Below are 126199 nucleotides of genomic sequence, written 5' to 3'. Positions count from 1 at the left end.
TTTCTTAAGTGTGGGTTTATAATAGTATTTCTTTATTATTAAGAAATATGATATTCAAAGAATAAAGTTTGATTAATGTTTCTTCTTGAAGAAGGAACTCAATATAGACGTTTCTTCTTGAAGAAGAAACGTAGCATATGATTGATAAATAAAGAAAGGGACTAAAGATCCAAGTGTTTTATAAACAAATGCTTTTCATCAAGGTTAAAGCTATACGAAATAGACTAAAGGTCTAAAGCTAGATCGTTGATCTAGTTATTTATACAAAATGTTATTCTCGTACTATAGGTCCGAGGTAACAAAACAAGAGAAGGAATCAGAAAACAGGAATCAGTATCAGAAACTGATTATAAACAGAAAAGGTGAATACGCCCCAAACCTTTTATAATGAGTCTGAATGTTTGCATAGGATTTACGAATCCTTAAAAACTTTGTGTACAATAATAAGAACGGACACTCTGATTAAGAGTATACATGTGTCTGGATCCATTCATACATGGTGACTCGACATTTCCCCGAGGCCATGCATATCATCAACATGCCTCTGAAGGTCTACGGGACTGTTCAGAGAAATGATATTGTGTATATAATTAATTGTACATGATACTTAGGGTAATTTGATCCCAATTTAGTTGGGTGCCTAATGAGTAGTCACAAAGGTATTATTGTTGGTTTCACAAAGGTATTGAAAAGAAGATTTTAGAGTCAGCGTTATTCACCAGCTTTGTGCTGACGTAATTTCCCCCCATGTTACAGGGAACAAGAAAGGTTAGACAAACAAGAAGGAATAAAAGATTGGAGTTATAGTCATTAGATGCTATCTGATGGCTCAGATATTTTATTTGAAAATAATACGAAGAGTTATGTTTTTTAAAGAAATGTGTTTGAAATATTAAACGGGTATTTTAACCCGAGAGTTTAATAAGTTTTCAAAAGTAATAATATTTTATTTAAAGACTTTCGCTGAAATAAAACCCGCAACTCTGATGTATTTACAAAAGAGGTACCAACTTGTGGTCACACGCTTAGGCCCTAAAGTGGGGGTGTGACAATAACAACCAATTAAGAGTACATTCCTTTTACTTGCAATGGTCTTTCTGCATTTTTATGAACTCTGTAAGACCCAAATTTGAATCGGTTTTGTTTCTGCGTAGATCTGAGAAAGACAGGTTTTTTTACTTATTACAAAAGTAAATAACACATGACTATAAAGGGTGATCTTGTAATAAATGTTTTGCAATAAATGCTACAGAAAAGGCTAGAAGCTCTTGAAGAATGTGGTGATCTTGGTCAAGGTTTGCAACTTGCAGAAAGAGACATGACTATAAGAGGTTTTGGCAATATTTTTGGTGTGCAACAAACAGGGGATATTGGCAATGTAGGCATTGATTTATTCTTTGAAATGCTCTTTGAGAGCTTATCCACGGTATTCTTATTATCATTTTTCATTCTTTAAATGGTTATATGGGTTAATATTAACCTTTTTCCAGTACAATTAGTTGCAAAATCATGCTCTTTTAATGAACCAGGTTGATGTGCATCGAACACGTCCAGTTCCTTACAAATCTGTCAAGGTATGTGTTACTTATACTTATGAGTTAAAATAGATTGTAATATGGTTTTTTGAAATATCATATTTAACGCAATAATGTTATACAAACAGCTTGAGTTGGATATAAATCCTCGTCTGTCGTCAGAGTACATAAATAATCTGGACAATCCCATAGAAATAATTAAAGGTGCGGAAAAAGCTGCAGCAAAAGACACGTGTAGTTTGGTACAATTTACAGTGGATTTAAGGAGACAGTATGGGAAAGAGCCTTATGCCATGGAAGTTTTATTGAAAAAACTTTATGTGAAAAGAATGGCAGCAGATATTGGGATTACCAGAATCTATGTTTCGGGGAGGAAACAGTAGTAATGATGACAAACATGAGTGAGCAAGTTTTCAAGATGATAAGAGACGCCATGCTATCAGATGTTCACCGGAATATGCTTGTGTTTGAAGGAGATGAGATTTAAGGTACAAGAAAAAAACTTATTTTCTAGTTAATCTAGGATTCTAGGGGATAATGTCAAAAGGTAGCAATGCCTTTTCACTTATGTTCCATTTTAGTTGGTCTACTTTGATTTGATTGATTTTAGTCGTTGAAGTCTTAAAAAATGTTCCATATTGGCCATTTTGAAAAAAATAAAATATGACAATAATACCCTTGAAATGTTGCCCCTATGTTGCCATAAGTATCTATAAGTTTAGGGGTACTTCGGTGAATGCAATTTTAATGAAGATGATTAAAATGGAACACTTTTCATAACTTCAGTGACTAAAATGAACGAGACGTACAATACAGTACAATGTCTAAAACAACACAAGACTGAAAGTATGTTGCTTTATTCTGGCATTACCCCCGCAAACTAGTTTAGAAATTAGAAAAAAATTCAACCCGTTTAATAAGAATGTGTGGATTCAGGTTTTGCTTTGTCTAATACCGTCAGACTGGTAAAATAAAAGCGGGCTAAGTTTTCAAGAAAATGAAATATACTCTTAACTTTTTACCTGGATATGGAATGTACTTTTTAATAATTTAAAGCAGTATGCTTACAAAATTTTACCAGAATATATGCAGCTTGTAACATTTAATTGAAGATACTTCACATTCTTTTACCATTTAATGCAACAAATTGCATACTTGATACTTTGATAAAAAGGGTAAGCAATTTGCCAAACACGATTTAGAACGCATGTTACATATTGTTAAAAAATTAACAGCACATTGCTTTTCTTGCCGTTTGCACAATATAAAACTTACCTTTGATGGAAACAGGTCAAAAGTAACTTCCCCAAACCAATTTTTGTTCAAAAATCTAAATTATTTCTGAAGTAATATATTTTTGACACTAATTGAATATAGAATCTTTAATAAGATTAAGACAAAACCGTTTCGGGTAAACTTGACCCGACCTGGCCCTTTTAAATTGGTATAAGATTTACCCGTTCAGACTTTTGACCTGTTCTCCGACCCCCGCCCGCCTGTTTTTCCACGTATACTTGTTTGCATTCCAAATCTGATTAAATCGTTGTGTTGCAGGCGGAATTACTGATAGATTTACCAAAAGATCAGCTTCTTACTTGGATATTCCAGTTGTTAGCTGAACTTCACTCTGCACTACCAGCTCTTATAAGATACTAATTATTATAGTACCCCTCTAACCATATGCTCACAAGAAGCAATCAAGATTTATTATATGTGATGCATAGGCAAGCAGCTCGGTATGAAATTTAACCTAACCGAATCTACCCGAACCAAACCAAACCTAGCCGTTTAGTCATGCGGTTTAATTGTTTAAACCTGAACCCAAACAATGCAGCTGATGCTGCATATCCTTGTAGGGTGCATGCACTTTTTTGGAATTGGCCTGTGCCCTTTCTGTAAATCATCAATCAGTTCAATGAATCAACTGGGATGAGTGCATACGACACACGTATAGTTCATGTTGATGGTGAATTAGTATACATGAATGTATATGTAGTGATTAGCTCAGCTACTGGGTTATTTTAATTATTAATCATAGATTTGATTTATATTTATTTATTATGGAATTTTACAATCTCTTTTTATATTATTGTTAGATATATGCAAAATGTTATTATTTGTATTCTCATGAAATGTTTTGGTTTAGTTTTGACTATTGTTGAAATGGTATATATAACCAGTAACAATTACATGCTTTTAGATAGCTTCAAACTTGGATTCTATAGCTAATAAACATAAAAAATAAGTTGTCCGCAAGTGACTCCGAATCAAAGGTGTCTTTGTTCATAAGTAATGATTTATTACGATTCAAAATATCCTTCGTCTTTGCACTTTTGTCTTTGATGTGCTCTGGTTAGTAAATTACTTGCATTAAATATATATAGCTAACTAGTTTATTATCGAAAACAGTGAGTATTATTAAAACTAAACACGAATTGATGGTATATGTAGAGATTAGAGAATATCATAAAAAATGCAGATAATTTTATTTAAAATAAACCAGTTTCACAAACTAACATACAAAGATTTATGAGTAATTATAAATTGCAGGGTCTTAACTGGACAAGTAACGTGTTAATGGTTAGTTAATTATTTATGTTTTATAATACATTCATGGGCCTTAACGGATCTTGTCATGACTCATGTGTTAATGGGTTAGTTTAGGTTACATAAAGGCACAACAGAGCATAACATGTATTTTGTATTGAAAACACATGTATATTTAAATGTGTACTCCAGTGGTTACTTGTCAGTTTGTCACAACTGGTCCCTTCACCGACAAACGACTAAAAAGTCTGAGCGGGATCTTATAAAAATGTCACTCTTACATGCCATTTTAACCTATTTAACTAAAATGATTTTTACATATTTCCCCTAGTTCACCCATTTACTAAGCGTTTTACCTGCCTAATACTGCTTACCAACCTTATTACCACATTTACAACTTGATTACCTCTTGCCAACTCGTTCGGGCACATTTAAATAATACTACGGGATCAACTTGTTTAATTAAATAAGTTAACCATGCCAGGTTGAACACAAAACAGTTAATAATTAGATTGTGTGTTAGCAGTACTTAACCAATAAAAGGTTTAAATTAGGTAGTTCCAAAAAAAGGTCTAAATGAAGGTTCCAAATGGGTCCATATTGTATAAATCTAGAATATCTAACGTGTAATAATTTATCAAATCCCTTCCACCCGTCTAACGCTCCTGTTGAAAAAGGGGGGGCCCTTGGTGGTTATGGAGGTTTAAAGTTGAGAATGATGGGTTATGGAGAAAAGTTGTGTGGTCGATCCATCATACATGGAATTTCATCCCGTGGGTCCATGGAGAGGCATTGGTAAGATAGATTCAGATTTGGATCGTTTGGGGATATGTCTTAGGTCGAACTTAAGGAGTGTTGTAAGGAATGGTGCGAATATCTTGTTCTGGGTGGGTTCGGTTCCGAGGTTGTATGCGATGGAAAACGATAAGACGTGTCGGGTTGCGGATAGACTGGTAATGTATGATGGGGATGTTTGGCAGGTGATTGCTATGTGGTGTCGGGCTCCTCCGGTTTACGCTTTCTATACACGAGACTTATTAGATTTATATAAATACTCGGGATTCTCCTCTAATAAAAAGAAAGCGTATCATGCGATATGTCTTATTACTATGTGGTGCATTTGGAAGTCGAGAAATGAGGTGGTGTTTAATGGGAGGTCGATTCACCTATCAAGCGTAGTTGGGGAAATCAAATCTTTGAGTTATCTTTGGGTGAAGAATCGTTCAAGAAAGCTTATCGCCTCATGGGAAAATTGGAGGAGCTTTTCGTTTTAATTTTGTATACAAATGTTTAGTGTTTTTTGGCGATCAATGGTGTTTGTATATTTGGGCTTTCGGGCTGTGTTTATATATATGATTTTAGTTGGTCTTTCAAGAAAAAAAAATATTCCACCTGTCTATCCAATTTCAACGGAATATATCCCAACTAAGTTGAAAATAGAAATTGTAAATTACGTTATTGCCACAAAAAGTCAACTAACACAATAGAAAGGGTGGTCAAAGCCATTGGGTATTTCGGTAATTCAATAAAGAAGGCTCCGACGGCTGAATGCGTTGGAAAATCAAAACCTCATATGCGTCTGGCCAAAGCCACCCAATAGACTCGTTTACACCTGTACAAACAAACCAACAAAGACCAAATTCAACTCAACACCTCTCTCATCTCAAATTTCAATCTCATTTCAAATTCTTGTTTGATTCGCCAAAACTCTCAATCAGTAACTGATCATACATTCATATCAAATTACCGGATTCGATTCACGTTCTCGTCGGTTACTTAAACTTTATTCGTCTTCTCTCACAACTGAGGTACGATATCTCCGGATTATTATTATTATTATTATTATTAATTAATTAATCTAAGATCTGTAGTTACGCCGATCTGATTATTACGGTTACCTACTCTTTTCATTTTATAAACAAACCGGTAGTTAGTGGTGTGCACGGTTCGGTTCGGTTATTAGCCTCAAATTGAAAGTGAAGTCATCCGTTAATCTATTTTATTATATTAACCAATCGGTTTTCGGTTTATGTGGTTAGTTTGTTGGTTTTCGGTTCCGTTTAGTTAATAACCAAAACCTAACTTATACTAATTTTTTGCTTAGAAATAAATTATAAAACATGAAATGTAGATATACAATATAAAAGCTAGAAATATTTGAAAATATGAATGGTTCGGTTATCAGCTAATTTCGGTTTGGTTTTGTGAGTTTTTGGTTAATTTCGGTTCGGTTTTGTCGGTTTTCGGTTATTGCTCACACTTAATTCGTAGTTAATAGTTATGTTTAAGGAATTACTTATCAGCTGTTTAATTATAATGTTTTTAAACATGAGATTTGTTTAATTTTTTTTTCATTTTTCATTTTTTTGTGGGTTCATCAATAATGCTAGTATGACAGCTAAAGCCTTGCTGTTCATTAATGTTGTTAGTTTTCATCATGTAGCCTGGAGACTTATTATTATTATTATTATTATTATTATTATTATTATTATTAAATATGGAAAGTGCATTTGATTCTGTTATTATCTCTTATTATTATATTAAACTATTAACCATCTGATAATTAGTGGTTTAGATTCTGCATTTACTTGTGCTCATGTATAATTATTTTATAATGTATGTGTCTTGATTAGCACTTAAGTAATTGTCCTATGTGAAACATAATCTTGCAGGCAATTCATTATCCACTCGGTTGAAACAAAGTGGTTTAAAGTCTAAGTACCATCTTGATTACATATTTCAAAAACACCATTGTCGCACATAGGCTTTTAATCTATGGGTGACTGGGTGATTGGAGCTTTCATCAATCTTTTCGGCAGCATTGCAATTAACTTTGGAACTAATCTTCTTAAATTGGGCCATGATGAGGTACTTTTTTTTAACAGCTAATTTCAATAAAAAGCTAGCAAGGCACTAGAAACCGTACAACGAAACAAACTTACATATTAAAATTACACCAATCATTCCAAGCCAAATTTTTAAACGACGAAGAATGATTTTTAATCCAAAGGAAACCCAAAGATTTTTTATGTCCTCCACCGTTTTAGAAAATATAGCCGACTTGTTTATTTGATATGTATCTGATATTATGTTCTAATTTGCAGTAATTTGTGAATAAGTTAACCTGAATTGTAATTAAAACATTGTAGAGAGAAAGACATTCGATACTAGGTGAAGGAATAAACAAAAAGACAATATTGAAGCCTATTATAAGCTTCCAGTCCTGGAGAATCGGTAAAAAGAAAAATTTCTTGTTTGCTATTCTTTTTTGCTTATCTAACTTCATATTAATTTTATTTTAATCTGTTCACAGGAATTCTATTTTTTGCTTTTGGAAATGCTCTTAACTTTATCTCATTCGGATATGCTGCTCAGGTCGGTTAGAACTTAGCAGCCGTTATTTGATTTCTCTATTTTCTTATTTATATTTGTTTTTCTTATCATTTTTTTGTTTCTGTTTGAGCAGTCACTTCTCTCCGCATTGGGATCTGTCCAATTCGTGTCAAACATAGTATTTGCCCACTTTGTCTTGAACAAAACAGTGACTGTTAAGTACGTTCATAGAACCTGCATCATGTACTTCTCATTACTTCATTAGTAATATAAAAGTAACTTAAATTAACAGTTGTACGTTTTATTATGCAGAGTATTAGTTGCCACAACTTTCATCGTCCTTGGAAACACCTCCCTTGTTGCATTTGGCAATCACCAATCACCTGGTATACCACATTTGTTCTTTTTCCTTTTTAAATTATGTTCCTTTTTTTTAATTAATAATTACTTTTTGGAAATTTTACAGTTTACACACAAGACCAGTTGGCAGAGAAGTACATTAACATGACCTTCCTTTTTTACTGTTTATTATTGATGGCGGTGGTTGCCATGCATCACTATGTATACAGGTTAGAATTATGCGATTATATTAAACATTTGATTATTAATTATATTAATTCTACTTCCATTTGATTACTTATATAAATCATGATAATCAGGAGAGGAGAATTGATGCTTGCTATTTCTGGGAAAGAAGTTATGCGCTACTGGAAATTATTGCTTCCCTTTTCATTTGCAGTAGTTTCAGGAGCCATAGGATCATGTTCAGTTCTTTTTGCGAAGTCTCTGTGAGTGATTGATTGATTAAGATATGGTATTCTTGAAGATTCTAATTTGGGCAATTTGGGATTAATGATCTTTTTCCTTTTTCTTCAGTTCAAATCTTTTAAGATTGTCCATGACAAGCTCATATCGCCTGGACAGCTGGTTCACGTATTCAATTCTTTTAATGTTCCTATGCACTGCTGCATTTTGGGTAATGATAAATATCATACTTGTCGTTTTTATGGTAAAAGGTTGCAAAGAAAAATTAAATTTGGATAATGTTGGTTTGTTTTTACAGATGACAAGGTTGAATGAAGGATTAGCACAGTTTGATGCCATACTTATAGTCCCAATGTTTCAAATAGCTTGGACCTTTTTCTCAATTTGTACTGGCTTTGTGTATTTTCAGGAATATCAGGTTCTCTCTCTCTCTCTCTACACACACACACACACATACACACATAGGGGCCTTTCTTTTCAGAACCAATAGTATGTCGAGACCATAGTCACATAAATCGCTGAGACACCCACGATTTTCGTATTGGTACGTGATGTACCCAATCGGAATTCGTCATCGTTCCGGTCGCCGGAGAAATCGCGTTCCCAATTTCCGGTACGTTCGATCCAATTAAACCCTAATTCGTGATTCAATTTCTGATGACCGTCGCTCCAATTGAAGATGAATTCGCGAATCACTCTGAAAATCACCCCTAATTCGCGATTTGCGATTCAATTAAACCCTAATTCGCGTTTTTTATTTGGGCGGGAATATTGGAACGGCGCTCCAACCCAATCAGCAACTGGGTCTCTTCGATTTCCTACACCAATTAAAGTCTGTAACATGCAGACTTTAACATCCAATAGGATGTATAAAATCCCACCAGTGTCATCTCTAATTTGAGTAATTTCACTCTAAAAAAAACAAACGGTTCTATACTTCTAGTGTATTACAATAGGCATAAGATTATATAAGACATATATCGAACTGGAATACTTGGTACACCGTACCGGTTCGTACCGAAATGAACCTACCCCTCTCCGTACCAAATTCGTCTAGCCTAGCGAACCGCGTACCCGTACCGGAGTGTACCGCGATTTATGTGACTATGGTCGAGACCCATGAAAAACTTATAAAATGCGTACATTTCACGTCAATGAAAAATGTAAAATTGGAAATAAAATATTTATTTATCTTTCATCCATCTTTCTTTGATTTTATCTCCCATCTCCTGATATACAAATCTGGATATAGTGTATGTGCATATATGCATTTTGATAAAAAAGGCTTATCAATTTTGAATTAAAACAATCTTGAAAGTATTGGAATCTACATGTATTTTAGTGAATTTATATAATGAATTACACAAGATTTAATATGGTTCTCATAGTTCTCAACATATCATCAGTTCCGAAATGAACAATCGCTGTGTGAGTGATAATAATTCTGTAGAAATTGTTTTATGACATTACTTGTTTTTCTTTATCAGGTATTAAATGCCTTGAGGACTGTGATGTTTATTCTTGGAATGATTTCAGTATTCATAGGAATTTCCTTGCTGGCACCCGATGAGTCAAAAGGTACATATATGCTCCGTTATTACAACTTTATCTTGAGGTGACAAATCAAAATGTGTTCCGGTCATAACGGGTCATTCTTAAAAATGGTCCTGATCTGGTGGACCCACCTTTTTTTTTTCATTTGAATCATAGTAACCTTAACCTACAAATTAAATGCAAGTTCAGAATTTTTTTATATATTACTGAAAACGATAATTTTAGCATCAATAATTTTATTTATTTTCTTTGGAACTTGTCTAATTTGTTTCTTTTCATTCTCAGGGGGAGAGGTCATGGATAGTCAGCTATCATCTATAACCTCATCAAAAGTCAACACTGATTTAGAAAGGTTAGTTTGACTATCAAGAAAGAAAGTCAAATTATTAAGTCATATAGTGTTGACTCGTAAAGAAGACAATTTACTCATCTAGTATCTACTATCTAGTACTAGTTCATTTCCCAAACATGTAGTTTTTCATTTCAACGAATACATGTTTATACATACGTGCGGGTGTTGTATAAAGGTTGACTGAAGACTCACCGATCACGAATATGAAGTCGTTTGCAAGAGCAATGGCAACAAAAACCTTAGCTGTGGTTAGAGCTGAGGTTACGCAAATTTTAATTCCATACCGGAATGGAATCAAAAGATGGAATCGAAGTATAATTTGTTAAATCTTTATAAATTTTTTTGGATATAGACTATAGAGTACTTGTACACTCTGTTGGTGGCCTGGTGGGTATGCGAGATGATACAATGCATGCATCATCATCAGTTCTTGTAATGCCAATGGTTTCATAAAAAGTGAATGGATTCAGAGGAGTTGATTTTGGCCAGAAGCCCATCGGGATTGGTGGCAGAAAGTGTAAATATGTTGGATACTAATTCAAGTGAAGAAGATTGATTAGTACATGGAAATCATTTGTATAGTTGCTTGATTGGATTGGATTTGGATGTATATCTTTATTTGATTCTTGATATTCTTTTCTGTTGATTGTAATTGTTTACAAGGTTAATGACATTTAAGATGGCACTTTGCATCCTATAAGTATGCCCTCAATAGTATCATTCGTAATTTATCACCAATAAATTATGAAGTATGGCCAAAGGTCCTTAACTTAAGATACATTTTATGTGCCCTTATTTGTGGGCCTTCATGAAGTTTGACATGTTAATATTTGGAGACTTCTTTAAAATTGGTTAAGCAATGGTGATGAGAGAGGATTAACCTAAGGGCCTAGATGTGATGGTCGACAAGAGTTCGACAGTCGACGAAACCAATGGAAAATTGTTGTCTCTTGTTGAGTTCAAGTGTTTGTTGAGTGTGGCTTGAGCCAAAGTAAAGTCAATTTTACAATGTGCTGCCACGAATGAGCAATAATGCACGAGGGCCTTATGGCCTACATGTCTTTGGTGGTGGGAGAATGTCAATGCCAAATATTTGAAGATCCTATCTAATGGAAAATGTTCTAAAACATGTGGGTTCCTAGTCATTCACACATATCCATAAGGAGTGCCCGTATGATTAGTGTGCCCACATCGCTTGCACTTTTCGTACCCCACTGGTCAGGAGTTTAGGAGTTTGGTCACCCCTATGAACCCAAGGCATAATGAAACTAGTTACGGATGAGGAGAAAAATAAAAAGTAAATCTTCATAAAATATACAATACAGAATATTATTTCTATATAAACCTAAAATAATGAAATTATGAAATTCTCATAATATTATGTATTATAAATAAGCTACATAAGAATATAAATGTCCCACGAAAAAGAAAGAATGCAATAATTGTTAAATGCTCATTGCTCAATTATGATAAATTCAATCTAATGATAATTCTAACCAATCTCTCTATCTAATAAAGTGATAATATAATAGTTTAGAATTATATTAGAAAAAATATCTATAAATTGGTGAAACCGGCATTATTTTAAATTAAAAAATAGTTATTTTTTATAATTTTTTTCTTCTCTTTTGTCATTTCTAGATTAATATAATAATCTAAATAATAATACAAGTAGCGTTTGAATCAAATACAAATTAAATTACGTGCTAACTGTAAGAATCAAGTCGTGTAATTATATATACAACATAGTGTAATTACAACATATTATAATTACTTACGATGTAGTTACATAAGTACACTATTTGATTTTAACAGTAACACGTTAATTTAATTGATACGTCAACTTTCCAGGTATAAGCAAATATCTAAATATCTAGTCGTTATTATCACAAGTTCACAAGAAACAAATAGTTTTGGAGATATTATTATGAGATTCGGTGTGGTCAGGTGAGTTTGGCAGGCAGCGGCCCATATCCAATATTATTAACTCATAATTATTCATCTGTTCTTGTGTCTTTTTCAATCTCTCTTCCCACCTACAAATCCTCAATAACCGCAGGACGGAAGGAAACACTCCTTATTAATATTTTTACCTCCTATTTTCTGCCTACACGTCAATCACCAGATTATTATTCGCACCGAGGTAAACGCGCTAATCTCCAACAAACTTTCATCTTTCTAGTCGATTACGCGTAATTTACTTCAATTAATCAAAATCGTTTAGACGCAATGAAAATCCAACGAATTTGACTTATGTTTGATGAATTGTTCAATAATTTGCATCCAATAACCTAATTCTATATTGATTGTATATTACGCAATACGATTATTATTCTCTATAATAATAATATTATAATATACGTTTCTTATCCTGGATCTGGATTTCTATTCCGTCTCGTAACTGTATCAGCGGTTGCAGTTGTTATAATTGATCTGATCGTTTTGAAAGATGAGAAACAACGAAATCACTCGATTCGAACCACGCTCATCGGATCATCCGCCGAGTGTGGGCGAATGTTCCAGCTCAACTTCATTGAGTAGTCAACAAGATGTTGAGGATGATGGGATGATTGCTGCTGTATTGTCGGAAGAGTATGCTAAGTTAGACGGTTCAGTCGGTAGGCGGCTCACCAATCTCGAACCTGTTCGGGTAAATGATGGTTTATTAAATTTGATTGACGAAGGAATTGTTTTGATCTGATTTAGTTGTGGTTGATGGTTGAATTTTTTAGCATGTTCCGCGGATTAATTCTTTTATACCTAATATTAGTGATGCTAGTTTGGATCATCAACGGTTGAGCGAGAGGTATGTGCGTTTAATTTGATTGATATTCGTAGACTAATGGACTAATCATCAATGCTTATTATCATATATACATACAATATATAAACAAGATTTTTGAAGATTGATTATCCGTCTTCAGGTTACATGCTTATGGTTTATGTGAAGTGAAGGTTTCTGGTGATGGAAATTGTCAGGTGTGTTTAATTTCTTTCTTGTTACATTATATTGCATGAGAAAACCATGAAAATCGTTGCTTTCTTGCATTTCTTGGGTCCGTTATAACGCAATAGTCATGTCATAAATAAATCACTTGTTTAGTCATCTACTTTTACTCGTGCATCATACGTTTTCCTAACAGTAATGTTGGCTGAAACAAATGTGATACACAACATCATATCCTGTATAGACACGCGTATGTATTATTATTTGTGTATAGATTTGCGTATGTATCATTATTTGTGTAAACAACCCTGTCAAGTAAAATCTCATCCATAACAAAGCTATTGGTAGATTATGGGGAGGGTTGGATAGGATGTAGGTAAACCATATCTCTACCATGAGGATAGATAGAAAGGCTGCTTATGACATACTTAGAAAAATGGCTACTTTTGTTAGTTTTATCATATTGTAGTTATGTTTCCATTATTAATTAAATTGTTTTTTTTCATGTTTTTCAGTTTCGTGCAATTTCTGACCAGCTATACAGGTCACCCGAGTACCACAAGCATGTCCGAAAGGAGGTTGTGAAGCAGGTTTGTCATAATGTCTTTTTGTATAATGTCCAATTTTTGTACCTTTGAGAAGCCAAGTCATATGCTTTATAATGTATGCTAATGCCTATATTTTCATTTTGCAGCTGAAGGAGTCTCGTTCTCCATACGAAGGCTATGTTCCAATGAAGTACAAGAAGTATTACAAAAAAATATCCAAGTAGGTCGTGACTCGTCTGTTAAAGAAAAATATATTGAAGTGCATGCAGTGGCATTTTACTGCAAACAAAATTAATCTCTTGACTGCATGCAGTATCATTGTTTTAATTTATTTTATTTTTGTTATGTATATGAATACCGTATTTTCTTAGTTACTGAATACTGGTATTTACAGAACAGGTGAATGGGGAGATCATGTTACTTTGCAAGCGGCTGCTGATAGGGTTTGTTTTCCTCTTCTGTTAACTTCAGCCGAATTAAAAGAATGTTTACTGCTTCGCGTAGTGTTAAAAAAAACCTCCTAGTTAGGGTGTTTTTAGGATCCCTGTAAAACTACTTATTTTCATCATATAAATAGGTGCATAAGTAGTTTCAAACAAGCAATCTCAAACCTCCATTTTCATCATAAAATAAGCATATAAGCATGGTACCTTAGCTGTTTGAATAAGCAAATCTCAAATCTCCCAACTAGTCTGTGTTTATGTTTTTGTTGAAAAAGTATTAGTTATGGTAAACTTTCAATATTTCATTGGTTCAAAGTTCAAATTATTTATATTTACTGTATTTGAATTTACAGTTTGCTGCAAAGATATGCCTTTTAACTTCATTTCGGGATACCTGTTTTATAGAAATTACTCCACAACACCAGGCACCTCAACGAGGTATAACTAACTACCTTATTCTAACCGTATACATATATTCACCACAAAAATCCAGCAAAACCATGTTTTCCCATTTTAATATACAGAACTGTGGCTAAGTTTTTGGTCTGAAGTGCACTACAACTCGCTCTATGAGATTCGAGGTGGGTTTCCTTTGATTATGATTAAGGAAGAATCTTACAATTAGAGTGTCGTAACCGCCTAACTAATCATATTTGTGCATTTTGCAGAAGCTATGGTGCAGCATAAGCCCAGGAAGAAGCACTGGTTGTTCTAAGGAAAAATACTATCATCAAGGGATTCACATTATTTTCTATTTTGTTATCTTTTTTCTTAATTTGCAATAGAATCAATTTCCCATTTCTGTTTATTTGTTGTATACATTGTTTCCCAATAACTATTAGTATCAATCAACTTTCAGACAGCAAATTATGTACATCCATGTGTAAATTTCCCATCAAATATTCTAGCCACAATATAATGCACAGAACTAAAACCAAAAACATTTAGTTTGGTGGATAGATATCATTCATGTCAACAACTTAACAAGTAAATGCTGCAAATTTCAGTCAGTAAAGCTATATAAACTACAAATCAGTCTAAAACAACTGCAACCAAACACATACCAAACTGTCAATACAATCATACCCTCAGAATCTGAAGCTTAGATGCAAAAGCAATAGCAACCCAATCGGGCTGCGAAGACGACCACTGCAACTGTTCAATTTCAGCACCAGCAGTGTACGCCAAAATTGGATCCAACCCACCTTCAACCGCCTGCCCCATGGAAGACAGATCCCAAATAAGCGCCTGCGAATCATCACCAGCAGTACAGATATGACACGAACTATGTGGAGCCCAAGCAATCGCATTCACACTCGCCTGGTGCCTTTGCAGTTCCACAACCGGAAGCGTCGGGAAATGAATATCCAACACAACCACCTTTGCACTGTCCATAATAATCGTCGCCATATACCTCGGATCCTGCTTATTCTACCCAAGCCTCACGAGCGGCGTGTCAGGCTCCGAACTCTCATAAATAATCGTCGAATGCTCCTTATCCCGCAAATCAAACACGCGCACCGAACCATCCGCCGACACCGACGCAAACACACCAACACCGCCCCACACGATATCGTAAACCTCCTTATCTTGCGCAATCAGCTGCGTATCCACCGTCTCCCGTTCAATATCCCAAATCGTGCAAGTCGTGTCAATGCTCGACGTCCCAATCCGCTTCGGCTCGGCCTCGTTCCAATCAAACGAAGTAACCGGACCACAAAACTCACTATTCCTATTATTATTCAACAAGCTCTTCATCTCCACCTTCCGAGAACCCGAACTCCCATTGGGAACACTAACACTCACACTCTCCTCGTCTCCAGTTTCATCATCATCCGATATCCGCCAAATGCGTAGGAAATCGCTCGAGGTGGCAAGGTCAGGCTTCTGGCACTCCTTGTCAGGGATGAATATGACCTTGGTGGGCGGGTACGGGTGTTCGAAGGAGAGGGTCGGGTCGGATCGGATCTCGCCGTTGGAGTCGTCGAGCTGGACGATTTCGACGCGGTTAGGGTACTGCTCGAGGAGGCTGGCGATGGCGAGACGGTACTTTTTGTCACGGCGGACGCTCCAGTTCATGGCGTAGATGTGCCACGGGGCTTCGTAGGTGTAGATCTCGGATCGGCGTTGTTGCTCGTCGGATCCGTCTTGGTTGTGGTTGCTGTTGGCTCCCATGGCGATAGAGTTTTAACCTAATTTGGGAACGAAGGCTGAATAATAATTTGGGAGTGGGGTGGAGAATATGAATATGGATTTGGATATGAATATCCGTACCAATGCTTTCTGGATATTACTGTTTTGTACATTTTGTGGTAATTTATTTATTATTTACGTGACAGGAACTGGGTGTAAAATAGGGTTCGTGGGCTGACGGGTTGAAATATGCTGTCCGAACCCGACCCATAATATTATTCGTGTCAAATATGTCAACCCTAACCCGCAGACACATAAATTCTGGTTGACCCGAACACGACCCGTTTAACCCATATTTTTTAAACAGCTTAATTTATATATTCAGACATACAAATTATAATAAAATCAAAAACATATATTGCAAAATTCAAATAAAATTTAAGCATGAGTCGATTCAGGTATAGATGGATTTAACAATATGTTCATATATATTGGTGAATGGACTAAAGAAAGGCATCTTGGGTAATGAATTTTTGGTTGAGAATTTATAAACTGTCCTTCACGAAAAATAGAATTTAAGATGAGACATAAAAAGGTAATATGTGAAATGAAAAATAATTAAATTCTCCAACACATTTTAAAACTAGAGAGAATATAAAATTAATTTTAAACTATCTAAAATTAAACGGGTTAACAAGTCAGCCTATTCTTATACACGTTAACCCGAACCCGGCCTGTTTAGAAACAGGTCGACCCGAACCTGACCCTTTTTTTAAACGGGTCGTGTTAGCCGACCCAAAACTTGTTTTTTTCGTGTCGGGTTCGGGTTGGGTCTCGGGTTGTGTCAAGAATTGACACCCCTGGTGTAAAAATACAATCGAATTGTCCCTAAATATAATATTTACGATAAACTTTTTTTTGTAGCAATTTGGATCACTAAATGATTGATTGCTAGTTTATCCGATCATCTTAATTTCTCAAGTATGGAATTTTGGGTGGGGTTCTAGGCTGGCACGTCTTTGAATGAAAGCTCAAACATCAATCTTCCCCATTAGACCATGTGTAGTCAAAACTAGGCACAGCCAGACATTTTACCCCATGTGGCGCATTGTCAACTTTTGAGCATTTTGCAAAAAGTGGGTGTAGTGGGAAAAATATCTCAAAACGCCTCTCTCTTTCTCTCTCCCCCTCTCTCTCACAAAACCCTCAAAATTTGTGCCATGTACGCGTTTTATAGGATGTCTTTATTTATTTTCTTAGGTTTACTAAGTTTCCAATTAGAAATCATTTAGTTTCGATAAAGACTAATTGAGTTTTGTTTTGAGAAATCAAAATTTTGTAAAAATGCTTAAGGAGAGATTATAATAAATACTTTTAAAGTAATTTAACAGTCATAAAATAAATCATACATCTTCTTCTTATTCAGCTAAGTGAACCTTTTAAATTGAATTTTTTAAGTGACCAACCCAACCAATTTGTTCCCTACGGCTTCCTGCCTCAACGGTACCTTATGGCTCCAGGTTTTGCAAAATTCTTAAAGATGAATATGATGGATAATAAGAACTGATATATTTATTTCACAACTGTTCTTCCCAAGAGAAGAACTTCTTGGTACTTACATAATACTCTCCTTTAGCAAGGAGATTACTCACTAATACACATGATTGATATTATAAGTGGAGAGAAAAGAAAGATAGGTAAGAATGCGATGCTAAACTTAAAAATCATTCCCCTTTATATATGAGGAGAAGATTTATATAATGGACTAAAATGCCCTTCTAATTTCGTCATGCATGACGTTTTTAATCGACATACCCATGTGTTGGGTCCAGTTCTCTGGTGTCTTCATCAGAGTAATAGCTGTAAAGTTGAGAGCTATTATCTTCTTTTGTACTGTTTGAACAATATTCGCAATTATGATTTTCATAAGTGCTCTGAAGCTCCTGAAATAGTCTTTCTTTAGTGACTGGTCCTGCTTCTACTTTATTAAAGATGATTCTTTGCTCCATATTTTCTAAAGCTTCTTTCTCGTGCTTTGGTAGTGGAAGACTACTGAAGCTGGTAATTATACAGTGGTGACTGTAATAGTTCACTTTATTAAAGCTTCCGGCTTTTATCTTCTGCAAATTTTCAAGAATTTTTAGAAAACTCTTGACTCTTATTTCAACCCAATTGCTCGGGTCTTCATATTTCTCTTCCATGACTTTGGATGGATTTACGGTTCTTGTTTTAGCAAAACCAATTTCCAGATGATGGTAGCTTTGGAAGGTTTTTCCTTGATGCCAATCTGAGAGAGTAGAAGTACACTTGATGAAGATGTTAGCATCTTTTGCTGCTGCAATCTTTTTACGAAAGTTTTTGATGGCTTTCTTCGTTCCTTTAGCCATTAAACTAATTTCTTGTAAATTAGAGGCAGGGTAAATATACTTAACTAACCCAGCAGATAATGCTAAGGAGATAAGTTCTAGGCTTGCGCCTTCAAAGGTATTTCTCTTTTTCCAAGATTTGCTGAATAGCGAGTGGCTTCTTGTTGGGGTTGTGCTAACGTCCCAAACTTTTTGAATGGATAGCTACTTCCATCCACGTAGCTTTTGACTGTTGACCACTCTTCGTATATCCCCCTATGCTCATCGTCAAAAATGACATAAAACCTTGTTTTGGGATTTTCTGGTCTCTGGGTAATTTGAGAGTAACTTGGTCTTAGTGAGACATCTTCAGTTTTTGGCAAACTGTCAGCCATCAACAGATTTGATTTGTCTTTACCAGAGCCGTTTGCTTCTGGACTAGATGAAGATTTTAGTTCTTCATTAACTTTTCTTTTGCTTTTTTCCAAAGCAACAGGAGTAAACGGACTTGTTTTCTCTTTACCCTTTGCCGTTTGAAAGGGAATAGATTCAGATTGTCTCCTTTCGGATTCCTACTCTGAATTGGCAGTTGTTTCTAGACTTTCGTCATAGAGTGCTATTTTTTCTTGAATAGATTTTAATTCTATAAAAAGAATTTTTTCTTTGAGGCGCAATGCCTTTAGTTCTTCCATGAGTTTTTTCTTTTTTGTGGAAAAGAATTGTTTGCACCTTTTGAGGGGTTTTTTAGCTCCTTAAGTAGGTGAAAAAAGGTGTGAAAAGTTTTTTCATGATTATTGAAAGTCTAGTGTCAGGCAGTCAGCCAGCACGTTCTTGGTTCCCTCGAGATGCTCAATGTCGAAAGAATATCTAGAAAACCACATTTGCCATTTGACTAGATGGTCTTGCTTATTATCTCCAGAAATTTTTGTTTTGAGGAAATAAGTAAAATTTTTATTATCTGTTCTTACCAGGAATTTTACCGGGGTTAGATAGATAGAAAATTTTGAAATAGTATTTTTTACCGCTAGTAATTCTTTTTCATTACTATGGTAATTTCGCTCTGCTTGTTTAAAGCTTCCCGAAGTGTATTTACATATTTCTCCTCTTTCGGCAGTTTTAGCCTTCAACACCCCTCCCAATAATTTTGAGAAGCGTCTGTTTCAATGATTAAAAAATCATTTTCTTTTGGTAGATAAAGTTTTGGAAAACTGGTTAAGTTTTTCTTTATCTTTTTAATATAATCTGTATCGGATTGTTTCCATTCCCAAACATAATCTTTTTTTAATTTTCCCTGCAGTGGTTTTCTAAGCTCTGCAAGTTTAGGAATATAATCTTCTGCATAAGTTAAAATACCTAAAAATCGTTGAAGATGTTTTTTGTCTTCTAAAACATCTGGAAACTTATGTAAATTTTCTAAGATATGTTTTTGCGGACAATGAGTCCTTGGTCTATTTCAAGACCTAAAAATCTTACTTTTGTTTTGAAAAGATTAGCTTTCTTTTTTGACAAGATAATTCCATATTTTTCTATAGTCTTTAAGACTGATAAAACATGAAAATAGTGCTTATCTTCGGAGTTTGAGAAAACTATGATATCGTCAACATAGACGGTACAATAATTTTCTAGACCTCTTAAAGCATTTTGCATATGTCTTTGAAATATGCTTGGTGCTTGTTTTAGCCCAAAAGGAACTACCTTACATTGATAATGACCATCAGGACATGTAAATGCTGTAAGTAACTGAGACTCTTCATCTAACAGTACCTGCCAGAAACCACTTTTGCAATCGAAAGTAGAAAAATAAGTTTTTCCCCTTAAGAGTGTTATTAATTCCTGCATGCAAGGCAGATTATCGATGTCGCCTTTGGTAGCTGTATTAATTGCTTTATAGTTAACTATCATTCTTTTTTTTCCTCTTCTTTTTTCAGCTTCATTTTCTACTAAGAAAGCTGGAGACATGTGAGGTGATTTACTTTGGATAATAAGTTTTAAATCAAGTAACTCTCTGATTTGTCTGCTAAATTCTTCTCTGTCCTGTGGGCTGTACTTCATAGGTTTTACCCTGATTACAGTCTTAGGGTCAATGAGTTCTATTGATGCTTTCATCCATTTCTTGGATTTTTCTGGATCAATAGGATTTTCTGAACATACTTTTTCAAGTAATTCTTCTATTTTTTGATAATTCTGTATTTCAAGAAAATATCTTTCGAGAAAATATACCTCCTCTGGTTATATAATTTCTTTACTTATGTTAGAACCTGGGATTTGTTTTGTTTTTGAATCTTTTTTCATTGATTCTAAAAATCCTGGTTTTCCAACTTGAAAAGCTTTTGTTATCTTTTTTATCAAAATCATTTCCTGATTAAGGTGAAAATATATTCTATCTAACCATTGGGTGAAAGGCCCATATAGTTGACAGAAATTACTTCCAATGAGTAAATCTATTCTTGTTTCCTGTTGATAAATTGTAGGAATGGGGAATGGTTCTCCTGAGAAATATACTATAAGGTTTCTACAAACCTTATTTATTTTGATTGTATCTTGACTTGCAATTGTTACGTTGATGTCTTTGGGAGTATTTTCCCATAGCTCCTCAGGTATAACATGTTTGCTTGCTATACAGAGACTTGCCCATATATCTACATAACAGTGTAGAGTTATTATTTTATATCCTTTTAAGAAAATTTTTCCTTTTATATAAATGGAATTTGGATTCGTTACATTTAAATAAACCAATTCATTTTTCTTTTGAAGATTTTGGCAAAAAGGTATATTGTTTGGGTCTTCATCTTCATCCTCCCATTTAAAAGTTTTAATTTTATTCATCTCGGACTATTAGAGCTATTGCTATTATCTGAGAATGAATCATTCGTTATATTTCTTTTTGAAAGATTTTTTGTTTTTCTTCTTATCAAAAGATAATTGAGATTTTTAATGAGTTTATTGCAACAATTTTTAAATTTATTGCAACAACTTTTGTTAAATTTCTTTAACTGTTTTCGCTTGTAGTAAAAAGCAATTTCTTCTTTAACAATTCTTGTAGCAAAACCTAGAGAGTGCTTTGTCAAGTCATTCTTTTCCTTGTTCCATTGTTCTTTGGTTTTTTCACCAAAGATAGGATTTTTCATTAGGTAAACTTCTATCCAAGAATGATATTCACCCGTGCTTAGCTTATATAAGTTTTGTTCAAAAAGACAAATAAAATCATCTAAAAGACATATATCACAAAGTTGTGATTGGATTAATGTTTGTCTTGCTTTTTCAAGTAATTTTTGGTTCTCATGATCTTTATCAAGACCTAAAAACATAATATACATGGCATTAATAATTTGATCAAAAAGATGTTTTAATTTTATTCATCTCGGACTATTAGAGCTATTGCTATTATCTGAGAATGAATCATTCGTTATATTTCTTTTTGAAAGATTTTTTGTTTTTCTTCTTTTCAAAAGATAATTGAGGTTTTTAATGAGTTTATTGCAACAATTTTTAAATTTATTGCAACAACTTTTGTTAAATTTCTTTAACTGTTTTCGCTTGTAGTAAAAAGCAATTTCTTCTTTAACAATTCTTGTAGCAAAACCTAGAGAGTGCTTTGTCAAGTCATTCTTTTCCTTGTTCCATTGTTCTTTGGTTTTTTCACCAACGATAGGATTTTTCATTAGGTAAACTTCTATCCAAGAATGATATTCACCCGTGCTTAGCTTATATAAGTTTTGTTCAAAAAGACAAGTAAAATCATCTAAAAGACATATATCACAAAGTTGTGATTGGATTAATGTTTGTCTTGCTTTTTCAAGTAATTTTTGGTTCTCATGATCTTTATCAAGACCTAAAAACATAATATACAAGGCATTAATAATTTGATCAAAAAGATGTTTTAATTTTATTCATCTCGGACTATTAGAGCTATTGCTATTATCTGAGAATGAATCATTCGTTATATTTCTTTTTGAAAGATTTTTTGTTTTTCTTCTTTTCAAAAGATAATTGAGATTTTTAATGAGTTTATTGCAACAATTTTTAAATTTATTGCAACAACTTTTGTTAAATTTCTTTAACTGTTTTCGCTTGTAGTAAAAAGCAATTTCTTCTTTAACAATTCTTGTAGCAAAACCTAGAGAGTGCTTTGTCAAGTCATTCTTTTCCTTGTTCCATTGTTCTTTGGTTTTTTCACCAAAGATAGGATTTTTCATTAGGTAAACTTCTATCCAAGAATGATATTCACCCGTGCTTAGCTTATATAAGTTTTGTTCAAAAAGACAAATAAAATCATCTAAAAGACATATATCACAAAGTTGTGATTGGATTAATGTTTGTCTTGCTTTTTCAAGTAATTTTTGGTTCTCATGATCTTTATCAAGACCTAAAAACATAATATACATGGCATTAATAATTTGATCAAAAAGATGTTTTAATTTTATTCATCTCGGACTATTAGAGCTATTGCTATTATCTGAGAATGAATCATTCGTTATATTTCTTTTTGAAAGATTTTTTGTTTTTCTTCTTTTCAAAAGATAATTGAGGTTTTTAATGAGTTTATTGCAACAATTTTTAAATTTATTGCAACAACTTTTGTTAAATTTCTTTAACTGTTTTCGCTTGTAGTAAAAAGCAATTTCTTCTTTAACAATTCTTGTAGCAAAACCTAGAGAGTGCTTTGTCAAGTCATTCTTTTCCTTGTTCCATTGTTCTTTGGTTTTTTCACCAACGATAGGATTTTTCATTAGGTAAACTTCTATCCAAGAATGATATTCACCCGTGCTTAGCTTATATAAGTTTTGTTCAAAAAGACAAGTAAAATCATCTAAAAGACATATATCACAAAGTTGTGATTGGATTAATGTTTGTCTTGCTTTTTCAAGTAATTTTTGGTTCTCATGATCTTTATCAAGACCTAAAAACATAATATACAAGGCATTAATAATTTGATCAAAAAGATGTTTTAATTTTATTCATCTCGGACTATTAGAGCTATTGCTATTATCTGAGAATGAATCATTCGTTATATTTCTTTTTGAAAGATTTTTTGTTTTTCTTCTTTTCAAAAGATAATTGAGATTTTTAATGAGTTTATTGCAACAATTTTTAAATTTATTGCAACAACTTTTGTTAAATTTCTTTAACTGTTTTCGCTTGTAGTAAAAAGCAATTTCTTCTTTAACAATTCTTGTAGCAAAACCTAGAGAGTGCTTTGTCAAGTCATTCTTTTCCTTGTTCCATTGTTCTTTGGTTTTTTCACCAAAGATAGGATTTTTCATTAGGTAAACTTCTATCCAAGAATGATATTCACCCGTGCTTAGCTTATATAAGTTTTGTTCAAAAAGACAAATAAAATCATCTAAAAGACATATATCACAAAGTTGTGATTGGATTAATGTTTGTCTTGCTTTTTCAAGTAATTTTTGGTTCTCATGATCTTTATCAAGACCTAAAAACATAATATACATGGCATTAATAATTTGATCAAAAAGATGTTTTAATTTTATTCATCTCGGACTATTAGAGCTATTGCTATTATCTGAGAATGAATCATTCGTTATATTTCTTTTTGAAAGATTTTTTGTTTTTCTTCTTTTCAAAAGATAATTGAGGTTTTTAATGAGTTTATTGCAACAATTTTTAAATTTATTGCAACAACTTTTGTTAAATTTCTTTAACTGTTTTTGCTTGTAGTAAAAAGCAATTTCTTCTTTAACAATTCTTGTAGCAAAACCTAGAGAGTGTTTTGTCAAGTCATTCTTTTCCTTGTTCTATCGTTCTTTGGTTTTTTCACCAACGATAGGATTTTTCATTAGGTAAACTTCTATCCAAGAATGATATTCACTTGTGCTTAGCTTATATAAGCTTTGTTCAAAAAGACAAGTAAAATAATCTAAAAGACATATATCACAAAGTTGTGATTGGATTAATGTTTGTCTTGCTTTTTCAAGTATTTTTTGGTTCTCATGATCTTTATCAAGACCTAAAAACATAATATACATGGCCTTAATAATTTGATCAAAAAGATATTCCCCATGTAATTCTTCCTTCCAAGTTGTTCTTTTAATAAAATCTTGGACTATTCCTGCGGACCTATGTTCTATTAATAACAATAAGGTCTTAGCATTGGAAAATTCTTCTGGATTAGACTGGATAATCAGACTAATTTCGGTATTCCATTTATCGATTGTTTCTTTTCTTTGATTAAAATCAAAGATACAATCAATTTTTATGGTACAAATTTCTTCCTTTAGAAGTTCTAAATTTTTAAGGATTGGCTGTGATGATGTCATTTCCCAGCTATTTCTTAAGAATTTCACCATATCTGTCAACCTTTTCAGACATAGATCTTATTAATTGTGATTCAGTAAAACTGGGTTCTCCTATTCTTAAAGGGTTTCCAGTAAAACTGTGTCTAGGTCGAGACACTAGAGGTTGTTTATTACGAGCAATATTAATTGCCCAATCTTCTTGTAACTGTGAAGGTTCAGAAAATTTACTTCATTCGACAGTTCCAATTTCTGAGAATATATATTCGATTGTTATATTCTCTTTTTCTTTGTACTCAATTGAATGAGTGCTATTTGTTAAAGCATACGAGATTAAATAATTAATCGTAAATACTTTATTACCCGGTTCCATAAGGTCGGTTCTTTCACATTGATGCATGAAACTTAATGTTTTATCGAAATCTTTTGAATCTCGATGTAAGGCAAATTTAGGATAGATAGTAAACATAAATTTTCCATATGTTAAATTTCCTTGTACTGCTCCTAAAAGAGCATCTTATTTGTTAACAATTCTATTGTCAACTAGAGCCATTTTTATAGAAAAATTAATTCCATCTCTAAATTGTGCTTTTAGAAGAATTTTTTACTGCTCCTATATACACCATATTCATAGTTCTTCTTAACTCAGGTTTCATAGTCAAAAGTCTTTTTGCTATTTCTCCTTTAGTTAAAAGAGGTAGATATACTTCTCCTGAAGTATCTTTTATATCTACTGAAAGTTCTTCAGTATTGAAGCAGTAGAAAATTTTGTTTTTTCTAGAGAAAGCCCTTGAGACTAAACTCTGTAGGTGATTAGGTTGATTAAAAACCGTTTTCTTGTCAAGCTTGAATTTAAGCTTGTTAATTGTCACAGCCCCCGACCCCTATACCCTGGATGGGGAGCCGTGAACATTGATTGGTGGTATCAGTGTTTATTAAATTATTTTGCAGCGGAATGTTTCATCAGAACCGTAGTTAGGAAAAATGATCAGAGTTATAAAAACACCATGATTATTATTATGATAAACCGGGAATTTAATCCCTTTTTATACAAACATAGGTTTTATAGGGATAAACCCTAATTTACAAAACACGTTTTTTTATTATGGTGACAAGCCACTTATTTAAGCTGGAAGCCCGCATGCATCATTCTTTTGTCTCTAACAAGTCACCTGAAATATGTTTAAAATATTTGATCAGCAAGAAATACTGGTGAGTACATTCATTTGTAAATGACACATTTTACAGTTACAGCATTAAGATGTTTTTACATCTGCCTGCTTACAAATTACCGAAAGGTACTTGTCACTCGACCGTATCTATGACTGTGGTCATATTACTTATTGGCTAACACTTGTCCAATAAGTAACGTGTAATAGCCCAGTAGGCAAGCCTTGTATACAAAACCCCACAATACCAGTAGTAACCATCTCGTAAGTCTACAGAGACTTAATCACGGTAATGTATTTTAAATACTTTGTAAATACTTTTGAAAATATTTAGACAATCTATCATGGGTTTTGTAGGTTTTGAAATCACCATGACAGTGTCGGAAAAATAGTTGTCTCACGCAAATGTGAGTTGTATAAAAACTCGAATGTCTCACCTTGTAAGTTTACAATTAAAGAACACCTCCTGGTATTAAGCACCTAGGATAAACACAATGTAGTATAACTAGATTAGTATAAAACCAAAAATCATAACGATAATCACGAGAGTATAAACTTTACATGATGGCACAATGTCATGCCTTAACAGGTAGAGCTTTTGGATTCGTGTATATTTCTTTCGATCGGATAGGATATCGTTACGACACTTATACTCTCAATATAATTATATGTATGTGTGTGAATTCAGAGAAAGAAAGAAATTTTGGACGAGAAATGAAGTCCCGTTCACTTCCTATTTATAGCTGATTTTGGACCCCATCGCGGTATGCTATGGTCATGGGCAAAGGCCTTCGCGTATCGCGAAGAATCTTATAGCTATGTTGTGTTAGCCCTAGGCCTGCTACGTGGCACGCCACGTGGCAGGCTACGTGTCCACTACGTAACCTCCATGTCGCGGTACGCGATGGGTAGTCCAAACCCGTCGCGTATCGCGATGGAAGGATTTTTTATTATTTTTTTATTTTTAAAAAAATCTTAATTCTCAACAAAAATACTAATGCGGCCCTTGGCGATGCGAGCGTGCGAAGTGCAAAGTGCGCCATCAAAGCGCCATATTGCGCTTCGCCCGAGCCCGTGCACGTGCGCGTTCGGGTTCTTCGCACCCTCCGCTAGGACTACTGGGTGTGATATGTCTTATAAGAACATTAACATATGAATTTTCTTCCTTATAAAGTGCTCACTAGTTTTATCATCTAGCGATGTGAGACAAGAAACTTACATTCCTATTTAATATTTATACTATGGTGGAAGCTTCTCCCTTTCTTTCTTCCACCAATGTGGGATAGAATTTTCTCATTTCATTTCCTTACTTTTTCCTTTAATTTATTTTGAGGCTTGTTATATTAATTTTTTCTAGTTGATTGAAATTAATCATATAATCTGAAGCAAAACCATTTTCATTTTCTCTAAAGTTTATTACTTTGGTTGTTTCTTGATTGTTTGATTCTTCACAATCGGTTTCTTTGAGATTCATTTTAAAACTCATTTAATTTTTGAGCTTACTATTCCCACTTTTTTAAAAAAAAACGAGCATGTGGCTCTGATACCAAACTGCGGAATTCTTTTAAGCCGTTAAGCAATTTATAATTGTCGGAAAACCATTTTTGGAAACCGATTTTATTAAGCGTTAAACTCAATTTGTGTATGAAAGATGTGTAGAAAAGTCACATGTGAATATGTCGTTCATTATTTTCATTGTAAGTGAAAGACATGTGCATATGTCTCCAAATTTATGAAAGTCGTTCAACAACTTCTCGTTTATTAATTTCAATTAATGTGTAAGACATGTGCATATGTTTCTAAATTTATGAAAGTTGTTCAACAACTTATCGTTTATTAATTTCATTTTATGTGTAAGACATGTGTATATGTGTCCAAATTTATGAAAGACATGAAGTCTTTATTTATTAAGTTTTCAATTAGAAATCATTTAGTTTCGATAAAGACTAATCGAGTTTTGTTTTGAGAAATCAAATTTTTGTAGGTCAAAATGTGCTTAGCACAAGCCTAGTCAAGCACGGGCTCGGCTCTACTCATTTACACCCATAGTTGTTAAAATGTGCTTAGCACAAATGGGTGTAGTGGGAAAAATACCTCAAAACGCCTCTCTCTTTCTCTCTCCCCCCTCTCTCTCACAAAACCCTCAAAATTTGTGCCATGTACGCGTTTTATAGGAAACGCTTTGCCTAAAACGCCAAGCCAAAAAGCGCGGGGGGGGGGGGGGGGCGACGTTTTAAGCCCAAAACGCCACAACGGGCATGGACTACGGATGGTCTTAGTTCCGAACCGTATACCATTCTCAAGAAGAAATTCATCTTAAATGATAAACCCTATGGCATACCTATAACCCCTATTTTGTAACATGTGAGACTTGAACGAAGTCTTTGAATATCTCAACTCAACTATTTTGATTGAGGATCATTGACAACATTATATTAACCGTCTAAATTAATATTCATTATTTAACTTTATACTGATAATTGTCTAGATTAATAATAAGAAGAGTAAATTGTTGTCTTTGTCGATGTGATTTGTTGTTTCGATATTCTTATTTGTTTATCAAATACATAATATGGTTAGAACTTGTCCATTCAACTCAACTCATTAACTATGTATTTTGGTCGTTTGGCACTATACAAAATAGCGACGCATGGGTTACAAGCATTGTGGTAGATAACAATTAAACTCTTTAATGTAGAGCATTCGATTTTGAAGAGGTTATCAATGATGTGGAGCATCCATATGTTGTGTTCTAGCTTCGATGATATAACATCCCATCTTTCTTTTTCTCAAACTTGGATTTGGTCTTGCCTCAAATCATCTTCTTACTTTGTTTGTTGGCCCCCACACACACGCACCCTCATCTCAAGAACTGTTTCGCGTGTGTGCATGTGACACGGGTGATGGGTTTTCAAGAGGTCGCCAATTCAAGTAGAGTTTCGTAAAATGGTCACATAGAGACATATAGTCCATCATTGTATGTTAGTTGTATTTTAGCCACAACTCATATCGGTAGCTTATTTCACTTGTTACGAACTGTACATATATATGTGTGTTTTGTTGTTATGCGATTAGAGGGTGTCTTGACTCTTGACCACGGTGGCTAAATGTATTTTGTAGACTTTATCTACGTATATTACTAAAGGACTCTTGTTGTAGCCACTTGTAGGCGGATATCCTCCAATTAAGGTATACACACAGGAATTCACCTATGCTATTTAATTAATCAAACCCTAATTATCTATATTAAATAAATTCAAAATATATTTATTATTATTATTTCATATACATTTATTATTATATGAAATGGTGTTGGTATATATATACTAGCTTTAGAAACTCATGTATTACACGAGATAAATTAATGTATAAATTATAATGAATAATTTAATACAAATAGAAAAAAAATAATTCAATCTCTTTATATTATGTAAAATAACGTATTATAAATACAGTCGTTTTATTTCATCAAATATATTTGAATTTTAAATCGAGAATGAGTTTTTCAACTATCGGTATACAATAATGAAGCAGTGTCACTGGAAGCAACATTTAAAACAATGAGGAATTTCGATGTGAAAGATGTAGCTAAAGTCTTTTACAAAAATGTTATACATTCCATACCCGGCCGTAGACAAAAAAGACACAAGATTTTTCTTTTTAAACAGCTTTCATGTTGTCCTTATAAAGACATTTTTGTTCAACATTCACAATAGTCTTATAATATATAAGAAATGAAAAATGTCTATGATTTTAAGACTAAATATTTGTAAAAAAAAAATTATTATCGCTTTCTTCAATACGAAGACTTCTCAAAAAAATTAAATGTTAATGTACTTTTTAAACATTAAATCTTTTATATATGCATTTCAATCTTAAAGAAAATATATTTATGATACATAGTTATTATATTAATATATTTTTTATATTTAGTATGTTTAGAATATCATTTATGGCATTAAAAATTCATGGTCAAGTTATTCTATAAATGAGAACAAAAATGAGAAGAATAAGAATGATTTTTAGCCATACAAAAAAACCCTTTAAATAAAATTTTAAAAAAAATAATAAAAAAATCATAACTTAAAATTAATAAAAAAATGAAAAACGTAAAAACACAAAAATGTTTCCACCGCCTATCTCGTTCTCAAAAAAATAGTAAAAGAAAAAAAGTAGTTGTGTCTTTTTGTTTGTCATTGTGTTATGTGTTTATTTTCGTTATTGATTGTGTCTTTTTTCTTTATATTATGCTATATTACTCAACATTGTGTTATATTTTGTTCGGCATTGTGTTATATTTTGCGATCTATTGTGTCTTTTTTAGTTATATTGTGTATTTTGTTCATTTATGTCATTGTGTATTTGATCACGCCATTGTGTCTTTTCGTCATTTTTTGGTATTTTTTGTATATTTTTTTTGAACGGGAATGATGACGGAAACATTTTAGTTTTTTAATTTTTTTCGTTTTTTATTTATATTTTGAGTTGTGATTAATTTATTATTTTTTTAAATTTATTTCTAAGGGGTTTTTTGTGTGGTCACAAATCATTCTTACACTTCTTATTTTTGTCTCATTTTGTATTTTAACTTTACTCTAAAAATTCAGTCAATGGAGATTGACCAATTAATATTGTATGTGAAATTTATAATCAATACCATATTTAGAACCAAAATTTTCTTCTTTTTCATTTATAGAAGAGAAATGATTTTAGAAAAAAATATTTTCTTTTATTAGATGATAATAATATTATTTATTTTTTAACTAGGTTTTTTTGATAAAGTATGTTTCACGTGGCATGACACGTCAACAATAAAGCTAAGATTCTTAAGTTTTAAGTTATCGACTAACGAATATGAAAGTTTGGGGGGATTAAAAATATTTGCCCGGGAACTCTGTACACAAGTAAACAGCATACGCTCTACTGACCGGCCAGTACAATCCGTTACATTGACGCCTCCATTAATCCACCATCGCAATGGAAAAGAAGTAAGTAGCTCCGATCGGTGCAAAAGCAAACACTAAGCCTGCTTAATTATGTCTGATTTTAATGATTGTTGTTATTTTGTATCCTCAGGTCCCGCTGGAACAGAGAACTTGTTCAACTCACCGGAAAATATCAACGGAAATACATCAACCAGCTCTCTCCGCTTGTAATGCAGTCGTCTGCCCAGGTATTAATTCTGTAATTATCGTTCAATATTCACTAACCCTAGATTTCTTTTATGTTTTATTTGGGATATTGTAATAGGAATGGATAGGATACTTATATATAGGGTTTGGATTAAATACAAATGAAATTAACGTGCTAATTGTGAGAATCAAGTAGAGTAATTACTTAATTACTCTACTTGTATATATATATATATACTTTACTTGATTCTCACAATTAGCACATCTATAGTTGATTTACTATCTCCAATTAGAATAGGAGATCATATATATAGTGATTATTGAAAGAGATGGGACAAGCAATTCAATTATATCTCGTGTATATCTCTTTCAGATCGGGGCATTTCCTCACAAACATCATGACTGGGAATTATCTTGTCCAACGAGTGCCATATCGCGTCTTCATAGTCTGGTTAGCAACTTTTCACACTAATTAATCTATTAATTAATTGACTAAGAGATGATAAATAACAAGAGGAATTGGTTCATGTTTTGCAGCTGCAGATAATTTATCTTGAAAATGGTCCAGCCGATCGGATTCTCCTACAGTGAGTGTTATTACTGCCCTACTTTCATATTAAGTTACTTTCATTTGTTAGGTATCATTGTAAATTAAATTTTACTATCGAGTTGTCCGCGTGATGCTGATATGCTATTGCTTTTATTCACAGTTACCAACTAGCAACTCTGAACTAACTGTTCTGTTACTTCTAACATGCTGTCAACTCTTTGTTTGACTTTCGTTATCTTTAACTTGACTCGCTTATTACTACGTAGCAATACCCCCTTGTTAAGATGATCACTGATACTAAGGATCAAAGAAAAAATGAACTAAACAGTGAAGATTGTGTCTATGATCTTTATATCATTGACTCCAATTTCTCTCTCTAAAAACAACCTCCATTTCCATTTCCTTCTCACCCTTTTCTTTTTATTCTTGAACATCAATTTTGCTAACTCACAAGTAACATCATCTAATGTGAAATCTCTTCCCCCGACAGCCCCCTTTTGTTCTTTTTTAGTGCTTCAGTCTCTTGCAACTTGTGGAATGGTGTACTAAAATTAAAGGATTTAGCTCCTTCATGCACTACATATGATAAATTAGATTGTGATTTTTGCATCAACTTAGCAGGTGTGATCAGATAGTTGGATGCTTATATGTGCTGGTGTTATTATTTTATCCAACCTTTTCATCATCCTTCAAATCATCCTTTGTAGTTTCTGCTATGAACCCCATATCAGATTCTTTATGATTCTGACTAATGGCGTTTTCCAATTCCATTGCAGCTTGTTTATTTCGCATGCCATATCTATGTGTCAGGACATTCACATTTGAGGATTCATTGATTGCCTGAAGTGCAAACCCTTTCTGAATGATTATATTCTAATATCTTATTTTAATTGCTTATAAATATTTAGAACTCAGGTTTTTATTTATATAGGTTTACTATCATTTTCAAATACACATTATTAAAAAAAGGGAGGAGAAATTTTTTTAAAGGACCAGTTCCATCCTTGCCCCGGGCCTTGTTTTTTTTTTTTTGCATTCTTAGAGACAGCCCTGGATATAGATATAGATAATATAGTATAGTATAGATGACAAATGCTACAAACAAAAGCACGTAAGGAAATTCATATACATATACTTGTAGTTACATAATGGGCTTAGTAATTCTACTCACAATTACACTCATATGTTTTGGCGTTCAAAACATATATTGCTTTAATTCTTAATTCTTGAATTATATTTTAACGGAAAATAATCATCCTTATCCTTTGCTTTGATTTCAGAGATTAAAATCGATTCGAACGTTTACAAAGAAAAGCAGCCCCACTGGGTGTCTTTGCTTTGGAATTTGACACAAAGGTATAATTTTAGCATCTGTGATTATTCTAGTCATAAACACCTTGCTGGAGCTACCATACATATCTTAGAATCATCATATCATCATCATCGTACTCAGTATATCCCACCAATAGCAATGCTATGGTAGGGTCTGAGGAGGGTAAGATGTAGACAGCCTTACCTCTATCCCATAGGGATAGAGAGGCTGCTTCCGGTGAGACCCCCGGCTCGATAGTAGTTTTGAATCAAGCCTTGGACATAAGACACATAACACTCAATCATTGGGACACCGGCTGATTGGTGCATGTGCCCTTGTCTTTCGGCTATCAACGCCACCACATGATGCCTGATTAACCTTCCGCCACTTTTAACGTTATTTTCACGTGATTAGTAAAATAACGTCAAAATTAGTGCAATAACGTCAAAATTAGTGCATTCCAAAATTAGTGCAATTTTACTTTTACATATCTTAGAATGTAACAGTTAATTAATGATCATGACATCATGTGCATATTTTATTAATTTCACTCATCTGATACATAGCTAGGAATGGGAATACCATTAGGTCTTATTTCGCCATCTCTTATATCCATACCTAGGATTAGGAATCACCCATTATTCTTATTAATCTTTTTCATTTTTATAATCTTTTACAGGGTACTTATTTGGCATCAGTGACAAAATCAGGGTGCTTAACGTTGCATAAATTTGAATCTCTATACAGTCATAGTTATAGATCTGCAGGTAGGTTAAAGAAATTAGTCTATGTTCTTAATTTGTGAGCCGTTCTGCTTGTGCATTCCAATTATTTTTAAGGTTTAAACTTTAAACCGTATTCTCTATATTTCTGTGAACATATATCTCTTTGTTTTCACCACATGAATTGTTTCATTTACCTTCTTCTTAATAATGCTAGATGTATGTCAGAGTCATCTGTGCATTGCTTAAAATTAAAGACATGTGCTTAACATTCATCACACGCATATATAAGTTTCAACTATGGTTTTTTTATAGACCAAGGGGTTTATGAAAATCTGTATTTTTTATTTCCCCGTCTTCGTTCTTTTTTGTTATAGACCAAGGAGAAGATAGGAATATACAGATGCAACACTGTTCTATAGTTCATGGTGCACCATATGATAGTATCAGTGCTGTTCGTTGGAATCCTTCTAATCAGCATGAGGTGCGTTATCAAATTTCCCCTTTTGTGTAACATATATATGCTGCTTTAATCTTGTTTTTATACTTTTTACCATTGTAAGTGATTTGGTTGCATCAGATTGCATATACACGTCTTGCCAATGGTGAACTTACAATCTTTGACATTGAGCATTCCCAAGCAATTCAGGCATGTTTTTAAAGCATTTAGTATTTAAAACATAAACTCTCAATGAGATCCTGATAACTTCAATTGTTCTGGTTTATCCATCTGCAGGTATTAAGAACGAGGCCTGCTGCGAGTGATCATGAGGGCCAAGGATTATCTGATATTGCCTTTTTGAACAGTGACACAAGGTTTGTGAAAAAAATAAACCCAATATTCATTAATAACTAAAATTATAGTAACCCTTTATTGATTAAATAATAATAGGGTACTTGCTTCTGATGCAAGTGGAGCAATAAGCATGTGGGATAGAAGAGCGAGTGATCTTCCACAAAGGGTGTTGAAAACTAATAAGAACATCGGCCTCACTAGCATTCAGTTATATGGAGACCAAGTAAATTTTTTTTCACATTATTATAATATACGTTACTGCTATTTATGTTACATATTGAATTTTATGGATAAATAAGTTTCTTATCTATCAGAGGGTGTATGGTGCTAGTAAGGATGGGTTTATATATGTATGGGATCTAGGTGGTGCTTCTCAAAGTGACAAGGAGGTTCTTTATCTTCTTTTATTTTATAATTTTCACAAAAACTGAATCAGGACAATCTTGAACATGATAACCATCTCCCACGCAGGTAAACTCTTCTCCTCAAATATCTATAAACTTAGATTCTATGCTGAATGAACATCAGCCTCTAGAGGTATGAAAACTTAATACTTGTTACGTTTCCTTTTTTAGTTTTGTTTTTCAAATTTGCTATAATAAATTAGGTGTGTGTGTGTGTGTGTATATATTTATATATTTCGTGTACATTGTATGGCGCAGGCACAAATAAATATTCGACCAAAGGTAATACAGTCGATTAACATCAATCCATCATGTCCATATCAGCTGGGATTCCATACTGATGATGGTTGGTAAGTTGTTATTCATTTGTCTCTATTTGTATGCTCCTTTATATTATTTTTCCTTTTGTGTTTTTCACTTTTTTTGATTGCCTTATAAATTTTAGGTCAGGTGTTTTGAATATGCATAATTACCTGGTGTCACATGTCCATTGTCCTCCCCCTCCTCGTGTGTGAGTCTTTCTAAATTTCTGTATATGCTATATGTATATAATTTTTATTTCTGTTATGAAATTTTCATTGTTAAAAGTTTGAAATATCTATCATGTTTGTTTATCGAAATATGGATAAGTTGAATGCTTTTCTCCTTGTATTACTCCAAGGAAACCATCATGGCTTCTTGAACACTCGGTGAAAGAACATTCTTTATTCATTATTTAACCATTTAGTTTATACAAATTTTTGTGGGTCTTGTTATGTACTGATACACCTATGTGCAGATTTATGCAGCTGCATCGAGTTATAGCCCTGGCCTTAACCTTTTAGATTTTTATCCACACCCGAGCTCCTGATGCTGTGTAGTTTATGAGTAAGAAACCTTTTCTTTTTCCATTAAATCCAAAAGCTAATTAAAGTTTTGATGTTATTTTGAACTGTCTGTGGTGATTCAAACAGTCCCCAGGAGGGTGTTGAGCATAAGCAAAGCAAATTTGTACCATTATCTGGATATGTTACTGCTTGTGCTACTCATCCGCATGATGGCACCATTGTTGCTGGAACCATGGTGCGTATACAACTGTACATACCTTATATTTTTTTCCATTTTAAATTGATCTTTCTGTTTCTTGGGGGTAATGTAACAATTAATGGCGTTTTGTTTAGGAATCGGGTTTATTAATGATTTCTCAAAAGCACTTTAGCAAGGAAGGAGATGGTGATGATGATTGGTAGTTTGGCACTCTTGAAAGAAGATTGTGGCTGGAGATGTAAATCAGATATTTTTATTGATATATTGTAAAATCTACCAAGCATTGGGTGTCAGCAAACCACTTTCACAGAGTGTGCCTTGGCTAAATCAACTTACAAACTGAAGTAAAGAACCAAATTTCACTTCAATTGTTTTATTGAGAAAGTCATTTTCACATCCTTATTAATGCTTTGTCGCTATATTGTTAATAAACCATTGCTCATAAATGTGAGGAAATAGTTTCAACAATTAGCCACTTTTAACGCGCTGCTTGCGATGCCATATAATGTATATATGTGTGAATCCTCGGGTGGGCAAAAGTGAAATTGCACTAATTTTGACGTTATTTTACTAATCTCGTGAAAATAACGTTAAAAGTGGCGGAAGGTTAATCAGGCATCATGTGGTGGCGCTGATAGTCGAAAAACAAGGGTACACGCACCAATCGGCTGATGTCTCGGTGGTTGAGTGTTATGTGCCTTATGTCCAAGGCTTGATGCAAAACTACTATCGAGCCGGGGGTCTCACCGGAAGCAGCCTCTCTATTCCTTCGGGATAGAGGTAAGGCTGTCTACATCTTACCCTCCTCAAACCCTACCATAGCTTTGCTATCGGTGGGATTTACTGAGTACGATGATGATGATGATGATGACGACGACGATGATGATGACGACGATGGTATTAACCAAGCAGTATTGATGCAATGGCAAAATCCATTCTTATTATCATTCACAATCAGCCGGTTTTACAATAAAATAGCAAGTTTGCATATTGAAACGACAACCCATGTTTTTGGATGCCAGGTTGATATAAGAAAAAAAGTGAATGAAAGTCTGATATGTCAAAAACCAACTTAAACAAACCTCTTTTGAGTTATGAATTATCATGAAATACATAACACATGGAATATGGTAGATAAGATGTTTTCAACAATAATGGTGGATTTATACAGACATGAATCTATCAGGATAGTGATGCCTTTTCCAACAGTTCCTGCAACTCCCCGCTCTTGTATGCATCTGCAATACAAGACGATAATTAAACAATAAATATTGTCTCAATGAAGAAACATTGATAATAAGTTAATAACGCATCTAAATGGCAAAGTAAATTAAAGCCATGAGTGAGTCAACTCACCAACAGTTATGTCACAACCACCAAAAAACTCCCCATCGATGTAGAGTTGCGGAAATGTAGGCCACTGCGAGTATTCCTTTAATCCTTGGCGCAAGAATTCATTTTCAAGAATGTTAACGGTTTCGAAAGGTACATTTACCGCCTTCAAGATAGAAACAACTGTGTTTGAGAAGCCACATTGCGGGAAGTCCTTAGTTCCCTTCATGAAAAGAATGACCTTGTGTGATGTAACAACTTTATCCAATGTAGTCTTTAACTCGGGACTTAATGCTGTAAGCACGAATCCGTATAAAACATTAAATGTAAATTAGTACCACTTTTATCTTTATCATACTTTTGAGCTTGTCCTATGTAAACTGCACTAAATGGATGCAAATTCTTGGAATATATCAAAGCAATTGCTAAACTTACAAACTATTTATCTGTAATTGTAGTGTTGGAAAACTTGGGATTAATCGTCGACGGATTAATTTTTAGCTAGTCGGTGATATTAGTCGCTAGTCGGCCCTAACCGGCCCCAGTCAGATCTAGTTGGCCCTATCTAACCCTAATTTCGGTCAATTCTGCACAGCTTAGGCCATTTGGTCCTGAATGGATCGACGAGTGGTTAAAACCCGTCTACTTCAAAGTTTTACATATAAAAACAAACTGAAATTACATATACAAATTCAAAATCTGATTAATCTCTAGTTACCACTAAGGTTGTTCTCTTTGGTGGGGGGTATTGAAGCCTCCATAGTGCCACGACAGCGCCACGTGAGCACTGGGGGCATCGAAGCCCCAACCTATAGCGTCCCTCTATGGTGAGGGGCTTTAAACCTTTTATTTATTTATTTTTGTAACAAACACGTCAACTCGGATTCATGGTTGTGGAAATTTGGAATTTGTAGAGTAAAATGATGGTTTGAAAATTTGAGAGTTGTTTGAGCAAAAAATGAAAATGGTTTGAATTTATATAGAAAATGGTTAAATTGATTTTTTTTAATATAACGATCATATAACCGTTTAAAGGAGAAGGGGCCCACCACTCATCACCCTTCCGCGCCCATCATTGTGAAGCAGCCCCCCCTTTCCGCGCTCCACATTTCAGCGCCCCAAAGATGCCCCATTTAGGTGCCCATACCGAACCATCTAAGGACGAGCAAATGACTTTTTGAGGTTTTTGGATGGGTACAGTACCATATTTGGGGATTTTCCCGTCCTGGTACCGTGCTCATCCCTAGTCTCCATCCACCATCCGACTAGCTACAAGCGAGTTCTACAACACTGTAATCGACATATATCACACTATGAATGAATCCATTGTGATGGTAATCATCGATTCATTCTTATAACTATGACTCTACGAGTCCAAAAATTAATTTGAAATATAAAACTCGCGTATGGCAAGTCTTTAAGATATAAAAGGTACCCCTAAGTCCTAATTAGTTGAATATTCAAAAACAAGTGTTCCAATTCCAAACATCGATAAGATAAAACAACTAGAACCATGTATGAGTGGATGGAAACATATTAATACCAGCAAAGCATCCAATCCTTCTAGAAGAAACTGCAGTTTTACTAGCTTGAGATCCGAATATTTTTAAGCTGGTAAAGGAAGTGGGTCGACGGTGGTATGTGACTGCAGAACGATTGATTGTGGTAGTTCCGGAAGCAAATTCGAAAGAGGGGATTCTTGATGTTGATGAAGAAGCAGCAGCCAGTCCTGATTGGATACTCATAGACCACGACATCTTTACAAGCTGATTGATTATGTTACGGAGAAATTTGGATCACTGGTATAGTATCGAACTATCGATAGACCTGCACACGATGTGTTCGATGAAATGCCTGTGGCTGTCAATGTTGATTATTGCAACTTACTCATGGGTCAGATGGGCTCCTCTACATAAGTTATGCTCCAAGTGTCTGGGCTAGCCCACAGATTTAGACTTTATGAATGTTATCGTATAATAATGTACAAAAACACGTACGCGGATCACGCTTATGGCATAAACTAAACGCTCAAGAAAATCATAATACGCTCAAAACGAGTTTCGTGAGGAAAAGTAAAAGATTGATCGATTAACGATCCAAATATGTTTTTTTCCAGTGAATCCATGATTAATTAGGTATGTATTGATGATTTCAAGATGTTAGGATGTGATTACATGGATCAATTTTGTGAATATATGTATTTTTGTACGTTAACGGTTATTGTATTATATCCTTTATCTAGACTTTATTGTTGGTTTGTTACAAATTAATATTAGAGTAATACATCTCGATATTGATTATTGAATGTGTGGTAGACTGGTAGACGAAAGAGTCATCAAGTGAGTGTTTTTTTTTTTGTTATAACAACCAAGGGACTTGACCACATTTTGGTGACAGTTTATACTTTTACGCACTTAAGAGCAAGCTTGTGACCTCTAGTTGTCTTACCAAAGTGTTGGCACATGATGATTCAAAATAATCCAAAATATATCTTTCAAATCTCAGTGGACTAAATGTGTACAAACCTAAATTCTACTGATGTACATTCCAAATGTCAAGAGACTATATGCGCAAAAACCTAAACTCCAATGAGCAATTCATTCTCCTTTTGTATACAGTATATATTTTTTTACACCTTAAATATCACTTGACCTTCCAACTTATAAAAGATTTGAATTCACTATCATACTTCAAGCATTTTACCACTATACCATTAAATAATAAGTAAACAAATACCTTTTCTAATACAAAGCGTTCTCATTTATGAGATTAGGAATATTAATATATTATCAAAACTAAAGTTACATTAATGAAGCCACTTTGTATGTTGTAAATTAGATCTATTTTCTCCCATAAAAATCAATTATCTTAATTTTAGGAGCTTCTTTAGAGATAGTGGCTTTGCTCTTTGAAAAGAACAAATCGTTTCTTGCTCTCCAAATACACCAATATATAATAAAGATAATCGCTTGCGTTCTCTTCCTTTTTTATATCATTTGCTTTGATATGCATAGTGACATTCGAGAAGATCACAAACCGAGAAAGCAAATACAAGAAAGATTTGACACCAATGGTTGATACCTTGTCATTCCAAAATCGTAACATAACATGAAGCGAAAAGGTTTTCACTATTTCGGATGGCTCGACACACAAGACACGATTATTAGGACCTTAAGCTTCTTTTTTGCCAATGCTTTCATGGAAGGTAGTCCTTCCATTACCCCCATCCACCCAAATATGTTCATCTTTATCAACAACCAACTATTTGATTGAAAAAAAAAGACTATGAACACTCTATCCTCAACCTCAATGTATGTGTAGCCAATGAACCACCGGCTCTCTTACACTTTTCTCTCTAGTCTCTCACGCACATAGAACACTCTTTGTTGTCCACGAAGAATAGTCATCTCTCTTCCACATCATCATTCTTGGATATTCAAGGATTTCCCCAGGGTCTAATCATCATCGTCGTCATTATTATAATTATTATTTATTTAAACAATTTTTTGAAAATAACGTTAAAAATATCGGATGGTTTAGTCAAGCATCATGTGGTGGCGTCGATAGTTAAAACTCAAAAGACAATGGTACATGCACCAATCGACCAATGGCTGAGTGTTATGTGCCTAATGTCCAAGGCTTGATGCAAAATTACAATCGAGTCGGGTGTCTCACCGGAAACAATCTCTCTATTCCTACATGGTAGGGGTAAGGCTGTCTACATCTTACCCTTCTCAAGCACTAGCATAACTTTGCTATCGGTTTGCTGAGTACGATGATAAGTTATTTAAACAATTGAAAATTATAAAATAATAATGCATGTAAAAAAATATTAAAATAAGTATAAGTGAGCAGACATGAGTTAGGGAGTAAGTAGAAAGCTTTAACAGTGCGCTAATATCTTATCGGATATAACTGTCGCTTAACGGCAGTAGGCCATTGCAGCGTCACGCAGAGAAGTGAAGGCGATACATACATTAATGGCCACCGGATGTATAACTACTTGCAAGCTTTCTTTTTCTTCTCTTATTACAAACTCTCCGGCAGCAGCTATCATCCGGAGCTTCAACTTAAAGTTCCAGCAAAACGAAAAACACGGAACACGTGGACGATACCGAGCCAGTCTGATAATGAATCCAGAGTCATTCGAAGTCGGTAGGATGATCGGAAGCTATGGTTTCATGAGCGTCACTAGGTAAACAAACCCTGGAGTTGTGCACGAACAGTTCGGTTATTAGCCTAACCAATCTGTTATTCAGTTAGTTTGTCCGTTTGGTTCAGTTAATTTCGGTTAATAACAAATGTATAAGTACAAGAAATGAAGATATAAATACATGAAATGGACACATATATACATAAAATGCATAGAATGAAAGTATAAAAATAGAAATATATGAGAATATGAAATGTTCAGTTTGGTTAACCAAGGGTACAATGTAAAATGCTAACCGATTTTCGCTTAATTCGGTTTTCAGTTAACCGAGGGTACAAAAAAACCTGATTGATAAATGATTTTCACTTGATTTGGTTTTCGGTTAATTGCAAGTCGATTTGGTGGTTTTTGGTTAAGGGTTCGGTTATAGCTATGTATTATCAAATGGAATTGGGCCGTTACTAATTTGAGAAATTTGTTTGGGCAGTTATTCAGGTCTTCAATCTCGACCTGATATGGATGAGTTATCGCGGTTAGAGGACATTGGGGGATTGAAGTTTCAGGATGTTAGAGAAGGCAATGTGCAAATCAGGTCAGTTTCCATTCATCCCTATTTTAGGGGCATTGAGAATTGAGATTTTAGTTGAACATTAAAGTGTTCTTATTTTGCTTTCCTTTTCATTTTTCTTCTTCATATTGATATTTGCGATTACAGCTTTTCTGCAGACTTTATGAAGGAAGAGTAGCTCAGGGTCCTCGTAGGGGCACTCCGATCATCTTCAAGGTAATCTCCACCATATTCTGTAGAGATTCATTTGGTTTTGGTGAACAATCATTTGATTAGGGCTATAAACGAGTTGATTCGAGTCGAGTCGAGCCAGGGTGGGCTTGGCTCGAAGTTAAACGAGCAAGCTCAGCTTAGCTTGGCTCAGCTCATTTAGCTCAACGAGCTGAAATGTTGGAAAAATTTTTCAAAATAGGAAAAGCAAGAAGGTTAAGATGGATTATAGGAGAGAGAAAAGTTAGAAAACTAGGAGATCCGCCATTTGAAATGGCGGATCTCGACAAACATGTAGGGTCTGCCAGATATTGTCTGGTGAGGTGGACGACAACCCTGACATCCGTCATTTGAAATGGCGGATCACGAATATTTAATTCGTGTTCCGCCATTTGAAATGGCGGATGTCAACACTGTTGATCCGTCATTTTGACTGGCAGGTCACATATCTCAAAGTAGCCTACCCCTATAGGTAAAAGTGAATTTTGTTGGACATCCGCCATTTGAAATGGAAGATGTCATCCTGACATCCGCCATTTCAAATGGCGTATGTTAATAGTGACTTTAACTGACAGACATGACAACACACTTCCCTTTAAGTTGAATGCCTCGTTTTTGACGAACTGTTCCCATCCAAATATTATTCTTTTGTGACTTTCTTTTTTTTGAAATATGGGAATGGCTACCATCCAGAATAAATAAGCCATAAATTTGTTTAATAAATAATGCATATATTTTAAATAAATCACAATTTAATTCCTTTAATAAATAAGTAACCCATATATACCAAAAAGCCACATTTTAATTTCTTTAATAAATAATGCATATGTTTTAAATAAATCACAATTTCAACTATGAAAACTACATAAATTTGTATTATATGAATTATGACAACTACATAAATCTTGTTGGAGTAGGTATTGCGTCTACTAACTGCATAAATACAAGGCATGCTTCACAAATGAGAGTTTAATTTTGACACTTATCTTATGTAATTTTTTCCTTTTTATTGTTTACTTAATAACATTTTTTAAAGACCTTATTTAACAAATAAAAATTGTATTTAACAAATAACGTTTTTAAAATACGTTTTGTCTCTTTATTATTTATTAGTTTTCTAAATGTCATTATTTAAAAAAATACAAAATGTAATATTAAAAAGATTTTTTTTAATAAAAACTCCATGTTTTAATATTTTGAAGGACATCCGCCATTTGAAATGGAAGATGTCAGATGACATCTTCCATTTCAAATGGCGGATGTCCATCAAATGGTGTTTTTTATTAAAAAAAATCAATATTAAATTTTGTATTTTTTAAATAATGACATTTACAAAACTAAAAAATAATAAAGAGGCAAAACATATTTTTAAAAAACGTTAAAAATAATTTTTTTATTTGTTAAATAAGGTTATTGGTTATTATAAGTAAATAATAAAAAAAAGTAAATAATATAAAAAGGAAAAAGAGTGTGTTGTCATGTCAGTCAGTCAAAGTCACTATTAACATCCGCCATTTGAAATGGCGGATGTCATGATGACATCTTCCATTTCAAATGGCGGATGTCCAACAAAATTTACTTTTACCAATAGGGGTAGGCTACTTTGGAATACGTGACCTGCCAGTCAAAATAACGGATCAACAGTGTTGACATCCGCCATTTGAATGGCGGAACACGAATTAAATATTTGTGATCCGCCATTTCAAATGGCGGATGTCAGGGTTGTCGTCCACCTCACTGGTAGACCCTACATGTTTGTCGAGATCCGCCATTTCAAATGGCGGATCTCCTAGTTTTCTAATACTTCTTTTCTCTCTCCTATAATCCATCTTAACCTTCTTGCTTTTCCTATTTTGAAAATTTTTTCTGAAATGTTGATATCGAGCCTAGCTCGTAAAAAACTTGAGTCAACTTGTATACTTTTAAAGATTTCTAAATTTTGTATTTTATACACATTGATATATATATATATATATATAAGGGTGGCAAACCCAACCCAAATGGATTGTTTTGGGTCAAGATGGATAAATTTTAAAAGTTAAATGAGTTAGGATGGATCATAAAAGTTCTTCAAGTGGGTCAGGATGGGTTGGAAATATACAAGTGAGTTTCATTTATAGGTTAGAATGGGTCAAAACAAAATATCCAAGTTATCCAAAATTTATCTAATTCAAAATACCCAAACTATCACATGCGAAACAAAACTCATCCAAAACCCAAAAAATGATCGAAACGAAACAAGAACCCCGAACCGACTAGAACGAAACAAAAAAAAAAACAAAAACGAAACTGAACCGAAATAGCAAAACGACCAAAACGAAACAAAAAAAGCGAAATGCAACCGAAAAGCTAACCAAAACTATACAAAAACACCGAATCGACCAAACCGAAACAAAACCGAATCGAAATAGATAACGACCAAAACGAAACAAAAAAACCGATATGAAACTGAAAAGTTGACCAAAACAAAACAAAAAAAAAGCGAAATGCAACTGAAAAGCTGACCAAAACAAAACGAAAACACTGAACCGACCAAAACGAAATAAAAAAACCGAAACGAAACTAAACTTAAATAGAAAAACGACCGAAACGAAACAAAAAAACTGAATTGAAACTGAAAAACCAAAAGGAAACATAAAAAAACTAAATGCAATTTAAAAATCGGACCAAAGCGAATCAAAAACACCGAACCGACCAAAACGAAACAAAAAAGCTGAAGCGAAACTGAACCGAAATAGAAAAACGACCAAAACAATTCCAAAAAAACCGATATGACACCGAAAATCTGACCAAAACGAAACAAAAAAAACCTATATGACACCGAAAATCTGACCAAAACGAAACAAAAAAAAAGCGAAATGCAATCCAAAAGCTTACCAAAACGAAACAAAAAAACTGAAACGAAACTGAACCGAAATAGAAAAACGACCAAAACGATACCAAAAAAACGATATGACACCGAAAATTTGACTAAAACGAAACAAAAAAAAAGCGAAATGCAATCAAAAAGCTTACCAAAACGAAACAAAGATACTGAAACGTAGCCGACCAAAATAAAACAAAATGAATCGAAACGAAACAATAAAACGAAATGAAATCGAAAAAACTGACTAAAACAAAACAACACTGAAACCGAAAAACCGAGAAATCGAACCGAAATCATTGAAACCGAGCAGATACCGACACCGACCGAAATGAAAAAAAAAAAAACGAACCGAAAAAGAAAACCCTGAAAAACTCGAACCTGAACTGGTACAAAACGAGTTTTTTTTAATGAACGAGGATGACGTGTGAAACATTTTAGTTATTTTGCATTTTTTGTTTTTTATTTATATTTTGAGTTATTATTTTTTTAATAGTTTTTTTGAATATTATTTTGAGGGGTTTTTTTAAACCCTTTGTATGTCAACCTTCACTTGGGTCAAGATGGGTTAGCTTTACCCATCTTGATCCATATCCATCCTAACCGTCTATTTTAAAAATCCATCCTGACCCATATCCATCCTGACCCATCACTCAAATCCAACCCAACCCATTCACATTGCCACCTCTATATATATATAACGTACATGAGACGTAGAATTTATAAACTACAAAATTTAGAATTTGGGCTTTGATTTAAATTAGCCAAATGAGCCAGCCTATCTTGGCTTGGGCTCAGCTCGTTTACAATGAAGCTGAGTCGAGCCAGCTCGTTTACAAACAAGCCGACCTCGAGCGAGTCACGGGCTTTTTGAACAGCCCTACAGCCGTACATCTGATTGATTATGTTATCGTTTATTATACAGGTTTATCCGGGGAAACAGATGGGTGGTCTTGAGGCTGATATGATGGCATCAAATGAGCTGAACTCTCATGCTTTCCTTCAAGTACATTTAGAACATTATATTTGACCAACTGAATTGGTTTTACTACATATGTCGATTCAGACTTCAGAGTGATAAAATCTTGTACATTTTCTGCAGAGTTGTTCACAATCAATCTGCCAAAATATCCAAATTCTGTTAGGGGGTTTTGAAACTAAAACAGGAGAGCAGGTTACTTTTTTTTTTGAGAAATCTGCAATTTGTCTCCCTGGTATATGGACCAATTCTACAGGTTTGACACTGAAAATGATTTTGCGAACTTTGGACCATCGTGATATTTGGGCGGGTCAATCTGACTCCTTGCCGTCAGTTGACTGTGAGTTGACTGACCAAAAACGGTGAAATTACCTTTTTACCCCTGAGTCTATAATTAAACCTAAAACTAAATATCCAAATTTCGTGTAGTGGGTGGGGTTCAAACCCCGGACCCCCGGTTTAACAACAAACAACACAAACCAGTTGGACTGAGCTACCATTTAATAAAACTACACAATATCTAATATATATTAAGTACCACAATGTGCTGTATATGTATGTTGTATATATGTTCTGTATGTATGCCGTATAGTATATATATATATATATATTATGTATATATAGTCCGTAGATATATATATGCTGTATATATATATGCTGTTGTATATATATGTTGTATATGCTGCATATATACATATGCTGTATATATATGTTGCATATATATATATATACTGTATATAATATTTTTAAACGAAGAAACGAGTCCGAAAACGACGAAACGGGTCGCTTTTTAACAAACTTTTTGTTCAAAAACAACGAAACGGGTCGTTTTTTAACAAACTTTTCACTAAAAAACGACGAAACGGCTCGTTTTTTAACAAACTTGTTGTTCAAAAACGACGAAACGGGTCGTTTTTTAACAAACTTTTCACTAAAAAACGACGAAACGGGTCGTTTTTTAACAAACTTTTCACTAAAAAACGACGAAACGGGTCGTTTTTTATTGTAATTTTAGCTAAAAAACGACGAACCGACTCGTTTTTTAGTTATCCCCAAACCCGAGTCCGAACACACAATGAACACAACCATTCTTTTATATATATTACACAATACATAAACACAATACATAAACACATATATCAAAACACCCGAATTATAATCTTCGGGATTTTACGCGCCGAAGTCGAACCCGAACACCCCGAACACTACGGTAGGAGAAGCGGGTCGACATTCCACGTTCTAAGGAACGCCAACCGGACTACACTGGCGACATTAACCACAACGCGGACGGAAATTTGACGAATCCGAAACCAGATTCGGAGACCTATTGCTAGTGGGACTCCGATTAAACATGTGAACCGAATAATGAACACGAAAACCATGGCGGCGTCGGATGTGGATGGGGATGGCGGCTCGGCGTCGGTGGTGGCGGCGTGGGTCGGTGTTGATGATGGAGATTGCGATGGTGATGGAGATGGCGACGGTGATGGTGATGGAGATGGCGGTGATGGTGTTGGTGATGGTTGAGGGTGTCGAGTATATATAATGGGTGATGAAATTGTGGGGAAATTGTGGAGGTTGAGTTGGGTAAGAAACGAAGGAAGGAAAGAGGGAGGAAGGAGGGTGGAGAAGGGGGAAGAGTATGGAGGAAGGAGGAAGAAGATAATACCCGGTGGTCGGACTGTCATTTTTCCCGACAAGCTGGTTTTTTCAAGATTTTAAAAAATATAACTAATAGAGAGGCACATATGTGACTGGCCAAAATTACATTTGTAAAAAGTCTAAAATACCCTGCAAATAAACGGACTTAAACGAAAATATTTAACGGAAGGAGTCAGATTGACCCGCCCAAATATCACAATGGTCCAAAGTTCGCAAAATCATTTTCAGTGTCAAACATGTAGAATTGGTCCATATACCAGGGAGACTAATTGCAGAATTCTCTCTTTTTTTTTAATTTAAGTGCCTCGTATGTTTTCATATTATGAAGATTGTGACTACTATATACGTGATCTAAATAACAAATAGTGGCTTGCATTTCGCAACGATGGCAAATACTGTGCAGCAGACTATGCTAAAGTTTCAAGTGAGAAACTTTCAAGAAACCGTGGACTTGGAGAGCAGAAATCCTGGAATCCCTTTGAAGCAGAATTGAATATTAAACGAAAACGATCATTTATTATTAAACTTCTTCAAGGTGTTTTATGTGGTTTGGTATACATGCATGACAATGAAAGATTACATCAGAGCCTTGGCCCATCTTCAGTTGTTCTAAAGTATGTTTTTCTTTTTTTCTTGGAGACGCGGTTTTTATTGTATTGTAAAGGTAAATAAAAGCTATGTGCTGGCATTGCAGTACAATGGTGGAAAAAGATGCTGCTTATCTTGTTCCAAGGCTCCGTGATCTTGCCTTCTCGGTGGATATACGGTAATGCTTGAGGCTATAGTGCTAATAATTTTAAACAATATCTTCTACAACTTATTTTATTACAGATGATTATCTTATTCTGTTTATCACATAATGACTTTCAAAACACACATCGAACACAACATACTCATCTTTAAAATAGCCAGAGGCATCTGTGCAGGCGTTTCATCTTTAGCATATATGAAAGTCTTCACATGTTAATACTACTATTTTTAAGGAATTAAATTTAATAATTGAAAGTATCCTCTTTCAGAAATAATGTCTGATCATACTTAGTAACTTTTTGTTCTAGAATTTCAAGTTTAGAGGAAAATCCGTATGGATTGTCTGAAGGTCTTTGGAGGAGAGCGAGATCATCTGGGGCGTTTACTCCTATGGAAAAACGAGCTTTTGGAATAGCGGATGATATGTAAAAAGTCTACTTTAACCCTTGTTAATGTTCTAGAAATACATATATTATTGATATTGTTTACTCATATTTGGCTATTCTTATTTTATTTACAGCTATGGAGCTGGTCTTCTTTTTGCATACTTGGCTTTTATTCCATTTTGCGAAGCAGGCATTGTGGATAGCCTTTCATTGCAAGCAAGTTTCACATAACTATATTTAAGCCCATTTTATCCTTTATTTATGTGCTTATATTTATGGTTTTGAACTTGCAGAGGCTGCTAGAGAGCACTTTCAAACTTGATCTTACAGCTACTAGAGAGTAACAACTCTAATAAATTTCTTTAGACAATATATTCCAGACATAAATAATACACATGTTGACTATGTTTTTATTAGGTATTGCTTAGCTGATGATGGGTTTGTAGAGGCGGTTAAGTTTCTGGATATGGATGACGGTGCTGGTTGGGAGTTATTGCAGGTTCAATTCCATTACTATCATTTCATTCTTTACTATAGATTTGGGTGTGTTATTTTCACATTAGGATTATGTTGCTATTTTGATTAAATGCAGATGATGTTGAATCCTGACTTTAGGAACAGGCCAATTGCTGAAGCCGTATTGAACCACAGGTTCCTGAAAGATGCTCTTTGAAGTCCCTTTTTAGTAATGAGAATTATAAGGTTTTAACGGATATGGAAATACACTATGATCATTTGTGTTATTTTAGAGGAATACATTGTTTCACTAACGAGTATAGCCAGCGAAAATGTCATCGTTTGTTGTTTTACATATAGAAAAAGAGAGAAATTGCATGTCATAATAAACAGAAACATGATGTAATTACATTCTTAGCATAACCAAACTGAAGAAAAGTTAAAAACTGTAATCTGGACACATTCTGATTTGGTTTACTTGGCATTCGAATTACACATCGTTTTCTAAAGCATTAGTCGATGAAATTATTTCCATAACACACAATTCATAAACCCGCTATGTTCATCCAAAACGAAACCAGAATCCACTTGTGAGTGCAGTTGTACAAGACAAATCATTTCTAAAAAATGAAAGCAAGTTCCTATAAGCCCTTATTAAGTTAACCACAACAAAAAGTCACAAACCCATAACATATAAATTCGTAATCAATCCATCAGCACCTCATACTAGACTTGCACAAAAAAACCGGTTCTAGAACCGAACCGGTGAAACCGACCCGGAACCGGTTCCAGTTCCTACCCGATTGACCTTATACCCGGTCTGGGTATTTTTATACCCGAAATCCATACCCAGTTCCACATATTATATTTCCAATCGGTTCCTACCCGGTTTCAAATTGTACCCGGTTCCAGTTCCTACCCGAAATAACCGGTTCTGGCGTTCCAACGGTAATATAGCCGTTGGAACCGGTTTTTGAGAGAATTATAGCCGTTGTAACCGGTTCCAACGGTTTTTGAGAGAATTCTTGTCGGTTTAACCTTAATTGTGATTTAGAGTGTGTTTTATAGTTTTGGAAGTGATTTAACTAACACACAACACATTGCTATTTATAGTATGTTGGTAAGCTATATATAGTAAAATAAAAAAACCAGTTCCAACGGTCAAAAACGGCTATATAGCTGTAGAACCGGTTTGTAACGGCTCTTTTATTTGAATTTCAAAAAAACCGGCGGAACCGGTTTTTACGTAATACCCGGTCCCGGTTCCTACCCTATCCGGTTCCTATAAGTTGGCATTTCAGGCCATCGGTTCGGGTCTGTAACCGACCCGGTTCCTGACTAGAACCGGTCCTATTTTCTACCCGGTGTGAAAAAAACAATTTCTGAACCGGTTCGGGTTTTTAACAATACCCGATTATGTGCACCTCTACCTCATACAATGAGCTTGCAAGTGTTGATCATCAACACCTGAGCAAGAACTTGTGCATGTCAACGAAGCATACACTTAATGGTTTCAGGTTCTATCCGATAGGAAATATTCCCCTTTACATAATAAATTAAGTATTTAAATCGATAGGGAACTTGAATCGCCTCTCAGTATTGAGTAAAGAACAAAAACTCAAGTCCACAAATGACTATTAGCAAAACAATTCTTGAAAATAAGATTGATTTTTATAGTGCTACAGAAACAAAACATGTAACAATCCAAATAAAAAGTTTTCCGGTGTTCATAAGATGTATACTTTCCAACACTGACCTTAACAAGAACCCAAAATGAAAACATAACAAATAAACTCATCCTTAAAAGATGCGGACTGGCTTCCCCATTGTTGTCTTCAAATATAAGCACCGCACCTGAATTCATTAAAAAGATTTTATAAATAATTAAATATATAATATAATATAATTTTTATCAAAAAATCTATTATTGCAATCAAATAAGCAACTCACATTTTGCCAATTCTTCTTTAGCAAAGAAACTAAGAAGTTGACACTCATTTGAACGTTTTGGAAAATTTGCTTCTCCTCCATGCTGCAGTTTCCAACAGCAACTCCCATGCAGAGCACCTTCTTCAGTTGGAACTTGACTGTTGCTTTGGTCTCGTTGACCTTTGCCTCAAGAGATTCCTGGTGGGAAACAAGAGTCGGGAACTTACCTGCATTTTAATAACAAAAATCATGGTGACAGTTTTACAAAAAGTAAGAGCAAATTGCATGAAAAGGACACAAGCTTTGTACGTTTTCTTTATTTTTGCGAACAGATTTTACCAATTTTGTAAAAAGCTAATAACATTATCACTGCTTTTTATAAAAAAATTACATTTCCCATAAACTCTTTCTGCGCATGGCAGCTGACGTGGCATCACCAAAGCCACACCAGTAATTTACAAATAGAATATACAAACCAAGGGCTGTTGCAAAGAAAATATAAACTTAGTTGGTTTATTAACACCGTGTGCAGGAACTAATTTAAACTTAGTTACCAATAAATAAACAAACAGTTTCTAAATGGGCATTTTGGCCTACAAAATCTTAATAAGATTGATAAAATGTAAATACGTGTTGGTTTAGTAAGACAGAAAATATAACTTACCAGCTTTGTTTAGACCAGGGCCCAACAAACGAGGAATCTGCTTGATAACAGACTCAGAAGCCAAAAAAGCTTGGTGCTTCTTAGCAAGTTTCTTCACTAGCTTCTTGTTCTTGTTCAGCTTCTTCAGACCCTCAACATCCATATACTCAAGTCCAATCTTTTGGGCCTGTAAGTTTGCATGAAAATACATTGCTTGAATAAACATCTTAATCAAACCATAGTTGTTAAAAGCAAATAGCAAACGACAAGCTACCTATAAGCTACGTAGCAATAACAACAAAATAGCGAATGATATTTTATCTTTAGCTATACACTAGAAAAAAAAATTTAAAACATTTTATGAGTATATTCTATCCGAATACAGTGTTTTTATAATTAATAAAAGACACTGTATTTATACACTATTTTATACAGTATGTTTAATAAAAACCCTAATGTGCCAAAATCAGAGAGAAATCAAAGTCCTAAAGCTACGACGGTCACTCGCTATGATCACTATTAAGTATTAACAACTATGGACCAAACACTTCTGCATGATGCAAACATGCAGTCTATTATAAACATCTCAATAAGACTATATTGGTCATGTTCAAATTGTTCAAACACCATATAAAACCAACTCCCATGTGTATGTCACAGTTATCAGAATAACTATTAATGTAACATATAACAATAGCATTACTGGCAAACCTTAATGTTCAATTAAATATACAATGTGTTTTCACCGTTAAGTTAAATGAAATAAAAAATAACAGTTAAATCACCTCTTCAACATGCTGGGCATCTCCAAGCATGCAAACCTTCAACTTGGGGCGAGGAATGTGCGGCAGTTTTACGGTACCGCTGAACCTCTTATCCTTTTGTGGATCGTAATTCTTCAAACCAATTTGAAGCTCAATTGTTTCAGTAAAGTTTCTTTTCTTCTCCTTGGCATCAGTAGTGATCTGAGTAATTGCCTCTCTCAGGGCCTCACTTTGAAGCTTACTGCATAACACATATTTAAAAAAACATTAAATTTAGTATACACTAATTATCATTTTTAAACAACATTTCTACAAAAATCAATATTCAGTAGTATTATTATTATTATTATTATCACTCATCTAACTGAATCAATAAACATACCTCATTCTCAGAAGCTTCTCTTTTTGCTAATTTCACTTCTGCAAACAAAAAATACAAAAAAAATTAAAACAATAATAATAATGATTTCAGCATCAAAGAGATGGCTAAGCATCAACAAATGGTAGAATTAAGATCTAAATTCATATAATTGACAAGAGCAAGCTTCTTAATTAATACATTAAGCATCTAATCAGATGATAATCGAAATCATCTGTATGAATATATGCAGCATAATAAGCAGATTAAACTTGTGGGAAATTAATAAGTACCTCTGAGGGTTTCAAAGTGACGATAAGACAGAGGCGAGTAGCTTATTATCGTAATATATGAATGAGATTGAAACCCTAAATCTCGAAATAATAGATGAATGGGCCTTGTATTGTTGAGCTTTAAACTAGCCCATTGTCATTATAAGTTAATGGGCTATTAAAAGCAATGGACCAAACTGACTTGAGGAGTTGAGGATTAATATTTTAATATTTTAAAGATGTGTATTGGTTTTTATTAATTTCTAACAAATGAATTGATTGATGACACTTCTAACTTTTAGTGTATTTCCAACGGTCCGTGAATAACATAATCTTAAATCATTACTTGCGGGTTGCCAGAAAACGTTTTTGGCAGGAAAAGTAACACTTTTTATCGGAAAACTCAACTTAACACTGCCACCACAACCAACCGATTTCGACGATTTTTTTATGATTCCGGCGACCTCAATAATTGAAGTTTTTACTAGAAAAAGGTTCCTAAACGCCCGATCCAAGTTTTCAAAGATGTTTCGGACGAAAATGTTGAGTTTTTCGGCCAAAAATGTTTTCCCGGACCTGCAACTAATGGCTTTAGAATTCTATTAGTTGCAAACCGCTGAGAACAAATATGATAAAAGCTTAGATCGTTATCATTCAATTCGTTATTTGGGACTGACAACTACCAAAAGATGATAGTTGTGATTAATAAAAACCAACACACCTTTTAAACATATATAAGGTTTATGCATTATTTATAACCTTTTTGTTAATTAAACATTAAACATACAAATAATAGTTGGGAGGATTAAACTTAGTAAATAAAAGTTATAGGCTGGATTAGATTTGTAAGAACTCCTAAAATACACGATGTGGCACTATCGTGACTCGATTTTTTATTAAAAAAAAGTTACATATAAAGTTACTTTTTTACAAATGCATGTACAATTGTACGTTTTATACCGGTGGTGTGATATGGCCTGTGTTCGCCCCTTCACATAACGTTCATAAAACTTAAATTTAAGTTGTAATACAACATATATTCTAAAAACTGATGAAATAAACTGGTCAACCCATAAACCAACATGTTAACTCAAGACCGATTCGTTTGGCTATGGCTAAACATGTCCGCCAGTTCGATCAAGATAGAATCAAACTCGCTTACATTTTTCCAGACCAATAATTTCATGGTTAGGAAGGTTATGTCATCTCAAATATTAACCTCATGTTTTAGTCTAAACATTTATGTACAAAATCACCACAAGTTTTCTCAAATTACAAATGAACGGTGGGTGAAAAAGTCAGTCACCTGGTAACTATAAACAAGGCATCAAAGTTGGAATTTACAGCCGGTTATTCAGATCAAAACATTAATTTACCCAATATCCATATTATTGCCATTTAACCATCACCTTTTTTTATAGCAAAACCAAACAAGAGAGGTAGAATAACATCATCACCATGAATGCATCATCTCGAAGAAGCGGAGGGCTGCTTGAAGGATTATACAAAGTCTTTATGCGACGTACTTCTGTCTACGCCACTTTCGTCATTGTCGGTGCTCTTGTTGGTGAACGGGTAGGAAGGATTCGCTCCTTACATATTGTTTATACGCATAAGTGAATATACATCCATATGTTATTGTCAGATGGATTTGTATAGAAGAATAAATTTGCATGCTATGACCAATGGATTTGTGTTGATGTGTTTCAGGCTGTTGATTATGGAGTTCATAAACTATGGGAGAAAAATAATGTTGGGGTAATGTTTTAAACTCTTGATTAATCTGTTATTTTACATTACTATGTTACTTTGATAATCAAAACATAAAATACAAGGTTTAAGATAACCAATTTCCTAGTTTCGGGTCTACCATTACATAAACTGATAAAAATTTTAAAGCCGGTAGATTTAAAGATAGTAACTGTAGTACGTTAAACAATTACAATGCGTGTCAAATTCAGAGCATTTATTTATACCAAATTCTAACATATCGCCTTGCTATGCAGAAGCGATACGAAGACATTCCTGTTTTGGGACAGAGGACATCCGACGAATAAAGTGTGGTTTGACCCCCCTTTCGTATTATCACTATGTGACCGAGAAAAAGACTAAAACTAAAATGCAGCGTGATCATCTGTTTTAACATTTTTGGTTGATGTTCAATAACAGTTCATTACTTTATTATAGCTGAACAAACATGTCTAATTTATATAGTTATACAAGAAAATAACCCTAGCATTTAGCTACTACTAGACTTAAAATACAGGCATATACAACAATCAAATCTGCTTGCTTCAGAGAACAATATTATTATCACCATATAACGAACCTCAGTATTAAAACATCATATGACAGTGTGCATAATCTTACCAATATGTACCGGTTCATCCAACCAAAAGTGTCCTAAAGATTTCTTCGCATAAACCGCCATCAAAAGCTAAGAAATGCCCTTTGCCTGGAACCTCATGATACCGAACAAAAGGAAGCTTTTCAGAAAGAAACCGATTTATTTTATACGGTATGACTTTATCTTCATGGCCCTGCCAAATATGAGGAGCACCGTTGTTGTCGGGCCAAGGATTACTTATATCCAACGGGTCAAACTCCCATTTTCCATAACCGGCCATTATGTCACGATACAGAGATTCATAAACTCCTTGCTGACGTGTCTTGTCCTAATGTATATCGTCACAAGAGAGAATTTTGAATTGATTAGTCAATTGTTTGATATAAAAATGACAGGATTTGACTAACTTTGATATGAATACTGCAAGAATATTCATGAAGCAACGATTTCTAATACAATGGAGTGAACGGGTTTCAGAACAACCATCTAAATACACCTTAAAAGGATAGATATTTGTGCCTAAAACTTCCCGCATTATATGTTCTAAATTTGTAAAAAGATTCAAATAGTGATTATAATTTACCGGATTGTCATCCGAATTTGGTGGAAGACTCTTAATGTACTCCAAATCTGATTGGGAAAATATATCCAATTTTCCTGCCATCATACTTAATGACGGAAACAGCTTTTGATTCATCCACCAGTGAAACAACCACGGGGCATAATGTGCCACACGAAACGACCATCTGTCTTGAGAAAGCAGTAGCTTAAAGCATTCTTCAGCCATGTCAGCAGGCAAACATGGCCACCAGTAATGCACAAACGGAACCACAAGTGAAGCCCCCCGCCAACCTTCAACCACATTTTAGAAGAAATTAACTACATAATATTGTTGACATGTAAAAAAATAAAAATAACAAAAAAACAGGAGAAAATATGCAATTAGAAATTATTTCATATCATGCCTGTGTGGTATGTAATAAAGGCAGCTCCAAATAGCATATGCACCCATTGATAATCCAATTACATAGAATTTGGGACCAACATGCAATTTATCGGCTAATTCTTGAATATCGAACGCTTCACTTTTAACCGTGCGTTTTGGGTGTGGATCGCTCTCTCCATAACCTGCTCTGTCAAATGAGAGAAAGTATATCTGCAGCTCCTCAATAAGTTCCTGTCATCATCAAATGGCATTTTAGACATTTCAAACAGTTACAATCTCATAAAAAAAGTATAAAAAATGCATGGAAAATATTAATATAAGTATGAATATTAAATAATATAGTTTGTGATACCTGGGAAAGAGGTAGTTTCAAGTCCTTACAGGTATCAAAGCCATGAACAACAATAACCTTATATTTCGCCTCGTCTTTGGAGACACCCCACTCTCTGTATGATAAATGTCTTCCATCATTAAGCTGGACTCGCGGTGAAGTTATAGGTGGACCGCCCGGTGATCCACATATTCTAGGTGGCGGTGGTTTGATCCGCGTATACGCCCATCCAAGAAAACCGCCCACCAGCGCTACCGCTACAGATATCTTTACACTCATTACTAAAAGGAAAAACACAATAATCAGCTCACATGTAAAAATCCTTCCTAGGCACCGATTAATCGCTAGTTGGTAGCCCACCAACTAGTCGTCAATTAATCTTTGTTTGTTCAAAATCGGTCAAAATTGAAACTTTTATACATAAAATTTGGTATACATGTGTATATTTGAAAAATTACATATAAATTCCAATCCGATTAATCGCTATTTGGTACCCCACCGACTAGTTGTCAATTAATCACTATTTGTTCAAAATCGGTCAAAATTGAACATACGTATATTTGAAAAATTACATATAAATTCCATTCAGTTTAATCCCGACTAATCGTTAGTCCCTGCCCTACAACCCGACTAGTGCCTAGCGAATTCTACAACACTAATACTGACTGCTAACAGTTATTATTTTAGGGATTTAACAGATAAAATAATCAAAAGTGGATATATAATTATATATTAATCATTCATAGGTTCATTAAACTTTCATAAAGCTACTAAAAGCAGATCTGTTTAACTATATATTTTAGGGCTTTTTATCGAATTTGTGAATTACACATTAATGCAACTTGGAATTGTTCTAGATCCGATCATTGAGCTAAACAAACTGGATCATTAACAAACAACACAATACTTCAAAACATGAACCCTAAGTTGTTGAATCTGGTAATTAATTAAGCATATGACAAAATTAAGTTAAAAATGAATCAATTTGGGAATAAGATAGGATCGAAATCACTGGAAAACTTACTGATAGAAAGTCAAAGTGCTGGTGGTTGTAGTCAACAGTGAAGCTAATATTATTTTATGAAAAAATGGCATGCGAGTGAATTATTTTTTATCAAATTCCCACGTGACAGTAACAGAGACGGTTGGCTTGTCACCGGCGTTTTTCGGTTAATAGGTAAATTTCGTGATTTTTGTCTCAAGATTTTTATTGGAATTGAGCGCAGTCCCCTCTAATGTATTTCCTCAAAAAACTAACTGTCACCACCTAATTTTTTTTATAATACCCCCGTATTTGAGTTTCTTTTTATAAAACATTGTGTTTTTATAAACAAATACTCGTCGAATATTAAAAGTTTTGTTTTTATAAAACTCAAACTTAAAGGGGTGTTATTTGTAACAATAATAAACTTGTTTAAACAAAAAAATGTATTGTCAATAGGTTAAGGTTTGAAAATTATCAAACATTCATTCATTTCAGAACTCAAAGGCACTGTCTCATTAAAGACCACCGACCACCACTAAACACACATTGCCGTTTTCGGCCACCGTCATAGAGAGCATCAGACACCGCTCACAGGATAACGCCTTTAGTCTTGGAGACACCATACACGTAACATCACTGAGTAACCGCACACCGCAATCACTAATCAACAAGGTAATTGTTAATTTTAGTTTTTTGTTCACCATTGTTGAATTGTTAAACATTGTATTGCATCTATATTAATTACTAGTCAATGATTACAAAATTATGGTTTATAATTATGTGATTTGATATTTTAGGGAAATTGATCAATCTATCTACTATATAATAAATGAATACCAAATTCACCCACGTGTCACTCCATAACAGCTTCTCACTTTTACTCACCCATTTTCAATATATTCTCGGGTCACTGGGTATACCCGACCCAAATAAAATTACCAGTTCACGTATACAATGAGCCCTAGCTCTCTCTCTCTCTCTCTCTCTCTACTTTTACCAGCCGCCTCACCTATTCGATTCCTCTATACGTTTTCAGCATCATCATCCTTCATATTCGATTCCCACTGCCACTGCCACTGCCACTGCCACTGCCGATTTGGATCAACACCTCACCTGTTACAAGCCCTAGGACGCTGTCATTGTTGAAGAACCTGATTACTATTTGCCTCATTTGTTCTCCGATACACGCGACCGTTCATCCCCTCGTCCGCTGCTGATTTATATCATGCTTTGTTCTCCAATTGCAGCACATCATGGTTAGTAATTAATTTGATTTGATTATTTTGTTCATTACAAAAATCTGTTTACTTTAGGTCTTTTGATTTTCTTTTGTGAAATTGTTGATTTATGTGAATTTAGTTACCTTTTTAATTTAAGAACATATTTATATTACTTAGATTGAAAGAAATGAGCTTGGAGGATTAATCCTTTGTTTGTTCAGCACAATTAGAAGGCTGAGAAGGTATGCGCATAAGGTGCTCGATGAAATGCCTCAACTAAATTTTATGAAAAAACTAACGAATACATGAAACTTTAAGATAATTCATATAGCGAGTAAAACTAATATGAGTTTTTGTATCCTTTAGTAGCCCATTTACTAGATGAAGATGTGAGAAAAATGAGATTTTCTTATTTGATATTTATTATCATAACGGGTGTACACGGACCGAACAAGACCAAACAAGAGCATGTTCGTGTCCGTCCGTTAAGCTTTTGGCGGCCGACAAACGGACGGTTCACGAACACTCAACCGAACGAAAATTCATGTCTGTGTCCGTCCATTAAGAAATTTTTAATAAGTTAAGTTTTAGAAATTAAATATGATAGAATTATTGAGATTCATTATATATTCAGACCCTTTCATGACATTAGGACGTAACAAATATAGAAATTTGCTACCAACGAATTAAAGTAATGGAAACAACTCTTCTCCTCTCTTTGTTTTCATTTATCATTTTAGTTGGTTTCATTTGACTAATTGACTCCAAAAATAGCCTAAAAACATACAACTTATTGGAATTTATTCTTCATCAGGTATATATTTGTGAGCATGTAATATCATTGGTGGGAGCATGTACTCGAAAAATAGCCTATATTATGCATTGATTTTTGTTTAAAAATGCAGATCAAGACTTGGTAATATCATTGATGGGAGCATGTAGCAACCAACCATGGACCGGTTACAAAGGTTGTCATGAGCACAAACAACTTATTGGAATTTATTCTTCATCAGGTATATATTTGTGTCAAATTATATATTCATTAATGCATATTTCTATATTTATAACATGTATAAGTATAGTTATGATGATGTTAATGTTAAATATTCTAAACATTAAAACCTTATTAGTTTTACCCAAAAAATTGGAAACCAATATAACTTAGCTAAAACAACAAAACAAATTGTGTATTTCTATACTTTGCACCAATCAAGTATCAAATCCTATATCCAATGCATGAAACAATTTTTTCCTTTTCAGCCTCACTACAAGTGGAACTGATTTCAAACTGTTCAATCATAAAAAACTTATTTATGGATGGGTCAACTATAAAGACAAAACCTCCATCTTGAATTCATTTACAAACCACAAACTTTTTATTAAAAAAACAATTATAAATCTTTATATCAAGATAGACATCTTATTTATTAGTTTGTTTCTTGAAACAACTAACAATATGTATTTTTAACACACATTTTCAGCATTTCACATTCATATAGAATATTATACAGAGCTTGATATTGTGTGGCTTTTTCAGCGAGTAACAGAGAGGGTAATGTTTGTGTGAAAGATGAAACCGTTGACTACCTTAACTGACGTGATGTCCGTAGAGCATTGTATGCATGCTTGGTTCGAGTCCAAAATGGGGAGTTCGTAACAAGTTAATGGAATTTATTATCCATCAGGTACATATTTGTGACAAATATTTTTAAACATTAAAACATTTATTAGTTTTATAAAAAAAACAATAAACTTGGAAACCATTATAAGTTAGCTAAAAATCTGGAATCTTATCAATATTAGTTTTAAACTATTTATATCAAGTATTAAATTTTGATTTTTTTAATTGACTGAAGATATGGAAACCTATAATTTCGGTTTTTAGTTGTTTAAACTATTAATCACAAATTGAATATATGAAAACCTATATTTTTAAAATTTGTGTGCCCCAAACAAGTATTAAATCCTATACCCAATGCATGAAACCATTTTTACCTTTTAAGCTTTACTAGAACCATTTTTACCTTTTCACCATATACCCAATACTTTGCCCCTTTGACAATTTTGTTGTTGGTTATTTGTTTTGGAGTTTTTGACAAAAATAGGGATGAAGAAAACATTAACTACTTACCAAAATGGGGAATTCTAAAACTATTTACCAAAGTAGATTTCTCTTGGTTTTCATTTAAACCACCTATTCTTTATTTTTCTACTAACTTATTATAGTTCTTTTTTTTTATTTTCTAATTATTTATTTTTACCAAATCATATTGGGACTAAAGAAACCATCTGTTTTCTACTAACTTATTATAGCTCTTTTTTTCTACTAAAGTAACCAAAAAAGGATTAAACTTTAAAAATGAACTAAAATGTGTTAGGATGTTGCTGGAGATATATGAAGATGATATAAATTATGATAGCAGAATACATTGTTAACTTAGTCAAGATATTTTGACATTTTTTAGAAAAAAAAAAATTTCACATCGAGAGTTCTAGCGAACTAACTCTTTATATATTTTTGTTTGTACCCGAATTGAGACCATCAAATTTTAATCTTTATTTGGCTTTGTTTTATGCTTCTTAGCTTAATTTTAAAGTTTATTTAGATGGCGTTTTTAGTTAAAAAAAATAAAAGAATTATAATAAGTTAATAATAAAAACTATGTTGAGTTAACAAAAATAATTTTCACGAAGCTTCATAAAATAGAGATAATGTTTTGTTAATTTAATAAATATTTATACTAATAAAGTTAATATTTATTTTGCTATATATAAAATAAAGATAATGTTTTGTTAATTTAATAAATTGTAGACTTTAAATAATAGATGGTTTAAATAAAAAAATAAAGATATATGAATTACAAAAATATTGTTCAAAATAAATAAAATAAAAGAACACCTATTTTACCAACACAGATTTTAATATATGGAAACCTATAATTTTATGTATAATCAAATCTTAAAAGTTAAAAACATGTGTATTTCTATACTTTACACAAAACAGGTATGAAATCCTATACCTAATGCATCAAACATTTTTTTACCTTTTCAGCCTTACTATAATTAGTTTAAATTTGGGTCAACTATAAAGACAAAATCTGCATTTCCTCCCATTCTTTCATAAAACACACATTCATCTCTTTTACCAACAAAGATAATTCTTCTTGCTTTGTTTCATTTTCCCAAATTGTCTTTTATTTATCTTTTTAAATGTTTTATATCAGATTCAAAACACTATATTTACACCAGCCCCCTTTCATCTTCTTTCACACCATCTTTTCACTTCTATACTCCTGTTGTATGAGTTCTCAAGCAAGAAATACCTCTCAAGTCATGGACGCTAGGTACTTTCATTATAAAAATAACGATTCACATGAAATGCAACAAATAACTATATTATTGTATCATATGAAATTAAACAGATAATTCATATGAAATTTTATGAAATTTAACTTTTTGTTCTATTATATTTTATTTTAATCTTGGTTTAATATGTTGCTTGAATATACAAACTTTTATTTGTAAAATATTAATAACTTGAAATTAATATACTGATTTATGCTTTTCTTTTTCTTTAGACATGTAGTGTTAATTTGTTATATGATAGGTAAATGAAAATGAAGTTGTGTCACACTGCTGTATGCTTTGTTGTTTTAAAAATTATTCATTTTTTTAACAAGATTTTATATATTATTCAAAAAACATATTTGAGTGTTTTATATCAGATTCAAAACACTATATAATTGGTTTTATACCAGATTCAAAAGCATCTTTATATATTATTCTTTGTTTTATACCAACAAAGATAATTCTTCTTGCTTTGTTTCATTTTCCCGAATTGATTTATGCTTTTCTTTTTTCCAAAATATTAATAACTTGAAATTAATATACTGATTTATGCTTTTCTTTTTCTTTAGACATGTAGTGTTAATTTGTTATATGATAGGTAAATGATATGAAGTTGTGTCACACTGTTGTATGCTTTGTTGTTTTAAATATTATTCATTTTTTTAACAAGATTTTAAATATGATTCAAAAAGCACCTTTGAATGTTTTATATCAGATTCAAAACACTATATAATTTGTTTTATACCAGATTCAAAAGCATCTTTATATATTATTCTTTGTTTTATACCAACAAAGATAACTCTTCTTGCTTTGTTCCATTTTCCCGAATTGATTTATGCTTTTCTTTTTTCCAAAATATTAATAACTTGAAATTAATATACTGATTTATGCTTTTCTTTTTCTTTAGACATGTAGTGTTAACAAGATTTTAAATATTATTCAAAAGGTAAAAATTAATATAATATAATTATTTTAAGTACTTTTATTTCTTTATTTTGTCACATGTCATACACAAAAAATTGTAAACTGTATCGTTTCAAATCGTTACTGATTGAACATAATTCGGTTTTATATGTTGCTTGATTATACAATATTTAACTTCAAAATATTTAGTCATTTAACTTATTATTTGCAGATCGTTTGATGCCAACAAACTTATCATGCTTAATCAACTTCCAAGTTCTAAGGATTGTAAGGATGACTCTATCATCAAAGTTCGGGTACTCCGATTTTGGGATAATCATGTTTGGGATAAACCTGATCAAATAATCTCAAAAGACATGATATTAATTGATCAAGAGGTATGATATCTTATGTGTCTATCTTTATTACTTTCATGGACATTACCATTTATATTGTCTTCTCTTTTTTAACATGTTGAAGTTTTTATCCTTTTTAACTGTTAGGGAAACATGGTTCATGGGAGCATATTAAAAAAATTTATATACAGATTCGAGAGATATACATCTGAAGATATGTGTTATATTATAAAGAATGTTTCTGTTGGTGACTACGGTTCTAACTACAAGTATGTTGATAATGATAAAAAAGTCAATCTCTTTTTAAAGTTAACTGTTACACCTTATGAGGATTTTGGTGGTGATTTACACGAATTCAAGTTTCATCAAATTGATTTACTTATTGACAAAGTCACTAAAACTGGCACCATTGTTGGTAAGTATTATGATACATTATAATGCTTTGTCTTATAAATTACAGTTTCATGTCTTAGTTTAAGTTATTTTTCCGTTATATCTTGCCATCAACACAAATTATTGTAATCACAGTTATATTCATTTTATTACCTAATGAGTGTCATTTATAATATGTTTTTTGTTTCCATATTCAATAGCATAATAGCTAATGTTACAACATTATAAAAAAATTTATTAGCTAATGTTCAAACTCCATAGTATGAAAGTATTATGTTACACAGTATTTTTTATATTAAATTTCTATTAATACAATATAATAAAGAATATCAGTTTGCGTCAAAAAATTTACCAGCATCTATTTTTAATAAGAATCATATACAAATTATATTTTTATAACTATCATCGCTTATTTCTAATGTAAGTTTTTTTTTGCAATATAGATGTAATTGGCGTTGTAGCTAATTATTTATCAATCGAGGACATTACAAAATCTAATGGTGTTGAAACCAAGAAGATGTATTTAAGGTTAAAGGGTTTGAGATAACTTGATTTTTATTTCATTTTATGTTATATGTTAACTTTGTAAATGATGTTTACTTGCTTACATGTTTTCAAAAGCAACAAGGAATTACCTTTAACTCTTTGGGGATCATACGCGGTTGACATGTCAACTTATATTCTTGCAAATTCTGATCAAGCCCCTGTAGTGGTTGTATTACAATTTGGCTTATACAAGATTTATGAAGGTTTGATACATTGATTTCTTCTTATTGATTACTAGGTTATAAACCTGTGTATTACACGGGTTTTAAAAGTTAAATCTCATTCATTATTTTCTTATATACCATTTTGGTTCTTCAAGTTGCAATAATGTAGAAAAATCACATCAAAACCGTTGAAAAGTTTTAAGAGCTGAAAAATGTAAAAAAATTGCTCATAAGTATATTGTTGTATTAGTTTCAACATATCTTGCTACTGAACTAAAAGTTGCAAGAGTTTCTATCGGTAAAAAAAAAGTACCATAGGATTCAAATTGAGGGTTTAATGATATTAAATTATTAACCATCTATAACCAACAGAAAATAAACTTGTGTTGCTTACTTCATGTCTTTTTTTTCTAATTCATGCCTTAGGCTATTAAATTAGAAGTAAGAGCAACTCCATATTTGATAATATTGGCAAAGAAAGTGTCATACTAATAAAGTGTCACACCCTCAAAATCCACTAACGGAGTTTTATCGTCAGAGGGTGTGAACTAACAGGATCGGAATCATTAGTTATAATCAAACCATAAAAACGTTTAAATGAAAATAAGTGCGGAAGCGTAAAAACCAAAGACAAAAGTTACGTCACGCAGGACGACTTAAAAACCCAAGTAATAATAGTTAAAACATGTTTGCATATCAGAATGTTCAAAAACCATGCATGATCCTATACCGCGCGCCCGTCTCGGCTACCTGAGAATAACATACTAAAAGTGTCAACACGGGGTTGGTGAGTTCACAAGTTTATATAAAATAAAGCGTTTAGCGTTTTGCGTTCAGCGTTTTGCGTTCAGCGTTTTGCGTTACCAGATCGTGTTATGTCAATTATATATCTATAGGTAGCTAGCCTATAAAACAAGTATTACTAAGTATTCGACACCGAAGCTGACTGTTTATCATTTGCCTTGCCACCAGGTCTATCCCGACCATGGTATGTGTTTAGCCAAGATTACACCCACTCGACCTCCAGTCGAGTTTAGCGTTGGGTGGGGTTTGTCAAACCCAGTAGTACTACTCAACAATGACTCGCTATTATCCAATATTAAACGGTTCGATGTGAATGAAGGACTTTAGTTATTGCGTTTGCCACTTAGTCTTTACTAGTGATATACAATCTATATTAACAAAATCTTAAATGCGTTTTCGGAGTATGTTATCTCCCCCAAGTGAAAAGCGTTTGAAAACAGTTTAAAAAGGGGTAACTGAACTCACTGTTTGCGAAGAATTCCCAAAAATAAATCACCAAAGGATGCGCGTCACAGAAAAACTCTCTCTAGCGTTCTAAAACAACAAAGAGATTTTTTTTATGTGTCGGAACTATTATCGAGTCTCTAGACCCGGCACATAATACCTATGCACACAATGTGTTTCGTGTTTCGTTTGTGAATCGTGTGTGACTTTAACAAGTACATTTGTGATACATTACATGTGTGAGCAACTATTTACGTGTCATGTATTAATAATGTACATCACTAGCAATTACTCCCCGTAAGGGCAATTTGGTCACACATAACAATTAACTAGCAATTATTCCCCGCAAGGGCAATTTGGTCAAAACACAACAATTATATAGCAAGTATTTCCCCACAGGGGCAATTTGGTTAAAACATAACAATTAACTGGCAATTATCATGTTTTATGCATTTTCACAAAATTCAGCAGCTAGTTTCACCGAGACAGAAATTCTACTTGAAAAATTGTACTATTCCATCGATCATAGCATCTCAATTAATTTACCAAAAATCATCACTAAAGCATGCATGTGTTAGGTTTCCAGAACATATTTTATTTTATTTTTATTCCACATAGATTTCTCATAATGATCAAAACACTACAGCAAGCTCATAACAGTCGAATTCATGCGCAACAGAATGTTATTTGAAATTCCCGTTAAATGAAAAATCCAAAAAATGCAAGACCACTTGGGTTAGGTTCCTAACTCAATAAGTCAACTTCCAGAAGTGGAACCAACCCAATTGGTCTCGTATTTCATGAGATATAACATTTACAAAACAACCTAACAGCAGGTCTAACAACTCAGCTTTGCACAACGTTTTTGTAAAATCATAAAGGTTAACTTTTACACGTCCAAAAATTGCAAATTTATATTCTATAGAAACTAGACTCAATCTAGTTTACTGTAGTATCAATAATCTCAACCAATTTTCACATTTACACCCCGTTACAGTCAATCAAACATCAATAACACAATCTGTCCAGAAACTGTTTGCATCCAAACTCAACAATTTAACTATCTATGGACCACAAATCATTCATATAACATTCTAAACACCATAATCACTATCCATGCAAATCAATTACACATTACATACATGATTAGGGTTTTTGTTTGAACTCAAATCAAAGACACAACAATTAACATGTAACAATATCAATTCTAGTTATCAAATCATCATCAATACATCATCAAATCAAACAAAGATCATATGAACACAATATATGAAATTTCCAGATTTTAGGGTTTATAATTAACCCATTCAAACTCAAAATTAAGCATGTAAAATACATAGGATAGTTGTTTATACCTTCCTAGCACCTTAATCTTCGATTAAACTTGAAAAATCTTGATTGTATGTGTGTGTATGAAGTCGACGGCTGCCAAAGGGATAGGAGGGAGGGCCGATCGGTCTAGAGGGAGAGAAGAGAAAGAGAGGCTAGGGTTTTATAATATTATTAATAATAATCATGTTACATCTAGGTCCCTCCACTTCCAAATGTTACTTTTCTAACTTAATTAACTTAGTTTGCACATTGAGTTAACGTTATATAACATGTTATCACATAACACATAAGCCTAGCACATAATTATCACATAATTATTGTTTTGACGGTTTTCGGTTATTCACCAATGGTTAGCGTCAACTCGTTTGCGTTTCGGTGCAATTCCCGAAAGACTACACATGTAGTAAGTGTTAAGCGTCATTTAAACCCTAGTTTAAATGTAATGAGGTGTGCGTTATAGATTCAGTGACCTTTAAGTTTGAATTGACGGAGTTGAGTTAACGGAGTTAACGGAGTTAACCTGAAATTGACGATTGTCACATCATTTCCATGTTAAAGAATTTTCGTCCCGAAAATTTGAGTCAAGTCGTGATGAGTGTCTGAAAAAGTAAGAAAAATTTTCAGTTTGTCATATCATCCCCTAGTAGAAAGAAATTTCGTCTCGAAATTTAATTCATACTTCCGGTGATTTCTGACGATTTGCCGAGTTTCGCGGTTTCCGGTGTTTGGCCAGCCCTTCAAAAAGGTGAGGATACTTTTTCATCATTTGATCCTCGCGTTCCCACGTGAACTCCGGTCCACGTCTTGAGTTCCAACGAACCTTAACGATTGGAATTTTGCTGTGCTTAAGTGTTTTGGTTTCCCAGTCCAAAACTTCGACTGGTTCTTCAATGAAGCGCAATTGTTCATCAACTTGCAGTTCGTCCAAAGGAACTACTTGGGTTTCATCGGAAAGGCATTTCTTCAAATTTGATACGTGGAAAACATTGTGTACACTGCTGAGTTCCGCTGGTAAGTCCAGTCGGTACGCCATCGGACCAACGCGTTCAGTTATCCGGTAAGGACCAACGTATCGTGGGTTGAGTTTGTTTCGCTACCCAAAGCGAACCACACCTTTCCAAGGTGAGACTTTGAGTAACACTTGGTCATTCACTTGAAATTCGAGAGGTTTTCGGCGCTTGTCGGCGTAACTCTTTTGGCAATCTCGTGCCGCTGCCATGCGATTTCGGATTTGAACAATCTTTTCCGAAGTTTCGAGTACCAGTTCTGGACCAGTGATTTGGCTGTCACCCACTTCTGCCCAGCAGAGTGGTGATCGACACTTCCGTCCGTACAGTGCTTCAAACGGCGCTGCTTTAATACTTGCGTGGTAGCTGTTATTATACGAAAACTCTACCAAATGTAAGTGAGGTTCCCAACTTTTTCCGAAATCCAACACACATGCACGCAACATGTCCTCTAAGGTCTGAATAGTTCGTTCACTTTGCCCATCCGTCTGAGGATGGTATGCTATGCTCATATCATGACGTGTGCCTAGTGTGCTTTGTAGTGACTTCCAAAAGTGCGAAGTGAAACGAGAATCTCGATCAGAAATGATTGAGACAGGCACTCCGTGTCTAGACACTACTTCCTTTATGTAGACGCGAGTCAGTCTTTCCATTTTGTCCGATTCCTTAATCGCTAAAAAGTGTGCGGACTTAGTCAACCGGTCAACGATCACCCAGATGGTATCGCATCCCGTCGGTGTTTTAGGTAATCCCGTGATAAAATCCATTGAGATGTGTTCCCATTTCCACATTGGAAGTTCCGGTTGCTGTAGCAGGCCAGATGGTTTCTGGTATTCTATTTTGACTCTGGCACAGGTCAAGCATTTGCTCACGTAGGTGGCAATGTCGGCTTTCATATTCGGCCACCAGTAAAGTGTCTTTAAGTCATGGTACATTTTATCTGAGCCAGGGTGGATAGAATATCGGGACTTGTGAGCTTCGTCCATCACTAGAGTTCTCAACTCTCCGTATCGTGGAACCCAAATCCGGTTCTCAAAATATCGGACCCCGTCCGATTTGGTTTCAAGTTGCCTGTTCATGCCCCGCATGAGTTCCGATGGAAGATTATCATCTTTCAAAGCTTCGAGTTGCGCCTTGCGAATTTGATCGGGTAAGTTGGTATGAATCGTGAGTTGCAATGCTCGCACTCGTCTGGTTTTATCTGTTTCTTTTCTGCTGAGAGCGTCGGCCACTACATTGGCCTTTCCAGGGTGGTACTTGATGGCACAATCATAATCCTTAAGCAGCTCGACCCAACGACGCTGTCGCATGTTCAGCTCCTTCTGATCGTAGATATGCTGGAGACTCTTGTGGTCGGTGTAAATGGTAAACTTGGTACCGTACAAGTAATGCCTCCATATCTTAAGGGCAAACACCACAGCTCCGAGCTCCAAATCATGGGTCGTGTAGTTCTTCTCGTGAACCCGTAGTTGTCGAGAGGCATAAGCTATAACCTTCTCGAGTTGCATCAGCACACAACCGAGACCTTGTATCGATGCGTCACAGTGTACCTCAAAATTCTCCGTTCCCTTGGGTAGGGCTAGAATAGAGGCGCTACAGGGTTTGGTTTTCAACAGTTGAAAAGCGGATTCTTGCGCGTCACCCCAATTGTACTTAGTACCCTTGTGAGTCAAAGCGGTGAGGGATTGAGCAATCTTTGAAAATCCCTCGATGAAACGTAGGTAGTAGCCGGCCAGTCCTAGGAATTGTCGCACCTCAGTCGGAGTCTTAGGTGCTTCCCAGTTTTTGATGGCCTCTACCTTACCGGGATCGACATGGATACCATTCTCATTGATCACATGTCCTAAAAAGTGAACTTCGCGAAGCCAAAATTCGCATTTCGAGAGTTTTGCGTACAGTTGTTCCTTCTTCAATAATTCCAGAATTACCCTTAAGTGTTCCTCATGGTCAGCCTTGTCCTTGGAGTAGACCAGGATATCGTCAATAAACACAATCACAAACTTGTCGAGGTACTCCTTGCATACTCGATTCATGAGATCCATAAATACGGCTGGTGCGTTAGTTAGACCAAAAGGCATAACCGAAAACTCGTTATGACCATACCGTGTTCTGAAAGCCGTCTTTGAAATATCTTCTTCGCGCACTCTTAGTTGATGGTAACCAGATCGCAGATCGATTTTCGAGTAATAACTCGATCCTTGGAGCTGGTCAAACAGATCATCAATTCGGGGTAAAGGATAATGGTTCTTGACCGTCACCTTGTTTAACTCCCGGTAGTCGATACACATGCGGAAAGTCCCGTCCTTCTTTCTGACAAATAAGACAGGGGCTCCCCATGGAGATGAGCTAGGTCGGATAAAACCCTTATCCAACAAATCTTGTAACTGAGTGGACAGTTCCTGAAGTTCCGCCGGTGCTAGCCGATACGGGCTCGTGCTATGGGTGCTGCACCGGGTGTCAACTCGATTTGGAATTCGACTTGTCGAATATGAGGGAGTCCAGGCAAATCCTTCGGGAAAACTTCCGGAAAATCTCGCACAATCGGTATATCTTCAATTCGCTTCTCCTCCGCGGGTTTCTCAACAATCTGCGCCAAAATTGCCGGATGACCCTTTCGTAGATACTTCTGCGCCTTCATGAGGGTAATGACGCTGGTGGTCATGCCGCTTCTCTCACCTCGGATCGAAATGATCTCGCCTGAAGGGGTAGTAATGTGGACTATCTTGTCGTGACATATAATCTCCGCTCGGTTCTCGGATAACCAGTCCATGCTGACCACGACATCGAAACTACTAAGCGTAAAAGGAATAAGGTCTATATCAAAAACATGACCTGACAGTTTCAACTTACATCCCGCAAGTACATGAGTCGTTACTATAGTCTTACCGTCAGCTAGTTCAATAGGAAACTTAGCATCTAACGGAGTTGGAGTTAGGTCTAAGAGTTGACTAAAGGCTTTCGACACAAAACTCCTATCAGCTCCAGTGTCAAACAATACAGAAGCAAAACAATCGTTCACAGGGAACTTACCAGTCACCACGTACGGATCATTGCGGGCTTGACCCGACCCAATAACAAAAGCTCTTCCTTTTCCATTGTTTCCACCACCACTGCCACTTCCATTATCTCCATTGTTGTCGTTCTGTTTCAGCTTAGGGCAGTCTTTCTTAAAATGTCCTTCTTGTCCACACTTAAAACATCCCTTGGTTGTCATGGGTGGTTTAGGAGCACCCTTTGCCGCAAGGTCTCCTCTACATTTCTTTGCCTGGTGACCCATTTTTCCGCATCTCTGACACTTGACACGGTCACACGGGCCAGCATGATGATAGTTGCACCTGTTGCACTTCGGATATTTCCCAGCATATCCGCTCGAACCCTGCCCGGTACCGTTGTTATTGTTGTTGTGACCCTGATTGTTGAAGCTCCGAGTGAATTCGGGCTTACGATAGTGTTGTTGCTGTGGGGGATTCGAGGATGAGGATCTGGTGTTGTCAAACTTTCTTTTTCCGCTGCTCGGGTTGCTGTTGCTGTTGTTGTCAGTACTTGGGTTGTCACGGGCTTTGATGGTTGAACCCCTAGGTGGTAGCACACCTTGGGTCACTGCTTGATACCTTAGTTTGTGAGCTAACCGAATCGCTTGTTGAATCGTGGCTGGTCTGGAAGACGTCACCATGCCCTGAATTTGCGGTGCTAACCCATCAATATACATTTCAATCCTCTTACTCGGCGGATCCACCATCCGTGGACACATTACAGCTAACTCGTGAGAACGGGTAGTGTAGGCTTCGATTTCCGAACCCACCATCTTCAATGACCAAAATTCTGACTCCAACTTTGCAATCTCCTCTCTTGGACAGTACTCTTCTTGCATCATGTTTTTGAACTCCTCCCAGTTCATCGCGTTAGCTAGTTCCAATCCAAGAATCTGTACGTTCGAATTCCACCAAGTGAGGGCAGAATCTTCAAGTGTTCCAGCAGCAAATTTGACCCTACTGGCAGGGGGACAATTACACATCTCAAATGCCGACTCGGCCTTCTCAGCCCAACGCAGGAAGCCTATAGCTCCCACAGTGCCCTTAAACGTACTAGGCTTGCAGTCAAGGTAATTCTTGAAGGTACACGTTCCAATTGGACCTCCAGCTTGGTTCTGAACATGTGCGACTAGAGCGGCCGCCGCATGGTCATTCAGCAGAGTTTGGAGTTCTGCTGCAGTCAAGTTGATGTTACCACGTCCGTGTCCAGCGTTTCTTCCAGACATCTAGGTGTTATCATTCTCAGATGTCATCGTCTGAGGACACCTCTGAGTGTGCCTCCGGCTCAGCCGGTTCTTCCTCCGGTTCCTCTTCGGGTTCCTCCTCGGGATCTTCCTCAGGCTCCTTTTCGGGATCTTCTTCGAGTTCCTCTTCAGGCCCTGCCTCAGGCTCTGCCTCAGGTTCGGCTGTGTTCTGAGCAATTTGCATTTGTAAGACATCGCAACGCTCTAAAGCTATCTCGGTTCGGGTTCTTGCTACTTGAAGTTGCTCTTGAAAGTCTATCATCTCGGCTTGCATCTTTCTCATAATCTTCATCTGTTGATCACTAGCCTCTTGCATTTCCTTTATGGCCGCTGTCATGAGGGAAATTTCCTCTTTAGTTTCGGTTCCATCTTTTAACAGTCCGGAAACGTTCGCTCTCGTATAACGCATGTAACCCACATCACGCTCCAAACAAGAAACGACAGCTGCGAGAACTCGCTCTACAGGTTCGGTTATGGGTGGTAGGGTGTTGAGGTAAGCAGGATGGTTCGGGTGGGGTAGCGGGGGAACTTGTTCACGATAGACCATACTCCTGATCATATTAGGGTACCAATCCCAACTAACTTCGTTTTCGTACATGCCTCCGGATAAGCGATACCTCTTCGGTGCGGGAGCTTCGAGTTCCGGGACTACTCGGGGTGGCGATGAGTTAGGTAACTGTGGTTCCTTCCCATGAGCATGAGTCATCTGATCGGATAACGATGATGGTGGCGTCGACATCCTTACAGGTAAGCCGTGTATGCGCGCGTATGAGTGAAAGAGGTAAAGAGATAAGAATACAAAGACTACACAAACATATGCAGTGCGTATCATTATAACTAATGGGTCGTCGCGGTTATAGTCTAGTATGCATGCAGCTTCTAGTTCGCTATAACCAATGGCTCTGATACCAATCTGTCACACCCTCAAAATCCACTAACGGAGTTTTACCGTCAGAGGGTGTGAACTAACAGGATCGGAATCATTAGTTATAATCAAACCATAAAAACGTTTAAATGGAAATAAGTGCGGAAGCGTAAAAACCAAAGACAAAAGTTACGTCACGCAGGACGACTTAAAAACCCAAGTAATAATAGTTAAAACATGTTTGCATATCAGAATGTTCAAAAACCATGCATGATCCTATACCGCGCGCCCGCCTCGGCTACCTGAGAATAACATACTAAAAGTGTCAACACGGGGTTGGTGAGTTCACAAGTTTATATAAAATAAAGCGTTTAGCGTTTGCGTTCAGCGTTTTGCGTTCAGCGTTTTGCGTTAAGCGTTTTGCGTTACCAGATCGTGTTATGTCAATTATATATCTATTGGTAGCTAGCCTATAAAACAAGTATTACTAAGTGTTCGACACCGAAGCTGACTGTTTATCATTTGCCTTGCCACCAGGTCTATCCCGACCATGGTATGTGTTTAGCCAAGATTACACCCACTCGACCTCCAGTCGAGTTTAGCGTTGGGTGGGGTTTGTCAAACCCAGTAGTACTACTCAACAATGACTCGCTATTATCCAATATTAAACGGTTCGATGTGAATGAAGGACTTTAGTTATTGCGTTTGCCACTTAGTCTTTACTAGTGATATACAATCTATATTAACAAAATCTTAAATGCGTTTTCGGAGTATGTTATCTCCCCCAAGTGAAAAGCGTTTGAAAACAGTTTAAAAAGGGGTAACTGAACTCACTGTTTGCGAAGAATTCCCAAAAATAAATCACCAAAGGATGCGCGTCACAGAAAAACTCTCTCTAGCGTTCTAAAACAACAAAGAGATTTTTTTTATGTGTCGGAACTATTATCGAGTCTCTAGACCCGGCACATAATACCTATGCACACAATGTGTTTCGTGTTTCGTTTGTGAATCGTGTGTGACTTTAACAAGTACATTTGTGATACATTACATGTGTGAGCAACTATTTACGTGTCATGTATTAATAATGTACATCACTAGCAATTACTCCCCGTAAGGGCAATTTGGTCACACATAACAATTAACTAGCAATTATTCCCCGCAAGGGCAATTTGGTCAAAACACAACAATTATATAGCAAGTATTTCCCCACAGGGGCAATTTGGTTAAAACATAACAATTAACTGGCAATTATCATGTTTTATGCATTTTCACAAAATTCAGCAGCTAGTTTCACCGAGACAGAAATTCTACTTGAAAAATTGTACTATTCCATCGATCATAGCATCTCAATTAATTTACCAAAAATCATCACTAAAGCATGCATGTGTTAGGTTTCCAGAACATATTTTATTTTATTTTTATTCCACATAGATTTCTCATAATGATCAAAACACTACAGCAAGCTCATAACAGTCGAATTCATGCGCAACAGAATGTTATTTGAAATTCCCGTTAAATGAAAAATCCAAAAAATGCAAGACCACTTGGGTTAGGTTCCTAACTCAATAAGTCAACTTCCAGAAGTGGAACCAACCCAATTGGTCTCGTATTTCATGAGATATAACATTTACAAAACAACCTAACAGCAGGTCTAACAACTCAGCTTTGCACAACGTTTTTGTAAAATCATAAAGGTTAACTTTTACACGTCCAAAAATTGCAAATTTATATTCTATAGAAACTAGACTCAATCTAGTTTACTGTAGTATCAATAATCTCAACCAATTTTCACATTTACACCCCGTTACAGTCAATCAAACATCAATAACACAATCTGTCCAGAAACTGTTTGCATCCAAACTCAACAATTTAACTATCTATGGACCACAAATCATTCATATAACATTCTAAACACCATAATCACTATCCATGCAAATCAATTACACATTACATACATGATTAGGGTTTTTGTTTGAACTCAAATCAAAGACACAACAATTAACATGTAACAATATCAATTCTAGTTATCAAATCATCATCAATACATCATCAAATCAAACAAAGATCATATGAACACAATATATGAAATTTCCAGATTTTAGGGTTTATAATTAACCCATTCAAATTCAAAATTAAGCATGTAAAATACATAGGATAGTTGTTTATACCTTCCTAGCACCTTAATCTTCGATTAAACTTGAAAAATCTTGATTGTATGTGTGTGTATGAAGTCGACGGCTGCCAAAGGGATAGGAGGGAGGGCCGATCGGTCTAGAGGGAGAGAAGAGAGAGAGAGGCTAGGGTTTTATGATATTATTAATAATAATCATGTTACATCTAGGTCCCTCCACTTCCAAATGTTACTTTTCTAACTTAATTAACTTAGTTTGCACATTGAGTTAACGTTATATAACATGTTATCACATAACACATAAGCCTAGCACATAATTATCACATAATTATTGTTTTGACGGTTTTCGTTTATTCACCAATGGTTAGCGTCAACTCGTTTGCGTTTCGGTGCAATTCCCGAAAGACTACACATGTAGTAAGTGTTAAGCGTCATTTAAACCCTAGTTTAAATGTAATGAGGTGTGCGTTATAGATTCAGTGACCTTTAAGTTTGAATTGACGGAGTTGAGTTAACGGAGTTAACGGAGTTAACCTGAAATTGACGATTGTCACATCATTTCCATGTTAAAGAATTTTCGTCCCGAAAATTTGAGTCAAGTCGTGATGAGTGTCTGAAAAAGTAAGAAAAATTTTCAGTTTGTCATATCATCCCCTAGTAGAAAGAAATTTCTTCTCGAAATTTAATTCATACTTCCGGTGATTTCTGACGATTTGCCGAGTTTCGCGGTTTCCGGTGTTTGGCCAGCCATTCAAAAAGGTGAGGATACTTTTTCATCATTTGATCCTCGCGTTCCCACGTGAACTCCGGTCCACGTCTTGAGTTCCAACGAACCTTAACGATTGGAATTTTGCTGTGCTTAAGTGTTTTGGTTTCCCAGTCCAAAACTTCGACTGGTTCTTCAATGAAGCGCAATTGTTCATCAACTTGCAGTTCGTCCAAAGGAACTACTTGGGTTTCATCGGAAAGGCATTTCTTCAAATTTGATACGTGGAAAACATTGTGTACACTGCTGAGTTCCGCTGGTAAGTCCAGTCGGTACGCCATCGGACCAACGCGTTCAGTTATCCGGTAAGGACCAACGTATCGTGGGTTGAGTTTGTTTCGCTACCCAAAGCGAACCACACCTTTCCAAGGTGAGACTTTGAGTAACACTTGGTCATTCACTTGAATATTTACCATTCAGATTTTTTATATTTCAATATCTAATAAATATTTACCAAACACACACAAGGCATATTTTCATGAACCAAGTGTTCGTTTGGTTCATGAAAATATGCCTTGTGTGTGTTTGGTAAATATTTATTAGATATTAAAATATAAAAAATCTGAATGGTTTCATTACTAATAGTTTTTCTAAAACTACATTTATTAGGTGGTTTAGTGTAATTCATGTATTTGATGTTTACATAAGTGTAGATATTTGAACAATCTGTTCGTCATATTACAATTCGATTGCATTGTTTTTTAGACCGGTCTGCCGGTTCCACCTGAATTCGGTAGTCTAGATGGTCCGAATTGTAGAGAACAACCGGTCACAGTATGTTGTTCGTCATATTTCAATTCATTCAGTTGCTTTTTTTAGACCGAACCTGACCAGCCGCCCCAACTGGTTCAACCGAGATTTGGTAGTCTTGATGGTCCGAATTGTAGAGAAGAACCGTTCACAAATTATTTTTGATAGGAAAGTAAAATTGGATGTTAATATGTTTAAAATATCATTATTGTCTTTTTTTTTTAAATTATATTTCCTTAATATTTTGATGTTTTGTTATATTTTATATATCGTGAAATTTCTAAAAAAATTTAGTGTTAAGTTAACCAGGCCCTGATTCAACCGACCGATTCAACCGGTTCACTTGATGGCAACTGGTTTTTTAATTTGAGCCGACCGATTCAACCGGTCCGATCGGTGAACCAGTGATGCTTCCGGTTTGATACCCTATCCGGTTATGGAAACATCAGTTGATATTTTTAAAATATGCTCTTTCTAAAATTCCTTTGTTTAATGCTTTTAACAGCGTCAAGAATCCGATTCCATTACTGTTGGTGCCGGTGTGTCTGTTGAGACATTTAGTGTGAAGGTATGCTACTTTCAATTATTATACAAAATAATATATATATATATATATATATATACAAGTTTAGGTAGTTGCTGCTTCCTTTTTGTTATTTGGTAGTTACTGATTCAATTTTTTACTAAATTTAATAGGATGTTATTTCGGTGACGGATGACAATCTCAATGCAATTGAAAAAAGCATGGGGAAGAGCATGGCAACCAACAATGAGAATACTTCCTTGACCTGTTCAAGTCCCATTTTAAAAAGAAATCTTATTGATGTGTATGATGTGGATCATCCCCCGACTCAGTCAACAACCAAATCTTACTCGGGAACAACTTTTGTTGATGAGGAAAATGGCAAGTCCAAGCTCTTGATTCCCAAAATGGAAAAACCATGAAAACGTCTCATTTAAAAGGCTTTTTAGAACATTTTCAATTTGCTTAGTACCGTTTAATTTGGATTTTGAACACTTATCTATGTTTGGGCTTTTGTGGTTTATGTGTTATTTGGAATTTGGATTTTATATGATTTATGGTTTTATTATTGCATTTTGGAATTCATATGGTTTATGGTTTTATTATTGCTTTACAAAATGTTGAAACGTCAACTACTTTTTTTATGGTTGTTCCTATGCAAACATCTTTTTTGTAATCAGTTTACTATGTTTCACTAATTTTATAGTTAAGTGATTATAGGTTATGGTTTTTTAAACTTATGAATAAACCTTAACAATTGCTCATAGTATATGTCAATGGTTTATGTTATATAATTTTCTAATAACTGTGAAAATTGTATAAATACAAATATACTTATTGTATTTTATAAAATAAGATTAATGATTACAAGATGCTTTAAACCTATGCCTAATATGTTATTTTTTTATTTTTTTTTCTTTTGTAGTCGGAAATTCAAGAAGACCTTATGACGACATTACCGGTGGTATTAATTATGGCTACTTTTATCAATACTTTTGTAATCCATTTTTCATATTATCATACAACCTATAAATAAATAAAATTTGAGTTTTCTTTCAAATATTATGTAATACTTAAAAAAATGCACATAATTGACTAATTAAATTTATTGTTAATTATATATATATTTGAATTTTTATTTTTTTAGCTGCCATAAATTCACGAAGACCTTTTGCTGACATTACCAATGGTTTGTAACATTTTTTTCGATATAGTTTATTATACTCACTATTGATTATCAACATACTAAACATCTTTTTTCGTCATGCAAATACAAATATATAGGTAATATATTGGGTGTTTCCAACGCTAAACATAGGCGAAAGGTTCAGAAACTCATTTTAGAAAACAAGAAACGAAAACGTATGACACCTTCATCAACCATTCAAGCAACAAGTTTACGCCAATCATCTGCCTATGTTACGCAAATAAACGATAGTAAGACAATATTCCCATGAAATTCATTCATAACTAATAATCTAACAATCACTAGATAGTTGTTTATTTTTTTTATTTGTTCAAATTCTAGGTATTCAAATTGATGCTTCTGTCTCGCAAGATAATCGTAGATCGAGGAAAATATTAATGGATATAAAAAGGGGTAAAAAAATATCAAATGCATCAAATATCCAGTCTTCAAGTAGTAGTCAATCTTCTTTAATGACACAACAATCAAATCAACAACAGGAAGTAATTGAGGTTGACATATTTTCTGGCGTGTCGAAAGGTAGTTAAACAACTATTAATAAAATTATTCCGTACATAGTTAATTTATTACATTTTTTTTACTAATTTTATAAAGTTGTATTCAGATTACTTGGATCATGGTGATCAAAATGTGATATGCGTAATATGTCATGCAAAACTTTGGAAAGATGAAGCAAAAAGGGGACAAAACAAAAAAGCAAAAGGAAGTTACTCACTGTGTTGCCGTTATGGAAGTGTCGAATTACCAAAATATATCCCATCCAACCCTGCATATGAAAACCTATTTCGAGGCATTGACGCAACAAGCAATTTTTTTTTGAAAAACATTAGACGTTACAACTCGATGTTTTCTTTTACTTCAATGCGAGGTAAAATCGATACAACCATTAATCGAGGAAAGGGTCCATTTGTATTCAGGTTGAGTGGTCAAAATTATCATTCGATTGGAAGCCTTCAACCTGAACTTGGATCCAAACCAAAATTCTCACAGTTGTACATATATGACACCGACAACGAGCTTACAAACCGACAACAAATATTTGGGTATGTAATCACATTTAAAAGTATACAACAAAATATCTTTCTTTCAGTACCACATCACTTTGTCATGCATGAGATAATTCATCCGTTTGTTATGCACTCATATATTTACTTATTTCATGTTATTTTACAGTGACTCTAAGAATATGTCAACTGATGCTGCCAATGCAATGGATCTTCAAATTATTGAACGTTTGAAAGAAATGTTAGATTCACAAAATGTTTTGGTTAAGACGTATAGAATGGAAAGAGATTCTTTACAAGAAAACCCTCATATTGATTTGAAATTACGTCTTATTGCAAACCGACAAAAAGATGGAAGAACTTACAACCTACCAACAACATCTGAAGTTGCAGCTTTAATTGTAGGAGACATTTCTGACTCACTTCAGCCTCGTGATGTTCTTGTAACTACTATGGGCGGAAAAATAATACCTATAAGTGAACTACATCCTTCATATGTACCTCTTCAATATCCAATCATATTTATTAATGGTGAGGATGGCTACCGAGTTGACATATATCATAGAGGTGTTAACGAGGGTGATGACAGCAAACGACCTTTTACTACAATGAGGGAATGGTTCGCCTTTAGGATTCAAGATAGGCTCAACCAGTTCTCAATTCTTTTAAACTCAAGGAGGTTGTTGCAACAGTTTTTAGTTGACACGTATACCATGATTGAAAGCGAAAGGCTTTTTTTATACATAGTCAACAAACAAAACTAAGATCATCAACATATGAGAATCTCATGAATCTAAGAGATCAGGGAACATCGAGTGTTTCAAAAGTGGGACGTACCGTGATATTACCTTCGTCGTTTACAGGAGGTGCTCGGTATATGACTCAAAACTACCTGGATGCTATGACACTTTGCAAATGGTTTGGATACCCTGATTTTTTTATAACAATAACGTGCAATCCAAAGTGGCACGAAGTGACAAGATTTCTTAAAGACACCACTCTTAAATCAGAAGATAGGCCCGACATCTTGTGTAGATTGTTTAAAATCAAGCTTGACTCAATGTTAAAAGACTTGAAGGATAAAGCGGTCCTCGGAAAAGTACAAGCAGGTATGAATACTTTACATATGTTTCTTTCATCGTATTTTATAATATAAGATTATTAAGGTTTTGATAGAAAGATATAACTTAAACCCATTAATATTTTATTTATAAACAAAACTTGTCATGCAGTTGTTTATACAATCGAATTTCAAAAGCGTGGTTTGCCTCATGCTCATATGTGATTATTTATGCATGCTGATCATAAGCTTTCGGATGTAGAACACGTTGATCCTTTTATTTCTGCGGAGATTCCTGATAAGAATGAAGACCGTGAATTATATAACCTTGTAAGTGAATTGATGATTCACGGTCCATGTGGTGCCCATAATCCGACCTGCCCGTGCATGTTTGACAACAAATGTTCAAAAAGTTTTCCAAAGAACTTTCGTGAGGCAACATCAGTCGATTCACAAGGTTATTCCCTGTATAGAAGACGTGATTCTGGTCAATTTGTTCAAAAAGGAGACATTCAATTAGATAATAGAAGTGTGGTCCCCTATAACAAGTACCTAATAAAACGATATCAGGCACACATTAATGTGGAATGGTGCAATCAGGCGTCATCTATAAAGTATTTGTTTAAATACATCAACAAAGGACCTGATCGAGCTACTGTTTATTTTTCCAAAAACGACACACAAGCAGACGTGGAACAACCAGTAGTTGATGAGATCAAACAGTTTTATGATTGTCGGTATTTATCTGCTTCTGAGGCAGCCTGGCGTATTTTCGGATATGATGTCCATTACAGAATGCCTTCTGTTACCCGACTACCTTTCCATCTTCCAGGACAACAACATGTTGTTTATGGTGCGGACGATGATCTTGATAATGTCTTGGAAAAAGTTGAAAGTGTTTCTTCTTCCATGTTTACTGCTTGGATGAAGTGCAACCAAAAGTATGCTAACGCATGTAAATTGTCTTATGTTGAATTCCCTACTGAATTTGTTTGGCATGCTCTACCCCGTCGTTGGGAACCAAGAAAATCGGGATTTTTCATAGGTAGAATTCATCCTGTGTCTCCTGCTGCTGGAGAAGCGTACTTCTTACGAATTCTTTTGAACAAAGTTAAAGGTCCAAGATCGTTCGAAGAAATCCGCACTGTTAACGGCCGTCTTCAACCTTCGTTTAGAGATGCATGTTACTCTATTGGATTATTAGAAGATGATCAAGAATACATTGAGGCAATTGAAGAGGCAAGCCATTCATCGTTGGGTCACGGAGTACGCATGTTGTTCGCTACAATGTTGTCAACTGATAGCCTTTCTAGACCAGAACATGTATGGATAAATACTTGGAAATGGCTTTCTGATGACATTCTTTACAACCAACGACGTCTTTTAAAGTCACCAGGTATCAATATTTTGGAAGTGAGTTTTACAATATTTATATGCATATATATATATAGTCATTAATATTACCAAAATTTTTATTCAGTTTTTACAGAGTTATCGCTAACTGAAGATCAAATCAAGAACCTCACTTTATTTGAGATTGAAAAAATCTTGCTGCGCAACAACTCAAGGTTAAGAAGATATAAAACCATGCCTTTCCCTGATGCCGAGTATATATCTATTGCATCTAATAGTTTGATTCACGAAGAGTTGTCTACGATCAAAACCAGCTAAAAGTAGAGTTCCAAACTCTATTTAATTCAACTACTCATGAGCAAAAAAATGTTTTTGATCGTATACTGATGGCAGTTGAGCAGAATAAAGGTGGTGTATTCTTCGTATATGGTTACGGTGGAACAGGTAAAACATACTTATAGAAGACCTTATCAACTGCCATAAGATCAAAAGACGAAATCGTCCTAACTGTTGCTTCAAGTGGAATTGCTTCGTTATTGTTATCCGGAGGTCGCACAGCACATTCCAGGTTTCATATTCCGATAAATCTGAATGAGGATTCTACTTGCTACATTGATCCAGGCACAGACGAGGCACAATTATTAGAAAAAACCAAATTAATAATTTGGGACGAGGCTCCAATGGCTCACAAACATGGGTTTCAAGCTATTGATAGGTCTTTAAAAGATGTTTTATCTTCTAATTTGCTATTTGGAGGAAAAGTTATTGTATTTGGAGGAGACTTTCGACAAATCCTACCTGTAGTTCAAAAAGGCACTAGACAAGACATAGTAAACGCCTCTCTATGTTCTTTTTACATTTGGAGTGAATGCAATGTCTTGAGATTAACAAAAAATCTAAGGTTAACTATGGGTAGGTCATCATCTGATGTTGAAGAAAATAGATTATTCGCAAAATGGCTTTTAGATATAGGTGAAGGTAATGTTGGCGGTCCTAATGATGGTGTTGCAACGATAGATATACCTGAGGATCTACTTATAAATGATTCTGTTGATCCTATATCAAAACTTTTTGACTTTGTATATCCTGATATTCTACAGAATTACGAGAACCAACATTACTTTCAAGACAGAGCCATACTTGCACCAACAAACGAAATTGTTGATGAGATTAATGATAGTTTGCTCAAGTTTTTTCCAGGTGATGAAGTCGAGTACTTAAGTTCAGATACCATATGTAAATCAGAATATATCAATGACACTGTTGATACAGCTTTATACTCCCCTGAACTGCTTAATGGTCTAAGAATATCTGGACTACCAAACCACAAACTTGTGCTAAAAGTTGGTGTTCCTGTTATGCTCCTTAGAAATCTTAACCAGAAAGAAGGCTTATGTAACGGTACTCGACTACAAATTATATCTTTAGGTACTCGTGTAGTTGAAGCAAAAATTATTTCTGGAACTAACATTGGACATACAGTTTTGATCCATAGATCACCGCTAACTCCAACAGACAATAAAATAGCATATAAATTTCAAAGGTGACAGTTTCCCCTTGCAGTATGTTTCGCGATGACCATAAACAAAAGCCAAGGTCACTCATTATCAAGGGTTGGCTTGTACTTGAAAGAACCCGTGTTCTCACATGGACAACTATACGTCGCCTTGTCAAGAGTTACAAGCAGAACTGGGCTAAAGATTTTGATTCTTGATAAGCAAGGTAATCTGACCAATACAACCACGAATGTAGTTTACAAAGAAATTTTTTCTTATTTGTGAAAAAAGAAGACCAACGTCTCTTTTGTAGTTCCTGTAATTTTAATTTAAGTTGTAATTGTAGTAATAATGTATGACAATTTTGTTGTTGATTGTATATTTCTTAATGTTTAAATTTTAATTTTTTATCAATTGCCCGTGTAATACACGGGTCTTAAACTAGTTAAGCTTATAATTGATATTGTATGGTAAAATTTGATCTAACTTAATCTTGTACTCCCTCCGTCCCATTTTAAATGTCCATTTTATCCATTTTTGGTTGTCCTAATTTAAATGTCATTTCTATACATATAAATTCAATTTCCAATTGTGCCCTTACTATTACATATACTAGATGTTTTCAATGGTTTTTAGCCATAATAACTTAAAGGACATTATTGTAATTTTACAGCTCATAAAATAAAATGATCAAACATTTCTTAATTTGTGTGTTTTGGGTCCCATGACATTTAAAATGGGACGGATGGAGTAGAATTTTTTTACTTAGGTAAATCATGAGAAAACAAGATACTATTCATTCTTTATTAAAAAAAAAGAGATGTTGAACGGATAGCACTCGCATTATCATAAATATTTTATGTATTTATTGGTTAAAAAATTAATCTAGTTTTTGTTTTTTTATTATTGTAAGAAAAATCATTTGAACTTAGAATGAATGAAGAAAAATTAGATATTTAGATTTCATATTGTATTACCCGACCCGAATCGAATCTTCGACCCACAAATTTTTGGGTCCATGACTTCGGTCACCGCTGTGACTATAGCCAAGCTTCGCTACTGAGTAGAGATAATGTTAGTATTGGATTATATCAAGTATTTGAGTAAGATTAGGGCATTTGTTTTCCAGTACAAATATTTACGTGGTAATTGTAAAATGTGGTTTTCGTATTTAATTATATTGAAAGAGTCGTGATGGGTTACTAGAAAAATATCGGTGTTGTTTGATCTAATTATTTCCAACATAATACAACCACCAGCGTGTATGTTACAATCGGTTCGGTATTCATGAGATTTGAGATGCTCTGTAATGAGGGGGGGGGGGGGGGATGGATTGCTGACAAACTAAAGCTGGCAACTTCCAGTGAAGGGAAATTTAAGTTTCATTCGGTTGTGGACAATCAGAATGATAGTTAAGATATCAATCGATAAGGAGTCTAAGTTGCTTTAAGTGTCATTGACAAAGTTGAATGTTAGTTTAGGAGTACTTACATGGCGTACTCACATGGTTGGTACGAGGTCACTTGCAACCCTAAAAAATTTAATATTATATCCCGATCGACCGCATAATATTGTAAGAACCTTTGAAATTTGACTCCGACGTCTTGAAACATTGACACTACTGACCCAAAAATAAACATACCAAAAAAATTAAAATTCTCCAAATATAAACCTTCCCATAAATTTTTGCATTGACCTCTTGAACAACTGGTCCAAAAGTCTTATAGTCCGCGAGATAATTCAAGTCTTTGTCATTTGCATATTTTCATTTTCGACAATCATCTCCATGTTTATATTCTTCAATAGACTGTGGCTCTTGATCCTCACAATTTTCTTTTATTCCATCGACACTATATACAAAAGTAAAAACTCTATTAATTACAATATGTTTTACCTTTTTTGAATCAAGTTAAGAATAATAAATCTCTATTCAACCTAAAATTGTGTAAATTAAAATTTGACTTATCTTGAACGAGTAAAGACAAGAACAAAAACAACTTAATTATACAATATCGACTTACCTTATAATTAGCATGACTCGTCTCCAAAAAACAATTTGTTTTAACAAAGTGTTATTAATTTAACCTAAAAAAGTGTACAGGAAAATTTTACAAAGAAAAATACCTATTTCAGAACAAAAAAATGTACACTCAATTAATTTTCTTTAAATTTAATTTTACAAACCACCGCATTTATATAACCCTTAAAAAGACGAGGCACCATTTAACAAACCAATATATCATTATACTAAGGTAGTGTTTGGTATAAAGTAATGAGAGTTGGAATGAAATGACTCATTCCAAAGGAATGAAAGAAAACATGTTTGGTTACCATTCATTAATGGAATGAATCATTCTTAAGGAATGCAAACCTTTCCATATATAACATTTTTCATTCCTTAGCAAAAGGTGGTTTTACTTTCATTTCTTCTAGAAATGAAATGAAAAATGATCAATAATAATAATAATTAATAATAAAAATAATTATTATTTTTGTTATTATTATTACTCCTATTATTATTGCTATTTATCATCATCATTATTATTTTATTATAGTATAAATTTTATTAAATTATAATTATTATTATAATTTTATTACTATATCGCATTATCTTATAACCGTTATATTAATTGATAAAAAAATATTATGATTGAATTGTTTACTATTTAATTAAAAATATTAATAAAGTGATGATTCATTTCATTCCTATGTGGTAACCAAACAAGACAATGGAATAGTAATGATTCATTTCATTCCTTTGTTTATTCCAATCCTTTGTCCATTCAATTCCATCGTTCTTTCCATTACCCCATACCAAACAGACCCTAAATTTGGGATTGCTTCACACTCGTTAGATACCATGATAATCCACGAGTCACGTATAGAGAAAGTTTATATATAACGACATTGACACACATTACGTTACGTTAATAAATATATAAAATGTTTATTTAATAAAAGTTTCTAGTTATTTGCTTGTGATATGTATTGAATGCAGAGTAAAAAAGAAAAGCTATTTAAACTTTACTTGTATTTTAAAGGACCTTTTTTTTGTGTTAAAAGGATGATGTGTACACTATTGTAAAAACAATTTATAGGAGTTTACACTTAGGTTATGTGCAATGGGCTTTTTGCACAATGGGCTTATCATACAATGCTACCTGAGCTCATTTGGGCAGTGGACACTCATGTTGGATGTTATTGCCTATTGGGGAGTTTTGGACATGTGGGTGGGACGAAGCGTCAATGTGTTTAATATATATTTTTACTAGTTTGAGGCCCGTGTATTACACGAGTAATTGTTAAAAATTTTAAACTTTGACAATTAAGTGAAATACAGTCAACAAATTGATCATATATTGTTAATACAATTACAATTAAATTAAAATTACATAACTAAGATTACACAAATATGTTACAAATAGGTAAAAACTTTCTTTTACACTACATTTGTGATTGTATTAGTAGGTATATATTGTTTATCAAAAATCAAAAATCTTTAGTTCATGTCTGTTTGTAACTCTTAATAAAGTAACAGATAGGCCTGCTTATAACTCTTGATATAGCCATATATAGTTGTCTGTGTGACAAAAAAGGTTCTCCAAGTACATACCAACTCTAGAAAAATGATAATATATATCCATGATACTAATAAAAAAAAATATCATACACATAAAATATCATAGCTTTTAACCAATTCATATGATGTCATTTGAGAACATCTGCTTATGTTTATAAAAAAAACATGATTATCCCAAAAACCATATACATGAACTTTTATGTTATTATCATCCTTAGAATCTTTACAATTTGAAATTGATTGATCATGATAAATTTGTTGTCATTAATATTTCTGTGTATGACAAATTTTTTAATTGACTTTATATTTTACAATTAAAAATTGTATAATCAAGCAACATAAAAATCGAAAATTTAAATATAACAAAATAATTTGTTTATTTCATATGAATGTAATTGCCAGGAAAATGAATTATACATACTAACATTAAAACCATGTTCAAATAATAGCGATTATTCCGAGTTAGAAGAATATTAGAAGATTTAAAGTTGCATAAAGTGAATGTAGTAATTCTTATTTATAATCGTTGAAAGTAGGGTTATCACTTTTACCCGTAACATGAAACCCAATCCAAGAAAACCCATACCTGAACCCAAACTAACCCGACCCGAGAAACTCAAACCCAAGAAAATACTAACCCTAACCTGAACCGAATTAATTCGGGTTGGTTCTTGGGTCCAAATTCTAGGTTTCGGGTCAACCCAAAAACTTTTAGTTTTAAAATCATATGTATTTTTAGGTATTAAAGGCTACGCCTTAGCCGCTGACGTTATCAGGATTTAGTCCAAGTCGATTGTTCTTGTAACACCCCGACCAAAGGCGGATTATACATCGGGGCGCCACATATTGTTTCATTACTCGTGACACTATTGGTGTCAATATTTATTAATACACATTTTATCGCGCACGCGCAGCGGGGAAAATAAAGAACATAAATCAAACATAAATCAATATATTATAAATTATAACATTCAAACAACATTAACTTGTCTTGATACATTTTAATTCTAGGTCCAAAAGTAAAAACGTCCTACGTGTCCACAAGCTCCAAAACAGCTACTGCAAACCTGAACATGTGTTAAAATAAACGTCAAACACTTGCGTGTTGGTGAGAAATCAAGTTTAATACAATACATAGATAACAATAAATCTGCGCGCAACATGTGTATGTCTGGTTTTCAACAAGGGTGTAATCTGATCGGGACCAACTCTAAGAGACAAGACTGCCAGTGCTCACAATTGAGCTCACAAACAAGACTAACTGTGCATGTGTAAACAAAAGAGAAAATCATAAACGAATGTTCTCCCGTGTTCATCTAATGGTACCATGAAAACTGCGGAATAGACCGACAAGACGGTTAATGATCCACACATACAAATAAACAGCCAAGTCTACGTCCTCAACACATGGGATACTGCGCGACTAAAGTTCATAAACAGTTTAAGACTCAAGTTTTGTATGAACACATGAACATCCCAAAGCATTTAAAATAAAAAGGGATTAGATACGAGATAACTCACTTGATAAACGATGCGGTGTAAGATAAAGCAAGAACCAACTTTAAACAAGCACAAGTTAACCTATAAATAAGATTATTGTTTTAATGATTTGTTTTAAGTCTTGATTATAAGTTAGCATAATTAATAAGTAAATTATAATATATATTACCGGAAAAGTAGGAAGAACAAGGAGGAAGACGGAGGCAGAGAGGAAGACGGCAGAGAGAGCAAGGAGCAAGAGAACAGGAGAGATTAAGTGTTTTGTGTGTGTAGTGTTAGGAAAAATAATGTTATTATTTATAGAGAAACCCTAGGGAACACAATCCCTAGGAAAAGGGGAAAAGATCTCAAAAAGCAAAAGATTCCAAAAGCAAAAGATATCAAAAGATATGGCAGCTGCAGGGGGCAAGATAAAGCTGTCAGGAAAACAGTAACAGGCATGGGCGGGTCAGATAAAGGTACTGGTCAAGCATGGCAAAAGCAGATCTCAAAAGATAATGTCAGTCACTTTTTCTACCAACCAATGGGGGTTGGTACGCATGCTGCGCCGAAAGTAACTATTCAGACATTAGATAGGTTAGGTCAACAGCACAGAAGATAAGACAACACAAAAGCATACAGGCTGGAATAAACAGAAGATACAAGGGTTAAGCGCGAGAAGGCTGAGTGCGCGAGCGCGAAGGCTGGCACAACAATCCTTAGCGTGCTGCGGGAAGAATCACAATTCCTTAGCGTGCTGCGTGAAGAACAAGAATTCTAAGCGCATCGCGGGAAGAACATACATTCTTAGCGCATTACGGGAAGAACATGCATTCTTAGCGCGCTGCGAGAAGAGTTCTCTTCACGCATCGCAGGAACAAGATGTCTTCACGCAGGCTTCCATGTAAGGAGTCTGGCGCGTGGAGCTGCAGACATCCTTAGGCGGGAAGAACCAAAGGACAAGCAAAGAGGAGGGAGACAAGGCTTAAGGGTGGGACGGCGACAAGAGGGAAAAGAAGGCGGAAAGAGAGAAGGAAGAGGGACGGGACGGCGGGAAGAAAGAGAGAGAAAAAGGCGGGAAGGAAATATATATTTTTATTAAAAGTAAAATATAAGTATAAATATTAAATAATAAAAGAGAGATCGGGTCAGAGAAACGGGTACCTGGGTCGGGTCGGATCAGGGCAGATGTCACAGTCTCCCCTACTTTAAGAAATTTCGTCCCGAAATTTATCTCGAAGTAGGTTGCGCAGAGAACAGGTGCGGGTACTTGATCTTCATTTGATCTTCCCTTTCCCATGTAAACTCGGCTCCGCGCTTGGACTCCCAACGAACTTTCACGATAGGGATACGACTGCGCTTGGTTTGCTTAACCTCGCGATCCATAATCTCAACAGGCTTCTCAACGAAATGCATAGATTCATCAACTTGGACTTCATCAAGTGGAATGTGAAGGTTCTCGTCAGCTAAACACTTCTTGAGATTGGATACATGGAACGTTGGATGCACATTACTGAGCGCGAGCGGCAGGTCAAGTCTGTAGGCAACTTTTCCCACACGCGCGAGAATCTTGAATGGACCAACATAACGAGGAGCAAGCTTACCCTTCTTCCCAAAGCGGACAACACCTTTTCAGGGCGACACTTTGAGGAGAACAAGATCACCAACTTGAAATTCGAGAGGCTTTCGCCTACGATCTGCGTAACTCTTCTGTCGGCTTCTGGCAGTCAGCAGATGATCACGGATCTTGGCGATTTTATCGGTTGTCTCTTGAACAAGTTCGGGTCCTGTGATTTGAGTTTCACCCACTTCGCTCCAACAAATCGGGGAGCGGCACTTACGACCGTAAAGTGCTTCAAATGGGGCCATACCGATACTGGAATGATAGCTGTTATTATAAGAGAACTCGATCAAAGGCAGGTGTGAATCCCAATTACCTCCAAAATCAAGAACACAAGATCGGAGCATATCCTCAAGAGTTTGAATAGTTCGCTCAGACTGACCGTCAGTCTGAGGATGATATGCCGTACTCATGTCCAAGCGAGTTCCTAGAGCAGATTGGAGAGATTTCCAAAAGCGAGATATAAAACGGCCATCGCGATCGGATATGATGCTCAAAGGAGTACCATGGCGGCAGACAATTTCCTTGACATAAAGTTGCGCGAGTTGCTCAACACGGTAGTTTTCACGAATGGGCAGAAAGTGAGCAGATTTAGTCAATCGATCCACTATTACCCAGATGCTATCATGTTTGCTTGCTGTCAAAGGTAACTTGGTAATAAAGTCCATTGCTACACATTCCCATTTCCACGTAGGAATTTCTGGTTGTTCGAGCAAACCAGATGGGCGTTGGTGTTCAGCTTTTACTTTAGAACAAGTCAGACATTTAGCTACGAACACAGCAATATCCTTCTTCATACCGGGCCACCAATAAGTAATGCGCAAATCCTTGTACATCTTATCAGCGCCAGGATGAATAGAATATCGAGATTTGTGCGCTTCACTCAGGATATCAGCGCGAAGATTCTCATCAAAGGGGATCCAGATGCGATTAAGATAGCAGAGAATTCCACTCAGATTAGGGACAAAGTGTGCTTCCGCGCCACACGCTAATTCGGCGCGAAGGTTACCATTACTGATGGATGCGCGCTGCGCGTCACGAATACGCGATTCAAGGTTGCTTTGAATCGGCGCAAAGTGAAGATGCGTGCGCGGCAAAATACAGTTAAGCTGGCAGGGTTTTCGGCTGAGCGCATCGGCTACCACATTAGCCTTTACCAGGATGATACCGGATCTCACAATCGTAATCGCTGATGAGTTCGTTCCATCGGCGTTGTCTCATGTTAAGTTCCTTCTGATCAAAGATATGCTGAAGGCTTTTATGGTCAGTGTAGAGGATACACTTAGTACCATAAAGGTAGTGTCTCCAGATCTTCAAGGCAAAAACAACTGCACCAAGCTCGAGGTCGTGAGTTGTATAATTCTTTTCATGAACCTTAAGTTGCCTTGATGCGTAAGCGATAACCTTGCCTCGTTGCATAAGAACACAACCGAGACCTTGGTTGGATGCATCGCAATACACGACAAAATCATCATTACCCTCAGGTAGCGCAAGAACAGGAGCTTCACACAACAAATGCTTAAGCGTTAGAAAGGCTTCTTCTTGCTTCGAGCCCCAAATATACGGTTTACCTTTGTGCGTCAGAGCTGTTAAAGGCAAAGCGATCTTCGAGAAGTTCGAAATAAAGCGCCGGTAATAACCAGCTAAGCCTAGAAAGGAACGGATCTCAGAAGGAGAGGATGGCGTAATCCAGTTCTTGATTGCTTCAATCTTGGATGGGTCGACATGAATACCCATCTTGTTTACAACATGACCAAGAAACTGTACTTCATCAGACCAAAATTCACACTTGGAAAGCTTAGCATAGAGTTGCTCGGCTCTAAGCTTTTGCAATACCAATCGGAGATGTTGCTCATGCTCGGCCTTGGTCTTAGAATACACCAGAACATCATCGATAAACACGATCACGAATTTATCCAAGAAAGGCCTACACACCCGATTCATAAGATCCATGAAAACGGCGGGTGCGTTGGTTAGACCGAAGGACATGACCAAGAATTCAAAATGGCCATAACGAGTTCGAAAAGCAGTCTTCGGAACATCTTCATCGCGGATGCGCAACTGGTGATAGCCAGAGCGGAGATCAATCTTCGAGAAACAAGAGGCACCTTGGAGTTGATCAAAGAGGTCGTCAATACGCGGTAAGGGGTACCGGTTTTTAATGGTGAGTTTGTTCAACTCGCGGTAATCAATACACATGCGAAACGATCCATCTTTCTTTTTAACGAATAACACCGGAGCACCCCAGGGCGAAGAGCTAGGGCGGATGAATCCTTTAGCAGTCAACTCTTGAAGTTGGCTTGCCAATTCTTGCATCTCAGCGGGTGCAAGACGATAAGGAGATTTAGCCACGGGGGAAGCACCAGGGACAAGATCAATACGGAACTCGACTTCACGAGCGGGAGGGATACCAGGAAGATCATCAGGAAAAACTTCAGGGAAATCACGCACAACAGGGATATCGCGAAGCTTCTTCTCTTCAGCAGGTTTAACCACATGGGCTAGGAATGCAATACACTTCTTCCGCATGAGCCTTTGGGCTTCGGCGCAAGACATAAGTTTAAGACCACTGGAGGGTTTTTCGCCGTAAATGTAAAGATCACCATTTTCTCGAGGTAGGCGAACCAATTTCTTGGCGCAAATAACTTCGGCGCGATTATGCGAGAGCCAGTCCATACCAATGATAACATCAAAGCTTCCAAGAGGCATAGGGATGAGGTCGATCAGAAAATCGTTTTCGTTAAGGTTAAGCGTACAATCTTTAATCACAGCGTTTATTAAAATAGTTTCACCATTAGCCAATTCAACTGAAAAATCTTCTTTTAAATCGTTGCGCGGTCGCGCAAGCTTCTGCTCGAAGGCGCGAGAGATAAAGCTTCGATCGGCGCCAGTATCAAAAAGTACAGAAGCATAAAATCCGTTAAGTAAAAATGTACCATTAACTACGTCATTATTCGCTTGCGCTTGGTGCGCGGTTATGTTAAAAGCTCGTCCACGCGTTACTTGGTTTGAAATCTGGTTCACCGGATTCGCTTGCGTAATCTGAACTTGTAGTCTCGGGCACGCGTTCCGGAAATGACTGGGATCACCGCAGTTAAAGCACGTTCTGGGTCGTGGGTTTTGGTAGGTTGGTTGAGGGTTTTGCGGGTTCAGGGACAGTTTTGGTGGTTTTGGTCTTCTCAGTTCCCCGCAGGAACAGAGTTCCTGCTCTGACATGGTTGTCGCTGAGCACAGCGGCCAACTCAATAGCGTCAGGGAGGGTAACTGGGTTTCTGGCCCATACAGAATCTTGAATTTCCATGGGGAGACCCCCAAGGAATTTCTCGATGGCTCGGCGGGAAGGGGTAACAAGGTGAGGGACAAGCAGGCTTAGTTCATGGAAGCGCGTCGCGTACTCGCGCGCTTCACCGCTGTACTGCTTCAAGTTCCAAAATTCTTCCTCCAGGCGCTTAACTTCGTTGGGAGGGCAGAATTCTCGCGTAAGAATTTCCTTGAATTCCTCCCATGTCATGCTAGAAGCAGCCTCTGCGCCACGCGCATGGGCTACTCCATTCCACCATGTAAGCGCTCTGGATTCCAGGACACTGGAAGCATATAGGGTTCGTCTGTCTGAGGGGCATTGGGTGTGAAGGAAAGTGTTTTCTATCTTCTCGAGCCACTGGAGCATCACGGTGGCTCCTTCAAGACCTGTGAACTTTGGAGGGTTACCCGCGTTAAAGGACTTAATGTTATAACTCGAGGTGTTGGTATTGTTTTGGCTCAAAGCTTGGGCTATTGCGGCGGCCATTTCCTGGGAACGTTGCTGTCTACGCATGCGCGAGGCTTCTCTTCTCTGAAATCGGCGAGATAGCGGAGGCATTCTATAAAAATTTTAATTTTAGTTAATATCTTGGTTTTTTTTTTTTTTCGCAAAGTTTTAATCTTATAAAGCTTGGTTTCACGGAGTTAGATGCTATCAAAAGTTAAAGTAGATTAAATGACCCTAAATGCAGACTTAATAAAGGTAACAAATTCGAATCAGAAATCGACAATTCATGTATCACCATGACTTTCCGAATTCCCAATTTAAAATATACGAGTAAACGAGTATTGGAGATTGACGATTCATGTATCACCATGACTTTCCAATCTTCAATATAAAATATACAAGAAAATGAGTATTGGAGGTTGACAATTCATGTATCACCATGACTTTTCAAGTCTCCAACCTCAGAACATAATCGTAAATGGAAATTGAAAATCAACTATTCATGTATCACCATGACTTTTCGAATTTTCAATCCCAACAAACGAATATGTAAGTAAAATCAATAAAAATCGAAATTCACAAAAATCGAAATATCGCGGAATAAAACATAAAACCATATACTGCGCAAGTGCGAGCATATTCATAAATAACGAGTAATTAACAATAAGCGCGCAAACATGAGATTTCTCTCATGCGCGAGAAGGGACTCTTAGGTATTCTAGGCCGTTACGTCTAACCACCTATCCTAAAGTCAACGAGCTCTGATACCAATCTGTAACACCCCGACCAAAGGCGGATTATACATCGGGGCGCCACATATTGTTTCATTACTCGTGACACTATTTGTGTCAATATTTATTAATACACATTTTATCGCGCACGCGCAGCGGGGAAAATAAAGAACATAAATCAAACATAAATCAATATATTATAAATTATAACATTCAAACAACATTAACTTGTCTTGATACATTTTAATTCTAGGTCCAAAAGTAAAAACGTCCTACGTGTCCACAAGCTCCAAAACAGCTACTGCAAACCTGAACATGTGTTAAAATAAACGTCAAACACTTGCGTGTTGGTGAGAAATCAAGTTTAATACAATACATAGATAACAATAAATCTGCGCGCAACATGTGTATGTCTGGTTTTCAACAAGGGTGTAATCTGATCGGGACCAACTCTAAGAGACAAGACTGCCAGTGCTCACAATTGAGCTCACAAACAAGACTAACTGTGCATGTGTAAACAAAAGAGAAAATCATAAACGAATGTTCTCCCGTGTTCATCTAATGGTACCATGAAAACTGCGGAATAGACCGACAAGACGGTTAATGATCCACACATACAAATAAACAGCCAAGTCTACGTCCTCAACACATGGGATACTGCGCGACTAAAGTTCATAAACAGTTTAAGACTCAAGTTTTGTATGAACACATGAACATCCCAAAGCATTTAAAATAAAAAGGGATTAGATACGAGATAACTCACTTGATAAACGATGCGGTGTAAGATAAAGCAAGAACCAACTTTAAACAAGCACAAGTTAACCTATAAATAAGATTATTGTTTTAATGATTTGTTTTAAGTCTTGATTATAAGTTAGCATAATTAATAAGTAAATTATAATATATATTACCGGAAAAGTAGGAAGAACAAGGAGGAAGACGGAGGCAGAGAGGAAGACGGCAGAGAGAGCAAGGAGCAAGAGAACAGGAGAGATTAAGTGTTTTGTGTGTGTAGTGTTAGGAAAAATAATGTTATTATTTATAGAGAAACCCTAGGGAACACAATCCCTAGGAAAAGGGGAAAAGATCTCAAAAAGCAAAAGATTCCAAAAGCAAAAGATATCAAAAGATATGGCAGCTGCAGGGGGCAAGATAAAGCTGTCAGGAAAACAGTAACAGGCATGGGCGGGTCAGATAAAGGTACTGGTCAAGCATGGCAAAAGCAGATCTCAAAAGATAATGTCAGTCACTTTTTCTACCAACCAATGGGGGTTGGTACGCATGCTGCGCCGAAAGTAACTATTCAGACATTAGATAGGTTAGGTCAACAGCACAGAAGATAAGACAACACAAAAGCATACAGGCTGGAATAAACAGAAGATACAAGGGTTAAGCGCGAGAAGGCTGAGTGCGCGAGCGCGAAGGCTGGCACAACAATCCTTAGCGTGCTGCGGGAAGAATCACAATTCCTTAGCGTGCTGCGTGAAGAACAAGAATTCTAAGCGCATCGCGGGAAGAACATACATTCTTAGCGCATTACGGGAAGAACATGCATTCTTAGCGCGCTGCGAGAAGAGTTCTCTTCACGCATCGCAGGAACAAGATGTCTTCACGCAGGCTTCCATGTAAGGAGTCTGGCGCGTGGAGCTGCAGACATCCTTAGGCGGGAAGAACCAAAGGACAAGCAAAGAGGAGGGAGACAAGGCTTAAGGGTGGGACGGCGACAAGAGGGAAAAGAAGGCGGAAAGAGAGAAGGAAGAGGGACGGGACGGCGGGAAGAAAGAGAGAGAAAAAGGCGGGAAGGAAATATATATTTTTATTAAAAGTAAAATATAAGTATAAATATTAAATAATAAAAGAGAGATCGGGTCAGAGAAACGGGTACCTGGGTCGGGTCGGATCAGGGCAGATGTCACAGTTCTCATTCAACATATTATGAATTGAATGTTTATTGTTTATTATTTTGAATATAAACCATAATAAACACTTCAAAATTCACTAATCGTCTCTTATTAATCCATATGGAGAATACTTATTATATGTAGTAATGGGTTTAGTTGGAATAAACCTATTATTTTAATGTCGTATATTGAAATGACTTAAAAGATAATGACCATATATGAAAATTGGTTGAAAAAAATGTGAGGAGGGCTATGATGTTGATAAGTGACGAAAATGATAGGTTTTTATTAGAATAGATTGATTTGTGTAGCTACATCTTTTTAATTGTATCTAATATATAATATATGTGAAAGTACTAAAGTTATCCTAACGTGGTCACACACCTTGTCCACTCCTCAGCTTGTGCACCTTAATAAACGACACCATAATCAACTTGTCCACCTTAAAAAAAACAGATATAACAACTGAATCATCAACCTCGAAGAGACCAAGACTACTATATTATTGCATCGGAAGGCTCAGAGGGTGTACGAGCAGCACCATCGGCCGGGGCACATAAGTTTCAGGGGCACAAGTTTTTTTTATACATATTACATATACATGTTTTTTGATGTTAAAAATAAGGTTATTTACAATTGTTTATGAGATAATTACATGCTTATAATGGTTTCTGCTTATAATAAATCGGTCGATAAAAGTTGTATCCATTTACATTAACGAATAAAAAATTTTCGTGAAGGCCTATGAGCCTTTTTATTTTGGCTCGGCTGAGGTATTTAAATTCTCGGAGACGTCCACCAATCCAAATAATTGGATGCCGAAGCTCAGTCAATTGTTTGAAGTTTATTAAGGTATCGAAATTACGTCGCTACAAAACAAAGACTTTCATTATCAACATATTTATAGGCGAAGACGGGTTACATGTTTGTAATCTCTTGTAAAACAGTGTGTGGACGACACATTTATTGAAAATTATTTACCGACAACATTTACCAAGGGATCACTGATGGGAGTCTCAACAAGGGATTACAAACATCGATTGTCGGGTGTTATTACCATGACAATATCATTTAAGGAGTGTAGAAAAAAATACAGACGAAATATTAGTTTAGTAATTTATTTAATTTTTATTTTATAAATAAACAAAGGACATTATAAATCCAAAATATATTTTTATTTATACATAGGATATTTAAAAACTACATAAAATATCTAGGTAATTTGGGAGACTTAACATTTCTTTCATGATCGGTCAGAGTAATCCGCTTACGCTCATATTGTCTAATTTCAAATTAATGTAGTTGTTTTATTTGACCTGAAAACTGGGTCGTGCATGTGGGGTAATTGGGAGCAACACACAACAATCACAATTAAAGAGAATTGAAATAGGCTATACGTATGGGTCGATCTAAGACGTACAGGTGCAGACCCCTTCATCATATTCATGTGTTTTCGGTATCATTGGAAAATGATATTTCAATAAAGCTTACATTTATGAGACGTGCATGAATCACTATATTAGGGGGAAAAAAGGTGAAATTTATTAAATAACAATGTGAATACATAATACATTTCATACATATTTTAATTAAAAAAAATGCATTCATATTTCGGGGTGTAAGTTGAATATGTTGCACCAAATTTAGTTAAAGTGAATACGTCGTACATTCACACATATATATGCAATGATCTGGATATATACGATACCATATTACATGTGAATATGTGGTCGTGTATATATGATTCTCCATTCACAAATGTTACGTCTTTACGATTTTATGAAATCTACAAATATGTATTATTTGTATTTGTTAACAACCGGGCCGATTCAACATGTTATGTTATGTTTAAACAAAGGTTATCCTAGAGGTGCACAAATAGGTTTTTCACATACTCGGGTTCGGGTTTGACCGGGAATTAGAATATCAGGTATTGGCAAACCCCGGGTCGGGTTCGGGTCTGGGTATTGTCTCTAAAAACCATATCCTATATATCGGGTTCGGATCGGGTATATAACCGGGTATTCTAAAACCCTATTTCCGGGTTTTGAAAAATTTTTGGGTTTTTTTCTGGCTTTTTTTTTGTATTTTTCGGATATATATTGGATTTTTTAAGGAGTTGCACCTTTTAGGATTATTTTTCCTGGTATTTTTCTGGTAATATCGGGTATAGATCGAGTATTTGAAAAACCCGGTTCTAGTAATTTATAAAAACCGGTTCGGGTATGGAACCGGTTCGGGTTTTCAAGTATTACCGAGGTACAAATCGGGTCCGGTTCCGGGTACGGGTCTTGGTACTGAAATGCATACCATATCCATACCTTACGGGTAGGATTGGGTATTAAAAACCCGGGTATAAAAAAACCGGTTCCGAATTCGAGTTTTTTATGCACCTCTATAGGTTATCCTACTTAAGAGTTTGGCATCCAAGTTAAAGAGTAATAGTCTTTAATTCCTTTTTTTATAATATGTTTAGACCCAATTACAAATTTTGTCCTTTAAAAAAAGCTAAATTACGGTTCGTGTCCTTTTTTTAGTTTCTTTGCAGGCGGTGTACTTTAAACATTTTTTTCCTGCACGTTATGTCATTTACGCTAACTGGGTTAGAAAAACTCAGTTAAATACCATCACGTGAGGCGCATGTGAGGGCATATTTGTCTTTTCGTCTACACTTGCAAAAAGTTTATCACCACTCCCATACCTCCGGTTTCCGGCACCTGAACCACCACCTCCGTTTCCGGCCACCTGAACCATCACCTCCGAAATTCCGGCCACCTGAACCACCACCTCCTTTTTGGCCATCTGAACCATCACCTCCGAAATTTCGGCCACCTGAACCACCACCTTCGAAATTCCGTCCACCTGAACCACCACCTCCGTAACCCTACCGTTTAAGACTTCCATCAAAACCCTAGCCGTAACCCTAGCGTAACTGGCCGTAACCATCGCCCACCCAAATTCGTAACCCTAGTCGCCGCATCATAACCCCCTCCAGCCACCCAACTCATTAAATCCACCCAAATACACCACCACTACCGTAGCCCATAGCCTTCGCCACCACACTCCGCCAACACCACCATCCTCGCCACAGAGCTCCTCCAACCATCCTCGGGTTAGTAATTAAAGGGGTTTTTTTGTGGTGGTGTGGTGCCGCGTCGGTGGTGCGATGATAATGGTGTGGTGGTGGTGGTTTAGAACTAAAAAGAAGTAAGTGAGGGGTGAGGGTGAAGGTGCAGACAGAAAGAAACTAAAAATGTTTTTTTTTGTTTTTGTTTTAAGTTAATTATATTATATATATCTTTTTTTCTTTTTTATTTAATTTAAAGATACATTAGAATTACAATTATGCTCATCACATGTCTGGCACATGTCATACTTAACTGAGTTTTTCTAACCCAGTTAGCGTGAAGGACATAACGTGCAGGAAAAAAATGTTTAAAGTACACCGCCTGCAAAGAAACTAAAAAAAGGACACGAACCGTAATTTGGCTTTTCTTAAAGGACAAAATTTGTAATTGGGTCATATGTTTAAGCAAAGATTTTAATGGTTGCATTGTATTTGATATTGATGCTTTTGGACGTAAGGCTTATGTTTCCGTTGCATTTATATATATGAAGTTTAAGAACTACAATGCATGGGTCATGGGTAAAATCAACCTCTGAGACGTTTCCAGTTTAGAGCGTTTCATTTAACTTTTTAGAGGTCTAAAGCGAAACGAAAAGTCATGACACGTTACCAAATTTCATTTTTATAAGTGAAGTAAGAAGGTATACAATTTATTTATTTAGGTAACCCAATTCTTCAAGAAGTGATTTCCAACTTCAGTTACTTAGTATAGACTGTATTTGGTAAGGGATCATGAAACTCCTCTTGGTCTTGTAAAACGACCACAAGCTTTCCATGCGCACGTTTGGACTTGAAATTGTCCAAACCACCTTTACGTCGTCGCTCGCTGCTTTGGCCCTTCCTTGGCCGCCGACAATCGGGCCATTCACTTGTTTGCCATCCACCACACAACTGCTTCTCTTATTTTGGTTGCACCCAACCTTAGAGTCAGATGTCTGCCATATTTCCTCTCTCTATAACACGATCAGTGATCACCACCATCGCGTCGCCTTGCACCACAGCCCTCGTGACCAGTCGTGAGCCTTCTTGATCTATCATCAAAGAAATGATACAACCTGATTTTGCTCCTGATGGCATTGATGCAAAATATTATATATATTTCTTTTACCTATGTTAAGTGACATTGATGTTACTAGTCTAAATCCGACCCATATTTATATAATAACCCTATAATATATTAATTTGTCATTGTAACTTTTGTTACATACGAATCTTCAATAAAGAAGTGCTAGAGACACAACTTTGCTACTTTACGTTTTTCTTAGCCATGAGAATAAAAAACAAACGTATTCTATGTATTCAATCTAACCTGTAACAAGTTATTGGTAGGTCTCTTGATTAACCACGAGAACTATGAGTTAAAAACGGCTATAAAATGGTCATCAATCTATGTAGTTATTTTTTCTAAAATAACACTTTTGGTGTATGTCATTGCTAACCATTCAAGCTTATGAAGTAATGTTGAAATGTAAGTAATATTGTAGTAATTTCAACAGAATTGCTAAAGTAAACTCACAATAGCATTTAATATAATTCTTTATTAACTAATTAAAATAGGAAATTAATCAAAATACTTAATAGTGTAGACTATAGAATATGAAATAGCTCATGTTTTCATAATTAAAAAATGACCTCCACATCTAAGTTATTTAGATCAACATAATTACCCTCCATCAGTTTTCTGTGACTTTATAAGCTATATATGCGACATGACTTTAGACACCTTGTGTGTTGAGATTAGTAAACAATAAATAAAAAAGTATATGCGTATCTTCACAGTTTTCAAACTTTGTCTTATGTGACATTCATTGAACAAAAATGTAGAAGAAAACTAGAGAGGTCGTGAAATGCTATGAGGAATACAAACAAGTAATTACATAACATGTTAAATTGTTTTAATTAAAAAATTATAACAAAATAATACTTAAGTTAAAAAGAATAAAATACTTATTTTTATTTTACTAAAACAATACCAACATATATATGAAAAAAAAAATATTGTTGTTCAGAATTGTGGATGATAGTTGGTTTAAAATCAACAATATATTTAAAAAAATTGTACCATATGTTTCGAAACTTATAATTAATTAAACTTTTAAAATTAATTAAATTACCTTTTTCCTCCTCAAATGTATCATTATATACAACAACCATATCTAATAAATTTCACAAATAACAACTCTATATACAAAGCGATATGTAGGCAAGCCTTATTCGTTGTCTCTAAAAATTGAAATGCTATTTTCAGAGAGACTCACGACTCCAAAACAACATTAAACAACCACATAAAAGCTACTTGTATATATAGACACATAAAAATAAAAAAATATATATAAAAAGAGGGGTGAAAGAGAAGAGTAGCAGCATAATGAAACAGAGACACAATATTGTATGGCATTAGTTATTCTATAGACTGTAAGCAAGCCATCGAAATATTATTTGTGTTGAAAAATGTCTCTTTCTCATAAGTATGCATATTTGAAGAAATGTTATATACCAGCGTGTGTGTGGTCACACGCGTTATCCATACTTCAACTTGCACCCCTTCAAAAATGGCACCTTCAACTTAGTGGCGGAACCAGGATTTTTAATTCAGGGGGTCGTAATATAAATTTTGTACTTTCGTCAAAGTACATTAGTCAATTTTTTTTACCATTTGTTAATTGTAATTTTCGAAGCCAAAAACTTTTGGTTAGAGGCCTTTCAACATGCACCGTCTTCTTACTAGCGCTCAAGTATTGCCTGGATAATCATTACTTGGTTTTCATAAGGTCGGGTAACGAACAATATCATCTCAATTTCTTTTAGTAGTATTTTCATTAGAATATTATGAATGGATGAATTCTTAACACTTGATTTAGGTTATTTACCAGTGTCTTTTTAAACATGCATTTCTACATTTAAAAACAATAGAAAATTACAACAAAAAATTCTTTAAAACTATAGTGTACTTGTATCCAGAAATATATAAATAAATAAATAAAATTAAGAATTATGTTCACAATTATTGATAAATAGCTTAATATTCGTTGAAATCAAAATTATTGATAAATAACTTAATAATTAATAAAACAAAAGTGAATAGAAACTTACATCATGATGATTGTAGAATGGTCTATGGATTTAGACTTCCAGTGGGACTTTTTTTTTGTGTTTAAGAATTCAGATCTGAAGGCGACGACTATTTTTATAAAAATATAAAACATTATCCAACCAATACAATTTAGTTTTTAATGTTGGGCCAGGCTCGTTTTTTCCCTTTTTCTTTAAAAAGCCCGTATTCCAAGTGTTTAACCTAATAATCATAATAATAAAACTTCAATATAACATTGCATCTTCTCTTTCTTCTCAACATATTCAGAAACTTAACCTGCCGTTCACCGCCCACAACCTGTCGGAAAACTTTATTAAATTAATTTTCTTTTCTTTTAACTTTTATGCTTCAAATAGGACTATTAAGAGGGTCCAACTATAATAAATGTTTTTGGCGATGAACTCCGTTAACCTTGAAATTTGGTCGGCCGGAGGGTCAGCTGACCCCTCTGACCCTCCCGTAGTTCCGCCCCTGCTTCAACTTGTCCACCTTTAAACACGATCGTAGATTGCATATTGAAGTTATTAACTCTTTGATGTTTGTTCAAGTATCATAATGATGAATTATGTTAGCCTCTCCCAAAACAATGAATCTATGATCAAGAAGTGACGTACTTCTCACTCATATCTATCAAGTTTGTATGCCGAGTCAGATGATCTTTCTAAAACTAGAACTATACATACTCCCTTCGTCTCATTTCCTTTTTTGTTGTCTCGATACAAATGTCTACCTTCAAAATTTATTAGCCGATTTCCTAGTTTACCCTTAAACAAACACAACTAACATTAATAAACAATATTGATGGACCCAATTTTCAAGGACATTATTGTCATTTGGTAAACAAGAAAAGTAATCATTCATTCTAACTTGAACTTTGTGATTTTCAAACCATAACACTTTTAATGAGACGGAGAAAGTATATTTTTGAATGGTGTAATATTAAAACTAATAAGATACGAGTAAAAAAAGTACTACACAAGATAAGATAAAGCACATCACAACCTAAGATTAGACTCGCACCCTGAATTATATATTAATTTAGTTATTTTGAATAAATGCACTCATTAAGATAATCATCGTATAAATTTTGGGTTACAAAGCTTGAAAAGTAAAACTAAAAGTCAGGTCGGCTCATAGGGGCGATCAATAACCAAACTGTTAATCAAACCCAAACCATACTCTTAGTTAACCAAGTTAACCAAAAATTGAACCAAGCTATTTATAATTGTTGGAAAATTTGTTACGTGTGCATTAGTAGGTTGTTATGACACAACAAATGCACACTAATAGACATTGATGAATGAGATATCGATGTGTGATTGTGTGTATTTGAAAGAAAATACTATAGTGGTGTATCCCACATCGCTGGGATGGAGAACTTGTGCCTTGTTTTTCCTCTATAAATAGAGAGGTAAACTAAGTTACAACACACACCAAACCTTACACACAACACAAGCATTGTTGCAAGGTTTTTCCAACTTCTTCTTCTTCTACATTTCTGGTTTCTTTTATTCGAACCTTTTTCAGGTTTACGGTTAACTCCGGCAGTACTACTGCTCCGGCTGTTGTACCCTGGGAAACAATGAGTTCTCTTGGGAGACTTGAAATATTGTTTTAAGGGCCCCGTGTTCAACACGATGCTTAGCCAAACCGTTTACATATTTTTTTGTATTGTATTTAGTTTATTCCTTTGATTCATGTATTGTATTGTATGAGTAATAAAACTATTTGTTAATTTTCTGTTTATTTACTCAATTCACGAATTCGGTTCCTACAATCTTAAAACAATATTTTTAAAACCGTTTCGTGAAAACTTTGTTTAAATTTTCAGAAACTATTCTATTTTGATCCAAACCAATTTTGTTTCAAAATAGTATATGTTTTAAGAACATTTTTTTTTCTTTTCTGTTTTGGTCTCAGAATCAAGATTTGGATCTTCAAAGTTGGACTTAGACAGATTCGTTCTTGGTTTAGCATTCTGAAATCAGAAAAGGCTCCTTTTTTGGGCTGTTTTTGGCTATCTAGCACGAGATAGCTTATCGTGAAAACTTTGTTTAAATTTTCAGAAACTATTCTATTTTGATCCAAACCAGTTTTGTTTCAAAATAGTATATGTTTTGAAAACAGTTTTTTTTCTTTTCTGTTTTGGTCTCAGAATCAAGAATTGGATCTTCAAAGTTGGACATAGACAGATTCGTTCTTGGTTTAGCATTCTGAAATCAGAAAAGGCTCTTTTTTGGGCTGTTTTTGGCTATCTCGCACGAAATAGTGTTATCTCGCACGAGATAAAGCTATCTCGCACGGGATAAATTTTATCTCGCAAATTTCAGAATTTTCTGAATTTTTTTTTCTAAGTTACTAACTTGGTCTGTTTTCTGTGTTTAAGAATGACAGGACCAACCCCAAACACTTCTAATGCTACCCCTGCTGTCCATTTGACCCCAGCCAATGTGGGAGCGACCACAATGGCTAACCATGCTGAAAAACCCGAAAAGTTCACGGGTGTCCACTTTAAGAGGTGGCAGCAGAAAATGTTTTTCTACTTGACAACCTTGAACTTAGCACAGTTCTTGGAGAAAACAGCCCCCATACCCACTGCCCAAGATGATGCCCAAAGTGTGAGTGCTTTGGACGCTTGGAAACATTCTGAATTTCTATGTCGCAATTACGTGCTCAATGGTTTGGCGGATCCATTGTATAACGTCTATTGTGGGATAAAGACTGCCAAAGAACTATGGGAGTCCTTAGACAAGAAGTATAAAACCGAAGATGCGGGAACAAAGAAATTTGTTGTGGCCCGTTTTTTGGACTTTAAAATGGTTGACTCCAAGACTGTGATCACCCGAGTCCAAGAACTACAAGTTATACTTCATGAAATTCATGCCGAGGGTATGACACTTAGTGAAACTTTCCAATTTGCAACCATAATTGAAAAGTTGCCTCCTAGTTGGGTTGAGTTTAAGAATTATCTTAAGCACAAACGAAAGGAGATGACTATTGATGAATTAATTGTTCGTCTTCGAATTGAGGAAGACAATAAAACGGCTCAAAAATCAGCTCGTGTGGAGCCAATGGCTAAGGCCAACATGGTTGAACTTGGACAATCTTCTAAGGGGGGGGGGGGGCATAAGGGTAAGGGTAAAATGGATAAGAGAAAGGGAAAGTTGAACCTTGGACCGAAGAAGGAGGTTGTGAAAAAGAAACCTCAATCTTTAAACTTCCAAGGTGTTTGTTACAATTGTAATGAGAATGGCCATCGTGCGAACCAATGCAAGAAGCCTAAGCGTGAGCGTGCGCATATGGTGAATGAAAATGGTGAACCGTTGGTGGCAATGATCACCGAGCTCTCGGCAATGATTGAAGAAATCAATATTGTGGGGGACAAACCGCAAGGATGGTTCATTGATACGGGTGCGACCCGTCATGTGTGTGGTGACAAGACCCTCTTTAGCACCTTTAAGGAGGCTGCTAGTGATGCTAAGTTGTTTATGGGGAATCAAGCAACGGCCGACATCAAGGGTGAAGGGAATGTGATCTTGAAGATGACTTCGGGAAAAGAGCTTACTTTGAGCAACACTTTGTATGTGCCCGAAATTCGTAAGAATTTGGTTTCGGGTTGGTTTCTTAATAAGTTTGGTTTTCGTTTAGTGTTTGAGTCGGACAAGTTTGTCTTGACTAAGCGTGGAATGTATGTTGGTAAGGGCTATGCCTTCAATGGTATGTTTAAACTTTATGTAACCGTGATTGGAAATGAAATGAATAAGGCATCTACTTCTGCTTATATTATTGAGTCTTTAAATTCAAATGTTTGGCATGGTAGATTAGGACATGTAAATTTCAATTCACTTCGTCGTTTAATTAAATTAAAAAGCATACCAACATTCCACATTGATACAAACTCGAAATGCGAAACATGTGTTGAATCCAAACTTACAAGATCATCCTTCAAATCTGTTGAATGAATAACCGAAACACTTGATTTAATTCACACCGATGTGTGCGATTTAAAAATGTGCCCAACAAGAGGGGGAAACAAATATTTCATCACGTTTATTGATGATTGCTCAAAATATTGCTATGTATATTTACTTAAAAGTAAAGATGAAGCAATAGAAAAATTTATCTTGTTTAAAAATGAAGTTGAGTTACAACTTAACAAGAAAATTAAACGTGTGAGAAGCGATCGAGGAGGTGAATACGTTTCACCATTTGCGGATTTATGCGCACAAAGTGGCATAATACATGAATTAACCGCTCCTTATTCTCCACAATCAAATGGCATGGCGGAACGAAAGAACCGTACATTGAAAGAGATGATGAATGCCATGTTGGTTAGTTCTGGGGTGAGCCATGACATGTGGGGGGGATGCCATTTTAACGGCTAATTATCTTTTAAATAAGATACCTCTCAAGAATAGGGACGAGACTCCTTATAAGTTATGGAAGGGAAGAGAACCTTCGTACAAATACATGAAAGTGTGGGGATGCCTAGCTAAAGTCACCGTACCACCTCCTAAGGCTCTTAGGATTGGTCCCAAAACTGTTGATTGCATTTTCATTGGATATGCTCACAATAGTAGTGCACATCGGTTTTTGGTACATAAATCCAAAAATCCAAATGTACACGTAAACACTTTTATGGAGGCGAGCCCCAATACTGTCTCGTATTTTGAGCACGTGTTTCTTAAGTTAGGACACACACATGAGGCCTCATCATCACGAGCGAATGATGTAGGTGCAAGCTCGTCAACGCAAAATGATGACTTGGTTCATGAAGGAACACATGAACGGCCCGAGACTGAGGATGGTGATTTAAGACGAAGCAAAAGACAAGGTTGCAAAATCCTTTGGTCCTGACTTCGTAAGCTTTATGATTGAAGGTGAACCTAATACCTACCATGAAGCGGTGACCTCACCTGAAGGACCTCAATGGAAAGAAGCAATCAAGAATGAAATTGATTCGATCTTACAAAATCATACTTGGGAATTGGTAGATCTTCCAATTGGTTGCAAACCACTTGGATATCGTTGTATATTCAAAAAGAAGATGAAAGCCGATGGAAGTATTGATAAATACAAGGCGAGGTTAGTGATCAAAGGTTTTAGACAAAAGGAAGGTCTAGACTATTTTGATACTTACTCACCTGTAACACGTATAACCTCTATAAGGTTGGTGTTTGCAATCGCGTCTTTACGAAGTTTGGAAGTGCACCAGATGGATGTAAAAACGGCTTTTCTAAATGGTGATTTGGAAGAAGAGATATACATGGAGCAACCTGAGGATTTCTCCGCCCCTGGTCAAAAGGGTAAAGTATGCAAACTCATCAAGTCTTTGTATGGCTTGAAGCAAGCTCCAAAACAATGGCACCAAAAGTTTGACCAAGTCATGATTGGCAATGGTTTCAAAATTAATGAGTGTGATAAATGTGTTTATGTTAAAAACACAAATGGAGGTTATGTTATTTTATGCTTTTATATGGATGAAATGCTTATCATTGGGAGTAATGATAAAATGGTTCAATCTACAAAAGACATGTGTTAAAAGCACGATTTGACATGAAAGACATGGGTTTAGTTGATACTATTCTTGGAATAAAAATCGTTAAAACCAAAGAAGGTCTTACTTTGAGTCAAGCACACTATGTCGACAAGATTCTTGAAAAATTCAACAAGGAAGACAAGCGAGTGGCTCGTTCTCCTGTTGACACTACTCTACATCTATGTAAAAATAGAGCTGAGCCGGTTGCTCAATTAGAGTATTCAAGAATCATTGGAAGTCTAATGTATCTCATGACATGTACGAGACCCGATTTAGCATACGCGGGTGAGTAAGCTAAGTAGATATACTAGCAATCCAAGTGTTCAACATTGGAAAGCTATTATAAGGGTGCTTAGGTACATAAGATACACAAGAGACTATGGTTTGCATTATACCAACCATCTAGCTGTGATTGAATGGTATACTGATGCGAACTGGATTTCGGATATGAAAGATTCCAAATCAACAAGTGGGTACGTGTTCCTACTTGGTGGGGCAGCAATATCTTGGAAATCATCCAAACAAACTGTAATTGCTAGATCCACAATGGAGTCTGAATTCATTGCCTTAGACAAATCTGGGGAAGAGGCAGGAAGGTTACGTCAATTCGTGGAAGACATTCCACAATGGCCAAAGCCGTTGTCGGCAATTTGCATACATTGTGACAGTGAGTCTGCAATTGGTAAATCTCAACGTTCAATGTATAATGGCAAATCAAGGCATATGAGACGTAGACATAACACGATACGACAACTACTGTCAACGGGTGTTATCACGATTGACCATGTGAGGTCAGAAGATAACATTGCAGACCCATTAACAAAAGGCTTAAGCACGGATAAATTTTATAAGTTGTCGAGAGGAATGGGACTAAAGCCCGCGATAAAGGAAGTATGAGGGAAACCTAACTTAGCAGATTGGAGATCCCAAGAGCTAAGTTCAATAGGCAAACTTAATCATATGACCAGAGGCAGTCACTGTGGGGGAGTACCCCAAAACCAAAGGGAGTCTTGAACTTCCTAGTCCTTTCTCCCAGGGGAGTACCCTAAAACCAGTGACATTTGGGAGAGGTTAAACATATTAAGGTTAAGTGAAATAACCATGATGCTTTTAATGATTCATGGGAATCACCTATGTTAGAGAGAAGTATGGTCGCTTCGAATGGAATTGTGGGGAGGCACAATTTCCTAGAGCTCTCGCAGAACCAGGACCGTGATCCATGACCATAACGGACACAAGAATGAGGGGTTGACCAAACCAGGGAGAGTATTGTGTGAAGGCATATTGTCGTCTACACAAATGGGGGTCTGTTCAAAGTCATCGCGACTACAAACCGCTAGGAGGCTAAGTATGCTTCACAACGGAAGGTTCAAAGGGTAACACCTACCTATCCGGCAATACTCAACTGCTAAAACTTACTTCGAAGAATCGATTTCCATTCATGTGGGGGATTGTTGGAAAATTTGTTACGTGTGCATTAGTAGGTTGTTATGACACAACAAATGCACACTAATAGACATTGATGAATGAGATATCGATGTGTGATTATGTGTATTTGAAAGAAAATACTATAGTGGTGTATCCCACATCGGTGGGATGGAGAACTTGTGCCTTGTTTTTCCTCTATAAATAGAGAGGTAAACTAAGTTACAACACACACCAAACCTTACACACAACACAAGCATTGTTGCAAGGTTTTTCCAACTTCTTCTTCTTCTACATTTCTGGTTTCTTCTATTCGAACCTTTTTCAGGTTTACGGTTAACTCCGACAGTACTACTGCTCCGGCTGTTGTACCCTGGGAAACAACGAGTTCTCTTGGGAGACTCGAAATATTGTTTTAAGGGCCCCGTGTTCAACACGATCCTCAGCCAAAACGTTTACATTTTTTTGTATTGTATTTGGTTTATTTCTTTGATTCTTGTATTGTATTGTATGAGTAATAAAACTGTTTGTTAATTTTCTGTTTATTTACTCAATTCACGAATTCGGTTCCTACAATAATTTTATATATTTCTAGTTTTTTTATAGAGAGAGCCCATCGCTACTCCCCACACTAACTGATATTAATAGAACCACGACCGCACTACATGATAAGGTTCGATTTGAGATGAACCAATCTCCTTTGATAGAGCTCATTTAAGTGTGTTAGACTTCAAGAATAATTAGACTAAGACAAGATGTGAGACCATTTTCTTCACATTTTTCATTCCAACATAAACAACCTATTTATAAGCAAACAGATTACAATATGATCAATAGAATTTAACGGATGTATGCTGTGGGACTAGTGGAATATAGATTGGAACTGTGTGAACTGTGGGTTTGTAGTACGTGTCACTCCAGCCAACAAGAGCCAGGATATACCGTAAGAAATTGGAAACAATATTCTATATATTGCACTACAAAATAAATGGTTATTTACATGATATTAAATGCAAAGTTAAAATCTTAATAAAATCTTTGGTTTATAGTTTATACCACAAGCTTAATTGTGTTTAGTTTTAAAAACAACAATGTGTCATGTCACTCTAATTTTCTTTTAGAAGCTAGCATACCTCTTCTTTGTCTTTTATAGAAGCTTGTAACTTGGTTTCTTGACTTTTTGTATTGAAGTAAGGCATGTGCATTTCGTTTTCGTTTTATATTCAGTTCTTTGACCCAACAAGCTGGTCTATATCGCTTTCACTTTTTTTTTTTTTTACAAAAACTTACTAACTTCCTTTTTTTATCCAATTAAAGAATCATGACACTATTTTTGCCCAAAAGGATTAGACATTATCATGAGATCATACTTGAGTATATTTTTATGTGATAAATCGGTTGATGTCGCTATATAAACATATATTTGTATAAACAAATCATGTTTCCAGGTAAAGGAGCTCGTTGCTATCAAAATCGGTATATTTTCAAATCCACATGTTTTCTAGGTTGCTATCGCCATGGAAACACCGGCCATCACGTAAATATGTTTTCTAGGCAAATGTTCACATTGATGCTGAACATGTGCACTTTCAAATGGTAAAATAGACAACAAATATAAGTAGCGTTAGCGATCATATTATTAATATGCTGATAGTTATCAACATATTAAAGTAAAAATGTGTGTGTAAATCTTGTTTTCAAATATTATAACGTGGTTGTGGCGAGTAAGTTATATCTGTAAGATACCTTTATTTAAATTATAACTTGCAGTTCGAGATGCGGACTTCAAGACGTTGCAAAGTTGGCCAGTATGGATGAGTAACCTCACCTCGAGCCTTGGTGTTCGGCTCGATCATATGCAACTGGTAATGATAAACTTGCAATATGAGTAAACCATATCCACCATTCGTATAATTAACTCTACTTTATTATTTATGTTGCTCAACTGTAACGATGTTAAAATTGGAAACAAGAAAGCTTGCCGTCCCTATTAAAGTAAAAGTCTCCTACGTTGTTACAACTTTTGGTGAACATAGAATATGTTATTCGTGATTGACTTTTTAGGTTTCCTAAATAATTGTTTTAGAAAAGCAAATTATTTACATATAAAAATATCATTATATATTAATATAATGACTCAAAAATCTACGCACATTTCTTAGTTATATTGACGACATTATTATTCTCCATCTTCAACTAGACTCAACTTGATTCCTTGTACACTTGACACACACGAAGTCAGCATGCTTACTTAATTGGGCATAATTAGGTCCTTTTGTAATTTGGGCTTTTGGCTAATTTTTAGTAACCAAGAAACAAGAAATGTAACTTATATATTTATTAAAAAAAACGTGTATATAACTTATAAACGCAATAAGTTGTGAGACATATGATAAATCCAGTAGCAAAAAATGATAATGTTTTTTAAGCCGTGTTTCGTATATTAATTGAATAAGAAAAATTGTAATTAGTATTTTAATATTTAAATCATTATGCGTTTATAAAGGTTTGCTCTACCTATAATAGAAAGTTGCTTAACAACCATATCATCAGTTGTAAACGACTATCCTACTATTGGTGACAAATGAAAACCCTAAATTACTATAAATTTGACACAATAAGTTCAATATTATGATTTAAAGTTTTTAGCAATGCTTTCCATTATGATTTTAAATTTTTAGCTGCTTTCTTTCATTGTGACGTCACCTTAGATAAATCTCATATTATTGTTTTGTTCATAAACATCCAGGATGTTGGAACAATTTTAAGTATGCGCTCGGGTAAACAAAAACAAAATTTGTAAGCTACGAACAGACAACAAGTGTAACTTCCGTTTTATATTATGTAATCATTACGTTTAAACAAATCTCCACATATCCGCATAGATATTTTGATAATGTCTTTATAGTGCCATTTTAATTGAAGTATGTTTGGATGCTCTGAATTTGTTGTTCTTTTCTCATAATCTGTAGCGCATATCTTAAACTTGCTTAAACACATCATCATGAAGTTATTTGTTTTTATTACAAGTTCTGAAGTTACCCTTTCTTTTTATTACAAGTTCTTTTGTACTTTGTCATTTTAATAAGAAAATAATTTATACACTAGTTCAACGTACTCGTATGTTCGTACTTGAAGCAATTAGAGGCTTATAGCCTTGTACCGTTGTACGTGTCCCTATCCCTCAACGGGTATATATATATATATATATATATATATATATATATATATATATCAAGTTAAATTTATTAATTTGTTTTATAAAAGAGGATATGCTTAAACCAATGTCTAAGTCTCTTCATTTATCGTTTAACACGTTATATTAACATTTACATCTTTACATCTTTTTGTTTGATTTTATCAGGCGCGTTATTTTATATACAAATTTTATTTATAAATCGTTTTTCATACCTTTTTACTAATTGTGGAAATTTTGTAATTTTGCTATTAAAAGTTTTTTGTAAAGTAGATACGGATGGGTTGAAAGTTGGGGACCAACGTGGTTACTTACAATTGCAACAACCTGGTTTACGAACCCATATTCTAAACTATTTCACCAATAAATTGTTGCTGAGGTGATAAATAAATCATCTGAATCATTAATATGGATCTTGTTTTCAAAGATCAAGTCAACAACGTGCATGGTTAAATCCGCATTTTAGGGAGAGTATTGAAAGTTATTTAATGACATTTACTATGTTTCTTGTACTTCACATATTATTATTATTATCATTATTATTATTATTATAAACCCCCTAATCTTACAAGGTTTTGAGCACACTGCCATAGTTTTGAAAAGAGGATAGCACTAAATCAAAAGGTCATGGGATATTTGAGAAAATTATAAAAAAATAAGTATGTTTGCCAAAACATTCTCAAGATGCACATGAAATAATTTCCTTTTCAATTTAAGAAAGGCTAATTGTATCTTGTGACATAAGCCTCTTTGACACCATCAGGCATCAAATGGGTTGACACGAAATATATCATGCAAAACTAAGTTGGCAAAATCCTATTATGCCTTGTGTCTCGTTTAGTCAACAACGGTGCCTACATTGAGCAGGCTACAATGGCACTAGGTCTGTCCCAGACTTGGAGGTGGTCGATAGGCTATGTCACAACACCGTCCTTACCTAAGCAAAGCTAAATACCGAGCCAACTATTAAGTCGACTCCATATACGATGGCTAGGCAAAAGTTGTCTGATGAAGCTAGTTGGGCTAAGTCGTTTCCAAATCCATAGGCTACTAAGGTGCCTAACCTTCAATGTCTAGGCAAAATTGCGAAGGGTTGGTTTTCCTGGTGCCTAACCCTCAACGCCTCGTCTATTTTAGCGCCCTGTTTGGTCAGTTCCTTTAGTCTTGTCCTCAACGTTTGAGCTACCCGAGAACTTATTCAGCCTTTTCTTTGATTTTTTAAATTTTTTAATAAGTGTTAACACTCACTTTCAAGTATTTAGAGCATCCACAATGCTAAATATAAACTGGATATCCAGTCATCAATTTCTTTCTCCTTTCTCTACTTTTCTCTCTACTTTGCTCTTACATCTTATTATTCTTGGCTCAAAGTTCAAATATTACTACCATAACAATTTTAACACTAATGGCCATATAAATACGAAATATAGTTTGGTGTTTCAAAAAATTGATTTCCTTTTAAGAAACTCTAAAACTATATTATAAAATTATAAAAGTTCATTATAAGCTTTAGAAACTAATTTATGAAGATCATAATTAAGTATACCTAATATGCTATCAACTGATGACCAAATTGCTAACAGTTAATTAATCATTTACGACAAACTATTAATAACCAAATATACTATAACTATAACTAGGGTGGCTGTATCATAAAATACGGCCTACCATGCTTGTGTCGACTTGCGTAAACATAAAGGAAGGGCCCATTGACAAGTTGTCAAACATTGAATCCTAGTTAAGGTGGTGTTTATCTTGTCATGTCATCCATTCCACCATGACCAATCCGACCATAATCTCTGATTTATTATCACAATGGGGCGCATGGGTGATGATGGGTGTGTGAGAGGTTTCCGATTTCTTTCTCAATATAAAATTAGATGAAAATTTATCATGTTTTAGATAGTTTAACATGAGATTATGACGGATAAGATCCATGCTATACTCAGTGGCGGAGCTAGGATTTTTTTCCTATGGGTTCGGAATTTTTTCGGTGTTCGATTTTTTCCGTCGTCAATTTTTTCGGGCCCGGATGGGCCGGGTTTGTTATTCGGCCTAATAAAATGCAATATCACAATTATAATCAAAGTACATTGTAAACATTAAAATAAAATATAAAGTCAAATTAAATAAAAATGTTTACATATTATAATTGTTCAATACTCGTTTTCATGTATTGAAAACAAATCATAAAATCTTCGATCACGACTAGCGGAAAGAACTTATTTTCAATAAAAATAACCGCTACACATACGAGTAGTTCGAATATTTTTTTAAAATGATGATGGAGGAAATCAAAATTAAAGGAGTATGTTCTTATGGATAAAAATAGGGGGCGATGAGAGGAATTTGATCGGTCGAGTTTGTGTAATTGTACATTTATAAAAAATTGAAGTTTGGTGTTGTACGCTTCTCCGTTTCAAGCTTCTTGCTAGGCATTGGAGTTATTTAATAATATTTTAGCCGTTAAAAATAATAAAAATAAATATAGATCAATTATGACGACCATTAAACAAAATACGGTGCTACATGTATTATTATAATTAAAACAATATTTTTCTGGACATATTTGGTGAGCGCAAATGAATTGGCAAGACTTCTCCTCATACCTACTTCTTCTTCATGGATGCCCAAAATTAAATGACATGTACTCAAAGCTTAAGAAAACGACATCGTTGTCTCTTTTTAAAATTCAAGTTTTTGTTTTTTCACCGGCGAACGGTGAAATGTTTCCAGAGATTTCGTGACACTGGGTTCGTTCGCCGAAAAAGAATGGATTCGCTCGTTAAATCATAACTATAAGTTATATATAAAACCGAAAATGGACCGGGTTCGGCCGAACCCGGTGTCTAACATGTGGCTCCGCCACTGGCTATACTAAACTAGTAAACTTAACTCCATAAGAGCATTCCTAGCACGTCCATGTCTCAATCTCTATAATTACACCAAAAAAAACATTACATTTCTCTTTTATGTTTAATTAAATAATACATTTTATACCTTTATCATTATAGTTTCTTTCTTCTCTACTCATAACAATTTCAACAAATATTAAAAAATAAATAGAAGCAAACAACATTCTCTCAAATTTACAAAAAAAATCACTCACTTTTCTCTCTTCTTCACCCACAACACTGTTAACGATATCCTATAATTACAAAAACTTCTCGTAAAATTTTAGGGGATGGGTTGTGAATGCTCTAACTTCGTGTTAACTCATCAACCTTGAAAACTTTATTATAACTATCGATCACTTTAATTTCCTCCAAATTTACTACAATCCATCAACTTGTTTGACTTGTTCTATTTAAAATGAATAAAATTTCTTGTTTGGGTTACACTGTTTTAAATATGTTCGGATTAGAGTTGATGTTTTAAGTGTGAAAAAAATATACGAGTTGTGTTTGTATTACTTAACTGCAAATAGGGGCGGATTCAATATGGGTTCAAAAGGAACCCATTGATTTTGAAATTTTACATTAAAACGATATATGAAAAAGTTTTAATGAACCCATAAGATTTTTAGAAGTGAACCAATGACAAAAAGTTTAAAATAATGTAGTGGTGGACTCATTCTCTCTAAAACTCTTCTAATCTTGAAAGATTCTCAATTTCCAGTTTTTCTAAGAACGATTTTGATATATATATATATATATATATATTCATTTTGGTAACAGATTACGGGTTGGTATCTTTTCATAACTCAAAAAACTTTTAAGAACTCATAGCAACCAAACATTTTTTTATATATTAACATTATTTGAGACTAATTTTATCATACTTAAAAAATTGATTACATATATAAATTACATGTTTACACATGTATAAATTTTATGTAATAATAAATTTACATTTGTGTAAAATAACATAGATAGGTGTAATCACTAATTTTAATAATTGTAATCGTAAATTTAAATATAAAAAGTAATAAAACTACACAAAAATTATATTAGCATACACAAAAAATTATAGAAAATGTTAGTTATTAAGAGTTTCTTAAGGTTCTTAAATAATTTAAAATTTATGTAATGATACCCATCTAAACCATCACAATGTTATTAGTTGGGATTTTAACTTTTAAATAGCTAAAAGAAGAACGCTTTCGCTTCCGGTTACATCTAGATCTATCCATATATCACGCCTCCACAATCTATTGATTGTATTTCTTTTTTTATTTCATTTTAATGACATTGTAGTTTTATTACGTGTTTTTAAATTAACACATTGTTTTATTATGATATCGTATTATATAATATTCTCCAACCTGACCCGGCCATACCGAAATATTTAACACTTGGTTGTGCGGAATTAAAACCCCGTAAAAAGATGAACCCATAGAAAAAAATATTAAATTCGTCAGTTACCGTAAACCCAATCAACTCCCGTATGTCAATGGTGGTGGACGGGTTGTTAGCCTGTTATCGTAGGAGGGAGATCGACAACATTCCCAGGATGAAACTATTGTAACACATGTTCTAGTCAACTGTTTTCAAAATACTTTTGGTTTTTGAATTAATATATGAAGTATGTAGTCAATTGTCACTCCCTTAGCCATTCTCATTTTTTTTAGCCTTTTTTTCAAAAAACATAAATTCAACAAACATTATTTTGGATTTAGTCAACTCATTTATCATACTTCCTAAAAATTCGAATTCTTTATTTATATAGAAAACTACAATCATGATTTACTAGCTATTTAAAACTTTTCTTTATGTCTTTATTTTCATAACTAAGATACAATTAGTTGTTTGTTTTTTCGCCATTCATATTTTTGTTGACTATATTTTGCTTAATGTACAAAGTTTTAACATTTTCATTGAAATCACTTTATTTAACATTTTTAAAATTAAGAGAATTTTAGGTAAATATTAAAACCATTATTAGTTTAGCTGAAACTTTGGAAACCTGCAATTCTGGTTTTCTTGCTAAAACTCTAATCATACGAATAATTATTAGTTTTAAACCTTAAAATCAAGTATTAAATTATATCTTTTTCCTTATTAATACATATATAGGTGTGAAAACAATCATGGTTTACTATGTGTTTAATATTTCAACAACTTTCCAAATGAAATTATCTAATCACACCGATATGTATCAAATTATAGATATTCATTATTTAACACTTTTAACTAATATAAATGTGAGTGATTTGATTTTTCAATTTTTTCTAAATATAAATCAATAGATTATTTTTGGTAGATTTTTTTAAGGAAGAAATCAAGGGTCTAATATGATCAAGCTATAATAACGGTTTTTTTTTATTTAATATGGTTAGCTTATTTACCATGATTGTTTTCTGTAAATCTGAATTATTTCATTATTTTGAAAACTACAATCATGATTTTTTAATTGTTTTAAATAATTATAGTGATAGAGATATATCAATTTAATTAAATATTGATACTTCTTCTTAAAATTATCACTAATCACACGTGATTAGTATTCAAAGTTTAAAACATTCTATATCTAATATTTTCAAGTACTATATATAAGAACATCCCGTGGTACTTTGCTAACTCATACAGTAATCAACGTTTTCACAACTATGACAAACAGGTTAGTATGTCTTTTTCATATTTATACCAATTGCATTCCTTGTGTAATACTTTCAACTATTTCATATATTCCTTGATTATATGACTTTTAATTGTAATAAATTAAAAAAAAACTTAAAATATTTCAATACAGATTGGTTTGTGACAGCAAATTTATCATGCTCATTCAACGTCCGATTCAATTAGTATAATACTTTGTATTAAAAGTCTGTTAGTATAACATTATTAAAAGTATCCAATTCAATAAAAAATAACCGACATATATCTTTTTACTTGAAAGAACCCGTGTTCTTACATGGACGGTTATATGTTGCGTTGTCAAGAGTTACAAGCAGGCATGTGCTAAAGAATTTGATTCTTGATAAACAAGGTAATCTGACCAATACAAGCACAAATGTAGTATACAAGGAAATGTTCTTATTTATAAAGTATTTATGTATTGTTTATTTTGTAATTCATGTAATTTCAATGTAATTTGTAATTGTATTAACAATATATGATAATTTCGTCGTTGATTGTATATTTCTTAATGTTTAAATTTTAAAAATGAGAAAAATATAATTTGCTTCCGTATGCTTTATGGGCGGGAGCACTTTACAGGCCCGAGTCCGATTTTGCGTGTTGCGCGCCACTAAAGCACATGGAGGCAAATCATAATTGTCTCTTTTAAAATTTACACGGGCCTCAAATGTGACATCTGACCCGATCCGACCCGACCCAGGTACCCGTTTCTCTGACCCGATCTCTTTCTTTTATGATTTAATATTTATTTATACTTATATTTTACTTTTAATAATAATAATATATTTTCCTTCCCGCCTCTTTCTCTCTCTTTCTTTCCGCCGTCCCGCCCTTAAGCCTTGTTTCCCTCTTTTTCTTCTAACTCTTTGCTTGTCCTTTGTTCCTTCCCGCCTAAGGTTGTTTGCGCAGCTCCACGCGCCCGACCCCTTACAAAGGAATCCCGCGTGAAGACCATCTGTTCCAGCGATACGCGAGATGAACTCTTCTCGCAGCGCGCTAAGAATTGTAATTCTTCTCGCAGCGCGCTAAGAACGGTAGTTCTTCCCGCGACGCGCTAAGGATTTGTAGTTCTTCTCGCAGCGCGCTAAGAATCGTAGTTCATCCCTCGACGCGCGAAGAATTATAGTTCTTCCCGCGGCACGCTAGGAATTTTAGTTCCTCCCGCGGCGCGCTAAGAAATGTGATTCTTCCCGCGGCGCGCTTGGAAATGTAGTTCTTTCCGCGACGCGTTAAGGTTGTTTCTGTCTGCCTTCGCGCTCGCGCTCTCTTGACCTTCTGTGTCTGCCTTCGCGCCTTAGCCTTCTCACGCTAAACCCTTTGAGTTTTCTTCTGTTTAATCTAGCCGTTTGCTTTTGTGTTGTCTTATCTTTTGTGCTGTTGACCTAATCTGCTTTATGTCTGAAAAGTTACTTTCGGCGCAGCATGCGCACCAACCCCATTGGTTGACAGATAAAGTGACTGACATAATCTTTTGAGGATCTGCTTTTTCCATGCTTGACCAGTAACTTTATCTGTCCTCTCCCATGCCTTTTTCTGAATCCTGTCAGCCTTTTTCTCTTTTTCCCTGCTACCATATCTTTTGATATCTTTACTTTTCAGAACTTTTTACTGTTGATATCTTTTCTTTTACTTTTGGAGATCTTTTCTAGGGTTTGTGTCCCCTAGGGTTTGCCTATATATAGTACTATTTTCTTAACACTTCACACACTACACTTATTCTCTTCCTCCCTTTTTGCTCTCTGCCGTTGTTCTTCAGCCGCCTCCCTCCTCTCTTGCCTCCGTCTTCCTCCCTGTTCTGCCCTGCTTTTCCGGTAATATATATATATAATAATTAACTTATTAATTATGCTAACTTATAATCAAGACTTAAAACCGATCGTTAAAACAATAATCTTATTTATAGGTTAACTTGTGCTTGTTTAAAGTTGGTTCTTGCTTTATCTTACACCGCATCGTTTATCAAGTGAGTTATCTCGTACCTAATCCCTTTTTGCTTTTAATGTTTTGGGATGATCATGTGTTCATACAAACTTAGAGTCTTAAACTTGTTTATGAACTTTAGTCGCGCAGTATCCCATGTGTTGAGGACGTAGACTTGGCTGTTTATTTGTATGTGTGGATCATTAACCGTCTTGTCGGTCTATTCCGCAGTTTTCATGGTACCATTAGATGAACACGGGAGAACTATCGTTTATGATTTTCTCTTTTGTTACACTTGCACAGTTAGTCTTGTTTGTGAGCTCAATTGTGAGCACTGGCAGTCTTGTCTCTTAGAGTTGGTCCCGATCTGATTACACCCTTGTTGAAACCCAGACATACACATGTTGCGCGCAGATTTATGGTTATCTATGTATTTTATTAAACTTGATTTCTCACCAACACGCAAGTGTTTGACGTTTATTTTAACACATGTTCAGGTTTGCAGTAGCTGTTTTGGAGCTTGTGGACACGTAGGAAGTTTTCTTTATTTTTGACCTAGATTAAAATGTATCAAGACAAGTTATTGCTGTTCGGATATTATGATTTATAATATATTGATTTATGATGATTTATGTTATCTCTTGTTTACCCTGCGCGTGCGCGAATGAATGTATTTATTAAATATTGACACTCAATAGTGTCACGAGTAATGAAACAATATGTGGCGCCCCGATGTATAATCCGCCTTTGGTCGGGGTGTTACAGATTGGTATCAGAGCTCGTTGACTTTAGGATAGGTGGTTAGACGTAACGGCCTAGAATACCTAAGAGTCCCCTCTCGCGCATGAGAGAAATCTCATGTTTGCGCGCTTATTGTTAATTACTCGTTATTTATGAATATGCTCGCGCTTGCGCAGTATATGATTTTATGTTTTATTTCGCGATATTTCGATTTTTGTTAAATTTCGATTTTTATTGATTTTACTTACATATTCGTTTGTTGGGTTTGAAAATCCGAAAAGTCATGGTGATACATGAATAGTTGATTTTCAATTTCCACTTACGATTATGTTCTGAGGTTGGAGACTTGAAAAGTCATGGTGATACATGAATTGTCAACCTCCAATACTCATTTTCTTGTATATTTTATATTGAAGATTGAAAAGTCATGGTGATACATGAATCGTCAATCTCCAATACTCGTTTGCTCGTATATTTTAAATTGGGAATTCGGAAAGTCATGGTGATACATGAATTGTCGATTCTTGATTCGAATTTGTTACCTTTATTAAGTCTGCATTTAGGGTCATTTATTTTACTTTTAACTTTTGACTGTAACTGACTCCGTGAAACCAAGCTTTATAAAGTTATACTTTGCGATAAAACCAAGATATTAACTAAAATTAAAAACTTTTATAGAATGCCTCCGCTATCTCGCCGATTTCAGAGAAGAGAAGCCTCGCGCATGCGTAGACAGCAACGTTCCCAGGAAATGGCCGCCGCAATAGCCCAAGCTTTGAGCCAAAACAATACCAACACCTCCAGTTATAACATTAAGTCCTTTAACGCGGGTAACCCTCCAAAGTTCACAGGTCTTGAAGGAGCCACCGTGATGCTCCAATGGCTTGAGAAAATAGAAAACACTTTCCTCCATACCCAATGCCCCTCAGACAGACGAACCCTATATGCCTCCAGTGTCCTGGAATCCAGAGCGCTTACATGGTGGAATGGAGTAGCTCATGCGCGTGGCGCAGAAGCTGCTTCCAGCATGCTCTGGGAGGAATTTAAGGAAATTCTTACGCGAGAATTCTGCCCTCCCAACGAAGTTAAGCGCCTGGAGGAGGAATTTTGGAATCTTAAGCAGTACAGCGGTGAAGCGCGCGAGTACGCGACGCGCTTCCACGAGCTAAGTTTGCTTGTCCCTCACCTTGTTACCCCTTCCCGCCGAGCCATAGAGAAATTCCTTGGGGGTCTCCCCATGGAAATTCAAGATTCTGTATGGGCCAGAAACCCAGTAACCCTCTCTGACGCCATCGAGTTGGCCGCTGTGCTCAGCGACAACCATGTCAGAGCAGGAACCCTGTTCCTGCGGGGAACAGAAAAGACCAAACTCACCAAGACTGTCACTGAACCAACAGAAACCAAACCTGAACCCTCGAACCGTAACAACCTCAAGCGCAGGCGCAAGGCCTATGCGCTTACCAACCCGCCCATTGTCCAGCAACCCATTTACCAACCCCCAGTTTGCACGCCTAACCCTCTGTCAGCCTACCCAACTCCCCCTGTAGTTCACAACTATGCCCTAACCAATCCAGCACTCCCTGCCCCGCCACCTAAGAAACCTTACACAGGAAACCATCCCTTCTGCCCAACCTGTAGATTTCACCACCCAACCCAAACCCCGTGTCGACTTTGTAACCGATGTGGCCGTACTGGTCACACTACTGAGAACTGTAGAGTCCTTCCCGCCAATCCAATTGCGCCAACACCACCAGTCTACCCGCAGAACCCACAATCAATCTACCAAAACCCACGACCCAGATCGTGCTTTAACTGCGGTGATCCCAGTCATTTCCGGAACGCGTGCCCGAGACTACAAGTGCAAATCACACAAGCGAATCCGGTGAACCAGATTTCGAACCAAGTGACGCGTGGACGAGCTTTTAATATAACCGCGCACCAAGCGCAAGCGAATAATGACGTAGTTAATGGTACATTTTTGCTTAACGGATTTTATGCTTCTATACTTTTTGATACTGGCGCCGATCGAAGTTTTATCTCTCGCGCCTTCGAGCAGAAGCTTGCGCGACCGCGCAACGATTTAAAAGAAAATTTTTCAGTTGAATTGGCTAACGGTGAAACTGTTTTAATTAACTCGGTGATAAAAGATTGCACGCTTAACCTTAACGAAAACGATTTTCTGATTGACCTCATCCCTATGCCTCTTGGAAGCTTTGATGTTATCATTGGTATGGACTGGCTCTCGAAGAATCGCGCCGAAGTTATTTGCGCCAAGAAGTTGATTCGCATACCTCGAGAAAACGGTGATCTTCATATCTACGGCGAAAAACCCTCCCGCGGTCTTAAACTTATGTCTTGCGCCGAAGCCCAAGGACTCATGCGGAAGAAGTGTATTGCATTTTTAGCCCATGTGGTTAAACCCGATGAAGGAAAGAAGAAGCTTCGCGATATCCCTGTTGTGCGTGATTTCCCTGAAGTTTTTCCTGATGATCTTCCTGGTATCCCTCCCGCTCGTGAAGTCGAGTTCCGTATTGATCTTGTCCCTGGTGCTTCCCCCGTAGCTAAATCTCCTTACCGTCTTGCGCCCGCTGAGATGCAAGAATTGGCAGGCCAACTTCAAGAGTTGACCGCTAAAGGATTCATTCGCCCTAGCTCTTCGCCCTGGGGTGCTCCGGTGTTGTTCGTTAAAAAGAAAGATGGATCGTTTCGCATGTGTATTGATTACCGCGAGTTGAACAAACTCACCATTAAAAACCGGTATCCCTTACCGCGTATTGACGACCTCTTTGATCAACTCCAAGGTGCCTCTTGTTTCTCGAAGATTGATCTCCGCTCTGGTTATCACCAGTTGCGCATCCGCGATGAAGATGTTCCGAAGACTGCTTTTCGAACTCGTTATGGCCATTTTGAATTCTTGGTCATGTCCTTCGGTTTGACCAACGCACCCGCCGTTTTCATGGATCTAATGAATCGGGTGTGTAGGCCTTTCTTGGATAAATTCGTGATTGTGTTTATCGATGATGTTCTGGTGTATTCTAAGACCAAGGCCGAGCACGAGCAACATCTTCGGTTGGTGTTGCAAAAGCTTAGAGTTGAGCAACTCTATGCTAAGCTTTCCAAGTGTGAATTTTGGTCGGATGAAGTACAGTTTCTTGGCCATGTTGTTAACAAGATGGGTATTCATGTCGACCCATCCAAGATTGAAGCAATCAAGAACTGGATTACGCCATCCTCTCCTTCCGAGATCCGTTCCTTTCTGGGCTTAGCTGGTTATTACCGGCGCTTCATTTCGAACTTCTCAAAGATCGCTTTGCCTTTAACAGCTCTAACGCACAAAGGTAAACCGTATATTTGGGGCTCGAAGCAAGAAGAAGCCTTTCTAACGCTCAAGCGGTTGTTGTGTGAAGCTCCTGTTCTTGCGCTACCTGAGGGTAATGATGATTTTGTCGTGTATTGCGATGCATCCAACCAAGGTCTCGGTTGTGTTCTTATGCAACGAGGCAAGGTTATCGCTTACGCATCAAGGCAACTTAAGGTTCATGAAAAGAATTATACAACTCACGACCTCGAACTTGGTGCAGTTGTATTTGCCTTAAAGATCTGGAGACACTACCTTTATGGTACTAAGTGTATCCTTTACACTGACCATAAAAGCCTTCAGCATATCTTTGATCAGAAGGAACTTAACATGAGACAACGCCGATGGAACGAACTCATCAGCGATTACGATTGTGAGATCCGGTATCATCCTGGTAAGGCTAATGTGGTAGCCGACGCGCTCAGCCGAAACCCCTGCCAGCTTAACTGTATTTTGCCGCGCACGCAGCTTCACTTCGCGCCGATTCAAAGCAACCTTGAATCGCGTATTCGTGACGCGCAGCGCGCATCCATCAGTAATGGTAACCTTCGCGCCGAGTTAGCGTGTGGCGCGGAAGCACTTTTTGTCCCTAATCTGAGTGGAATTCTCTGCTATCTCAATCGCATTTGGATTCCCTTTGATGAGAATCTTCGCGCTGATATCCTGAGTGAATCGCACAAATCTCGGTATTCTATTCACCCTGGCGCTGATAAGATGTACAAGGATTTGCGCATAACTTATTGGTGGCCCGGTATGAAGAAGGATATTGCTGTGTTCGTAGCTAGATGTCTGACTTGTTTTAAAGTGAAAGCTGAACACCAACGCCCATCTGGTTTGCTCGAACAACCAGAAATTCCTACGTGGAAATGGGAATGTGTAGCAATGGACTTTATTACCAAGTTACCTTTGACAGCAAGCAAACATGATAGCATTTGGGTAATAGTGGATCGATTGACTAAGTCTGCTCACTTCCTGCCCATTCGTGAAAACTACCGTGTTGAGCAACTCGCGCAGCTTTATGTCAAGGAAATTGTCTGCCGCCATGGTACTCCTTTGAGCATCATATCCGATCGCGATGGCCGTTTTATATCTCGCTTTTGGAAATCTCTCCAATCTGCGCTAGGAACTCGCTTGGACATGAGTACGGCATATCATCCTCAGACTGACGGTCAGTCTGAGCGAACTATTCAAACTCTTGAGGATATGCTCCGATCTTGTGTTCTTGATTTTGGAGGTAATTGGGATTCACACCTGCCTTTGATCGAGTTCTCTTATAATAACAGCTATCATTCCAGTATCGGTATGGCCCCATTTGAAGCACTTTACGGTCGTAAGTGCCGCTCCCCGATTTGTTGGAGCGAAGTGGGTGAAACTCAAATCACAGGACCCGAACTTGTTCAAGAGACAACCG

The 126199-nt window shown here is 35.3% G+C and overlaps 12 protein-coding genes and 2 pseudogenes across 15 annotated transcripts; 8 read left to right on the top strand and 6 right to left on the bottom strand.

Annotated features, from left to right (window-relative positions):
• The first annotated feature begins 1175 nt into the window (after nucleotides 1-1175).
• LOC143585320 (ATP-dependent DNA helicase At3g02060, chloroplastic-like) lies at nucleotides 1176-2026 on the top strand. Its single transcript, XM_077067134.1, has 3 exons — nucleotides 1176-1426; nucleotides 1530-1574; nucleotides 1664-2026. Exons 1-3 carry the CDS (start codon nucleotides 1244-1246, stop codon nucleotides 1916-1918), a joined length of 483 nt encoding a protein of 160 aa, XP_076923249.1. The 5' UTR covers nucleotides 1176-1243; the 3' UTR covers nucleotides 1919-2026.
• Nucleotides 2027-5610: 3584 nt separating this feature from the next.
• On the top strand, nucleotides 5611-10788 carry LOC143585319 (putative magnesium transporter NIPA8). Its single transcript, XM_077067133.1, has 13 exons — nucleotides 5611-5890; nucleotides 6755-6950; nucleotides 7232-7316; nucleotides 7396-7457; nucleotides 7549-7634; nucleotides 7728-7801; nucleotides 7882-7984; nucleotides 8075-8203; nucleotides 8292-8391; nucleotides 8479-8598; nucleotides 9668-9758; nucleotides 10020-10086; nucleotides 10262-10788. Exons 2-13 carry the CDS (start codon nucleotides 6858-6860, stop codon nucleotides 10410-10412), a joined length of 1161 nt encoding a protein of 386 aa, XP_076923248.1. The 5' UTR covers nucleotides 5611-5890; nucleotides 6755-6857; the 3' UTR covers nucleotides 10413-10788.
• Nucleotides 10789-12132: 1344 nt separating this feature from the next.
• LOC143585313 (OVARIAN TUMOR DOMAIN-containing deubiquitinating enzyme 12-like) lies at nucleotides 12133-14950 on the top strand. 2 transcript variants are annotated; one of them, XM_077067127.1, is made up of 10 exons: nucleotides 12133-12229; nucleotides 12506-12736; nucleotides 12819-12892; nucleotides 13011-13065; nucleotides 13549-13623; nucleotides 13728-13801; nucleotides 13976-14024; nucleotides 14378-14462; nucleotides 14549-14605; nucleotides 14693-14950. In XM_077067127.1, exons 2-10 carry the CDS (start codon nucleotides 12536-12538, stop codon nucleotides 14737-14739), a joined length of 717 nt encoding a protein of 238 aa, XP_076923242.1. In that variant the 5' UTR covers nucleotides 12133-12229; nucleotides 12506-12535; the 3' UTR covers nucleotides 14740-14950. The 2 variants fall into 2 exon arrangements, with proteins under 2 accessions (XP_076923242.1, XP_076923243.1); XM_077067128.1 differs by having other exon boundaries at nucleotides 12497-12736.
• A 5-nt stretch (nucleotides 14951-14955) lies between these two features.
• On the bottom strand, nucleotides 14956-16280 carry LOC143585312 (WD repeat-containing protein LWD1 pseudogene; annotated as a pseudogene).
• On the bottom strand, nucleotides 14992-15434 carry LOC143585323 (WD repeat-containing protein LWD1 pseudogene; annotated as a pseudogene).
• Nucleotides 16281-30840: 14560 nt separating the features above from the next.
• LOC143585318 (uncharacterized) lies at nucleotides 30841-36214 on the top strand. 2 transcript variants are annotated; one of them, XM_077067131.1, is made up of 17 exons: nucleotides 30841-30913; nucleotides 31002-31098; nucleotides 31431-31508; nucleotides 31595-31644; nucleotides 32888-32963; nucleotides 33599-33686; nucleotides 34019-34125; nucleotides 34222-34290; nucleotides 34378-34457; nucleotides 34534-34660; nucleotides 34752-34826; nucleotides 34909-34974; nucleotides 35100-35191; nucleotides 35287-35530; nucleotides 35620-35708; nucleotides 35795-35903; nucleotides 36002-36214. In XM_077067131.1, exons 7-14 carry the CDS (start codon nucleotides 34045-34047, stop codon nucleotides 35354-35356), a joined length of 660 nt encoding a protein of 219 aa, XP_076923246.1. In that variant the 5' UTR covers nucleotides 30841-30913; nucleotides 31002-31098; nucleotides 31431-31508; nucleotides 31595-31644; nucleotides 32888-32963; nucleotides 33599-33686; nucleotides 34019-34044; the 3' UTR covers nucleotides 35357-35530; nucleotides 35620-35708; nucleotides 35795-35903; nucleotides 36002-36214. The 2 variants fall into 2 exon arrangements, with proteins under 2 accessions (XP_076923246.1, XP_076923247.1); XM_077067132.1 differs by lacking the exons at nucleotides 30841-30913; nucleotides 31002-31098; nucleotides 31431-31508; nucleotides 31595-31644 and having other exon boundaries at nucleotides 32174-32963.
• Nucleotides 36215-36908: 694 nt separating this feature from the next.
• Nucleotides 36909-38971, bottom strand: LOC143585317 (uncharacterized). The gene is made up of 3 exons (XM_077067130.1): nucleotides 38743-38971; nucleotides 37224-37493; nucleotides 36909-37105 (listed from the first exon to the last, which is right to left on the bottom strand). Exons 1-3 carry the CDS (start codon nucleotides 38954-38956, stop codon nucleotides 37050-37052), a joined length of 540 nt encoding a protein of 179 aa, XP_076923245.1. The 5' UTR covers nucleotides 38957-38971; the 3' UTR covers nucleotides 36909-37049.
• Nucleotides 38972-41177: 2206 nt separating this feature from the next.
• Nucleotides 41178-49590, top strand: LOC143585308 (uncharacterized). Of its 2 annotated transcripts, XM_077067122.1 has the most exons (12): nucleotides 41178-41394; nucleotides 41840-41944; nucleotides 42079-42136; nucleotides 45919-45999; nucleotides 46096-46167; nucleotides 48001-48248; nucleotides 48329-48400; nucleotides 48693-48809; nucleotides 48905-48986; nucleotides 49064-49110; nucleotides 49188-49269; nucleotides 49363-49590. In XM_077067122.1, exons 1-12 carry the CDS (start codon nucleotides 41180-41182, stop codon nucleotides 49441-49443), a joined length of 1260 nt encoding a protein of 419 aa, XP_076923237.1. In that variant the 5' UTR covers nucleotides 41178-41179; the 3' UTR covers nucleotides 49444-49590. The 2 variants fall into 2 exon arrangements, with proteins under 2 accessions (XP_076923237.1, XP_076923236.1); XM_077067121.1 differs by having other exon boundaries at nucleotides 49188-49590.
• A 1279-nt stretch (nucleotides 49591-50869) lies between these two features.
• LOC143585315 (large ribosomal subunit protein uL1z-like) lies at nucleotides 50870-53097 on the bottom strand. Its single transcript, XM_077067129.1, has 5 exons — nucleotides 52945-53097; nucleotides 52584-52803; nucleotides 51820-51985; nucleotides 51177-51382; nucleotides 50870-51080 (listed from the first exon to the last, which is right to left on the bottom strand). Exons 1-5 carry the CDS (start codon nucleotides 52947-52949, stop codon nucleotides 51027-51029), a joined length of 651 nt encoding a protein of 216 aa, XP_076923244.1. The 5' UTR covers nucleotides 52950-53097; the 3' UTR covers nucleotides 50870-51026.
• Nucleotides 53098-54499: 1402 nt separating this feature from the next.
• On the top strand, nucleotides 54500-55249 carry LOC143585311 (cytochrome b-c1 complex subunit 9-like). The gene is made up of 3 exons (XM_077067126.1): nucleotides 54500-54767; nucleotides 54903-54950; nucleotides 55199-55249. The coding sequence occupies exons 1-3, from the start codon at nucleotides 54651-54653 to the stop codon at nucleotides 55247-55249; spliced, it is 216 nt and encodes a 71-aa protein (XP_076923241.1). The 5' UTR covers nucleotides 54500-54650.
• A 76-nt stretch (nucleotides 55250-55325) lies between these two features.
• LOC143585309 (uncharacterized) lies at nucleotides 55326-56385 on the bottom strand. The gene is made up of 2 exons (XM_077067123.1): nucleotides 56123-56385; nucleotides 55326-55867 (listed from the first exon to the last, which is right to left on the bottom strand). The coding sequence occupies exons 1-2, from the start codon at nucleotides 56324-56326 to the stop codon at nucleotides 55577-55579; spliced, it is 495 nt and encodes a 164-aa protein (XP_076923238.1). The 5' UTR covers nucleotides 56327-56385; the 3' UTR covers nucleotides 55326-55576.
• Nucleotides 56386-56465: 80 nt separating this feature from the next.
• LOC143585310 (uncharacterized) lies at nucleotides 56466-57894 on the bottom strand. Its single transcript, XM_077067125.1, has 3 exons — nucleotides 57841-57894; nucleotides 56838-57097; nucleotides 56466-56716 (listed from the first exon to the last, which is right to left on the bottom strand). Exons 2-3 carry the CDS (start codon nucleotides 57093-57095, stop codon nucleotides 56489-56491), a joined length of 486 nt encoding a protein of 161 aa, XP_076923240.1. The 5' UTR covers nucleotides 57096-57097; nucleotides 57841-57894; the 3' UTR covers nucleotides 56466-56488.
• Nucleotides 57895-80627: 22733 nt separating this feature from the next.
• LOC143585322 (uncharacterized) lies at nucleotides 80628-82571 on the top strand. Its single transcript, XM_077067136.1, has 3 exons — nucleotides 80628-80949; nucleotides 81163-82296; nucleotides 82390-82571. Exons 1-3 carry the CDS (start codon nucleotides 80628-80630, stop codon nucleotides 82569-82571), a joined length of 1638 nt encoding a protein of 545 aa, XP_076923251.1.
• Nucleotides 82572-82639: 68 nt separating this feature from the next.
• LOC143585321 (uncharacterized) lies at nucleotides 82640-83800 on the top strand. The gene is made up of 2 exons (XM_077067135.1): nucleotides 82640-82697; nucleotides 82803-83800. The coding sequence occupies exons 1-2, from the start codon at nucleotides 82640-82642 to the stop codon at nucleotides 83798-83800; spliced, it is 1056 nt and encodes a 351-aa protein (XP_076923250.1).
• Nucleotides 83801-126199: the final 42399 nt, after the last annotated feature.

Source organism: Bidens hawaiensis, unplaced genomic scaffold (genome assembly GCF_021521415.1).
Source record: "Bidens hawaiensis isolate Kalapana, Puna unplaced genomic scaffold, B.hawaiensis_p1.1 tig00033814_1, whole genome shotgun sequence".
Classification (NCBI taxonomy): Eukaryota; Viridiplantae; Streptophyta; class Magnoliopsida; order Asterales; family Asteraceae; genus Bidens; species Bidens hawaiensis.
Note: the sequence above shows the minus strand (reverse complement) of the source record. Positions and strands in the feature narration are given on the sequence as shown.

Bases quoted from the DNA above. Each gene is read 5' to 3' on its own strand.
- LOC143585322 (XM_077067136.1), top strand. From the start codon at position 80,628: ATGAATCTAAGAGATCAGGGAACATCGAGTGTTTCAAAAGTGGGACGT. The intron at 80,950-81,162 runs GTATGAATACTT...TTTCGGATGTAG, and splicing joins CCTCGGAAAAGTACAAGCAG to AACACGTTGATCCTTTTATT. The intron at 82,297-82,389 runs GTATCAATATTT...CAGTTTTTACAG, and splicing joins ACGTCTTTTAAAGTCACCAG to AGTTATCGCTAACTGAAGAT.
- LOC143585320 (XM_077067134.1), top strand. From the start codon at position 1,244: ATGCTACAGAAAAGGCTAGAAGCTCTTGAAGAATGTGGTGATCTTGGT. The intron at 1,427-1,529 runs GTATTCTTATTA...TTAATGAACCAG, and splicing joins TCTTTGAGAGCTTATCCACG to GTTGATGTGCATCGAACACG. The intron at 1,575-1,663 runs GTATGTGTTACT...TTATACAAACAG, and splicing joins TTCCTTACAAATCTGTCAAG to CTTGAGTTGGATATAAATCC.
- LOC143585309 (XM_077067123.1), bottom strand. From the start codon at position 56,326: ATGGCTGAAGAATGCTTTAAGCTACTGCTTTCTCAAGACAGATGGTCG. The intron at 55,868-56,122 runs GTAAATTATAAT...GATATACATTAG, and splicing joins CAAATTCGGATGACAATCCG to GACAAGACACGTCAGCAAGG.
- LOC143585317 (XM_077067130.1), bottom strand. From the start codon at position 38,956: ATGTCGTGGTCTATGAGTATCCAATCAGGACTGGCTGCTGCTTCTTCA. The intron at 37,494-38,742 runs GTATTAATATGT...TCGTGCTTACAG, and splicing joins AAGGATTGGATGCTTTGCTG to CATTAAGTCCCGAGTTAAAG. The intron at 37,106-37,223 runs GTGAGTTGACTC...CTTGTATTGCAG, and splicing joins TGGTTGTGACATAACTGTTG to ATGCATACAAGAGCGGGGAG.
- LOC143585318 (XM_077067131.1), top strand. From the start codon at position 34,045: ATGCAACACTGTTCTATAGTTCATGGTGCACCATATGATAGTATCAGT. The intron at 34,126-34,221 runs GTGCGTTATCAA...TGGTTGCATCAG, and splicing joins ATCCTTCTAATCAGCATGAG to ATTGCATATACACGTCTTGC. The intron at 34,827-34,908 runs GTTCTTTATCTT...TCTCCCACGCAG, and splicing joins CTTCTCAAAGTGACAAGGAG to GTAAACTCTTCTCCTCAAAT.
- LOC143585310 (XM_077067125.1), bottom strand. From the start codon at position 57,095: ATGAGTGTAAAGATATCTGTAGCGGTAGCGCTGGTGGGCGGTTTTCTT. The intron at 56,717-56,837 runs GTATCACAAACT...TGATGATGACAG, and splicing joins TGAAACTACCTCTTTCCCAG to GAACTTATTGAGGAGCTGCA.
- LOC143585308 (XM_077067121.1), top strand. From the start codon at position 41,180: ATGGCCACCGGATGTATAACTACTTGCAAGCTTTCTTTTTCTTCTCTT. The intron at 48,249-48,328 runs GTATGTTTTTCT...CTGGCATTGCAG, and splicing joins CCATCTTCAGTTGTTCTAAA to TACAATGGTGGAAAAAGATG. The intron at 48,401-48,692 runs GTAATGCTTGAG...TTTTTGTTCTAG, and splicing joins GCCTTCTCGGTGGATATACG to AATTTCAAGTTTAGAGGAAA.
- LOC143585311 (XM_077067126.1), top strand. From the start codon at position 54,651: ATGAATGCATCATCTCGAAGAAGCGGAGGGCTGCTTGAAGGATTATAC. The intron at 54,768-54,902 runs GTAGGAAGGATT...GATGTGTTTCAG, and splicing joins GTGCTCTTGTTGGTGAACGG to GCTGTTGATTATGGAGTTCA. The intron at 54,951-55,198 runs GTAATGTTTTAA...CTTGCTATGCAG, and splicing joins GGGAGAAAAATAATGTTGGG to AAGCGATACGAAGACATTCC.
- LOC143585313 (XM_077067127.1), top strand. From the start codon at position 12,536: ATGAGAAACAACGAAATCACTCGATTCGAACCACGCTCATCGGATCAT. The intron at 14,025-14,377 runs GTTTGTTTTCCT...TTGAATTTACAG, and splicing joins TGCAAGCGGCTGCTGATAGG to TTTGCTGCAAAGATATGCCT. The intron at 14,606-14,692 runs GTGGGTTTCCTT...TGCATTTTGCAG, and splicing joins CTCGCTCTATGAGATTCGAG to AAGCTATGGTGCAGCATAAG.
- LOC143585315 (XM_077067129.1), bottom strand. The intron at 51,986-52,583 runs GTGATTTAACTG...GCAAACTTACAG, and splicing joins ATGCCCAGCATGTTGAAGAG to GCCCAAAAGATTGGACTTGA. The intron at 51,081-51,176 runs GTGAGTTGCTTA...TAATGAATTCAG, and splicing joins TAAAGAAGAATTGGCAAAAT to GTGCGGTGCTTATATTTGAA.
- LOC143585321 (XM_077067135.1), top strand. From the start codon at position 82,640: ATGGCAGTTGAGCAGAATAAAGGTGGTGTATTCTTCGTATATGGTTAC. The intron at 82,698-82,802 runs GTAAAACATACT...TGTTATCCGGAG, and splicing joins ATATGGTTACGGTGGAACAG to GTCGCACAGCACATTCCAGG.
- LOC143585319 (XM_077067133.1), top strand. From the start codon at position 6,858: ATGGGTGACTGGGTGATTGGAGCTTTCATCAATCTTTTCGGCAGCATT. The intron at 8,392-8,478 runs GTAATGATAAAT...TTGTTTTTACAG, and splicing joins TATGCACTGCTGCATTTTGG to ATGACAAGGTTGAATGAAGG. The intron at 9,759-10,019 runs GTACATATATGC...TTTCATTCTCAG, and splicing joins GGCACCCGATGAGTCAAAAG to GGGGAGAGGTCATGGATAGT.